Source organism: Arachis ipaensis, chromosome B9, assembly GCF_059453495.1.
Source record: "Arachis ipaensis isolate K30076 ecotype BB chromosome B9, ASM5945349v1, whole genome shotgun sequence".
In the NCBI taxonomy this organism is placed as follows: Eukaryota; Viridiplantae; Streptophyta; class Magnoliopsida; order Fabales; family Fabaceae; genus Arachis; species Arachis ipaensis.
Window position 1 is genome coordinate 114,699,361 of NC_142444.1, and position 114,311 is coordinate 114,813,671.

Here is a 114,311-nt window from a genome sequence, read left to right on the forward strand (position 1 = left end):
TCACAATGGTTCGGGGGAATTACTTGGATTTCAGTCTGGAAAATGTGAGGTTGGCATTTAACTTGCCAATGATGTAAGGAGATCCTCACCCTTTCACTAGAAGGGTCAACTTTGATCAAAGGTTGGACCAAGTCCTTATGGACATTTGTGTGGAAGGAGCTGAATAAAAGAGAGACTCTAAAGGCAAGCCGGTTAAACTAAGAAGGCTTGACCTTAAACCCGTGGCTAGGGGATGGTTGGAGTTCATCCAACGCTCTATCATTCCTACTAGCAACCGGTCTGAAGTTATAATAGACCGGGCTATCATCATCCATGGTATCATGAATGGAGAGGAAGTAGAAGTTCATGAGATCATACCTCTAGAACTCTACAAGGTGGCGGACAAGCCCTCTACTTTGGCAAGGTTAGCCTTCCCTCATCTCATCTGTAACCTATGTAATTCAACTGGAATTGTCATAGAGAAAGACATCCTCATTGAAGGAGACAAGCCCATCACTAAGAAGTGGATGGAGCAAACAAGAGAGCCTACTCATGGACTTCAACAAGAGCATGAGGAAATTCCTCATCAAGAAATCCCTGAGATGCCTCAAGGGATACACTTTCCTCCATACAACTATTGGGAGCAACTCAATACCTCTTTAGGAGAATTGATTTCTAACATGGGACAACTAAGGATGGAGCACCAAGAGCACTCCATTATCCTCAATGAAATCAGAGAGGACCAAAAGGCCATGAGGGAGGAGCAACAAAGGCAAGGAAGAGACATAGAGGAGCTCAAGAAGTCAATAAGATCTTCAAGAGGAAGAACTAGCCATCATCACTAAGGTGGACCCGTTCTTTAATTTCCTTGTTCTTATTTTCCTGTTTTTTCGGTTTTTATGCTTTATGTTTTGTCTATGTTTGTGTCTTTATTACATGATCATTAGTGTCTAGTGTCTATGTCTTAAAGCTATAAATGTGCTATGAATCCTTCACCTTTCTTAAATGAAAAATGTTTTTATTTGCAAAAGAACAAGAAGTACATGAATTTCAAATTCTATCTTGAAATTAGTTTAATTATTTTGATGTGGTGGCAATACTTTTTGTTTTCTGAATGAATGCTTGAACAGTGCATATTTTTGAATTTGTTGTTTATGAATGTTAAAATTGTTGGCTCTTGAAAAATAATGAAAAAGGAGAAATGTTATTGATAATCTAAAAAATCATAAAATTGGTTCTTGAAGCAAGAAAAAGCAGTGAAAAACACAAAGCTTGCGAAAAAAATTTGGAAAAAAAATAAAGAAAAAGCAAGCAGAAAAAGCCAGTAACCCTTTAAACCAAAAGGCAAGGGTAAAAAGGGTCCAAGGCTTTGAGCAACAGTAGATAAGAGGGCCCAAAGGAATAAAATCCTGTCCTAAGCGGCTAAATCAAGCTGTCCCTAACCATGTGCTTGTGGCATGAAGGTGTCAAGTGAAAAGCTTGAGAATAAGCGGCTAAAGTCATAGTCCAAAGCAAAAAGAGTGTGCTTAAGAGCTCTGGGCACCTCTAACTGGGGACTCTAGCAAAGCTGAGTCACAATCTGAAAAGGTTCACCCAATTATGTGTCTGTGGCATTTAGGTAGCGTTTGATGGAGAGACAGAGACGGAAAGACTGAGACTGAAAGACAGAGACTAAGAGACAGGGATTGAAATAAATCTCAGTATTCTGTTTAGTGCAAAATGGGAGACAGGAATTGAAACAAGAATGAAACTCTAATTTAATTTGCACAAAGGATAAAATTGGAATTAATTAATTGAAATGAAAGTATTTTAGGTATAAAATGTTATTAAAGTTTCAGTCTCCATCTCTAAAAATTTCAGTCCCCTGTGTCTCTACTTTTTGGAGGTACTGAAATACTAAAATTTTAGAGACAGAGACAGAAATTTTAGTACCAGTTTCTGAACTAACAAACACGATACTGAGTCTCAGTCTCTCAGTCTTTGTCTCAGTACCTCAAAACAAACGCTACCTTATGTATCCGGTGGTAATACAGGAAAACAAAATGCTTAGGGTCACGGCCAAGACTCATAAAGTAGCCGTGTTCAAGAATCAACATACTGAACTAAGAGAATCAATAACACAATCTGAATTCTGAGTTCTTCTGGATGCCAATCATTCTGAACTTCAAAGGATAAAATGAGATGCCAAAACTGTTCAGAAGCAAGAAGGCTACAGGTCCCGCTCATCTAATTGAAGCTAATCTTCATTCATATTTTGGAGATTTATTGTATTTTCTCTTCTTTTTATCCTATTTTGTTTTTAGTTGCTTGGGGACAAGCAACAATTTAAGTTTGGTGTTATGATGAGCGGATAAATTATACCCTTTTTGGCATTATTTTTACATAGTTTTTAGTATGTTTTAGTTACTTTCTATTATGTTTTTATTAGTTTTTATTCAAAAATCACATTTCTGAAATTTACTACGAGTTTGTGTGTTTTTCTGTGATTTAAGGTATTTTCTGGCTGAAATTGAGGGACCTGAACAAAAATCTGATTCAGAGGATGAAAAAGGACTGCAGATGTTGTTGGATTCTGACCCTAATACACTCGAAGTAGATTTTCTGGAGCCACAGAAACCCAATTGGCGCGCTCTCAATTGCGTTGGAAAGTAGAAATCTTGGACTCTCCATCAATATATAATAGTCGATACTTTGCTCAAGATTTGATGGCCCAAACTGGCGTCAAAACGCCCACCTCAGACCCTTTTCTGGAGTAAAACGCCAGAATTGGCACCAGAACTGGAGTTAAACGCCCAAACTGGCACCCAAGTTGGCGTTTAACTCCAAGAATGGCCTATGCATGTGAAAACTTCACTGCTCATCCCAAGCACACACCAAGTGGGCCCCGGAAGTAGATTTCTGCACTATCTGCACTTAGTTACTCATTTTCTGTAAACCTAAGTTACTAGTTTAGTATAAATAGCACTTTTTACTATTATATTGAGGGACTTTACCATCTTTTGATCACTTTTGGACGTTTATGTTAAATTTGGAAGGCTGGCTATTTGGCCATGCCTAGACCTTCTTTTCTTATGTATTTTCTATGGTGGAGTTTCTACACCCCATAGATTAAGGTATGGAGCTCTGCTGTTCTTCATGAACTAGTGCAAGTACCGTTGTTTTTCTTTCAATTTACGGCTACTTCTTCTCCAAGATATACTCTTGTACTTAATTCAGTTTAAGTCAGAATAAAGGGGTGACCCGTGACAATCACCCAATCTTCGTTACTCGCTTAGCCAAGATCCGCGTGCCTGACAATCACAAAGCGGTCTACATGATGTTCAACATAGTCATTGGACGATAGCCGGAGTATATTCTCTTGGGTCTCTAATACACGGACCGAGTCCGTGAGATTAGGATCTTCGTGGTATAAGCTAGAACCATTGGCAGCCATTCCTGAGATCCGAAAAGTCTAAACCTTGTCTGTGGTATTTCGAGTAGGATCTGGGAAGGGATGACTGTGACGAGCTTCAAACTTGCGAATGTTGGGCGCAGTGACAGTGTGCAAAAGGATAAGGATCCTATTCCGATGCTAGCGGGAACCGACAAATGATTAGCCGTGCGGTAGCTGTACCTGGTATTTTTCATCCGAGACGAGAAATCCGACAGTTGATTAGCCGTGTAGAGATCGTACCTGGTATTTTTCATCCAAGAGGATCATACAGCTTGCCATGGAAGGGAGGACGCATGATTGGAAGAAGACAATAGGAAAGCAGAGGTTCAGAAGCAACAAAGCATCTTCAAACGCTTATCTGAAATTCCCACCAATGAATTACATAAGTACCTTTATCTTATTTTATGTTTTATTTATCTTTTAATTCTCTAAACCTCATAACCAATTGAATCCGCCTGAATGAGATTTACAAGATGATCATAGCTTGCTTCAAGCCAACAATCTCCGTGGGATCAACCCTTACTCACATAAGGTATTACTTGGACGACCCAGTGCACTTGTTGGTTAGTTGTGCAGAGTTGTGAAAAGTGTGAATCATAATTTTGTGCACCAATAGCCGAATTGAAGTCTCAACTGGAGGATCTGTTGGGTAAGAACTTTATCCGACCAAGTGTATCTTCGTGGGGTGCGCCAGTATTACTGGTGAAGAAGAAAGACGGGAGTATGCGATTATGTGTGGATTACCGGTAGCTGAATAAGATTACTGTGAAGAATAAATACCCATTGCCAAGGAATGATGACCTGATGGACCAGTTACAGGGAGCCGGTGTGTTCTCTAAGATTGAACTACGATCCAAATACCACCAGATAAGGGTCAGAGATGAGGATATTCCTAAAACTGCCTTCAGAACGCGCTATGGCCTCTATGAATACACAGTGATGTCCTTCAGACTGACTAATGCTCCGGCAATATTCATGGATTACATGAATAGGATTTTCCATCCATATCTGGATAAGTTTGTTGTTGTATTTATCGACGACATTCTTATCTACTCTAAGACAGAGGATGAACATGCAGAACACTTACGAACAGTGCTACAAATTCTGAAAGATAGGAAGTTGTATGCCAAGCTATCCAACTGTGAGTTCTGGAAGTCTGAAGTGAAATTTCTTGGTCATGTGGTGAGTAAGCAAGGAATAGCAGTGGATTCTGCTAAGGTTGAGGCGGTGATGAATTGGGAGCGACCAATTTCAGGGACAGAGATCAAGAGTTTCTTAGGCTTGGTGGGTTACTATCGGAGGTTCATTAAAGGGTTTTCACAGCTCGCTTTGCCTTTAACCAAGCTGACTCGGAATGATGTTCCTTTTGTGTGGATCCCTGAGTGTGAGGAGAGTTTCCTTGCCTTAAAGTAGAGATTGACTACCGCACCCGTGTTAGTGTTGCCTGAGCTGAGAGAACCATTCGAGGTATACTGTGATGCATCCTTGAAGGGTTTAGGATGTGTGTTAATGCACTATCATAAAGTTGTAGCTTATGCCTCACGTCAGTTAAGGCCACATGAAAGAAACTATCCAACTCACGATTTAGAGCTTGCAGCCGTTGTCTTTACCTTGAAGATTTGGAGGCATTATCTCTATAGAGTGAAATTTCAAGTCTTCTCGGACCATAAGAGCTTGAAGTATTTATTTGAACAAAAAGAATTGAATATACGTAACAGGAGGTGGATGGAACTCCTAAAGGATTATGACTTCAAGCTGAACTACCATCCGGAAAAAGTGAATGTGGTGGTGGATGCCCTGAGTAGAAAATCCCGATGTGCTGCTTGGATGATGCTAAGAGAGGAATAATTGCTGAAAGCTTTCTAGGGATTGAAACTGGGAATCGGAGAAGAGTTTGGGACTTTATGCCTAAGCCAGTTACAGATTTCAAGCGACTTTAAGGCTGAATTACTAAAGGCTCATCAGAATGACCACGAATTGTATAAGATTTTGCCGGTGATTGAGAAAGGCAAGCAATGGAGAGTGTCAGAATATAAAGATGGGTTGTGGAGGTTCAAAGGTCGGATAATTGTCCATATGTCGGGGATTTGCGACAGAGCATATTGGAGGAAGCTCACAAGAGCGGGTCCTCCATTCATCCGGGAAGCACTAAGATGTACCAAGACCTAAAGACGATGTTCTGGTGGCCAGGAATAAAAAATGATATGGTGTTGCATATTTCCAAATGCCTAACTTGCCACAAAGTCAAAATTGAACACCAAAGACCAGCAGGAACCCTTCAACCTTTGGAGATTCCACAGTGGAAATGGGAGAGCATTGCTATGGATCTTGTGTTGGGTTTACCAAGGACTCAGACAGGTTGTGATGCTATCTGGGTGGTTGTAGATTGACTGACCAAGTCATCTCATTTTCTGCCTATTCGGATAAGTTGTACTATGGAGGAGTTGGTGCGATTATACATAAAGGAGATTGTGAGGTTACATGGCGTACATTCCACCGTTGTATCGGATAGAGATCCTCACTTTACATCACGGTTCTGGGGAGCTTTTCACCGAGCTTTTGGCACTCAATTAAGCCTAAGTACTGCATATCATCCTCAGACGGATGGCCAATCAGAAAGAACAATCCAAACCTTGGAAGACACGTTAAGAGCTTGTGTTTTGGACCAGCCGGCGAGCTGGGATCGATATATGCCTCTGGTGGAATTTGCTTATAACAACAGCTATCATGCGAGTATTGGAATAGCTTCATATGAGGCTTTGTATATGGAAGGAAATTCCAGTCTCTGTTATGTTGGTATGAAGCAGGAGAAAAGAACCTGATAGGACCTGAAATTATGAGTGAAACCACTGAGCAAATAAAGAAAATCCGTAGTCGAATGCTTGTGGCTCAAAGCCGCCAAAAAAACTATGCTGACCAAAGGCGGAAGCCTCTAGAGTTTGAGGAAGGAGAACACGTCTTCTTGAAGGTTACTCTAACTACTGGAATAGGAAGATCCATCAAAACTAAGAAGTTAAATCCCCGTTAGATTGGGCTGTTTGAAATCCTGAAGAAAATTGGACCAGTGGCGTATAGCATCGCTTTACAACCACATCTTTCGAACCTGCATGACGTGTGATGCGCATAAACTTGTTATGCTACGATTTAGGAAATTGCACGATCGGCAAAATTCCTTCCGGCAAGTGCACCGGTTATCGTCAAGTAAAAACTCACAATAGAGTGAGGTCGAATCCCACAAGGATTGGTTGAGTGAGCAATTCGGATTAGAAGTATGTTCTAGTTGAGCGGAATCAAAATTTAGATGAGAATTGCGGAATGTAAAATTGCATGAATTAAAGAGCGAGAAGCTAAATTGCTGAAATTAAAAGGGATGGGGTGATTGCATGAATTTAATTGCAGAATGTAAAGAGAAAGTGGTAGATCAGAAATGGGAAATTCATTGGGTGTTAGGAGATATTGAGATCTCCGAATCAAAACATTTTTATTCCTTCCTCAACCAATGCATTCATTGAATTTTGCTTGGCAATCTTATATGATTGGATCCCAATCCCTTGGCTCACCAATTCTCTCTAAAAACGAACAAATTCCCAATCCCTTGGTTTAAATGTTCATAAGAAGAGATGATGCTCGATCACTGATTATACCACACAGTTTCATGAACCACAATTTGGTAGGATTACATGTCACAATATCCATCCAAACCCCAATCCAATTCACTGTGAGAAAGCTTCTCTAGCATGAATCCTCCATTCCTTTCCCAAGGTTCCGAAGGATTCCAATTATGGGTAGTTTCTTTCCCAAGACAACTACCCAATGGAATTAGATCGAGAAGTTTTCTAACAAAATTCAAGAGAAAAGATTGAAGAAGAAGATAAAACTATTATTGATTCATTGAATTACAATAGAGCTCCCTAACCCAATGAAAGGGGTTTAGTGAGTCATAGCTCTGAATTCAATTACAAAACTAAAAGAAAATGATCCAAAGTTCTCTCTATGTCTAAACTTCCCCCTCAGGGGCTGGATTCCCCCCCCCCCCTCAATTGCAGAAACTAAGGCCTTTAAATAGGCTCCCTAAATTACAAAATGAAAACGAAATTCAAAGAAAATTACAATCAAATGAAAATAAGCTATTCTAGATGATTCTTGTGGCCTTGATTTGGTGTTGTTGATGGGCCTTGCTTGCTTGAAGGGCTGAGTGACATAATTGATCCAAAAAGGATAATGATCCATTAAACTACACTCAAATGTTGCACCCCCTTTCTTGAGTCGTCACTTTGTTCTCTTGTCAACCTTGCCAATTTGATGCCAAATATAGACTATTATACCTCGTTGGAAAGCTATGGATGTCAGCTTTCTAACGCAACTGGAAGCACCTCAATTGGATCTCTACAACTCGAGTTATACTCCATGGAAGGTGAAGAGGTCAGCTGGCCTGATTGCATGTTGGTACTATGCTCTTCTATGCACATTACGGGGCTATTTTCTCCCTCAATTTTTAGTATCCACCATGCATGCCATATATGCTTGGAAAGCTCTAGATGTCTTCTTTCCAATGCATTTTGAATCACCTCATTTGGAGTTTTGTAGCTCAAGTTATTTATGTTTGAAGAAGGCATGGTCAAGCTGTTCCATATAACACGTTTAAGCTTCAGTTTAAGGTTAAACTGAAGCTTAAACGTGGAAATGGAAAAGGTAGCCCTGGAGGTCGAACACGTTTAAGCTCCAGTTTAAGGTTAAACTGGAGCTTAAACGTGGAAATGGAGAAAGCAACCCTGGAGGAGAAAACTTGGTCGAACACGTTTAAGCTCCAGTTTAAGGTCAAACTGGAGCTTAAACGTGGAAATGGCTCCCTGGTGCACTTCCCATTTCTGGCGTTTAACCTCCAGTTTAAGGTTAAACTGGAGGTTAAACGTGGAATGCTTCTTTGGTGAGACTTTCATTCTGGCATTTAACCTCCAGTTTAAGGTTAAACTTCAATTCCAGCATTATATGGCTTGGTAGTTTAAGTTCCAGTTTAAGCTTAAACTGGAACTTAAACTCCACATGTGATATTCAAGCTTCCTTTATTGATTTTGTTGCTTCCTTGCCTAGCCTCTTCTTCCCTGAAATCATCCAAACAATTGCATCAAAGTCTTGCAAAATTTCATGAGATTTCTTCCATTCATAGCTTTCAAGGAATATAACTAAAAACTCATGGAATTTGCATCAAAATCTTCATGTTGAATGATTTAAGACAAGCATGACTATTTGGCCCAAAATGATTACTTAAGGCTCAAGAAAATGCATAAAACAACTAAAAATAAAAGAAAAAGGCTAGTGAAACTAGCCTAAGATGCCTTGGCATCACAACACCAAACTTAATCCTTGCTTGTCCCCAAGCAAGTTCTGAATTATTGAGAAGAAAGAATGAAACAGAAGGTAAATTCATTAGCCATATCAGTAAGTAATTGACATTGATTAATGGGGTGTTCATGCAGAAAGTTGTTGCAGCATCACTTTATTGTTTCTTAGGTAAGAATGTCACTTTTTATGTTTCCACTAAAACACTGCTTATGGCCTCTTGTTATTCACATATCCTTGGCAAGTTTCTTTTCTTTGTTTTTCTTTTTCTTTGAGCTTATTTGCTCCTTGTTGCTCAGTGTCATGTGTTGCTCAAGCCTTTGGCATTTTCTTTTTCTTATTAGTGCACTACACATATCCACTACAGGCATTTTAGTTCACATTTCTTCTTGAGACATTGGTGCCCAGCACCTCTTTGTGTGACTAAATGTTTTGTATTTAGGTTGCTCTTGATAATGGACTTTTGGTTGATAATCCCGGGTTAGTTAACCCAAGTTACCAAGTGTTGAAACACTCCTCAGAACCTATTCATCCAAGCATATCCTTAATACATAAACACCACAGGCATTTGTCTCAGAAGTTCAAACCATTGGTGCCTAGCTTATTTTCTCAAATTTTTTTTACTTTTTGGTTGCCCTTTTTCAGTGGCTTTTTCTTCTTCTTTTTCTTTCTTTTCCATGGCCAAAGACATTTATTCATCAAGATCCATAGACAGCATCCTAATTTCCACTAAAAGTGACAATTCTAACTTTATTTCTTAGTGAGCTGACTATTCAATCAAACATGCATACCACCACTTAATCTTATTTGATTTCTTACCAAATGGAATTGAGTTACTTTTGTTCAAACATTTCTTTTATTTTATGGAAACAGAACAAGCATGGCAAGCATTTGTTTAAGAAGATGAAGTTATCCAGACACTTAGACTATCACTTATTTGAAATTTAAACAAACAGACAAACAAAAACTGCAATGACTCAAACTTAAAGCAGGGGTGCATGCAAACTTCAAATATCAGCAATTCAAAGTACAAGTAATTAAGTGACAATACAACCTTTTAGCATCTTCTTTGTTGTTCATCATCCTTCCTAGCCTTGGTGTTCTCTTTGATGATGATGTATATTCCTTCCATGAGATTGATTGTCTTCCTGCAAAGCTATTAGAAGTTGCTTGTTCCCCAAGCACTTTGAGAATTGGTTAGCATGCATGTATGTTTGTAGGCCTCTGAACTTAGATTGGTGTGTGAACACCAAACTTAGTTCCTTGCCATATGCAGCAATTTGGATCATATGCAGAAAACCTCATGTGCTTTTATTAAGAAAATAACTATGAACTAGAAAAAGAAACTATGAACTAGAAATTAAACTATTGGTTAAGTAGTTTCCCTGATTGGTTGGAGCTAGTGACTAGTCATGCTGAGGTAGAAATGTGCTTTTAATGAAGTTTTTGGTGGAACACCAAACTTAGAATCTCACATTCACCCTTGAATTGTTTTGGTGAGCAACACCAAACTTAGCTCCTTGCAATACAGATAAATCTACTTAACTCTTTTATTGAAATAACTAGAAAAGAAAAACTACCTTTGGTTGGGTTGCCTCCCAACAAGCGCTCGTTTACTGTCATTAGCTTGACATGCTGTTCCTGACTTTCTTCCTCTTCCTCCAGTTTGTTAAGAGGAATGACTTCAAGTGGATAAAGGAGCTAGTTAGTGCCCCTTGTTGTGAATGCTTCTTTCCAGCAAGCTTTCCCTTGTGATTGGCTTGAGTGAACTTGCTTGTTGGCTCAGGAGTTGGATTGTTCTTCGACCTTCTCTTCTTCATGGATATGATCTTTTGTTTCTCGGTCACAATCCTCATTTTGGTGCTTGTTTCTACTGCCTTCACATCCTTGATCTCAGAACTTGGTTGTTGTTGGACAGTTGGAGTATCCTGTTCATCAAAAGCTTCCTGAATTTGTGGTTCAATGAACCCTTCCTCTTTGCAACTCTCTGTGTCATTGGAGTGTGATCTCCCTTGATTGACTTTCTCCCTTTCTTGTTCTTCTGATTCCTCCCTTGGGTTTGCCATGGTATCACTAGAAGAATTGTGGGTAGGGATTTGCTTTGATAGATATCCAATTTGTGCTTCTAGCTTTTGAATGGCAGCACCATGATTTTGTAAGTTGGATATCACTTCTTCCTTAAAGCTTTTCAAATCGGCCACATCTCTGCCCATAGTTGCAATCATTCCTTCTATCCTGTTTAATTGATCTTGAAATTGTTGGTTCGGATTGGGTTGATGAGGTTGATTATCTTGGCTGTGATATGGTGGCTGGGAGTATGTGTTTTGTGTGGGCTGATAGAGTCTTTGGTTGGAGTGTTGGTAGTGGTATGACTCTTGTGTGTAGTGGAATGATTCTTGTGGATAGTGAAATGAATTGTATGAATTTGAGAAGGAATTTTGTGCTGAAAAATGCTCAAGTGATGAAGAATTTGGATATGTAAAACTAGGAGGTGAGGTTGGATAATTCAGAGGTGATGGCTCTTGATGAATGGGGTGTGAATAAGTGAAATCTCTTTGGTTTTGATCTTCCCAGCCACAACTTGAGTAGTGATCAAATTCACCAAAACATGGACCATTTTGTGGCTCTGGGAAGTACCCCGTTTCCTGTTCCTGATACTCCCACCCACCATGAGCATAATAACATGAATCATTCTGTGGTGGTGGAGAGTTTCTCATGAATTTTGATTGACCAAAAGATGATGGATACTCCTTTCTTTTTTGCAATGTGCTCAGTCTCAAACAATACTCATCTAAAGATAGTGGAAATTCCATAGTGAGGCAATATCACAAACAGCTAGTGGTTAGTATGCTAACAAGTGAATAAGCAAAGAAAACAAATTAAAATTTGCAGAAATTAGCAGTAATAAACTGAAACAAAAACTATTAACAAAAGAAAAGAAAAATTGCTCAATCTAGTTAACTTCCAATTGGAGAATTGTCAATCGAAAACCAATCCCCGGCAACGGCGCCATAAACTTGATGCGCATAAACTTGTTATGCTACGATTTAGGAAATTACACGATCGGCAAAATTCCTTCCGGCAAGTGCACCGGTTATCGTCAAGTAAAAACTCACAATAGAGTGAGGTCGAATCCCACAAGGATTGGTTGAGTGAGCAATTCGGATTAGAAGTATGTTCTAGTTGAGCGGAATCAAAATTTAGATGAGAATTGCGGAATGTAAAATTGCATGAATTAAAGAGCGAGAAGCTAAATTGCTGAAATTAAAAGGGATGGGGTGATTGCATGAATTTAATTGCAGAATGTAAAGAGAAAGTGGTAGATCAGAAATGGGAAATTCATTGGGTGTTAGGAGATATTGAGATCTCCGAATCAAAACATTTTTATTCCTTCCTCAACCAATGCATTCATTGAATTTTGCTTGGCAATCTTATATGATTGGATCCCAATCCCTTGGCTCACCAATTCTCTCTAAAAACGAACAAATTCCCAATCCCTTGGTTTAAATGTTCATAAGAAGAGATGATGCTCGATCACTGATTATACCACACAGTTTCATGAACCACAATTTGGTAGGATTACATGTCACAATATCCATCCAAACCCCAATCCAATTCACTGTGAGAAAGCTTCTCTAGCATGAATCCTCCATTCCTTTCCCAAGGTTCCGAAGGATTCCAATTATGGGTAGTTTCTTTCCCAAGACAACTACCCAATGGAATTAGATCGAGAAGTTTTCTAACAAAATTCAAGAGAAAAGATTGAAGAAGAAGATAAAACTATTATTGATTCATTGAATTACAATAGAGCTCCCTAACCCAATGAAAGGGGTTTAGTGAGTCATAGCTCTGAATTCAATTACAAAACTAAAAGAAAATGATCCAAAGTTCTCTCTATGTCTAAACTTCCCCCTCAGGGGCTGGATTCCCCCCCCCCCTCAATTGCAGAAACTAAGGCCTTTAAATAGGCTCCCTAAATTACAAAATGAAAATGAAATTCAAAGAAAATTACAATCAAATGAAAATAAGCTATTCTAGATGATTCTTGTGGCCTTGATTTGGTGTTGTTGATGGGCCTTGCTTGCTTGAAGGGCTGAGTGACATAATTGATCCAAAAAGGATAATGATCCATTAAACTACACTCAAATGTTGCACCCCATTTCTTGAGTCGTCACTTTGTTCTCTTGTCAACCTTGCCAATTTGATGCCAAATATAGACTATTATACCTCGTTGGAAAGCTATAGATGTCAGCTTTCTAACGCAACTGGAAGCACCTCAATTGGATCTCTACAACTCGAGTTATACTCCATGGAAGGTGAAGAGGTCAGCTGGCCTGATTGCATGTTGGTACTATGCTCTTCTATGCACATTACCGGGCTGTTTTCTCCCTCAATTTTTAGTATCCACCATGCATGCCATATATGCTTGGAAAGCTCTAGATGTCTTCTTTCCAATGCATTTTGAATCACCTCATTTGGAGTTTTGTAGCTCAAGTTATTTATGTTTGAAGAAGGCATGGTCAAGCTGTTCCATATAACACGTTTAAGCTTCAGTTTAAGGTTAAACTGAAGCTTAAACGTGGAAATGGAAAAGGTAGCCCTGGAGGTCGAACACGTTTAAGCTCCAGTTTAAGGTTAAACTGGAGCTTAAACGTGGAAATGGAGAAAGCAACCCTGGAGGAGAAAACTTGGTCGAACACGTTTAAGCTCCAGTTTAAGGTCAAACTGGAGCTTAAACGTGGAAATGGCTCCCTGGTGCACTTCCCATTTCTGGCGTTTAACCTCCAGTTTAAGGTTAAACTGGAGGTTAAACGTGGAAATGCTTCCTGATTGGCATTCTCATTCTGGCGTTTAACCTCCAGTTTAAGGTTAAACTGGAGGTTAAACGTGGAATGCTTCTTTGGTGAGACTTTCATTCTGGCGTTTAACCTCCAGTTTAAGGTTAAACTGGAGGTTAAACTTCAATTCCAGCATTATATGGCTTGGTAGTTTAAGTTCCAGTTTAAGCTTAAACTGGAACTTAAACTCCACATGTGATATTCAAGCTTCCTTTATTGATTTTGTTGCTTCCTTGCCTAGCCTCTTCTTCCCTGAAATCATCCAAACAATTGCATCAAAGTCTTGCAAAAATTCATGAGAATTCTTCCATTCATAGCTTTCAAGGAATATAACTAAAAACTCATGGAATTTGCATCAAAATCTTTATGTTGAATGATTTAAGACAAGCATGACTATTTGGCCCAAAATGATTACTTAAGGCTCAAGAAAATGCATAAAACAACTAAAAATAAAAGAAAAAGGCTAGTGAAACTAGCCTAAGATGCCTTGGCATCAACGTGTTTCACGTATCACAGCTTCGTAAATACACTTTTGATCCTAGTCATGTCCTAGATCCGAAATCAGTTTAAGTGAGAGAAGATCTGACGCTTCCAGTAACTCCGGTTAGAATTGATGATACCAGCATCAAGAGTTTACGCAGGAAAGAGGTTTCTTTGGTGAAAGTAGCTTGGAGCCAGCCTGGAATTGAAGAACATACCTGGGAGCTTAAATCTGAGATGCAGAAGGATTACCCACACCTCTTTACAGGTAACTCACTCTGAATTTTGAGGACAAAATTCCTAATTAGGTGGGTAGGATGTAAACCCCGCTAAAATCGGTAAATAATTAGTCAATAAATTAAATTTTAAATAGGAAAATTAAAAGGGCAAAACTAATATCAAAATAGTATAGAGCTCTTCAAAATGAGAATTTGATACCAATTTCGATAAATTTGGCCTAAAGTTGGACCAGATGGGCCGAACCGGCTGAACCGGGGCCCAAACCGGGCCCGTGGGTCCAACCGGACCCATAACTTAAAAGAAGCAACAGCTTCTTCTTCCTCATTTAGCTTCAGCGATGCCAAAAAGAAGGGGAGAGGAAGAGAGTTCCCTAACCCTCATCAAACACTCCAACCACCACAACTTCCCCATTTGAGCTCCGATCACCGCACCGTTCGCGACCACACATGTAGCGCGTCGAGCTCTACATTTCTGTCGGATCAATTTCACTATAAGCTCCATATTCATTCCAGAATCTCTATCCCCTTTTTTATTCTAAAATTGAGCCCTTGTGATGAAATCTTGCCCAATTTGGTATTTTAGGTTCGATTTAGCTTGTGGAGCTTATTGGGTTTGAGTTACTACACATATGGGTGTAGTAAAGATCACCTAAACCCTAATCTAATTTTGATTCCATTAGGTAAAATCTAAATTTGGAATATATATATATATATGTGTGTGTGTGTGTGTGTGTGTGTGTGTGTGTGTGTGTGTATTAAGTGTGAATTAAGTTTATATACATGTGTTGGAATTGAAAAGTGAGCATTTGGAGACTTGGTGGTGATTAAAGCTAAGATTGTGGCTGGGTTCTTTGAGCTTGAGAGGCTGTTTTGTAGCTTGTGAGGCTTTCTTGGATTGAATAAAGTGATCGGCCAAGGTATGATTTAGGTTTCGCACGTTTAAAATTTAAGGTGTTGTGAAAACTTAGGCTAGAGAACCATAGGTTAAGTTGAAATGGTTAAATGCATTAAATGATTAGCTTTGTGAAGATGTTGGATAAATTTATGGTTGTACTTGTATTGGAATTTATGAGCATGAGTTATTGAAGTCATTGAATATATGTTCTTGAAATTGAGCTAGTGTTGGGATTTATGATCATGAGTTGTTGGTATTAAACATGTGTTCTTGGAATTATTAATGAAGGGTTGATAATGATGTGGATGTATGTTAATGGAATTTGGTTGATATATGTTAATAAAGGGGTTGATATATGTGTTGAAGGGTTAATATATGTGAAGGATTGATATATGAATGAAGGGTTGCTCATATATGGGATACATGTTGATATATATTGGTGGTTATGGCTTGTTGAATTAGTAAAAAGTAATTTAAGAATGGTTGTTAATGAAATGGAACTTGATATTTGATGAAGATATAGGTTTTGTTGGTAAGGAATATGAATGTGGTGAAAATGAGGTTTGGGTGTAAATTGGTAAAAGTGGTTTTTGATGAACTTTTGAGGTCCATAATTTGCTCCTCAAATGCTGGGTGGAAATGTGGTTTGTTTCAACTAAAAGATGGTTTTTCAAGGTTTTAAACGATATCAATTTTGTGAAAAATGGAAATTTGTAGAGAAAGTTATGGACGACAGAAAATTGGTGTATAAAACTGTGCTATGCAAGTGTTAAAAACTGGTTTGTAGCAGCTTTTTGGGCATTCTGCCAATTTTTGGAAAACGTACATCCACGCGTATGCGTGGCGTGGCATTTCAATGACGCATGCACGAGTAGCCATGCGTGCACGTGAGAAGCCAATGCGCATGATCACGCGTACACATGACTTACGCGTACGCGTGACGTGCTATTCTCACCATGCGTGCGCGTGGCCCACGCTTACCGGTGGCCCCTGTTTGCTGCAAAACTGGATTTTAACTTTTTAAATCAGATTTTCACTTCTAAACCTCCATTTTCTCCCTTTTAGACTTAAGGTATAGTACTAAGTCCAGTAGCTAGTTGAAGCTAGGAAAATAAGCTAACTTGGGGGTGAAGTAAGAGGTAAAATGATGAGTTATATGAAGGAGATGAGGATGTTAAATGAAGTTTAATGCCATGGCTTGATAAATGATTTTATATTGATTATGAAAGTGAAATGGCTTATGAATAATGATATCTGAGACACGAGTTTTCCTAGGTAAAAATCGTGGCTTACCACCACGTGTTCCAGGTCAAAACTCGATACTCTGTTGACCCTATGTCCTAAGGGTGACCGGGCACGTATAAATTCCCAATATGGATAGCCCCCGTTGAGTGATTTGAATGATAATTAAATGTGAAATCTATGCATAGACTCATGGGGATGCGCAACGGGGGGCAGTCTAAGGTTTTCGGACTTGTCGGGTTGGCTGAATAACCGACAGATGAGCCTCATCAGCCATAGGACAGGCATGCATCATGTGCATTTTTTTGTTTTGATTGCTATGCATTTCCTGGGTTTGCCTAATTGAATATATACCTCTTGCTATCTGTTATACTTGCTATTTGCACTATCTGCTTATTACTTGTGAGTGAACTTGTTTTGGTTGCTTGTCTCTGCTGAACTATGGATGACAGAGGGACGGAGGAAAGAGTGCAGTGGTTTGGTGTTATATTAGGTTTAAAATTGAGCAAGTCTAGGAAAGTCTAGATTACTTACCCCTATTTATGGCTTCTATTTAGTAATTAAGTTTTACAATTGTACGACGAAGTTCTTGGATTGCCTCTGGCATTCCCAGGACCTTATTTATTATACGCGTGGCACCTTTACCATACTGAGAACCTCCGGTTCTCATCCCATACTGTGTTGTTATTTTCAGATGCAAGTCGAAAGGGCTCCTCGCTAGGCGTCTGGATCTTGAAGCGGAGTAGTCTCTGGGTTATTTTGGGCTTTATGATTGTATATATATATGTACCTATGTACTTAGCTTGCTCTCCAAGAATGTTTATTTTGTTCCTCATAGAGGTTAAGGGAGAGCTAGGACCATATTTTGAGTTTTGAGTATTTTGGGATATCAGTATATGTATGTATATATATTCTCCGGCCAGCCTTGGCTTCGCAGGCTGAGTCAGGAGCTAGTTATGCTGTTTCCTTGGCTTTCCTTTACTCTCTTGATTATCTTTATCATTTCCTATTAGGTTTATTAGCACGCAAGTAATCCTATTCCTCGAGCATTGCGCTTTTCATTTTGCGAATTTGTTTTACCCGTTTTTCAAGGCTCCTAGTATATTATCTTTTCCACCATTATATGTATATATTTTACTTTGTAGTGGTCTGTAACACCACACTACCTGTGTTCTACGACTTAAGCATAAAACTCTGTGTAGTAGGGTGTTACATTATGGTATCAGAGCAGTTCATTCCTATAGAGCCTGAAGACAGACTGATTGTGCTTCTGTGCATTCTCTGTGTATGTGTTTATGTGCTAGTAGGATATCTAACTAATATATGTGGCATAAACGTTCATGAGCATGCATTTGGGACTTAAAGCACTAAACTTGCGATATTAAGACTGATCAACTTGATATCACTTGTTTGGTGTGTATAGGGACCAGATGTCGACTCGCAGGCGCAGACGCGGGCGAGGTAGAGGCAGAATAGGCAATGATATGCCTGAAGCGTCAGGGAATACTCCTAACCCTGTAGACTTCATGGCTGCTTTGGGCAAGATGGCAGCAGCAATGCAAGCGACAGCTGAAGTCCTGGGAAATCAATTTAATAATGGAAATAATGGCAATAATGGTGATAATGGTCCAATGTCACTTTCTTCCTTCTTGAAGGTTCACCCTCCGACTTTCAGAGGGACCTCGAACCCTACTATAAATAAAAGACCAGCGTTCAATGCCTAGAATCAAAGTTGAATACCAGGCATCAGCCCAAGCATTCACCAAGTGGGCCCCAAAGTGGATTTTAGCACTCCTTAGCTTATTTTATCTTAATTAGCCTTGTAACTTTTAAATTTAAATTAACATCTTTTAGGTTTAGTCTTAGAGGTTTTTACTATATATAAAGGCTTCCCTCTTCCTGAGGACCACGCCTCCCGGGAGGGGAGGATCATTCACATTACTTCAGATCTTCTTTTAGTTTTCTCTGTAAAGTATGAGTAACTAAACCTCTTGGTTAAGGTTAAGAGCTCTACTTATTCCTATGGATTAATATGATTACTCTTCTCTTTTAATTAATGTTTGATTCAATTCTAAGGTGTTGTTTTCGTTCTTAATCCTATGAGTCTAGGGTGGAACGGAAGTATGACCCCTGATTCTACATGAGCTCTTTGTGATACTCTAACCAAGGTCGCTTGAGCTACAGCTTGAAAACACACCTCCTAAGCTGAGGGTTACCCGCGGATGATTGGGATATGTGAAATGAAATCCTGTCAGTTTTGGGTAATTAAGGTTTTTGTGGCGCTAAACTAGAATTCTGATCTTCACCCTCGTTCGAATTGAATGACCACTAACCTTGGCTTTTGATGAGAACCAGAGGAGATTAAATTTTCAAGGAATTGGGTTTTATTACTTACAGTTTGCCATAGAATAAATCATTTATTGTTAAAATAGTCAGTAAGAAGTGTTAATCCGGATAGATAAGCGTCTCTGAACCCTAACTACTTCCATATATTATCTCTTTAACAATCTTTAATTGCTTTTTTTTTTATTTTCTTGTTTTATGTGCCTACAACAACAACAATTCTCTTTACTTTTTGCCTGACTAAGTCCAGCAAGATAACTATTGCTTTTTCAATCCAACAATCCTTGTGGGATCGACCCTCACTCACCTGAGGTATTACTTGGATGACTCGGTGCACTTGCCGGTGAAGTTGTGCGAGTTCTAATTTTACGCACCATGTTTTTGGTGTCGTTGCCGGGGATTGTTCGTGATTGACAACTACCGGTTGTCTTGTTGCTTAGATTAGGTATTTTTATTAGTTTTTGTTTAATTATTGTTCTTCCTGATTTTCGAAAATTGATCTTGTTTGCTTTCTTTTTGTTCGATTTTTTTAGTTATTATCTCTTATTTGATTTCAAAATTTTTATGTTTGGTGTTCTTTTAATGTTTTCTCTTTAAATTTTTAAAATTAATATTGTTTATCTTTCCCTTTTTAATATTTGAATTTTTCTTGTTATCTTATTTTGATTTAATTTTAAATTTTAAGTTTGGTGTCTTTTAATGTTTCCTTTTTCTTTTTAAATTTTGAAATTTTCAAATCTTTTCTTTTTCTTTTTAATCAATTTTCTTTTTAAATTTTCTTTAATCATATCTTGTTTATCTTTCTTAACCTTTGATCTTTATCTTATCTTTACTCCTTGATTTTCAAATCTTGTTATCTTGTCTTATCTTTATATTAAATTTAAATTTTAAAGTTTGGTGTTTTCTTTAGTTCTTCTTTCTTTCAAAATCAAATTTCAAAATCTTTATTTGACTTTTTCTTTCTAATTTTTGAAAATTTTCAAAATAAGCCTGATAAACCACTATTTCATGGTTTATCTTGTGCTTAATTGAGTGGATTTTATCAACTCTTTACCCACTTATTCATACTATTTGCATGGTTTTACATTTGCCTTCCTAATTATGTGCTTTGATTGAAAACATGTTTTCTATGGTTTTAAATTACTTATTATTAATCCTCTTTTATCACCATTAGATGCCTTGATATGTGTGTTAAGTGATTTCAGAGATTACAGGACAGGAATGGCTCAGAGGATGGAAAGGAAGCATGCAAAAGTGGAAGGAATACAAGAAGTTGAAGAAATTGTTAAGCTGTCCAGCCTGACCTCTTCGCACTCAAACGGCTATAACTTTAGCTATAGAGGTCCAAACGACGCGGTTTTAGTTGTGTTGGAAAGCTAACGTTCGGGGCTTCAATTTGATATATAATATGCCATAGTTTCCCTGACGCTAGATGATGCGAACGCGTGCTCCATGCGGACGCGTCGCAGTGACAAAAAACCAGCGTGGCAGATTTCTCAACCAGCAATTTCTGGGCTGTTTCTGACCCAGTTTTCGGCCCAGAAAGCACAAATTGGAGGCTATAAAGTGGGGGAATGCATCTAATCATGAACAAGCTTTCATATTCATAATTATTAGGATTTAGATATAGTTTTTAGAGAGAGAGGTTTGACGTTAGGATTTTTGCCAGTAAAGAATGTCATAGAAATAGTCGCGTTGTAGATATAGTCTCTAAACCAAGAAAAATCCCTTCGTACAAACGTTTTTGGTTGTCACAAGTAACAAACCCCTTTTAAAATTGATAACCGAGTATTTAACATCGGGTTGTCTTCTCAAAGAATTGCAGGGAAGTATGTTCTTATTATTGGTTATGAGTTTGTAAATTGGGGTTTATTAGGAAGTAAGGTGGGAATATGTTATATGACAAGTAAAATAAAATAATAATAATAAAAATAAACTCTTGGCAAGGTATTAGAACTGGAGGTCCTATCCTTATCAATTGTGATGAAATTTGGATTTTAATCTCACTTTGTTAACCTCTAACTATGAAGGTAGATCAAGTAGATTAAATAGCTTAATCCTCAAGTCCTAGTCAATTCCGATGGAAAGACTAGAGTTATTGGAGCAACTCCTAATTTCAATCATTGCTTTATTGACAGCTCAAGCGTTACCAATTACTTAACCAAAGCCAAAAGGAAGAAAATATCTAAATTAAATAGCATCAATATAAATAAAGCAAAGCAAAATTAAATCTGAAAATTCTTCGAATAAAATACATTCAAAGTAGTAAAATCTAACATGGAAAAGTTTATAAGCCAATTGGACAACATAAATCAAATACAAATAAAAGCATGAGAGTATCTTAAAGTAAAAGAGAAATAAAAAGTAAAAGGAATATTAAACCTGGATCGAGAGTTACTCCTAAAACTAAGAGAAATCCTAAATCCTAATCCTAAGAGAGAGGAGAGAACCTCTCTCTCTAAAAACTACATCTACTCCTAAAATTATAAATTATCAGAGCCTCCTATGAATGGATGTATTCTCCCACTTTATAGCCTCTAATCTGTGTTTTCTGAGCCACAAACTGGGTCAAAAACAGTTCAGAATTTGCTGGTTTCGGATTTTGCCACGCTGGTTTTTTCGTCACTGCGATGCGGCCGCATGGATCACGCAGTCGCGTTGCCTAGCGTTAGGGAAACTATATTATATTATATATCAAATCGAAGTCCCGGACGTTAGCTTTCCAACGCAACTGGAACGGCATCATTTGGACCTCTGTAGCTAAAGTTATAGCCGTTTGAGTGCGAAGAGGTCAGGCTGGACAACTTAGCAATTTCTCCAACTTCTTGTATTCCTTCCACTTTTGCATGCTTCCTTTTCATCCTCTGAGCCATTCCAGCCCTGTAATCTCTGAAATCACTTAACACACATATCAAGGCATCTAATGGTAATAAGAGAGGATTAATAATAAGCAAATATAAGATCAAAGAAGCATGTTTTCAATCATAGCACATAATTAGGAAGGCAAATGTAAAACCATGCAAATAGTATGAATAAGTGGGTAAAGTGTTGATAAAAACCACTCAATTGAGCACAAGATAAACCATGAAATAGTGGTTTATCAAGGTTCTCTCCTCTCTCTTAGGATTAGGATTTAGGATTTCTCTTAGTTTTAGGAGTGACTCTCAATCCCAGGTTCAATGTTCTTTTGCTTTATATTTATCTCTTACTTTCAGATACTTTAATGCTTATATTAGTTATGTTGCCTATTTGGCTTATGCTACATTCATGTTATAATTTTCTTAATTAATATTATTTGAGGTATTTCAGATTTAAGATTGCTTTGCTTTAGTTATATTGATGCTTTTAATTTAATTTAGAATTTTTTCTCTTGGCTTTGGTTGAGTCATTGGAGACACTTGAGTTATCAAACTCATTGTTGATTGAAAATTGAAATTCTTCAAGAATTAATTCGAGTTCCAATAACTCTAACTTTTCTCAAGGAAAGACTAGGATCTGAGGAATAAAAATTAATTCATCCACTTAACTTACCTTCATAGTTAGAGGTTAACAAAGTGGGAGAAAAATCCAATTCTCATCACAATTGATAAGGATAACCAGGATAGGACTTCCAGTTCTTATACCTTGCCAAGAGCTTTGTTATTTATTATTTTAACGACTTGTTATCTTACATTACTTGCTCCTTCTTTCCAAAACCCCCAATTTACAAGACTCATAATTAATAATAAGAACACTTCCTTGCAATTCCTTGAGAAGAAGACCCGAGGTTTGAATACTTCGGTTATCAATTTATTTAAGGGTTTGTTACTTGTGACAACCAAAACGTTTGTATGAAAGGACTTTTGAAGGTTTAGAAACTATACTTGCAACAAGGATTTATCCGCAAATTTCTAGACCACGCAAAAGTTCTCTCATCAAATTGGCGCCGTGGACGGGGAATTGCAAACTTGTGCCTTATTATTGGTTATTGTAAATATTTGCTTTTTGCTTGTTTATTTGTTTTTATTTTTGTTTTTATTTTTGTTTTTTTCATAAATTAAGAGGTTATTGGTTTTTATTTAATTATTAAAAATTTTTCAAAAATTTGTTCTTCGTGTTCATCTTGACCTTCAAGTTGTTCTTAGTTGTTTTCTTCGTTTTGATCTAAAAATTTTAAGTTTGGTGTCATTTTATTATTTTTCTCTTTCCTCATTTAATTCAAAAATATCTTTTCTCTTTATTTTTATTGAATTTTCGAATTTTCCATAAAAAAATTTCAGATTTTGATTTTAAAATTTTTATCTTATCTTATCTTATTTCAAAAATCAAATTTCCAAATTCAAATTTAAAAATTTTCAAAATTCAAATTTAAAAATTTTCAAATCTTAAATTTCAAGTTTCAAAATTCAAATTTCAAAAATTTAAAATTCAAATTTCAAAATTCAAATTTCAAAATTTCAAATTTTAAATTTCAAAATTTAATTTTCAAATTCAAAATTTAAATAACCTTTTAATTTAAATTTATTTTTATTTTCGTTTTTAATTTTTATTTGCTACTATGAACTCTCACCCCTTTGGCCATGAGTCTGGTTACAATTATGTTGCAAGAAGAGGAAATTACAAGGAGAACAGACATCAAGGTTGGAACAATCAAAGATGGGAGGAGCCACAAGGATTTGATCAACCCTCATGGCAACAACAACCTCCAATGGACTATCAACAACCACCACCATATGCCTATAAACCATCTCCTCAAAATAACTCTGGACCACCATACTCACAAGCCCATTTCCACCAGTCACCTTCATATGACCCTTACCATCATCCACCATACCAACCACCTTATGAGCCATATGAACCATATCTAGAACCACCCCAACCTCAACCCAATTACTCCCAAGAACCACCACCTCCATATATACCATGTCCATATCCATCACCTCAAGACTCAACAGAGCGTCTCCAGGAAACAGTGAATAAATTTAATGCCACACTTCATCAATTGAATCAAGCAATAAATCAATTAGCTTCCCGACGTTCGGACACTCAAGGAACCCCCATGGCTTCATATGGACAATCTAATGAAGAACGTAGCATGAAAGAGATACTAGAAACTCCAGTGGACAGTACGGAGCATGACTTTGTACTGAAACAAGTGGAGGAAGCTGTAATTATTAAAAAGGAAGAAGTGGTTGCAGACTTAGGAGATGCTGAACCTCCATGGGAAAGTCAAGACATAGAACCTCCTTCCAAGACGGTTGCATTTGATGTTGAGGAGGGTGTACAACCTCCAAGGCATATCATGGTTAAGGACTTGGAAGAGGTTGATCAAGAGATGGAGATTCAAGAAGAAGAAGCACAACCTCTCATACCCTTGGTAAGTAATGAAGAAGAGATTGAATTAGAAGAAAGCTACCAAGAGAAAGAGGTTGAAATTAAAGAAGTTTGCAAAGAGGTGGAAGTTGTCAATGAGCACAAGGGAGTTGAGCTTGAAATCACCTTGCCGAAGTTATTGGAGACCCCTCCCCCTAAGTTGCCATCATCCTTCACAACATTCAAGTGGGTAAAATTCATATCCCTTAGCTTTCTAATTCCACTTGAATATGGGCTACTGGAGACGGATGGTCAACTTAGAGCTCTTTGTGGCATTAAGAGTAAGAGGAAGATGGTTAGTGGTAAGAATTGTCCTGCAAGGTTCATTATGGTTGGAAGCTTTAAGTTTAAACGCAAAGGTTGGGGTAGAACTCAATCGAATGGGTCTGGGAAGTTATTTGGACGCTTCAGTGAGAATTCTAAGACTGAACCACCCGGATGGAATCATGATAATCAACTAGAAGACGGGTGCAAAAGCAAGATTTGGGACCCCGGAATTCATTCTGGCAATCAACACTCTTGGGGCCTTGTCACATGCTTTAACCTGCTTGAAGGCTTTCTGCGCCTAGTTTGGGATCCCAGAGGCTACTGGAATTACAAACATTGGTGGAGATTCCTGGATGAGTTCAAGCACAAGCCACCATAACAAAGGACTCCCCAAATGTCCAACTTAAGGACTTTAACTAAAAGTGCTAGGTGGGAGACAACCCACCATGGTATGATCGTTCCTTTTTCAGTTTTAATTCTAGTCTGTTTTGTTTGTTTTTGAGTTTTATTATTTTATTTCGTTGAACCTGGAATTACTCATAACATTCATATCATTTTTCACTTTACATATTGCATAAAAAAAAAGCACGCACGCGACGCGGCAGCATCGCTGACGCGTCCGCGTCAGGTGGGAACATTGGCCTTCCACGCGATCGCGTCACCCACGCGGCCGCGTGACCTGAACATCGACGTGACAAGGGTGCTTGACCGAAAGTTGTGCTGGAATGGTGACGGACTGGGGCTAAACGCACAAGCCCTACGACACGACCGCGTGACCGACGCGACCGCGTCATATCCTAATATTGGCCACTCACGCGATCGCATGACCCACGCGACCGCGTCACCCTGGATTTTGGCAATACTAAGTTTTGAACAGAGAGTTGTGGGACCGCGAGGCTGTACTCGCGCCACTAGCACAAATCGAGTCACGCGATCGCATGCCCCACGCGTCCGCATCACCCAACCTTATCGCGCACAACGCGACCGCGTCACCCACGCGTCCGCGTCGCCTGCGCTGCACAACTTATCCAAATTAGCACCAATTATCTTATATTTTCTTCTCTAATCCTAATTTCTTCTATCTTTTCTTCTTTCTTTCTCACTTTATTTCTTTCACTTCTCATTCCTTTTCACGTTCATTCCATTTTACTTAATTTATTTGCATACTTCATTCATTGCATTTTAATTTTGTGCATATTTTTATTTTTTAAATTTATTATTTACCATTGGTGTTAAATGTTCTTAGTCAACTGTTGCATCTTTTCTGGAATTATTTTTAGTGACTTGTTTTACACTGTGGGGTGATATTAATTATCTGCCAATGCCAATCTTTTATGATATTTGCACTTCATTTGCATTGACATGAACTTATATTGATATTTTCATTACCCACACTCTTCCCCATTGTTAAAAATTTTGTACCACTGGTATGCCATGGCTTCTATTGTTTTCTCACGTACATGTTGAAGCTTCCATGTAAATGAGACCCTTATCATTTGGCATTAACCCAACCATACTTCATTTATTTTCTTATCTTTATTATTGGGTTACCTTTCTTCCCTTTTTCTTTCAGGATGGCCACCAGGAAGAGAACCGGAAGACGTTTACATGGGGAGACAGACAAGTCCATCTGCAAAATCTTCGGAGAAAAGCGCCAGTTGGAATAGCCCGTCCACCTGCACATCTTAGCATGCACCGAGGACGGTGCAATCTTTAAGTGTGGGGAGGTCGATATCGACTTCCATGGGTTAGTCACTTCATATTTTAGCACCAATGTTTAATTTTCTTTGTTAAATTAGTTGTTGCATTTGCATATTTGTTTGATTTTATGCATCTAGTTACTACTTGGTTAAAGTAATAAAATTCTTTTAAGACCCTATCTTTGAAAAATTTCACTATTTTAAATTGAAAAAAAATTTATGTTAAAACTTGTTTGAAGTTGTATTTGGAACATGGTTTTTTGAGCCAAAGAACACACAACCTGTGAAATTTTGAGCTTATTTACATGGTTACATTATTTAACCATAAATTTTTATTCTTGTATGTTTTCTTCACTATGATTGTAATCTTTGCTTTGTTCCATTCTATATGTCCAATATTTAGTGTATTTACATGTTTGCATATGATTGAGGCCATTGTTTGATTCTAGCTCACTTATCCCAAATTAGCCTACCTTTTACATCACCCTTGTTAGCCCCCTTGAGCCTTTAAAACCCCTCCTGTTCTATAAACCACATTACTAGCCTTAAGCAAAAAAATAAAATAAAAATTCTAAGTTGAATCCTTGGTTAGCTTAAGATAGAAATTGAGTAATTGTTTAAGTGTGGAGAAGTTTATGGGAACATGGATGATAGAAACGAAGGTAGAAAGTTAAAAAAAAAAGAATAAAAATGTTTCAAAATAAAATTTTGGGAAGCATGCTCACGTGAAATCAAAGCAATTAAATTACCATGTGCAATAAAAAAAATTATATTTTATTTCAATACCCAAATAAGGGGATACAAAAGAATTCCCCAAATATAAAAAAAAAAAAAAAAACAATGCACATGGGATAAAAATTAAAATTAAGGCATGAGCATGTAACATAAAAAGTGGGAAAATTGGGTAAATAGGTAAAGAAACCTTTGAATCATAAAGTATATATATATTAGGTGAGATCTTAGACAAATCAAGGATTCACTTTATAAAGCTCACTTGGCCATACATATATCCTTACCTTTACCTCAGCCCCATTACAACCTTAAAAAGACCTCATGATGTTTGTATTGGTACATTAAATATTTGTTGATTGGTTAGATGAAGAACAAAGTTTAGAAAGCATGATTAGAGAAGAGTAGAGTGAATTACCCTATACACTTGAGAGACTAGAGTGATATACACTAACAGTGAGGGTTCAAGGCTTGATTCTATGTTCCCTGCTTTCATGAGCTATCTTCTTACAAGTTTACTTGTACCTTATTTTGTGTGATTTGAATTAGTGGAATCTGATTTATATTTGTCTTGGAGAATTTATTTATGTTTAACCAATTAGGTAGAAACATTTTGCATGTAGTTGCATTCATACAGATAGGTTGTATTTCATACATTCTACCATTCCTCTTCATCTTTATAGCTTCTCTTGAGCTTAGCATGAGGACATGCTAATGTTTAAGTGTGTGGAGGTTGATAAACCACTATTTCATGGTTTATCTCCTGCTTAATTGAGTGGATTTTATCAACTCTTTACCCACTTATTCATACTATTTGCATGGTTTTACATTTGCCTTCCTAATTATGTGCTTTGATTAAAAACATGTTTTCTATGGTTTTAAATTACTTATTATTAATCCTCTCTTATCACCATTAGATGCCTTGATATGTGTGTTAAGTGATTTCATAGATTACAGGACAGGAATGACTCATAGGATGGAAAGGAAGCATGCAAAAGTAGAAGGAATACAAGGAGTTGGAGAAATTGCTAAGCTGTCCAGCCTGACCTCTTTGCACTCAAACGGCTATAACTCTAGCTATAGAAGTCCAAACGACGTGGGTTCAGTTGCGTTGAAAAGCTAACGTCCGGGGTTTCGATTTGATATATAATATGCCATAGTTTCCCTGACTCTAGGTGACGCGAACGCGTGCTCCATGCGGACGCGTCGCAGTGACGAAAAACCAGCGTGGCAGATTTCGCAACCAGCGATTTCTAGGCTGTTTCTGACCCAGTTTTCGGCCCAGAAAGCACAGATTGGAGGCTATAAAGTGGGGGAATGCATTCAATCATGAACAAGCTTTCATATTCACAATTATTAGGATTTAGATGTAATTTTTAGAGAGAGAGGTTCTCTCCTCTCTCTTAGGATTAGGATTTAGGATTTCTCTTAGTTTTAGGAGTGACTCTCAATCCCATATTCAATGTTCTTTTACTTTATATTTATCTCTTACTTTCAGATATTTTAATGCTTATATTAGTTATGTTGCCTATTTGGCTTATGCTACATTCATGTTATGATTTTCTTAATTAATATTATTTGAGGTATTTCAGATTTAAAATTGCTTTGCTTTATTTATTTTGATGCTTTTAATTTAATTTAGAATTTTCCCTCTTGGCTTTGGTTGAGTCATTGGAGACACTTGAGTTATCAAACTCATTGTTGATTGAAAATTGGAATTCTTCAAGAATTAATTCGAGTTCCAATAACTCTAACTTTTCCCAAGGAAAGACTAGGATCTGAGGAATAAAAATTAATTCATCCACTTAACTTACCTTCATAGTTAGAGGTTAACAAAGTGGGAGAAAAATCCAATTCTCATCACAATTGATAAGGATAACCAGGATAGGACTTCCAGTTCTTATACCTTGCCAAGAGCTTTGTTATTTATTATTTTAACGACTTGTTATCTTACATTACTTGCTCCTTCTTTCCAAAACCCCCAATTTACAAGACTCATAACCAATAATAAGAACACCTCCCTGCAATTCCCTGAGAAGACGACCCGAGGTTTGAATACTTCGGTTTTCAATTTATTTAGGGGTTTGTTACTTGTGACAACCAAAACGTTTGTATGAAAGGACTTTTGAAGGTTTAGAAACTATACTTGCAACGAGGATTTATCCGCAAATTTCTAGACCACGCAAAAGTTCTCTCATCAAAATGGCGCCGTTGCCGGGGAATTGCAAACGTGTGCCTTATTATTGGTTATTGTAAATATTTGCTTTTTGCTTGTTTATTTGTTTTTATTTTTGTTTTTATTTTTGCTTTTTCATAAATTAAGAGGTTATTGGTTTTCATTTAGTTATTAAAAATTTTTCAAAAATTTGTTCTTCTTGTTCATCTTGACCTTCAAGTTGTTCTTAGTTGTTTTCTTCGTTTTGATCTAAAAATTTTAAGTTTGGTGTCATTTTATTGTTTTTCTCTTTCCTCATTTAATTCAAAAATATCTTTTCTCTTTATTTTTATTGAATTTTCGAATTTTCCATAAAAAAAATTCAGATTTTGATTTTAAAATTTTTATCTTATCTTATCTTATTTCAAAAATCAAATTTCAAATTTCAAATTTCAAAATTTCAAATTTCAAATTTCAAAATTTAATTTTCAAATTCAAAATTTAAATAACCTTTTAATTTAAATTTGTTTTTATTTTCATTTTTAATTTTTATTTGCTACTATGAACTTTCACCCCTTTGGCCATGAGTCTGGTTACAATTATGTTGCAGGAAGAGGAAATTACAAGGAGAACAGACATCAAGGTTGGAACAATCAAAGATGGGAGGAGCCACAAGGATTTGATCAACCCTCATGGCAACAACCACCTCCAATGGACTATCAACAACCACCACCATATGCCTATAAACCCTCTCCTCAAAATAACTCTGGACCACCATACTCACAAGCCCCTTTCCACCATTCACCTTCATATGACCCTTACCATCATCCACCATACCAACCACCTTATGAGCCATATGAACCATATCTAGAACCACCCCAACCTCAACCCAATTACTCCCAAGAACCACCACCTCCATATATACCATGTCCATATCCATCACCTCAAGACTCAACAGAGCGTCTCCAGGAAACAGTGAATAAATTTAATGCCACACTTCATCAATTGAATCAAGCAATAAATCAATTAGCTTTCCGACGTTCAGACACTCAAGGAACCCCCATGGCTTCATGTGGACAATCTAATGAAGAACGTAGCATGAAGGAGATATTAGAAACTCCAGTGGAAAGTACGGAGCATGACTTTGTACTGAAACAAGTGGAGGAAGCTGTAATTATTGAAAAGGAAGAAGTGGTTGCAGACTTAGGAGATGCTGAACCTCCATGGGAAAGTCAAGACATAGAACATCCTTCCAAGACGGTTGCATTTGATGTTGAGGAGGGTGTACAACCTCCAAGGCATACCATGGTTAAGGACTTGGAAGAGGTTGATCAAGAGATGGAGATTCAAGAAGAAGAAGCACAACCTTCCATACCCTTGGTAAGTAATGAAGAAGAGATCGAATTAGAAGAAAGCTACCAAGAGAAAGAGGTTGAAATTAAAGAAGTTTGCAAAGAGGTGGAAGTTGTCAAAGAGCACAAGGGAGTGGAGCTTGAAATCACCTTGCCGAAGTTATTGGAGACCCCTCCCCCTAAGTTGCCATCATCCTTCACAACATTCAAGTGGGTAAAATTCATATCCCTTAGCTTTCTAATTCCACTTGAATATGGGCTACTGGAGACGGATGGTCAACTTAGAGCTCTTTGTGGCATTAAGAGTAAGAGGAAGATGGTCAGTGGTAAGAATTGTCCTGCAAGGTTCATTATGGTTGGAAGCTTTAATTTAAATGCAAAGGTTGGTGTAGAACTCAATCGAATGGGTCTGGGAAGTTGTTTGGACGCTTCAGTGAGAATTCTAAGACTGAACCACCCGGATGGAATCATGATAATCAACTAGAAGACGGGTGCAAAAGCAAGATTTGGGACCCCGGAATTCATTCTGGCAATCAACACTCTTGGGGCCTTGTCACTTGCTTTAACCTGCTGGAAGGCTTTCTGCGCCTAGTTTGGGATCCTGGAGGCTACTGGAATTACAAACATTGTTGGAGATTCCTGGATGAGTTCAAGCACAAGCCACCATAACAAAGGACTCCCCAAATGTCCAACTTAAGGACTTTAACTAAAAGTGCTAGGTGGGAGACAACCCACCATGGTATGATCGTTCCTTTTTCAGTTTTAATTCTAGTCTGTTTTGTTTGTTTTTGAGTTTTATTATTTTATTTCGTTGAACCTGGAATTACTCATAACATTCATATCATTTTGCAATTTACATACTTCATCAAAAAAAAAACACGCACGCGACGCGGCAGCGTCGATGACGCGTCCGCGTCAGGTGGGAACATTGGCCTCCCACGCGACCGCGTCACCCACGCAGCCGCGTGACCTGAATATCGACGTGACAAGGGTGCTTGACCGAAAGTTATGCTGGAATGGTGACGGACTGGTGCTAAACGCACAAGCCCTACGACGCGACCGCGTGACCGACGCGACCGCGTCATATCCTAATATTGGCCACTCACGCGATCGCATGACCCACGCGACCGCGTCACCCTGGATTTTGGAAATACTAAGGTTTGGACAGAGAGTTGTGCGACCGCGAGGCTGTACTCGCGCCACTAGCACAAATCGAGTCACGCGATCGCGTGCCCCACGCGTCCGCGTCACCCACGCGTCCGCGTCGCCTACGCCGCACAACTTATCCAGATTAGTGCCAATTATCTTACCTTTTCTTCTCTAATACTAATTTCTTGTATCTTTTCTTCTTCCTTTCTCACTTTATTTCTTTCACTTCTCATTCCTTTTCACGTTCGTTCTATTTTACTTAATTTATTTTCATACTTCATTCATTGCATTTTAATTTTGTGCATATTTTTATTTTTTAAATTTATTATTTTACCATTGGTGTTAAATGTTCTTAGTTAACTGTTGCATCTTTTCTTGAATTATTTTTAGTGACTTGTTTTACACTGTGGGATGATATTAATTATCTGCCAATGCCAATCTTTTATGATATTTGCACTTCATTTGCATTGACATGAACTTATATTGATATTTTCATTACCCACACTCTTCCCCATTGTTAAAAATTTTGTACCACTGGTATGCCATGACTTCTATTATTTTCTCACGTACATGTTGAAGCTTCCATGTAAATGAGACCCTTATCATTTGGCATTAACCCAACCATACTTCATTTATTTTTTTTATCTTTATTATTGGGTTACCTTTCTTCCCTTTTTCTTTCAGGATGGCCACCAGGAAGAGAACCGGAAGACGTTTACATGGGGAGACAGACAAGTCCATCTGCAAAATCTTCGGAGAAAAGCGCCAGTTGGAATAGCCCGTCCACCTGCACATCTTAGCATGCACCGAGGACGGTGTAATTTTTAAGTGTGGGGAGGTAGATACCGACTTCCATGGGTTAGTCACTTCATATTTTAGCACCAATGTTTAATTTTCTTTGTTAAATTAGTTGTTGCATTTGCATATTTGTTTGATTTTATGCATCTAGTTACTACTTGGTTAAAGTAATAAAATTCTTTTAAGACCCTATCTTTGAAAAATTTCACTAATTTAAATTGAAAAAAAAAATTTATGTTAAAACTTGTTTGAAGTTGTATTTGGAACATGGTTTTTTGAGCCAAAAAACACACAACCTGTGAGATTTTGAGCTTATTTACATGGTTACATTATTTAACCATAAATTTTTATTCTTGTGTGTTTTCTTCACTATGATTGCAATCTTTGCTTTGTTCCATTCTATATGTCCAATATTTAGTGTATTTACATGTTTGCATATGATTGAGGCCATTGTTTGATTCTAGCTCACTTATCCCAAATTAGCCTACCTTTTACATCACCCTTTTTAGCCCCCTTGAGCCTTTAAAACCCCTCCTGTTCGATAAACCACATTACTAGCCTTAAGCAAAAAAACAAAATAAAAATCCCAAGTTGAATCCTTGGTTAGCTTAAGATAGAAATTGTGTAATTGTTTAAGTGTGGAGAAGTTTATGGGAACATGGATGATAGAAACGAAGGTAGAAAGTTAAAAAAAAAAGAATAAAAATGTTTCAAAATAAAATTTTGGGAAGCATGCTCATGTGAAATCAAAGCAATTAAATTACCATGTGCAATAAAAAAATTATGTTTTATTTCAATACCCAAATAAGGGGATACAAAAGAATTCCCCAAATACAAAAAAAAAAAAAACAATGCACATGGGATAAAAATTAAAATTAAGGCATGAGCATGTAACATAAAAAGTGGGAAAATTTGGGTAAATAGGTAAAGAAACCTTTGAATCATAAAGTATGTATATGTTAGGTGAGATCTTAGACTAATCAAGGATTCACTTTATAAAGCTCACTTGGCCATACATATATCCTTACCTTTACCTCAGCCCCATTACAACCTTAAAAAGACCTCATGATGTTTGTATTGGTACATTAAATATTTGTTGATTGGTTAGATGAAGAACAAAGTTTAGAAAGCATGATTAGAGAAGAGTAGAGTGAATTACCCTATACACTTGAGAGACTAGAGTGATATACACTACCAGCGAGGGTTCAAGGCTTGATTCTATGTTCCCTGCTTTCATGAGCTATCTTCTTACAAGTTTACTTGTACCTTGTTTTGTATGATTTGAATTACTGGAATCTGATTTATATTTGTCTTGGAGGATTTATTTATTTTTAACCAAGTAGGTAGAAATATTTTGCATGTAGTTGCATTCATACAGATAGGTTGCATTTCATACATTCTACCATTCCTCTTCATCTTTATAGCTTCTCTTGAGCTTAGCATGAGGACATGCTAATTTTTAAGTGTGGGAGGTTGATAAATCACTATTTCATGGTTTATCTTGTGCTTAATTGAGTGGATTTTATCAACTCTTTACCCACTTATTCATACTATTTGCCTGGTTTTACATTTGCCTTCCTAATTATGTGCTTTGATTGAAAACATGTTTTCTATGGTTTTAAATTACTTATTATTAATCCTTTCTTATCAGCATTAGATGCCTTGATATGTGTGTGATGAGCGGATAATTTATACGCTTTTTGGCATTATTTTTAGTATGTTTTTAGTAGAATCTAGTTACTTTTAGGGATATTTTCATTAGTTTTTATGTTAAATTTACATTTCTGGACTTTACTATGAGTTTATGTGTTTTTCTGTGATTTCAGGTATTTTCTGGCTGAAATTGAGGGACTTGAGCAAAAATCAGATTCAGAGGTTGAAGAAGGACTGCTGATGCTGTTGGATTCTGACATCCCTGTATTCAAAATGGATTTTCTGGAGTTACAGAACTCGAAATGGCGCGCTTCTAATTGCCTTGAAAAGTAGACATCCAGGGCTTTCCTGCAATATATAATAGTCCATACTTTGGCCGAGTTTAGACGATGCAAAAGGGCGTTGAACGCCAGTTCTATGCTGCAGTCTGGAGTTAAACGCCAGAAACACGTCACGAACCAGAGTTGAACGCCAAGAACACGTTACAACTTGGCGTTCAACTCCAGAAGAAGTCTCTACACGTGCAACATTAAAGCTCAGCCCAAGCACACACCAAGTGGGCTCCGGAAGTGGATTTATGCATCAATTACTTACTTCTGTAAACCCTAGTAGCTAGTTTAGTATAAATAGGACTTTTTACTATTGTATTAGACATCCTGGATTGTATTTTTGATCCTGTGATCACGTTTTGGGGGCTGGCCTCTCGGCCATGCCTGAACCTTTCACTTATATATTTTCAACGGTAGAGTTTCTACACTCCATAGATTAAGGTGTGGAGCTCTGCTGTTCCTCATGAATTAATGCAAAGTACTACTGTTTTCTATTCAACTCAACTTATTCCACTTCTAAGATATCCATTCGCACCCAAGAACATGATGAATGTGATGATTATGTGACGCTCATCATCATTCTCACTTATGAATGCGTGCCTGACAAACACTTTCGTTCTACATGCAACCAAGCTAGAATGAGTATCTCTTAGATATCTAATACAGGGGACCGAGTCCGAGTTATTAGTATCTTCGTGGTATAAGTTAGAACCCATAGATGGCCATTCCTAAGATCCGGAAAGTCTAAACCTTGTCTATGGTATTCCGAGTAGGATCTGGGAAGGGATGGCTGTGACGAACTTCAAACTCGCGAGTGCTGGGCGTAGTGACAGACGCAAAAGGATAGTAAATCCTATTCCAGTATGATCGAGAACCTCCAGATGATTAGCCGTGCCGTGACAGAGCATTTGGACCTTTTTCACAGAGAGGATGGGATGTAGCCATTGACAACGGTGATGCTCTACATAAAGCTTGCCATGGAAAGGAGTAGGACTGATTGGATGAAGACAGCAAGAAAGCAGAAGTTCAGAAGAACGAAAGCATCTCTATACGCTTATCTGAAATTCTCACCAATGAATTACATAAGTGTTTCTATCTTTATTTTCTGTTTATTTATTATTATTATTCGAAAACTCCATAACCATTTGATATCCGCCTGAGTGAGATTTACAAGATGACCATAGCTTGCTTCATACCGACAATCTCTGTGGGATCGACCCTTACTCATGTAAGGTTTTATTACTTGGACGACCCAGTGCACTTGCTGGTTAGTTGTGCGAAGTTGTGAAGTTATGTTTGGACCATGGTATTGTGCACCAGTTTGTTGGAGCCATTGCCAGGGAGAGAACGAACAACAAATTTTACAACCTCAGAGTAACAATTTTGCATGTATCATGTTTTTGGCGCCGTTACCGGGGATAAATTAGCATCTTCTTTGTTTTTGGCAACAACAGTGCCATGTTTTGGTCCGGCAACAACACCAAGTTTTTGGCGCCGTTGCCGGGGATTGTTTCAAGTTTGGACAACTGACGGTTCATCTTGTTGCTCAGATTGGGTAACTTTCTTTTCGTTTTCTTTTCAAAAAAAAAATTTAAAAATATTTTCAAAATTTATATTTTTCTTCAGAATTTTTAAGAATGAATTCTAGTGTTTCATGAAGCATGTTGAAGCCTAGCTGGCTATAAAGCCATGTCTAAATTCTTTTGGACTGGGGCTTCCAACCCAACATTATCAAGAGCAAGCTAGTTGTTGCTAATCCACCTGCTGCTGTTCCTGATCCACCTGATTTACATGCTAAAGCTTGGCTGGCCATTGGCCATGTCTAGTGTTTTGGACCGGAGCTTTCATTGAAAGCTTGGCTGGCTAGTGAGCCATGTCTAATTCCTGGACTGGAGCTTTAGACTAAGAGTGCAAGATTCCTGGAATTCATATTAAAAATTTTGGAATCCTTATTTTTCTTTTTTTTTTCAAATAATTTTTGAAAAATACAAAAAAAATTAGAAAATAATAAAAATCAAAAATATTTTTCATGTTTCTTGTTTGAGTCTTGAGTCAGATTTTAAGTTTGGTGTCAATTGCATGTTCATCTTGCATTTTTTCGAAAAAAAATCATGCATTCATAGTGTTCTTCATGATCTTCAAGTTGTTCTTGGTAAATCTTCTTGTTTGATCTTGATGTTTTCTTGTTTTGTGCCTCTTCTTGTTTTTCATGTGCATTTTTGCATTCATAGTGTCTGAACATGAAAGATTTCTAAGTTTGGTGTCTTGCATGTTTTCTTTGCATATAAAAATTTTCAAAAATATGTTCTTGATGTTCATCTTGACATTCATAGTGTTCTTGCATGCATTCATTGTTTTGATCTAAAAATTCTCATGCTTTGAGTCTTTTTCATGTTTTTCTCTTTCATCATTAAAAATTCAAAAAATCAAAAAAAAAATATCTTTCCCTTTTTCACTCATAAATTTCGAAAATTTGGATTGACTTTTTCAAAAATTTTTAAAATTAAATTGTTTCTTATGAGTCAAATCAAATTTTCAATTTAAAAATCTTATCTTTTTCAAAATCTTCTTCAAAAATCATATCTTTTTCATTTTTCTTAATTATTTTCGAAAATTTTAAAAATATTTTTCAAAAAAATCTTTTTCCTAATTTATATCATATTTTCCAAAATATCATCTACAATTAATGTTTTGATTCAAAAATTTCAAGTTTGTTACTTACTTGTTAAGAAAGATTCAAACTTTAAGTTCTAGAATCATATCTTGTGATTTCTTGTGAATCAAGTCATTAATTGTGATTTTAAAAAAATCTTTTTCAAAACTAATTTCAATCATATCTTTTCAAAATATCCTTTTATCTTATTTTTTTCAAAATCATATCTTTTCACATCATATCTTTTTCAAAAATTTGATTTCAAATATCTTTTCTAACTTCTTAACTTCTTATCTTTTCAAAATTGATTTTCAAATCTTTTTTCAACTAACTAATTGACTTTTTGTTTGTTTCTTATCTTTTTCAAAACTACCAAACTAACTCTCTCTCTCTAATTTTCGAAAATCTCTTCCCTCTTTTTCAAAAATTCTTTTTAATTAACTAATTATTTCAATTTTTAATTTTAAATTTGATTTCATTCCTAATTTTCGAAAATCACTAACCCCTTTTCAAAATTTTATTTTCGAAAATCCTCCTTCTCTCTCATCTCCTTCTATTTATTTATTCATCTACTAACACTTCATCTCACCCAAATTTGAACCCCCTCTTCCATCTGTGTTCAAATTTTCTCTTCTTCCCTTCTTTACATTACATTCTTTTCTTCTTCTACTCACACAGGGGAACCTCTATACTTGGGCAAAAAGGATCCCTATTATTATTATTTTTCTGTTCCCTCTATTTCATATGAGCAGGAGCAAGGACAAGAACATTCTTGTTGAAGCAGACCCTGAACCTGAAAGGACTCTGAAGAGAAAACTAAGAGAAGCTAAAATACAACAATCCAGAGATAACCTTACAGAAATTTTTGAACAGGAAGAGGAGATGGTAGCCGAAAATAATAATAATGCAAGGAGGATGCTTGGTGACTGATGGGAAGCAGAAGCTGGTGAATTAAAAATTTATTAAAATGGTTATGTTGCAGGTATAGTTCTTAACTCACCGAGAATCTGCTTATCAATTTAGAAATATGTCACAGAGAGTTTAAATTAAAATTACTGGGAGTTTTAAGTCCCAGGTCGTCTCCCAACGACTTACAGAAAAGTGTGCTATTTTATTAATCAGATGTTCCAAGAAGTTGAGCTAAGTAAATTGGAATTTAAATTGAGGATTTTTAAATAATATAAATAAAAGCCTTGACTAGAAATTGATTGGTTAGAATCTATATCATTGATGGTGTGATTGTAAGATTAATTTATAATTAATGGTTGTTCTGTTTGGTTATCCTTTACTAGGTAAGGAAAAGTCAAACAAGTGGGAATGCCAGATCTGTTCACAAGTTGCAACCCACTTAGTTCAAAGGGATTGGCGTCGGTGACAGGATAGCAATCCAACATTTAACCCATACAAATTTTCTTTCAATCCTTCCAACTCAAGAGTTCCTTTTAATCAACTCCCCATCAAGTAAGGAAACTACTCACGCATTGTAAATAAAGAATCCATAGCGCATGAAAGGGAATTAAAAAAAGACATGATTATTGGAATTGAAATTGAATTAAAAAGAAATAATCCTTGCATTAAATAATCATAAAAGTATCTGAACGACAAAATTGAACATAACAAAGAACATGGAAGAATAGAACCAAGTTAAGAGAACAAACTAGAATGATGAAGTCTTGATGAGGAAATAACTCTTCTCACTGTTCCAATGCTAAGACCAATTGAAAATTAAAATTCTAAAAACTAGAGAGAAAAACCTAAGAGAGTGAAAAACTATATCTAAAACTGCTGAATGAATGTGTCCCTTGTTTCTGCATATTCTCTGACTCTAGTCTGCTGTTCCGGGCCGAAAACTAGGCCGAAATAAGGTCCAAAATCGCCCCCATCGAATTCTGCAGATTATGCAGATCGCGCATGTCACGCGATCGCGTCGTCCACGCTACCGCGTCACTGCGAATTGCGCTCCTTCGCGCGGTCGCGTGAGCCATGTGACCGCGTCACTTCTCGCTGGTTATCTTCTCAAATTCTTGTGTTCCTTCCATTTTTTGCTAGCTTCCTTTCCAATCTCCAACTCATTCATGCCCTATAAAGTCTGAAACACTTAACACACAGATCACAGCGTCGAATGGAATAAAGGAGAATTAAAAATAAATAATTAAAGTCTCTAGGAAGCAATTTTCAAACATGTACTGAATTTAGGAAGGAAATCTAAATGCATGCTAAATTGATGAATAAGTGGGTAAGGATCATGACAAAACCACACAATTAAACACAATATAAACTAAATAGTGGTTTATCAACCTCCCCACACTTAAACATTAGCATGTCCTCATGCTAAATTGAAGGAGACAAGGAAATAAGTATGAACATGCAGAAACTCATGAAACCGATAAAAGTGCAAGAAGATAGCTTATGAAAGCAGGAAACATGAGAATTCAAGCATTGAACCCTCACTGATAATGTATGCTCTAATCTCTAGTCATGTTTTCCAGCTTTTGTTTTTCTCTTAACCAATCAACAACAGTTAATATACCAATGCAAACATCATGAGGTCTTTTCAGGGTTGTAATGGGGCCAACGTGCAGGTAAGGATATACATATGGCTAAGTGAGCTTTATAAATTGAATCTTTAATTAACCTAAGCTCTCACCTAATATACATATATTCTATATACTTTTAAATTCATGCTTAGCTACCCATAATTCCCTTTTTCAACCCATACTCATGTTTCAACTTTGTGTTTTAATTCTATCATATGTGCATTGATCTTTGAATTCTGAATTTAACATTGGGGTAATTTTGTCCCCTTATTTCTTGATTTTTTTTATGGAATACATAAAGCTTATCAATGCACATAGATTTTTCATTCTTATATTTTCACATGAGTAGGTATCCAAATTCCCTTTAAATTTTCATGACATATTCCTTCAACAACTTTTGTTCCCATAATTTCCCATACTTAACTAACACACACAATTCTATCTTAAGCTAACCAAAGATTCAATTTGGGATATATAATTGTTTTTTTCGGCTTAAGGTTAGTAATGTGGTAAAATATCGAACAAATGGGAATTAAAGGCTCAAAGTGGTTAACAAAGGTAATTGAGAATGGTAGGCTTGATTTGGATAAGTGAGTTTAAACAAATAATGGCCTCAATCATGTGCAAGTATGTAAATATAATAAATATTGGACATATAAGATAAAACAAAATATAGATTACAATCATAGAGAAGTAAACACACAAGAATAAAATGATTATGGTTAAATAATGTAACCATACATAAAGGCTCAAATCTTTCATAGGTTGTGTGTTCTTTAGCTCAAACATCATGTTCCAAATACAACTCAAGCAGATTTATCATAACAATTTTGAAAAATTAGTGAAATTTTGTTCCAAAGATAGATTTTTAAAAGAAACTTATTGTCTTTTCAATCAAGTAGAACATGCATGCAACTATTCTAACCTATGCAATTTATTCTATTCTATAAAAGAAAGAAAATCTAACTAAAATATCCTAATTATTGGTGCCAGAGAAGAGAATTTACCTCCGGAAGTTAGGTACTGACCGACCTCCCCACACTTAAGGCTTTGCACCGTCCTCGGTGCCATCTGTCAGGAATAGGGGTGGGCTGGTAGCAGTATCTCCACAGTCGGGACCATCATGGCTCCTGGTGCTGGTAAAAGAAGTGGAGTCCGGAGTGTCTGAATCCTTGAATTTGCCCATGATCAGCTCCTTGAGGTATGTGAATCGGCGCTTGTTACGGCGCTCTCTCATCTTAGCTTTCTGTTCATGCCAATCCAACTTTTCAAGTAACTGTTGGAGCAATTTCTCAGTGGTAGATGCTTGTGGTGTTGAAGAAGGAATATCTTCAACTGGCTCAGTAGGCTGGCTTGTAGTGGCTGCTGAAAGTCTGAGGTATTTCCCGTTAGGGACATATTGATCATCCCGTGGAAGCATGGCTGTGGTGTCCCCAGCTCTGTAGGAGACTCCGGCTACTGAGACAAGATCTGAGACCAGGGCGGGAAAAGGTAGGTTGCCTGCGATTTGTACGTGTTCCATAGCATTCCGGATATGTCTTGAGAGATTCAGAGGTTGGTCTGTAAGGATGCACCATAGTAGAACAGCCATGTCTGCAGTGAAGGAGGACTCATGAGTTCTTGGAAAGACGTAATGGGACATGATCTGTTCCCATAGGCGGGCCTCCAAGGTAAGTGCGGAAGCCAAGATTCCCTTAGGGCGGGTACGGTGGTATCCGTAGATCCAACGGCTGCCAGGTAAAGCGATGACTCCGAAAACGGAGTCCCAATCAAATTGGTATCTCTGGCGCTGAAGGGTGGCTTCTTGAGAAGCGTCCATTCCTGCTGGAATAGGGGGAAGACTCAGAGCTTGCTGAATGGCCTCCTCTGTGATGGGGACTTGCTTATGCCGGACATAAACAGACTGCAGGGTCGGTATGTAGAAGTTGGAGTAGAACTCAACTACCCAAGAGAGATTGACCTGCCTCGGCTGTCTCTGTAAGAAACCCCATTGTCTTCGCTCAATTTGCGGCTCAACAAAGGCGGCAATATTGGACGGGAGGATAAGAAGGTATTCATTGTTATAGTTCCTTTCTGCTAGGATAGGGAACATCTGCTCACAGTAGCGATTGGGAAATCGTGCAGTGTCCTTTGCTGGAAAGGCTTTCTCCTTGTCGTCCACCTTTATTATCCTCTTAACTCTTTTTGTTGAGGGCTTGACTGCGGTTGAAGAAGGCTCTGCCACTAATGCTCTTTTAGTTCCTCTTCTTGCTGGTGGTTTGGAAGTAGCTTTCTCTTTTCCTTTCTTGGTGGCCATCCTGAAAGAAGGAAAGAGAAAGGAAATTAAATTCAAAGAGATAAAGCAAGGAAGAGGGTATTGTAAGTGATAGTCAATGCACAATAAAGATAAATGGCATTAACACATGGTCCGGATTACATTTGAAAAGCTCATCAATGGAAATATAGCAAGTGCATGTAGGACAATGGAATGCAAGAGGTTTATTGGCATGCAGGCAAAGGCATGAGTAGCATATATCAAACATTCAATGAACAGTTTAGATTATCATTTGTAACAAACTATCACGTTTGTATTGACAATTAAATCTAATTAATAAAATAATAATGGAAAGTTGTGAAAAGCAAGCATTGAATAGTATAGCAACATAGAGAAGTGCATAATGCCACATGAGCTTTTTCACAAACATATAGCATGCATGGTGAATAGGGTATAGAAAATATGAAGATAAACATGCAAGCAATCCCTTAAATAATTGTCAAACAATTTGCAATCATCCACATGCATATAATGGGGGATGATGACTCAAAAGGTTTCTAACACCATGTAAAAGGAAAAGAAGAAGAAGAAAAATAAAAGTTTGAAAAGAAAAAAGAAAAGAAAAAGAAAATAATAATATATATACATAATAGAATAAGAATGATAGAAAAGAGAAGAAGGAAGAAGAAGGTAAAACCTTGTTAATAGAGGAGAGAGAGAGAGAGTGAGAGGTGAGATAGAAAGGGGAAGGGGGAAAAGAAGAAAGAAGGAGGGAAAAGAAAAATTAGGATTTGGAGGAAATAAAGATAAGATAATTTGGCAATTGGGGTTTAGCTGTGCGGCGCATGCGACGCGGCCGCCTGGGGCACGCGTTCGCGTGGGGATGCGTCAGGGAAGGGGACGCAATCGCGTCGGTCACGCGGTCGCGTGACCTGTGTTGCGCCGCTGGCGCGAGTGCAGCCTCGCTCCAGCACAACTCTCTGTTCGATTCATTTTAATTGCCAAAATTGGGTGACGCGATCGCGTGGGTCACGCGATCGCATGAGTGTGCGTTATAAAATAGGGGACGCGGCCGCGTCAGCGATGCGGTCGCATGACAGGGATTGTGCTTTCAACACCAATTCAGCACCACTCTCGCGCAATATAGCGTTGTGCACCCTTTTACGTCGAAAATGCAGGGCACGCGGCCACGTGGGACACGCGGTCGCGTGGGAGGCCATGATTCCTATTCGACGCGGACGCGTCAGCGATGCGGTCGCATGGGGTAACTTGTGCCATTGGCACTACTCCAGCGCTCCTCCTGCGTAACTTTCTGTTCATTTTTGTTTTTCTGTACTCCCCATGCCACGCGGGCGCGTCGCTGATGCGATCGCGTCGCGCGGCGAAATTTTTTTTTTTTTAGGGAAATATATGTAATTGAAAGAGTACGAAAGCACTAATAAAGAGAAGAGTTATTAAAGAAGAAAAACTAAGAGTGAAGAAAAGAACGATCATACCGCGGTGGCTTGTCTCCCACCAAGCACTTTGCTTTTACGTCCGTAAGTTGGATGCTCCAATAGCTCAATCTGCTGCGATGTTGGGATCTTCCAGGCGGAAGATCTCAAGCTCCTTATTTTTCTGCACTTTCTCACCACGGTATAGCTTCAGGCGCTGTCCATTAACCTTAATAAGTTCAGAGCTTGAAGGATGGCTTAGGTGATGGACTCTGTACGGTTCAGCCTTCTCTACTCTGTATGGACCTTCCCAGTTTGATCTCAACTTACCGGGCATGAGCCTCAGTCGAGATTTGTAAAGGAGAACAAAATCTCCAGGTTGGAACTCTCTCTTCTTGATGTTTTGATCATGCACAGCTTTCATCTTTTCCTTGTATATTTTGGAGTTCTCATAAGCTTCCAGGCGAAGGTTCTCCAGTTCCTGCAGTTGCAACTTTCTTTCAGCTCCAGCATTCTCAATTCCCATGTTGCACTCCTTAACTGCCCAGAAGGCTCTGTGTTCTATTTCAACTGGGAGATGGCAAGCTTTTCCATAAACCAAGTGGAAGGGACTCATCCCAATGGGTGTCTTGTATGCTGTTCTGCATGCCCACAGTGCATCTTGTAGTCTGGTGCTCCAGTCTTTTCTATGAGGCTTTACTATCTTTTGCAAGATACGCTTAATTTCTCTGTTTGACACCTCGGCTTGCCCATTAGTTTGGGGATGGTAAGCTGTTGCAACTTTATGGATTATCCCATGCTTCTTCATCAAGCCTGTTAGTCTCCTGTTACAAAAATGGGTGCCTTGATCGCTCACGATCGCTCGTGGTGATCCAAAGCGGCATATAATATGGTTTCTCACAAAGGAAACAACAGTGTTAGCATCATTAGTGCGGGTAGGAATTGCTTCCACCCATTTGGAAACATAATCCACAGCTAAAAATATATAAAAATATCCACTAGAATTTGGAAATGGACCCATGAAGTCAATGCCCATACATCAAAAATTTCACAGAAAAGCATATATTGTTGAGGCATCTCATCCCTCCTGGATATGTTACCAAATTTCTGGCATGGGTGACAAGATTTACAAAACTCAGCGGCATCTCTAAAAAGAGTAGGCCACCAGAATCTGCAGTCTAAGATCTTTCTAGCTGTTCTTTGAGGGCCAAAGTGTCCTCCACTCTCAGATGAGTGACAGGCCTCTAAAATGGACTGGAATTCTGATTGAGGTACACAACGTCTAATTATCTGGTCAGCGCCACATCTCCATAAATATGGGTCATCCCATATATAATATTTAGACTCGCTTTTCAGCTTGTCTCTTTGATGTTTAGAAAAATGTGGAGGAAATGTGCGGCTAACTAAATAATTAGCAATAGGTGCATACTAAGGGACTACCTCAGATACTGCTTGCAGGTTGTCAAAAGGAAAATTATCATCTATAGGAGTAGAATCATCCTTAATATGTTCAAGGCGACTCAAGTGGTCTACTACTAAATTTTGATTACCACTCCTATCCTTTATTTCTAAATCAAATTCTTGTAACAGCAGTATCCAACGTATAAGTCTTGGTTTGGATTCCTTTTTAGCTAATAAATACTTTAGAGCTGCATGGTTCGAATACACTACTACTCTAGTACCAAGTAAATAAGCTCGGAATTTATCCAGAGCGAAAACAATAGCAAGTAGCTCTTTCTCAGTAGTAGTATAATTGGACTGGGCAGTGTCTAAAGTCTTAGACGCATAAGCAATAACAAAAGGGTCCTTACCTTCACGCTGAGCCAGCGCTGCTCCTACTGCATGGTTGGAAGCATCGCACATGATTTCAAATGGCTGGCTCCAGTCGGGTCCTCTCACAATTGGGGCTTGAGTTAGAGCAGTCTTCAGCCTATCAAATGCTTGTTTGCAATCTTCACTGAACTCGAACTCAATGTCCTTCTGCAGTAATCTGGATAAGGGAAGCGCCACCTTACTAAAGTCTTTAATAAATCTCCTGTAGAAACCTGCATGGCCAAGGAACGAACGGACTTTCCTCACAGAAGAGGGGTAAGGTAAACTAGAAATAACATTCACCTTTGCTGGCTCTACAGAAATGCCATTATTAGATACCACATGTCCTAATACAATTCCTTGCTTTACCATAAAGTGGCATTTTTCGAAATTCAGTACAAGGTTTGTATTAACACATCTATATAATACTCTAGATAATCCATCTAAGCAAAGGTTAAAAGAATCACCATAAACACTAAAATCGTCCATAAAAACTTCCATACAGTCCTCAATAAGATCAGAGAAAAGACTCATCATGCACCTTTGGAAGGTGGCTGGTGCATTGCACAAGCCAAAGGGCATTCTCTTATAAGCATAAGTCCCAAAAGGACATGTAAAAGTAGTCTTTTCCTGATCCTCAGGAGCTATATGAATCTAGAAATAACCTGTGTAACCATCTAGAAAGCAATAATGTGATTTATCTGACAGGCGATCCAGCATTTGATCAATGAATGGGAGTGGGTAGTGATCCTTACGGGTAGCTTGGTTGAGACGCCTGTAATCAATGCAGACTCTCCAAGCATTCTGAACTCTAGTTGCTATGAGCTCTCCATGCTCATTCTTCACTGTAGTGACTCCAGATTTCTTGGGCACCACTTGTACTGGACTTACCCATTCACTGTCTGAAATGGGATATATGATACCTGCTTCCAATAGTCTGGTCACTTCCTTTTTGACAACTTCCAAGATGGTGGGATTCAATCTTCTTTGTGGTTGACGGACCGGTCTTTCTCCTTCTTCTAAAAATATTCTGTGCTCGCATACTTGAGGGTTAATTCCCACTATGTCTGCCAAACTCCACCCAATTGCCTTCTTATGCTTTCTCGGTACATCAAGTAACTGCTCTTCTTGTTGAGAAGTCAGTTCGCTTGCAATAATAACCGGAAGCTTCTGCTCATCCTCAAGATAAGCATATTTGAGATGTGGAGGGAGAGGTTTCAATTCTAACTTTTGATCATGGGCAGGCTCTGGATTATCTGGGGCTTGCGAAAATGGTGAAGTGTCCTCATTGTCAGTTAAGAGGGTCCCCACACTCGGACCTTATCCAGTGTGCCTCTCTTCAAACTCTTCTTTTTGGACTTTAGCCACACTTTCATCTATGACATCACACTGGAAGATAGAACGATCTTCTGGGGGGTTGTTAATGACTCCATTCAGATTGAAGATCACTATGCGGCCATCTATTTCAAAGGAGTATGTTCCTGAAAAAGCATCCAATTTGAATTTTGATGTCTTCAGGAATGGTCTTCCAAGTAAGATTGATGATGGCTTATCTGAATCATTATGGGGCATCTCCAAGATATAAAAATCAGTGGGAAATGTGAGCCCTTTAATGTTCACCAAAACATCTTCAGTAACTCCAGCCACTGTAATAATGCTTTTATCTGCTAACACAAAACGAGCTGCCGACCTTTTTAAGGGAGGGAGCCTTAAAACATCATATATAGACAAAGGCATTATACTGACACATGCTCCTAAATCACACATGTAATCATAAATTACTACACCACCAATAGTACAACTAACTATGCAAGGACCTGGATCACTACATTTTTCAGGTAATCCTCCCATTAAAGCAGATATAGAACTACCTAAAGGAATAGTTTCTAATTCATTAAATTTAACAGTGCGGTCTTTATTTCAAAATCCATAGCTACCGTTGGATGATGCGCTTGAAACGGTTGCATTGTAAAATCAGGAGCTCCTTCCTCCTGAATGGTAACTCTTCTAGCTGCCATGTTTTCTGCACGTAAAACAACCGAATCAGTAGAACGGGGGCTGGTTTCTTCCTCATATTCACTTTCAGATCCGCCCTCAGAGCGGACTAACCTACGCTATTCTCGCCTTATTCGTGAAATAGTCCTTTCAATTTCAAGATCGAATATTAGCAAGCGCGGATTAGGAAGTGAACGCGTCATTTGACAGAAGAAACATGCAGCTCATAGTAGCAAAATTAAATAAAATGCAAATAAATAAATTCTAATTAATAAAATTAGCACTCTATTGCAAATCCCCGGCAACGGCACCAAAAATTGATGGGAAGCAGAAGCTGGTGAATTAAAAATTTATTAAAATGGTTACATTGCATGTATAGTTCTTAACTCACTGAGAATCTGCTTATCAATTTAGAAATATGTCACAGAGAGTTTAAATTAAAATTACTGGGAGTTTTAAGTCCTAGGTCGTCTCCCAACGAGTTGCAGAAAAGTGTGCTGTTTTATTAATCAGATGTTCCAAGAAGTTGAGCTAAGTAAATTGGAATTTAAATTGAGGATTTTTAAATAATATAAATAAAAGCCTTGACTGGGAATTGATTGGTTAGAATCTCTATCATTGATGGTGTGATTGTAAGATTAATTTATAATTAATGGTTGTTCTGTTTGGTTATCCTTTACTAGGTAAGGGAAAGTCAAACAAGTGGGAATGCCAGATCTGTTCACAAGTTGCAACCCACTTAGTTCAAAGGGATTGGCGTCGGTGACAGGATAGCAATCCAACATTTAACCCAATTACAAATTTTCTTTCATTCCTTCCAACTCAAGAGTTCCTTTTAATCAACTCCACATCAAGTAAGGAAACTACTCACGCATTGTAAATAAAGAATCCATAGCGCATGAAAGGGAATTAAAAGAAGACATGATTATTGGAATTGAAATTGAATTAAAAAGAAATAATCCTTGCATTAAATAATCATAAAAGTATCTGAATGACAAAATTGAACATAACAAAGAACATGAAAGAATAGAACCAAGTTAAGAGAACAAACTAGAATGATGATGTCTTGATGAGGAAATAACTCTTCTCACTGTTCCAATGCTAAGACCAATTGAAAATTAAAATTCTAAAAACTAGAGAGAAAAACCTAAGAGAGTGAAAAACTATATCTAAAACTGCTGAATGAATGTGTCCCTTGTTTTTGCATATTCTCTGACTCTAGTCTGCTATTCTGGGCCGAAAACTGGGCCGAAATAAGGTCCAAAATCGCCCCCATCGAATTCTGCAGATTATGCAGATCGCGCATGTCACGCGATCGCGTCGTCCATGCGGACGCGTCGCTTGTGCTTTTTCCTCTCCACGCGTTCGTGTCGTCCACGCTACCGCGTCGCTTGTGCTTTCCAATCCGCGCGGTCGCGCAAGCCATATGGCCGCGTCACTGCGAATTGCGCTCCTTCGCGCGGTCGCGTGAGCCATGCGACCGCGTCACTTCTCGCTGGTTATCTCCTCAAATTCTTGTGTTCCTTCCATTTTTTGCTAGCTTCCTTTCCAATCTCCAACTCATTCATGCCCTATAAAGTCTGAAACACTTAACACACAGATCACGGCGTCGAATGGAATAAAGGAGAATTAAAAATAAATAATTAAAGTCTCTAGGAAGCAATTTTCAAACATGTACTGAATTTAGGAAGGAAATCTAAATGCATGCTAAATTGATGAATAATTGGGTAAGGATCATGACAAAACCACACAATATAAACTATAAAATAGTGGTTTATCAGTGACTTTACTGCACCTAATTCCAATTTACATGGAAGAAGCATCTCCATCCCTACCATTGGAGCAAACAATTTTGAGCTTAAACCTCAACTAGTTTCTCTGATGCAACAAAACTGCAAGTTTCATGGACTTCCATCTGAAGATCCCTTTCAGTTCTTAACTGAATTCTTGCAGATTTGTGATACTGTTAAGACTAATGGAGTAGATCCTGAAGTCTACAGGCTCATGCTTTTCCCTTTTGCTGTAAGAGACAGAGCTAGAATTTGGTTGGACTCTCAACCTAAGGATAGCCTGAACTCTTGGGATAAGCTGGTCAAGGCTTTCTTAGCCAAGTTCTTCCCTCCTCAAAAGCTGAGTAAGCTTAGAGTGGATGTTCAAACCTTCAGACAGAAAGAAGGTGAATCCATCTATGAAGCGTGGGAGAGATACAAGGAACTGACCAAAAAGTGTCCTTCTGACATGCTTTCAGAATGGACCATCCTGGATATATTCTATGATACTCTGTCTGAATTAGCTAAGATATCATTGGATACTTCTGCAGGTGGATCCATTCACCTAAAGAAAACGTCTACAGAAGCTCAAGAACTCATTGACATGGTTGCTAACAACCAGTTCATGTATACTTCTGAGAGGAATCTTGTGAGTAATGGGACACCTCAGAAGAAGGGAGTTCTTGAAATTGATATTCTGAATGCTATATTGGCTCAGAATAAAATATTGACTCAGCAAGTCAATATGATTTCTCAGAGTCTGAATGGAATGCAAGCTGCATCCAACAGTACTCAAGAGGCATCTTCTGAAGAAGAAGCTTATGATCCTGAGAACCCTGCAATAGCAGAGGTAAATTACATGGGTGAACCATATGGAAACACCTATAATCCCTCATGGAGAAATCACCCAAATCTCTCATGGAAGGATCAACAAAAGCCTCAACAAGGCTTTAATAATGGTGGAAGAAACAGGTTTAGCAATAGCAAGCCTTTTCCATCATCCACTCAGCAACAGACAGAGAATTCTGAGCAGAATCTATCTAGCTTAGCAAATTTAGTCTCTGATCTATCTAAGGCCACTGTGAGTTTCATGAATGAAACAAGGTCTTCCATTAGAAATTTGGAGGCACAAGTGGGCCAGCTGAGTAAGAAGATCACTGAAACCCCTCCTAGTACTCTCCCAAGCAATACAGAAGAAAATCCAAAAGGAGAGTGCAAGGCCATTGAATTGACCATCATGGCCGAACCCACAAGAGAGGAGGAGGACGTGAATCCCAGTGAGGAGGACCTCCTGGGACGTCCAGTGATCAATAAGGAGTTTCCCTCTGAGGAACCAAAGGAATCTGAGACTCATCTAGAGACTATAGAGATTCCATTAAACCTCCTTATGCCCTTCATGAGCTCTGATGAGTATTCTTCTTCTAAAGAGAATGAGGATGTTACTGAAGAGCAAGTTGCCAAGTTCCTTGGTGCAATCATGAAGCTGAATGCCAATTTATTTGGTAATGAGACTTGGAGAGATGAACCTCTCCTATTCACCAATGAACTAAATGCATTGGATCAACTGAGATTGCCTCAGAAGAAACAGGATCTTGGAAAGTTCCTGATACCTTGTACCATAGGCACCATGACCTTTGAGAAGGCTCTATGTGACCTGGAGTCAGGAATAAACCTTATGCCACTCTCTGTAATGGAGAAACTAGGAATCTTTGAGGTACAAGCTGCTAAAATCTCATTAGAGATGGCAGACAATTCCAGAAAATAGGCTTATGGATAAGTAGAGGACATATTAGTAAAGGTTGAAGGCCTTTACATCCCTGCTGATTTCATAATCCTAGATACTGGGAAGGATGAGAATGAATCCATCATCCTTGGAAGACCCTTCCTAGCCACAGCAAGAGCTGTGATTGATGTTGACAGAGGTGAACTAGTCCTTCAAGTGAATGAGGACTCCCTTGTGTTTCAAACTCAAGATTATCCTTCTGTAAACATGGAAAAGAGGCACAGTAAGCTTCTCTCAAAACAGAGTCAACCAGAGCCCCCATAGTCAAACTCTAAGTTTGGTGTTGGGAGGCCACAACCAAACTCTAAGTTTGGTGTTGAACTCCCATATCCAAACTCTAAGTTTGGTGTTGGGCAGTCTCAACAATGCTCTGAACATCTGTGAGGCTCCATGAGAGCCCACTGTCAAGCTATTGACATTAAAGAAGTGCTTGTTGGGAGGCAACCCAATCTTTATTTATCTAATTTATTTTCATTCTTGTTGTTCTTTCATGTTTTATTAGGTTCATGATCATGTGGAGTCAAAAATAAATAGAAAAATTGAAAACAGAATCAAAAACAGCAGAAGAAAAATCACACCCTGGAGGAGGATCTTACTGGCATTTAAACGTCAGTAAGGAGCATCTGGCTGGCGTTCAACGCCAGAACAGAGCATGTTTCTGGCGTTGAACGCCAGAAACAAGCAGCATCCTGGCGTTCAGACGCCAGAAATGCACAGTGAGGAAAGCTGGCGCTGAACGCCAGAAACAAGCATCTGGCTGGCGTTCAACGCCAGAAATATGCTGCATCTGGGCGCTGAACGCCCAGAACAAGCATCAATTCGGCGTTTAAACGCCAGAATTGTATGCAAAGGCGTTTTACATGCCTAATGGGTGCAGGGATGTAAATCCTTGACACCTCAGGATATGTGAATCTCACAGGATCCCCACCCACCTCACCCTCTCTCTCTCTCCATTCATGGTCATCCCTTCTGTTTTCCATTCACCACTCACATCCATACACACATCCATCCATCTCCTCCATATCTTCTTCTTCTTCTTCTTCTATTCTTTCTTCTTTTGCTCGAGGGCGAGTAACATTCTAAGTTTGGTGTGGTAAAAGCATAAGCTTTTTGTTTTTCCATTACCATTGATGGCACCTAAGACCGGAGAAACCTCTAGAAAAGGGGAAGGGAAGAAAAAGGCTTCCACCTCCGAGTCATTGGAGATGGAAAGATTCATCTCGAGGGTATATAGCTCAGTGGTAGAACATGTGGCTACAAATCAAGAGATCCCTGAGATACCTCAGGGGATGCACTTCCCTCCACATAATTATTGGAAGAAACTGAGGATAGGAATACCAAAAATCACTAGGGATCAAGCCACAAAGGCAAGGAAGAGACATAGAAGAGCTCAAGGACATCATTGGTTCCTCAAGAAGGAAACACCACCATCACTAAGGTGGACTCATTCCTTGTTCTTACTTTCTCTGTTTTTCGTTTTCTTTATGTTAAATGCTTATCTATGTTTATATCTTATTACATGATCATTAGTATTTAGTAACTATGTCTTAAAGTTATGAATGTCCTATGAATCCATCACCTCTCTTAAATGAAAAATGTTTTAATTCAAAAGAACAAAAAGTACATGAGTTTCGAATTTATCTTTGAACTTAGTTTAATTATATTGATGTGGAGACAATACTTTTTGTTTTCAGAATGAATGCTTGAACAGTGCATATATCTTTTGAAGTTGTTGTTTAAGAATGTTAAATATGTTGACTCTTGAAAGAATGATGACAAGGAGACATGTTATTTGATAATCTAAAAAATCATAAAAATGATTCTTGAAGCAAGAAAAAGCAGTGAATACAAAAGCTTGCAAAAAAAAAAATAGCGAAAAAAAAGAGAGAAAAAGCAAGCAGAAAAAGCCAAAAGCTCTTAAAACCAAAAGGCAAGAGCAAAAAGCCAATAACCCTTAAAACCAAAAGGCAAGGGTAATAAAAAGGATCCCAAGGCTTTGAGCATCAGTGGATAGGAGGGCCTAAAGGAATAAAATCCTAGCCTAAGCGGCTAAACCAAGCTGTCCCTAACCATGTGCTTGTGGCGTGAAGGTGTCAAGTGAAAACTTGAGACTGAGCGGTTAAAGTCAAGGTCCAAAGCAAAAATAGAGTGTGCTTAAGAACCCTGGACACCTCTAATTGGGGACTTTAGCAAAGCTGAGTCACAATCTGAAAAGGTTCACCCAGTTATATGTCTGTGGAATTTATGTATCCGGTGGTAATACTGGAAAACAAAGTGCTTAGGGCCACGGCCAAGACTCATAAAGTAGCTGTGTTCAAGAATCAACATACTGAACTAGGAGAATCAATAACACTATCTGAACTCTGAGTTCCTATAGATGCCAATCATTCTGAACCTCAATGGATAAAGTGAGATGCCAAAACTATTCAAGAGGCAAAAAGCTACAAGTCCCGCTCATCTGATTGGAGCTATGTTTCATTGATAGTTTGGAATTTATAGTATATTCTCTTCTTTTTATCCTATTTGATTTTCAGTTGCTTGGGGACAAGCAACAATTTAAGTTTGGTGTTGTGATGAGTGGATAATTTATACGCTTTTTGGCATGGTTTTTAGTATGTTTTTAGTAGAATCTAGTTACTTTTATGGATATTTTTATTATTTTTTATGTTAAATTCACATTTCTGGACTTTACTATGAGTTTGTGTGTTTTTCTTTGATTTCAGGTATTTTCTGGCTGAAATTGAGGGACTTGAGCAAAAATCAGATTCAGAGGTTGAAGAAGGACTGCTGATGCTGTTGGATTCTGACCTCCCTGCACTCAAAGTGGATTTTCTGGAGCTACAAAACTCAAAATGGCGTGCTTTCAATTGCGTTGGAAAGTAGACATCCAGGGCTTTCCAGCAATATATAATAGTCTATACTTTGGTCGAGTTTAGACGACACAAAAGGGCGTTGAACGCCAGTTCTACGCTGTAGTCTGGAGTTAAACGCCAGAAACACGTCACGAACCAGAGTTGAACGCCAAAAACACGTTACAACTTGGCGTTCAACTCCAGAAGAAGCCTTTACACGTGCAACATTAAAGCTCAGCCCAAGCACACACCAAGTGGGCCCCAGAAGTGGATTTATGCATCAATTACTTACTTCTGTAAACCCTAGTAGCTAGTTTAGTATAAATAGGACTTTTTACAATTGTATTAGACATCCTGGATTGTATTTTTGATCCTGTGATCACGTTTTGGGGGCTGGCCTCTCGGCCATGCCTGAACCTTTCACTTATGTATTTTCAACGGTAGAGTTTCTACACTCCATAGATTAAGGTGTGGAGCTCTACTGTTCCTCATGAATTAATGCAAAGTACTACTGTTTTCTATTCAATTCAACTTATTCCGCTTCTAAGATATCCATTCGCACCCAAGAACATGATGAATGTGATGATTATGTGACGTTCATCATCATTCTCACTTATGAACGCGTGCCTGACAAACACTTCCGTTCTACATGCAACCAAGCTAGAATGAGTATCTCTTAGATATCTAATACAGGGGACCGAGTCCGAGTTATTAGTATCTTCGTGGTATAAGTTAGAACCCATGGATGGCCATTCCTGAGATCCAGAAAGTCTAAACCTTGTCTGTGGTATTCCGAGTAGGATTTGGGAAGGGATGGCTGTGACGAACTTCAAACTCGCGAGTGCTGGGCGTAGTGACAGATGCAAAAGGATAGTAAATCCTATTCCAGTATGATCGAGAACCTCCAGATGATTAGCCGTGCCGTGACAGAGCATTTGGACCTTTTTCACAGAGAGGATGGGATGTAGCCATTGACAACGGTGATGCCCTACATAAAGCTTGCCATGGAAAGAAGTAGGACTGATTGGATGAAGACAGCAGGAAAGCAGAAGTTCAGAAGAACGAAAGCATCTCTATACGCTTATCTGAAATTCTCACCAATGAATTACATAAGTGTTTCTATCTTTATTTTCTGTTTATTTATTATTATTATTCGAAAACTCCATAACCATTTGATATCCGCCTGACTGAGATTTACAAGATGACCATAGCTTGCTTCATGCCGACAATCTCCGTGGGATAGACCCTTACTCAAGTAAGGTTTTATTACTTGGACGACCTAGTGCACTTGCTGGTTAGTTGTGCGAAGTTGTGAAGTTATGTTTGGACCATGGTATTGTGCACCAGTTTGTTGGAGCCATTGCCAGGGAGAGAACGAACAACAAATTTTACAACCTCAGAGTAACAATTTCGCATACCAGTGTGTTAAGTGATTTCAGAGGTTACAGGGTAGGAATGGCTCAGAGGATGGAAAGGAAGCATGCAAAAGTGGAAGGAATACAAGAAGTTGGAGAAATTGCTAAGTTGTCCAGCCTGACCTCTTCGCACTCAAACGGCTATAATATGCCATAGTTGCCCTGACGCTAGGTGACGCGAACGCGTGCTCCATGCGGACGCGTCGCAATGACGAAAAACCAGCGTGGCAGATTTCGCAACCAGCGATTTCTGGGCTCTTTCTGGCCCAGTTTTCGGCCCAGAAAGCACAGATTGGAGGTTATAAAGTGGGGGAATGCATCCATTCATGAACAAGCTTTCATATTCACAATTATTAGGATTTAGATGTAGTTTTTAGAGAGAGAGGTTCTCTCCTCTCTCTTTGGATTAGGATTTAGGATTTCTCTTAGTTTTAGGAGTGACTCTCAATCCCAGGTTCAATGTTCTTTTACTTTATATTTATCTCTTACTTTCAGATACTTTAATGCTTATATTAGTTATGTTGCCTATTTGGCTTATGCTACATTCATGTTATGATTTTCTTAATTAATATTATTTGAGGTATTTCAGATTTAAGATTGCTTTGCTTTATTTATATTGATGCTTTTAATTTAATTTAGAATTTTCCCTCTTGACTTTGGTTGAGTCATTGGAGACACTTGAGTTATCAAACTCATTGTTGATTGAAAATTGGAATTCTTCAAGAATTAATTCGAGTTCTAATAACTCTAACTTTTCTCAAGGAAAGACTAGGATCTGAGGAATAAAAATTAATTCATCCACTTAACTTACCTTCATAGTTAGAGGTTAACAAAGTGGGAGAAAAATCCAATTCTCATCACAATTGATAAGGATAACCAGGATAGGACTTCCAGTTCTTATACCTTGCCAAGAGCTTTGTTATTTATTATTTTAACGACTTGTTATCTTACATTACTTGCTCCTTCTTTCCAAAATCCCCAATTTACAATACTCATAACCAATAATAAGAACACCTCCCTGCAATTCCTTGAGAAGACGACTCATGGTTTGAATACTTCGGTTATCAATTTATTTAGGGTTTGTTACTTGTGACAACCAAAACGTTTGTATGAAAGGACTTTTGAAGGTTTAGAAACTATACTTACAACGAGGATTTATCCGCAAATTTCTAGACCACGCAAAAGTTCTCTCATCAAAGCCTTCCATCTTTAATTTCAAATCTTGTTAGTTAATTGTTTGCCTTATCTTATCTTAATTTTAAGTTTGGTGTTCTCTTTTCTTTCCTTTTGAATTTCAAAATATTTTGTTTTCTTTTAAAAACCCTTTCTTTTGAACTTTCAAAAATTAAATTCTTGCATCTTTATCTTATCTGGATTTAATTTCAAATTTAAGTTTGGTGTCCCGTTTGTGAACTTTTTGTTTAATTTAATTTTCTTTTTTTTTATTTTCAAATCTTATCTTGTTATCTTTCTTGATCTTTGATCTTTATCTTATTTATCTTTTCCTTGATTTTCAAATTTTGTTATCTTTTCTTATCTTATCTTTATTTTAATTTCAAATTTTAAGTTAGGTGTTTCTTTAGTTTTTCTTTCCTTCATTTATTTGAAAATTTTTCAAAACCCTTTTCTTTTTTATTTTCAAAAATTTTTAAATCAAATCTTCCATCCTTATTTTCAAATCTTAGTTAATTGTTTACTTTATCTTGTTTTATTTTTAAGTTTGGTGTCTCTTTAATTTTTCTTTTTTCTTTCTTTTTGAAATTCGAAAATTTTTAAACTCCTTTCTTTCTAAATTTTTTAAATTTTTTTGAAATTTTTAGTTATTATTTTTTTAATTTTCAAATTAGTATTCTATTTTTTTATTTATTTTCGAATTAAAAAAAAGTCTATTGTTGTTCCTTCTTCCTTACTTTTCTGTTTACCACAAGGTGCATTTAATTTTGTTTGGTGTTTTGTGATGAGGAACAATAATGGAGAGGAATCACATGGGCTACTACTCACACCCAATGAGTGATTCAAATTACTATGAATGGAGGAATTATCCAGACTTTGATTGGGAAAGCCAAGACCAACGAAACTTCAGTGCTCCATATTTCACATATCAAGAACCATCATCTTTTGATCTTGCCTGCCAAGAACTGGAGCAAATAACAGAGGAAATTTTGCAAAAATTTTCATCCTCATCCCCTGCTTACTCGTACCAAGAACCACTACCTCTCTATCCATACCAAGAACCATGCTCCTTTTACTCATATCAAGAGCCATCATCTTATTATTCATATCAAGAATCATCATCTCCTTATCAAGAACTATCAGCTTTAGAGCTTACCATAAAAGAATTAGGAGAGGCCGCTCAAAGTTGCATACATGATATGAGAATGAGTGTCAAGAATGTAGAGGGGCATATAGAGGTGATTACCAAGCGTTGGGTAGAGGAACAAGCAAACTCCCTCACAAGAGAAGCAATGCAAATTCCTACAAAAGAATGTGAGGGAATCATTCAAAGGAGTCCATACCCCAGTGAATTAGAGAATTCTCCACCTTCACACATCAAAAAAGCAGAAAATGCATGAACAAAGGAGGTTGTCGGGGAGAAAAAAATTATGGGAATTTACACTCCAATGAAGCAGAAAGCTACATAGAGATTGAGTTCATTGAACCACCAATTCAAGAGGTTCTTGATGAAGGGTACACTCCACCCATCACACAACACCCAAATCCTGAATCCAAAGTGGTAGAGGTAATCGAGGAATGTACTAAAAAGGGGATTGTGACCAAGGAACAAAAGATGATATACATAAAAAAGAGAATGTCAACAAGAAACAATACAACTCCAACCCTAACAAGCAAGAAGAATCAAGCTGATAATAATAAAAGAAAACTTGTTAGGAGGAATTCAAATCTTAGGGCACTAATCTTCTCATCTTTTCCCTTGGAGTCATTTCTTTTAACCAACTGGAAGAAGAGGAAGAAAATTCAACAATCAAGTGTCAAGCTAATGACATTAAAGACGCGCTTGTTGGGAGGCAATCCAACCATAAGTATCTTTTAGTTTATTTTAGTTTTATTTTTTATTCTATTCTTTTTTCTTAATTTTCAAAATTTTCCTAGGTTTTCTAATGTTTGTGATCATGTACAGCACTTAGAACAGGGACAGAAGAACTCAGAATGGAAGAATAGAGCGCCCTGGAGCAAGAAGGCTCTGGTGCTAAACGCCAGGTTGGGCGTTTAGCGCCTGCAAGGAGGCAAGCAGTCCTGGCGTTTAACGCCAACAAGGGACCAAGTTTTCGTTGCTTGGGGACAAGCAAACTTTTTAAGTTTGGTGTTGCAGAGCGAGCTCTAGGTTTATATTAGCATCAATGGCACCAAAGGAAGGTGAATCATCTTCATGGAAGATCAGCAGCCACCATAACTGAGGTGGTTAAGTTTCATTATCCCTTTCTTTATCTTATCTCCTATTTTTTATTCTAGCTTTTACATGATCACTCATAGAATTTTCCTGCTTTAGCAGTTTATTTTTGAAATCTCTATGGTTAGAAGATGTCTTATGTATTGCCCACTAAGCTTAAAAAGAAAATTTTAACAAAAAGAAGTAGAAAGACATATAAGGTTTTGAGTATATCATAAGTTGTTCTATTTACCTCAAAATGGTGGCCTTATCTCTATTTTCTGAACGTATGAATTAACTGTGTATATTTGATATTGAAGTTAAGTATATTGGTTCTTGAGGAACATGAATTTAGAAAAGTATTACTAATTCTCTGAAATATCAAAAAGATTAATTCTTGAAGCAAAAGAAATAGCAAAAAAAAAGAAATGAAAAATAAATTAAAAAGAAAAATCAAAAGAAAATGGTCCAAGGCTTTGAGCATCAATGGTTAGGAGGGTCAAAATTGGCCTAAAAAGCTCAAAAGAGTTGTTATCCCTAACTATATGCTTGTGGTATGAAAGTGTCAAGTTAACCTTGAGACTGAGCATTTAAAGTCGTGACTCAATATTATAAAGAGTACGCTTAAGGCTCTGAGTACCACTGTCTAGGAATTTAAGCAAAGCTAAATTCGAATCCAAAGGGTTCCCCCAGTTAAGTGCTTGTGGTGTTTATGTATCAAATGGTAATACTTGAAAACAAAACACTTAGAGTCACGGCTAGACTCAAAGGTGCAAGCACCAGAAGAAAAGAAAAGTTGTGTTCAAGAATCAAGAAAAACTTAAAGAAGGGAATCAATAATGTCATCCGAATTCTAGTTCTAAAGGATGCCAATATTTCTGAGCCTCAAAGGAAAGTGAGATGCCAAAGCTATTCAGAAATAGAGTGTTAATGGCTCTATTTAGTAATTAGAACTAAGCTTGAATTATAACTCTAAAACGTGATGATTATTCTCATCCATTTGGTCCTATCTTGTTTTTGGTTGCTTGAGGACAAGCAACAGTTTAAGTTTGGTGTTGTGATGCGTGAGCATCTTATACCCCTTTTTAAGTTATTTTTATAGTGTTTTTAGTTAGATTTTATTAAGTTTTATTATATTTTAGTGCAAAATTCATCTTTGGATGCTACTTTGAGGTTTTGTGTTATTTTTATGATTTTAGGTGAATTTTGGGCAAATTTGGCATAGTCTTGCTCAGAGACGAAGAAAGGATAGCAGATGCTATCAATCCTAACCTCCTTGCATTCCAACAAGCATATCTTAAGCTATAGGGTTCAATTGACACAGTCTTAATGGTGTTAAAAAGCTAACGTCCAGAGCTTTCCAGAAATATATAATAGTATATAATTTTCTTTTAGAATGACTGCCAAAATAGGCGTTAAACGTCAAGCTTAGGCATTTAACGCCTAAGAAGGATCTGCCCCCTAAGTTGAATACCCAAAACTGGTGTTCAATGCTAGCCAGTGCTCAATGCCTAGAATCCAAGTTGAACGCCAGTCATCAGCCTAAACATTTACCAAGTGGGCTCCAAAGTAGATTTTAGCACTCCTTAGCTTATGTTATCTTATGCTTGTAACTTTTAAATTTAAATTAACATCTTTTAGGTTTAGTCTTAGACGTTTTTACTATAAATAAGAGACTTTCTTCTTCCTGAGGATCATACCTCCCGAGAGGGGAGGATCATTCACATTACTTCAGATCTTCTTTTAATTTTCTCTGTAAAGTATGAGTAACTAAACCTCCTGGTTAAGGTTAGGAGCTCTGCCTATTCCTATGGATTAATATTATTACTCTTCTCTTTTAATTAATGTTTGATTCAATTCTAAGGTATTGTTTTCGTTCTTAATCCTATGAGTCTGGGGTGGAATGGAAGTATGATTCCTGATTCTACATGAGTTCTTTGTGATACTCTGACCAAGGTCGCTTGAGCTATAGCTTGAAAATACTCCTCCTAAACTGAGGTTTACCTGCGGCTAATTGGGATATGTGACATGAAATCCTATCAGTTTTGGGTAATTAAGGTTTTTGTGGCACTAAACTAGAATTCTGATCTTCACCCTCGTTCGAATTGAATGACCACTGACCCTGCCTTTTGATGAGAATCAAAGGAGATTAAATTGCCAAGGAATTGGGGTTTTATTACTTACAGTTTGCCATAGAATGAATCATTCATTGTTAAAATAGTCAGTAAGAAGTGTTAATCCAGAAAGTTAAGCATCTCCGAACCCTTAACTACTTCTATATATTATCTCTTTAACAGTCTTTAATTGCTTTCCTTTATTTTCTTGTTTTATGCGCCTACAACAACAACAATTCTCTTTACTTTTTGCCTGACTAAGTCCAGCAAGATAACTATTGCTTGCTCAATCCAACAATTCTTGTGGGATCGACCCTCATTCACCTAAAGTATTACTTGGACGACCTGGTGCACTTGCCGGTGAAGTTGTGCGAGTTCAAATTTTGCGTACCAGAATAATAATTCTTCTTTTGATGCTGATCATGGTCGACCTTTGCCTTTGAAAATTTATTCTCTAGCATTTTTTGGCAATAAATCGTTTGGAGTCCTTTCATATATTCAATTGTTAACATGCATCATTACCTGTTGCTTTTTTGAAATTTCAATACTTACCCAATATCCTTTTCTATGGACACATCAAAATCACTTTGTCAAATCTGCTACTTCATCTTTTTTGCATATGAATACTGCTGATAGATATGTTGCCTATTTTTATGAGAAGCTCATTCCATTAAAGTTGAGGAGATCCTCTTCAAGAATCAATCAGAGCACCAAGAAGTCTTGGGTTTTGAAGTTCAGGATCTTTCTATCACATTATTTTCTAAGTTTTTTATCATAAGCAATTACGTAATCTTTATTTGTTTGCAGTCAACGGCATATGTAAAAGTGTTGGTACTTGATTGGATTGTTCAGTTCAATGAGAAGGATGAACGTGTTTATCAGGAAATAATTGCTCATCTTCCCCTTTGTTCAATTGAGTCCCCCAAAATTGTGAGTCGGTTTGATGTAATGAATTTTGTGGTTAATTCTATCTTTGGTTGTTGTTTTCAATCATTGTGGGTTTTTCATTTTTTTTATGATTATGTTCTGTTAATCAGACTATTTATTTATTAGAAAGTGTTGAAAATTTTGTACTAACAACTAAGCAATTGAGACTTAAGTTTTATATCCTTTTCTTGGAGTATTGTTTTTGCTCGCTGAAAATATAGCTCATGTACAATGATTTCTTCGAAGTCTCCGAGTTTAAGAATAAAAGAGTGATCATTTCGTTAGGTGGTTCTTACCACTCTCCAAGAAGGTTTATGCTTATGAATAGACAGAGCTGATGATATTCATAATTTTGGAGCTGCAAATAGAGTGGCTTGAGCATTTGTCCTATGAAGTGATTAAGCTTATGTTGCATCTCGAACTGAGAGACTTTGAAGACATCATCCTGCTTGTTTGAGAAGTTGGCGTATTTGATTCTGAGTTGGAATTTTTTATTTCAAACCTTTTCTTTTTTCGTATCGATTTTTTGTTGGACATCTCTTATTTCTTCATAGGTGTTAATTTCAAGCACCTGTAATATGTGTTCTTATAGTATTTTTTTTAATAAATTATGTTTAATTGTTCTCTTTTGTGTGATGTTTTAGTATTTATTTGTTGCATTATATAATTGCGTATTTGTGCAATTTTTCTATTAGTATTTGTGAAATTTGCATAAATTTTAAAGGTAATAATTTAGGAAGTGATTAAATTTACTATTTTTTCAATTGTAATCTGTTAAAAATATTTTTTTGTTCATGTCATTGTTATTTTTCATTTGTTTTCTAGGTGTCTTTTTATTTTCTTTCAAATCTATATGAATTTTACTGTTATTTTAATTGCAATGTGTTAGAATATGGTGAAGATGTATGATTAACCGTCAAAATTTACATTTAATTATTAAAGAGGAAAAAATAAGGTGATTTGAAATTAAAGATTCAGAAGAGTATTTTCATTATAAGTTAAGAAACAATTAGCTTGGATATTTTTATTAATAATTGGATTTATTTCCTTTATGAAATTTGTTTTCCTTTATAGGATTTTGTTGGATGTGTTTCAAGTAAATATAAACAAAATGTTTTTTATTTTTTATTTTGTATATTGGGTTTGATTATACTAATCCCAAAGTGTCGTACTTGGCGGAGTTGACGGTTTTGGTGCAATTGATTGACTTGGAAGAAGAACCTCCACCAGAAATTTAAGGTGAATAATTTCAACTCTAAATTTATAGGATGCAATTTCAACTACTGATTTTTTTAATTGTATTTTAAAAAGTTGTCATGTGTTTTGTTATTATTTTTTATTTTGTTTTTTTATGATTTTTTTTTATCTTCTTGAGGATTTATTTTATGAATACATATATACTTGAAGATTAATTTTATGAATACATATTTTGTTTTCCTATTTTCTGAAACAAGATTTAAATGGCTTATCCTTTTTTGTATTATTCTACCGTTTTTGAATTAATTGTACTTGAGTTATCCACATTTTTTTTCTAAATTTTTGTACAGAAAACAATTGAGAGTCAAATTTAGCTTCGTATTTTTTTTCCTTCTGGTTGAATTTATAGGTTGTTAGTAACTAAATTTCAATTGTATAATAAATACTGCTATTGTAGATATGGGTCGTCAGACAATGTTAACCTAAGTTAAAAACAATTAGTAAGACATCCATTTTTTAAAAATAAACTAATCAATATATGCTCAAACAATGTATATTTATAATTTAACCAAAATTATTATTGTTACCATCGTTGTACATATTCAAAAATGTCATCACTAAAGTACACACCATCTAAATATATCTATCAATAAACACATAAAAATAAAAGATCCAAAGACTTTACATCATAAGCACCGATACCCAAAAATCACCATTGGTAATTACAAGCCATAACATCTAGCGAAATCCATCGTTATCATCGGTATCCTAAATTCCATTAGCCAATGTTATCGTGTATAATTGTGTAAAACATTACTAGATTTACATAAATCATTAATGACACAAAATGTGTATTCAGATTCATTTTGATATATCATAATCATCTCAAATTTTATACCGTTAAACTAGACATAACCAGCTTTAAAACAAAATTAGTCCCATTCAAAAACAAGAAAAAGGTCTGTGCATTGAGAATGAAGCTTAACAATTCACTTCATATTTTTACAAATATGCAGAAATCACATTTTTTCATGACCTTATTCTCAATCACATACCTCATATTAATGCTCAAAGTTTGGGGGACACAAGTCTTGAATTTGAAATCTCACTCTGGCAGTCCCTCTTACAAGATTCATATTGTAAGAATCACGAATCGTTTAATTAAATAATTAAATTGCTTAAAATAGATTCCAAAAATTTAGAATATTAATTAGAAAATTTAAATACGATTTTTGACTCAGTAGATTTTTTTGAGTTGAAAAATGTAATTTTCTATGAAAAATCGCATAAAAACGTGAACCGGTAGTAACGGTTTAAGTCTGTCCGATATTGTGCGAGAATAATAAAAACAATGAAAAAACTTAGAAAATAAATTAAAGTTAAAAACTGGGCACTAATTTCAAAGATTTGGACCAAACGGACCAAAAATGCTAACGGGTTGGACCGGGCCCAAGTTGGACCCAAGCCCAACATAAAAAAAAGTCACTTAAGTGACAAATTCACTCAGTTTCAGTACTAGAAGGCTGAAGCAACATGAAATGAGAGAGAAGTGAGCAAGGGTCCACAAATACTATTCACTTCCTCACTCTTTCACTTATAACTCGAATTACGGTGCTTTGATTCGCGTGCCGTTAGTGGCTATGCGAAGCTCTTGTCGAGCCCGTCACTTCAAGCTAGGTATTATAGTAACCTTCTCAAAAATCCCTGCCCAGTTCTTCCTTCTATAACAGATTTGAGTTTTGGCTATGGTGAATGAATGGTTCTTGTGATTTTGATTATTTAGGTACAACCTAGCACTGGGTAATTAGTGGATTTTGTCCTAATCCACATTAGGCAAGGTAAGAAATCCCAAATCACTTGTGGTTTTATGTATATATAGAACCCTAAATATTGATTTTATGAATGAATTATGTATAGCTTGATTATCGTGCTATTGGGAGCATTTGGATTTGAGTTGGTGATTTGTTGGTGGTTGGAAGCTTGTCTGGGCTCAAATTTGGTGTTTTGCACATATTGGAAATCGGCCAAGGTATAGTTTCGGTTTTTTCTATGTAATATGTAATATTTCTGGACACTTAGACTAGTGAACCATAGGATACGTTTAGATTGAATTGGTTGTTGAACTTGTTCAATGATAATGTATGATGATTTGATGATTTTGATGAATTATGTTGTTGATGTTGATAAATGGTGTTGAAGATTGAGATTAAGGTTGAATGAGGTTAATTATGATATTGGTAGTGATAGAATGATGGTTGATGAGTATGTTGGTTGCGAAATGGTTTAGTATGATAAATTTGTTCATTGGGGTTGATGATTATGTGATGTGAGTGGAAATTGGTAAGAGTGGTGAATTGAGACATAAAAAGGGTAAGTTCTGATGTGAATTGAAGTCTGAGGTGGTTTAGATTTGCTTTGATTGTGAATTTTGGAAATTTAAGAACCTTGTTAACTTTTGGTAAAAATCAGTTTTTGGTGAATTTTGACGGATCATAATTTGAGCCTCAATTTTTTAAATTTGTTGAAATATGTCTTAAATAAAAGTTCATTTAAGGATCTTTACATTGGTATAAAGTTTGACCAAAATGGATTTTTGTAGAGGAAGTTATGACTATTTAAAGTTTGGTGCCAAAAACTGAATTATGCAACTTTGAAATTTTCTGAGTTTGATGAGGGTTGCGTACGCGGCATGGTGTAGGCGACGCGACCAACCCATTCGGGTTGGACATATCGCGTATGCGAGGCACTATATGTGTACGCAAGCCAGCAGATTTTTTATCCTTGCGTACGCGACACAGTGCACGCGACGCGACCAAACCATTCGGGTTAGGTATCTCGCGTACGCAAGGCACTGCATGCATACGTGAGCTATTCAAAAATAAACCCTTGCATACGCGAACATTAATACGCAACACGAGCAACCCATTCGGGTTGGGCATCTCGCGTACGCGAGTAGGGGGTTGCGCACGCGACCACCCTTTTTCAACAGCATGCGTACGCGAGGTAGGGGCTTGCGTACGCGAGACCCCTGTTTTTCTGAAACATGATCTTTCTCTATTTTCAAAGGTTCTCATACTTTCTAAAATCCATTCAAAGGCTACTTAAGAGTATTGTCTAATATTAGGCTCTAATATTGCTAAAGATAAGTTAGTAAATTATTTTAGTGAATTTCTATGTGAATTTAGAAAATGGAAACTTAGGATTTTGGAATACAGAGGGTGGATTAGTGGAGTGAAGTGATAGAGTATTGTAAAGACGACTGGCATGATGAAATTGTGGAATTGTGGATTTGATGTTGCTTTGAGACGAGTCTAGGACTCGGAATGGACTGAGTACTGAAAATGATTTCTAAAAATCACTGTAATACTATTTGATATTGAGATTGTTGAGACGTTATGCGCCTGGCAAGGACGGTTGGATAATCCCGCTTGTCGAGGTCGCGGCGGTGGCATAAGCACAGTTGGTTTATCCCGCTTATGTTGAGATGTGAGGTCCTTGACAAGAGTATCCTGCTCGCATCCTTTCGAAATCACTAGAGTGTACAGGCACTATATCCTGGACTGTATTCTGGGCACGATATCTCAGGGGTTCCCATTCTGAGATCGAAAGGCGACATCTCCATGGAGATGTGTTGGGTTGGCAGTTGAACCAACAATGTGATATCACAGCTAAATAGGACAGGAATTCATCATGTACATTTTCTATCTTTGCTTGCTTTGCCGACTTGAATTGCTTGCCTAATTGTATAACATGATTATTTGCTTCTTGAAATTTTTTATATACATGCTATACTTATGTTTTACCTGCATTGTTATTGCTTGTGTTTTCTACTGGGATTAAGGAGGTTTGGAAGGCGGTGGTGATGGGATCGCATGGCGGTTAGGCTGGTGAAAGCTGTGGGACAGCGGTGAACTGATAGTTAGAAATCCTTTAAGTTAGTTTACCCCCATTTCATAAAGGTTTTAAAGTTATGGTTTTAATTTTAGTTATGCTTTAAGTTGAATCTTGTGTTGATATGAAGTTTTAGGATTGCCTTTGGCATCCCGAAATCTTATATCTTACATTACTGGATACTGTTACCATACTAAGAACCTCTGGTTCTCATTCCATACTTTGTTGTTATTTTTAGAAGCAAGTCGCAACCCACCTCGGTGAGTTGCTTGATGGTGACAGAGCGGAGGGCCTTTATCACGTTTTGGAGTCTTTTGGTTATTTTGATTTTTTCTCTCACTTTTGTATTTATTTTGCCTTAGAGGCTTACTTGAGAGAGATATTGTATAAGCTGTTTTACTTCAAAACTCTGTATGTCTGTATATACTAGTCGGCTTAAACTCCACAGGTTGCGGCTAGTTCCTTATGACTATTATACTCTTATATCTATATATGTTCTATTCTCTTGTATCTATATCTTGTGCCTTAAATTTGTGTAGCTTCGTGTGAACGTTTTGCGCTTTTATAACTCTGTTTTTGAGCTTATTTCTTCATCGGGCTTCTAGAATTATTATTTCCTTCTATATGTATTAATGTATAAGCCTTAGAATTGTCGTGACCTCTGATTAACCTTTGCTTTACGGCATGAGGTTAGGCTTAGGGTAATTAGGGTGTTACACATATTTCAGTCCACAATAACTGAAATCCCATCAAATTTTGTCTCACAATATTAGACACATACACCTTATATCAGAATTCAATTCGATTAAAAATTGTGACCTACAGGTTGAGAAATTTTCTTCCAAAGTTGCTAGTTAGGAAATTAGATTCTGCAAAAATCCATACTCTTTAGGAATTCAACTAAACAAGCTATGATCTCAGTTAATTCAAAACGTTTTTGCGTACCAAATTGAGTTATCAAGGATCCAACTCAGAGACTAATCTATCCCTATATGATGTACTAGAACTCAGTTCACTAACAATTCTAAAAATTCAATCCTAAGCTTGAGCTACTTCATCAAACACTACAACTTTCAATCCAAATTAGCAACTACTATCATCATCAACATAAACCAGATAATCCAACAAAAGTGAATCAATAATCAAGCTGTAAAACATCACATGCAAAGACATATAATCACAAATAATTATCCTAGACCAATATGCATTCAACTAAAACAAGAATCAATGATCTTGCTACCCAGCTAAAACCAAGCCTACTTGCTAATTAGCCTACAGTCACATGCATTCAACTAAATCAATTAAACAAGAATATCCTACTTTTTTGAAGCTGAAAAATGAAGCTTTAAGAGAGAATGTGGCTTAGTTTGCAGCAAAACTTGGAGAACCTTAGATCCTCCTTCCTTAGCTCCTTTCTCAGCTTGTCTTTCTTCCCCCATATTTGGGATGTTACAATACACAGCTTAAACACCCAAACTGAAATAACAGAGTTGAGTCATTCCAGCAAAAATAAAAATAAAAACCACCACCACCACTAAAAATCTGACAAGCGTCTTCTATTCTATGAAAGGAATATAAATATAATACACATTTAGATATAGCGATAAAGCTTTTATACCTTAGTATCACAAATTTAGAATTACAGTGTAAAATAAATTCTCCTTATTTATTTTTCATTTATGGTTATTCTTTTCCATACACAAAAGCTAGCAAAGAATCATAGTAAAGTGAACTATAGCTACATGGTGACAGAACAGACTTTTAAGCTCTATAGTGGAGACCAAATCTCCATTTTCTCACAGAGCTTAATTTGGAAACTTGAAAAAATAAAACTTGCAAGTCCTTAACTTAGTTATAACCAATCGTTTGAAAAGAAAATTGTTAAAGACTATACTCACTTACGTTTGCATTTCATTCAGTACTAGGGAAAGGAAACTAACCTTGAGTTTATATATATATGTCTCAGCCTCTTTCACTTTAATAGCCTCATTCAACTACAAAATATCTCTGAATCAGATATATTAAACATGAAGAAAGCAAGTATCAGCAAATTAATAAACACTGTCAGTTTGTAAGCATATTGAATATCAAAATCATTTTACATTAAAAAATAAAATAGTAAAATGGGATTTACAAGTTTAACCACTCAGGTAAGGGTGGAAAATGGGCCGAAATTTGTCAGGCCGGCCTGCGTAACTCGCTAAAAAAGGCAGGTTGGGCTGAAAATTTGAGACCGTCAATCCTAAAAAGCCCACCTAACCCGCATCACCTAATCCGTGGGCTTTGGCAGGCTTCCGCGGAACGGGGCAGGCTTTCCAACCGGGCCAGGAATTTTTTTGTCAAGGTCTTTTTTACAAATTTCTATGATGTTATTGATCTACAAGAGGATGAAGAAGATAATTGAAGATGTTCTAAGTTATATTTTGCATTATGTTTTATGTTTGATTGGTTATAAACTTGAAGATGTCTAATTCTATGTTTTGGATAATGTTTATTTTGCTTTGCACAATATTGGTTTTATTATTTTGTTTCAAAAAACTTAGTTTATAACAGTGTTTTCAAATTGTGGTTATGGCGGCGCCATAACGGTATGGGTGGTGGGTTTTGACCCTGCAGCCATATAGTGGGCGCCGAATTAGGGTATTCATAGGGGGCGCCATGGCGGCCGCAATTGCGGTGGCTCCATGGCGGAACGCAATTCAAATTGCAAAAACTGTAGGGGTTTTTCGGATTTTCCATAAAAATTTGAGGGTGTTTCGAGTATTTTAGCAAACCTAAGTGATCCCACTAACCACTAACCCTAATAATCCACCTCTCATTCAAAATCCCCTCCTCTACCTCATCTTCAAAAAAAAAAACTTATCTTCGTCTCTGTTCCTACTCTCTGCGATGCTGTTCTCTACGCCACGCCGCCACCCATCACCGCCGATCGTCGTGCCGCTCGTTGCCGCCACTAGTGGCACCGAACATCACTGCTGCTCATCACCACAGCCACTCCTTGCTGCCACTGCTAACCATGGTTCTTTCTCTGGTTCGTACATCTTGTTTCAACTTCTCTGGTCCTATTTTTTTTTCTTTTCTTTCTTCCCTACTGTCCCTTCTTTATCAATAATCAGTGTTATACCTCTCTTCTTCCGATTTTTTTCTATTTAGTTCAGTATGTTCACTTCTAGACAAGCCCTTGATTCTAATGCTCCTACCTGTGCCTCTACTGGTCCTGCTACTGGTACTGCCCCTGTTGGTCTCACAACTCCTGTCCGTTCTAACAGAATTGACCTAGGCTAGAAATATATTAGTACAGTAGAAGAAAGAAATACCAATGACACTGTATCTTATTTGTGAAAAAATTATAAAAGGAGGCATTACACGGGAAAAAGAGCATTTAATGATCAAGCCTGGAAACGTTGCTGGATGTAAAATGGTCCTAAAGGATGTTATTGCTGAATTATGGGAGTATTACAATCAGAAAAGAATCGAGGAAGATAAAATGTCACACCAGGAAGCACCGAAGAATAGAGTGTCAATGCTAGGAAACTTGACTTAGAGAGTTTAGGGTTTGAATTGTCAGAGGAAGATGCTCAAGGGATTGATGAACCTCATAATCCAGCTCCAATGGTAGCAGCTAGAGGGGATGCAAGTAGTGCTAGAGGGGGTGCAACTAGTATGAGAGGTCCAATAAACTTGTTTGTTAGAAGACCTGAAACTACCACTGCAAGAAACAAAAGAGAGAATTAAGGCAGCAGAACAACAAGGGAGCATGTAATAAGGAAGCAATTCATAGAGTTCATCGATACATAGCACGGTGGTTCTACCAAGCTGGGATTCCATTGAACCCAGTAAAGTTGAAGAATTTTCAAGATATGTTGTGGGCTGTTGGAAGCTTTGGTCCTAATTTACCTGCTCCCAGTTATTATGCTCTAAGGGTTCCGCTGCTTAATAAGGAGTTGGAATACATCAAAGGATTGTTGAAGAGTCAAAAAGAACAATGAAAAAAGTATTACTGCTCTATTATGTCAGATGCTTGGACGGATAAGAGGCAAAGGAGCATTATTAATTTTCTTATAAACTCTCCAGCTGGGATAATGTTTTTGAAGTCTATTGATGCTTCTGATTATGTGAAGACTGGTGAGAAATTATTTGAGCTTCTTGATGATGTTGTGGAGGAAATTTGTGAGCAAAACATTGTTCAAGTTGTAACTGATAATGGGAGCAATTATGTTCTTGCCGGTAAGTTGCTGATGGAGAAAAGACCAAATTTATTTTGGACCCCTTATGCTGCCCACTGTTTGGATTTGATGCTTGAGGACACTGGAAAGTTACCATTAATTCAAAAAACCATAAAAAAAAGAGCCATTTCTTTGGTTAGCTTCACTTATAGTCACTCTAGCACGTTAGCTATGTTGAGACACTTCACAAATGGCAAGGAGTTGGTAAGGCATGCAGTCACCCGATTTGCCACTTCATTTCTCTCTTTGAAACGGCATTATGAGGAGAAAAAAATACGAGAAGAATGTTCACCTCGAATGAATGGGCAAAGAACAAGTTGTCAAAGGAGGCAAAGGGGAGGGAGGCAACAAAGATTGTGATCATGCCCTCCTTTTGGAATCATGTCAAGTACACCCTTAAGATCATGGGCCCTCTTGTTCGGGTGCTTAGACTTGTTGATGAGGAGAAGAAGCCACCAATGGGATATATTTATGAAGCAATGGAGAAGACAAAGGAATGCATCATGAAAATATTTTTTAATGATAAGAGCAAGTACAATGATGTTTTTAAAATCATTGACAATAGATGAAATTACCAATTTCATCGTCCATTGAATGCAGCTGGTCATTTTCTAAATCCCGAGTTGTTTTATGACAACCATCGCATTGAGCTAGATTTAGAAGTTACAAAGGGGTGGTTTGAGTGCATCACTAGATTGGTGCCAAGTCAAGTTGTGCAATAGAAGATATTGGAGGATCAAGCACTATACAAGGCCGGCTATGGACTTTTTGGAACAAATTTTGCAGAATTGATGACAAGTCATTTTATGCTTGTTTTACAAGCATTTTTCACTTGTTTCATTAAGTTTTATGCACTTTCTTGCACAATAAGTAAGTGATTGGAGTGGAATTTCATGATTATTGTAATTCAATCAAACATCATTTATTTTATACAAAAGCATGAGATTTATGCAAGAATTGAGGGATTATTATGAATGGTACAAATTCTTGTAATTTTGGTAGGACTTTGATTGCTTGTTGGGTTGATTTTAGGTGATAAAATGAAGAGAAAAAGGTTCAGCACAGGGCAGCGTTGCGTTCAAATAGAGAGCGCCACGCTCACTTACGACGCGCACGCGTACGGGATGCGCACGCGTCAGTCAACAAAATTTGAAGATCCACACGTACGCATGCAGGACGCGTACACGTGGGTGTGTTTGGCGCTCGTTTCAAAAGAGAGCGCTACGTTCACTTACTCAGCGTTTTTGTGCACGATTCAAAGTTGGAGGCAAAGTTTTTGAATCGACGCGCACGCGCGCATGACGCGCACGCGTCAATAGGTCACTGAGACAGAGCACGCGAACGCGAGGCTAGCGCTGGAACTTGTATTGGAGATTTTGCTACCCACGCGTACGCGTAAAGGATGCGCACGCGTGGGCAGCACTCACTAACCCAACATAGCGCTCACTAAGTTAACGCTACTGAGTACGCATCCGCGTGATCATGGCACGTGAACATGTTTGGGCTAAAGACAGATGGTGACGCGTGCGCGTCGATGGACAAAAAGCAAAAAAGGACACACACGCGTCGAGGATGCGTACCCGTGGAAAGTGAACGCTGCACTCACTTAGAGAATGCAATGTTCCACTGGGAGCTGTAATAAATGGATATTTTGATCCACTTCTTCGAAGGCCACAAAGCCCACTCCAAGTACCTGAAGCTATAATTGGAAAGTGTATAAATAGCTAGGAATTTGATTTCATGAGGACCTTTTGTCATTTTTCAATTTTTACTTTTCCTTTAGCTCTTTCTTTTAGTTTTCATTATAGAGTTGAGAGTGGAGATCAGATCTGAAATTTTCCTTTCTATTTTTTTGCTCTCTCTTTTCTGCAATTGTTACTTTCTGTTTTGAGTTTTCATCCAGAGATTGGAGAATTCTCTTGAATTCCTTCATCTTGTAGTTCCTTTTCATCTTTTTCCTTTGACAGCTTTATGAATTGAAGATCTGATCTTAGCTTTCTATTTGTTTTTCTTTCTTCTGCAATTTACACTTTTATATTTTGTTAAGAGAGCAATTGAGATTTATTTTCCTTTCTGTTTCATTAGTTTCCTGCAATTTTTCATTTTCGAATCCTGATTGGTCTATTTTCTAAGATTTGTCATCTGAGAGTTCTTTAGTTTACCGCAATTTACATTTTCCATTTCTACTTTGAATCCCAGCACCCAAATCCCTTTACTCTTCATGCAATTAAATTTCTTGGCAATTTAGATTCAGCAATTTACATTACTTGAACTTTAGGTTTCAGTCATTTACTTTTCTTGCGATTTAAGTTTTAGCTCTTTTACTTTCCTGCACTTTAAGTTTATGCACTCTACCTCTTCTGCACTTTAAGATTTGGCCAATTTCAATTCTGCACATTATTTTCTTGTAATTTTACTTCTGTTAATCAAGTTTCACTCAAATCATGAAATATTCGCTTAACTAAGTTCATCACCATATTAAAGTTGCTCAATCCATCACTCCCTGTGAGATCGACCTCACTCTTGTGAGTTATTACTACTTGATGCAACCCGGTACACTTGCCGGTGAGTTTGTGTGGAATCGTTTTTCCCTCATCAAGTTTTTCGTGCTGTTGCCGGGGAGTGATATAGATTGACAATGATTAAGTAGGGTGATAATCTAGATTAAGAATTTTTCTTTATTTTTGTCAAGCACACTAACTGTTTGAGTTTTTGTTTAAGCTAACACTAACCTCACTCTAGCAGTAGAGTGAATTGCTTTTGGTTTCTGGTTTTGTGTGTGTTTTATGCCAGGAGGAAGGAGAGGTGAATCCAATTCTTTTGATTCTGAGCCAGAGAGAACATTACTGAGAAGAAGAATAGAAGCAAGAGGAAAGGGAATTGTTGGAGAAGAAGCATCAGAAGAAGAGGATCAAGAGATGGAGGACAATATCCAAAACCCACATGAGGAAGTGGCTAACAACAATGGCCCACCTCAAAGGAGAGTTCTAGCCTCCTACACCTTCCCTAATCCAAAGCACTGTGGGAGTAGCATACTTACTCCAAATGTCAATGCAAACAACTTTGAATTGAAGCCTCAACTCATCACTTTGGTGCAGAACAACTGTTCTTATGGAGGAGGTCCCTTGGAATATCCAAACCAGCACCTATCCACCTTTCTGAGGATATGTGACACAGTGAAAACAAATGGCGTGCATCCAGACATTTATAAATTGCTGCTATTCTCATTCTCATTAAGGGACAAAGCTGCTCAATGGTTGGAGGCATTTCCAAGAGAAAGCATCAACAGTTGGGAGGATCTAGTGAACAAGTTCTTAGCCAAGTTCTATCCTTCCCAAAGGATCATCAGACTGAAGACAGAGGTACAAATATTCACTCAGATAGATGGAGAGTCATTGTATGATGCCTGGGAGAGATACAAAACTTTAATTAGGAAGTGTCCACCAGAGATGTTCAATGAATTGGATAAACTCCAAAATTTCTATGAAGGATTGACACTGAGAGCTCAAGAAGCCCTTGATTATTCAGCAGGAGGTTCATTACAACTCATAAAGACAGTTGAGGAAGCTCAAAATTTGATATACACTATGACAAACAACCAATACTTCTATGGTCATCAAAGGCAATGCCAACCAGCTCAAAGGAAGGGTGTATTGGAGCTGGAAGGTACGGACACCATTTTAGCTCAAAACAAGGTAATGCATCAACAGATCCAACAGCAGATGGAGCTAATGGCCAAGAGGATTGATGGTCTTCAAGTTGCAGCAGTGAACATTCCAAATCAACCACCAGCTGGGTGGGGGCAGAATGAAGAACTCTATGAAGAGCAACAACCTAAGCAAGTCCAATACATGCACAATCAAGGAGTTGGACAAAATGAGTTCCATGGAGATACAACTCTTCTTGGAGGAACCACCCCAATTTGAAGTGGGGAGACAATCAAAACCAGCAGTCTTAGCAGAAAAACTCAAACCAGAACAATTCCAGAAACACAAACCATCAAAACCATCAAAACACTAACCAAAACCAATATAGAAAACCACAAAACAATCAACCCCAACCCAACTACTATCCACCCAACAACCCATCCACTAACCAAAATAGCTATCATCCACCCTCAATATCCCATAATCAACCACAACCACCCCAAGAGTCTCAAAGGATCTCCAACTTGGAGATAATGATGGAAAAGATGATCAAGCATCAAGAATTGGCCAACAAGAACCATGAAGCTTCACTAAGGAACTTGGAAAGGCAAATTGGACAATTGTCCAAGCAAACAGCAGCTGAAAGAGAACCCAATACACTGCCAAGTGATACCATTCCCAACCCCAAGGAAGAATGTAAATCAATTCAACTGAGTGGAAGGACATTGGAGAGTAATAAAGAAGCCACCAAGAAGCCAACTGAGGGTGATCAGGCCAACAGCAAGGAAAAAGTGACAATTAAGGAGAAAGACCAAGAAAAGCTCAAAGAAAAAGAGGAACATCCACAAGCTTCAAAGAAGGGAAAGGAAGTCATGGAGGAGCAATCACAAGAACAGAGGAAAATGGTGAAGACTCACACTCCTCCTCTGCCATATCCTCAAAGATTTCAAAAGGAGATCAAGGATCAACAGTTCCCAAAGTTTTTAGAAGTCTTTAAGAAACTGGAGATCAACATTCCACTTGCTAAAGCTTTAGAGCAGATACCTCTATATGCTAAGTTTCTCAAAGAGCTCATCAACAAGAAGAGGAGCTCGAATGAAAAAGAGACGGTGATCTTGACACAAGAATGTAGTGCAGTGATCCAAGAAGGCATCCCACCAAAACTCAAAGACCCTGGGAGCTTCTTCTTGCCTTGTACCATTGGTAACATAATCATTGACAAGGCACTGTGTGATTTAGGATCCAGTATCAACCTGATGCCTTTGTCTATGATGAGAAGGCTATCTATAGAAGAAGTGAAGCCTACACAGATGTCATTGGAGCTAGTGGATAGATCTCTGGTAATTCCCAATGGGGTGATTGAAAATCTCTTGGTCAGAGTGGGAAAATTCATATTTCCAGCCAGGGACGGATCTAGAAATGTTGTTATGGGGAGGCCAATAATATATATAATATAAAAAAATATATGCAAATAAATTATAGTGTAAGATGTATTAAAAAAATATACAGATAGAGAATATATATTTAAAGTATAAAAAAATGTGTACTTTTTACTAACGAAGTGGTACACGTCGATTTTTCATATCATAAAATTCATCGATAATAGAATCTGTGTCAAATTTTTCAGCAATCTTCTTCTTAATGTAAATCAAAAGACAATTAGCAAGCAATTCATCTTCCATTTTGTTTCTGAGTCTATTCTTCATAATATTCATAGCTGAAAAAGATCTCTCAGTTGTAGCAGTTGAAACAGGGAGAGTTAATACTAAGCGAATCAAACGATCAATCAAAGGATATGTTAAAGACTTTCCTGTCTTCGTTAATCCTTGACATAACTCCGAAATTGTGCACAAGTTAGTTAATTCAGCATGATTAGGAACATCAAGTTTATAATGTTGAGCTTGCATTCTAATGTGAAATTTCTCTTGGTCACTGAAGTCACCTGGATAAAACCGTTCTACTAATTCACATACTTTGTTGACACTGAAGAACTTATAATTATCTCTGGGATCTAAAGTTGAACTTAAAGTACGCAATTCCACCATATTATCGTTGAATCTTCCATTAAGCTCTTGCAATTATGTATCAATTACAGCCAGAAATAAATTAACACAGTAATGATGCTCCACTAAAATTTGATCAACAATTTTGCGAGTTCGGCCTCTTCTAGGAATATGCAATGCATTCATATCAGGAATTTCAACTTCATGTTTCTCACAAAATAGTATAACTTCTTTTATGAAAGCCTCCCAACTTGATTCTCTCATTCTTTGGATTAAAGTCTTGGTAGTAGAAACCAGAGTTAAAGCATTCAATATGTCTTGATTTTTTCGTTGCAAAGCTTGACAAAGATCATGACTAACTTCCAAAATATTTCTCATCAAATGCAAAACAAAGACAAATTCAAAGGATGTGATAGCATCATAAGCAGCACTAGCATCACCACGAGTGGAGAAATTACCTTCTTCGGTGGTTTTTTCAAGAACTTCACAAGTAGCATCAAACATGCATAACAAGCTACGTACAGAATTCAAATGAGACCTCCATCTAGTATCTCCAGCTCTTTGCAAAGTACCAATTTGATTAAGTCCACTACTGGTGCACGAAATTGTGATCTCTGGTAATGGCTTCTTAGGCCAGATACTCTGATCTAGTTTTACAGTCTATCACAACTTCGATACAACTAACCAGCAAGTGCACTGGGTCGTCCAAGTAATACCTTACGTGAGTAAGGGTCGAATCCCACGGAGATTGTTGGTATGAAGCAAGCTATGGTCACCTTGTAAATCTCAGTCAGGCGGATATAAAGTGATAATGGTGTTTTCGAATATTATATAATAAGATAGGGATAGAGGTACTTATGTAAATCATTGGTAGGAATTTCAGATAAGCGAATGGAGATGCTTTTTCGTTCCTGTGAACCTCTGCTTTCCTGCTATCCTCATCCAATCAGTCTTAATCCTTTCCATGGCTGGCTTTATGCAAGGGCATCACCGTTGTCAGTGGCTACATCCCCTCCTCTCAGTGAATAATATGCTCACGCACCCTGTCACGGCACGGCTATTCATCTGTCGGTTCTCGATCATGCTGGAATAGGATTCACCCTACTTTTGCGTCTGTCACTAACGCCCAGCACTCGCGAGTTTGAAGCTCGTCACAGTCATTCAATCATTGAATCCTACTCGGAATACCACAGACAAGGTTTAGACTTTCTGGATTCTCTTGAATGCTGCCATCATTCTAGCTTACGCCACGAAGATTCTGGTTAGGAGATCTAAGAGATACTCATTCTAGCTTATTTCATGTAGAACAGAAGTGTTTGTCAGGCACGCGTTCATAAGGGAGAAGGATGATGAGCGTCACACATAATCATCACCTTCATCACGTTCTTGGGTGCGAATGGATATCTTTGAGTGCAGGGAGGTCAGAATCCAACAGCATCAGCAGTCCTTCTTCAACCTCTGAATCTGATTTCTGCTCAGGTCCCTCAATTTCAGCCAGAAAATACCTGAAATCACAGAAAAACACACAAACTCATAGTAAAGTCCAGAAATGTGAATTTAACACAAAAACTAATGAAAACATCCCTAAAAGTAACTAGATCCTACTAAAAACATACTAAAAACAGTGTCAAAAAGCGTATAAATTATCCGCTCATCACAACACCAAACTTAAATTGTTGCTTGTCCCCAAGCAACTGAAAATCAAATAGGATAAAAAGAAGAGAATATACTATAAATTCCAAACTATCAATGAAACATAGCTTCAATCAAATGAGCGGGACTTATAGCTTTTTGCCTCTTGAATAGTTTTGGCATCTCACTTTATCCATTGAGGTTTAGAATGATTGGCATCTATGGGAACTTCAGATTTCGAATAGTGTTATTGACTCTCCTAGTTCAGTATGATGATTCTTGAATACAGCTTCTTTATGAGTCTTGGCCGTGGCCCTAAGCACTTTGTTTTCCAGTATTACCACCGGATACATAAATGTCACAGACACATAATTGGGTGAACCTTTTCAGATTGTGACTCAGCTTTGCTAAAGTCCCCAATTAGAGGTGTCCAGGGTTCTTAAGCACACTCTTTGTTTGCTTTGGACCTTGACTTTAACCGCTCAGTCTCAAGTTTTCACTTGACACCTACACGCCACAAGCACATGGTTAGGGACAGCTTGGTTTAGCCGCTTAGACCAGGATTTTATTCCTTTAGGCCCTCCTATCCACTGATGCTCAAAGCCTTGGGATCCTTTTTATTTGCCCTTGACTTTTGGTTTTAAGGGTTATTGGCTTTTTCTGCTTGCTTTTTCTTTTTCTATTTTTTTTTTCTATATATATATATTTTTTTTCGCCTTTTTTTTTTCTGCAAGCTTTGTTCTTTGCTGCTTTTTCTTGCTTCAAGAATCATTTTTATGATTTTTCAGATTATCAAATAACATGTCTCCTAGTCATCATTCTTTCAAGAGCCAACATATTTAACATTCTTAAACAACAACTTCAAAAGACATATGCACTGTTCAAGCATACATTTAGAAAACAAGAAGCATTGTCACCACATCAATATAATTAAGCTAAGTTCAAGGATAAATTCAAAACTCATGTACTTTTTGTTCTTTTGAATTAAAACATTTTTCATTTAAGAGAGGTGATGGATTCATAGGACATTTATAACTTTAAGACAAAGTTACTAACTACTAATGATCATGTAATGAAGACACAAACATAGATAAGCATATAACATAGAAAACGAAAAAACAGAGAAAGTAAGAACAAGGAATGAGTCCACCTTAGTGATGTCCTTGAGCTCTTCTATGTCTCTTCCTTGTCTTTGCTGTTCCTCCTTCATTGCTTTTAGATCTTTTCTGATTTCATGAAGGATGATGGAGTGCTCTTGATGTTCCACCCTTAGTTGCTTCCAATAATTGTGTGGAAGAAAATGTATCCCCTGAGGTGTCTCAGGGATCTCTTGATTTGCAGTCAAATGTTCTACCACTGAGCTATAGACCCTTGATGGAAGCTTTTGTCTTCCCTTTCCTCTTTCTAGAGGTTTTTCTGGCCTTAGGTGCCATCAATGGTTATGGAAAAAACAAAAAAGCTATGCTTTTACTACACCAAACTTAGAATGTTGCTCGCCCTCGAGCAAAAGAAGAAAGAATAGAAGAATAAGAAGAAGATATGGAGGAGATGGATGGGAGTGTGTATTCGGCCATATGGGTGGGATTGGGTGGGAGAGAGATGTTGAATTTTGAAGGTAGTGGGTGTATGGATGTGAGTGGTAAATGGAAAGTAGAAGGGATGATCATGAATGGGAAGAGAGATGATGAGGTGGGTGGGGATCCTGTGGGGTCCACAGATCCTGAGGTGTCAAGGCATTTACATCCCTGCACCAATTTAGGCATGTAAAATGCCCTTGCATACAACTCTGGGCGTTCAGCGCCAGGTTGGTGCCCATTTTGGGCGTTCAACGCCCCTTTGCTGCCATTTCTGGCATTGAACGCCAGAACCATGCTTGTTCTGGGCGTTCAGCGCCAGGATGCTCCCATTCTGGGCGTTCAGCGCCAGAACTATGCTCTGTTCTGGCGTTTGAACGCCAGACAGATGCTCCTCCAGGGTGTGATTTTTCTTCTGCTGTGTTTGATTCCATTTTCAATTTTTATATTTATTTTGTGACTTCACATGATCATGAACCTAAAAAAACATGAAAAACAATAAAAATAAGAATTAGATAAACATTGGGTTACCTCCCAACAAGCGCTTCTTTAATGTCAATAGCTTGACAGTGGGCTCTCATGGAGCCTCACAGATGTGCAGAGCTTTGTTGAGACTTTCCAACACCAAACTTAGAGTTTGACTGTGGGGGCTCTGGTTGACTCTGCTTGGAGAGAAGCTTTTTCTGCTTCCTCTCCATGGTTGCAGAGGGAGATCCTTGAGTTTTGAATACAAGGGAGTTCTCATTCCATTGAAGGACTATTTCACCTCTGTCAACATCAATCACAGCTCTTGCTGTGGCCAGGAAAGGTCTTCCTAGGATGATGGATTCATCCTCTTCCTTTCCAGTGTCCAGGACTATGAAATCAGTAGGTATGTAAAGGCCCTCAACCTTTACTAATACATCTTCTACTTGTCCATAAGCCTGTCTTCTTGAGCTGTCTGCCATCTCTAATGAGATTTTAGCAGCTTGCACCCCATAGATTCCCAGTTTCTCTATTACAGAGAGGGGCATGAGGTTTATTCCTGAACCAAGGTCACACAGAGCCTTAAAGATCATGGTGCCTATGGTACAGGGTATTATGAACTTTCCAGGATCCTGTCTCTTCTGAGGCAATGTCAGTTTATCCAGATCACTTAGTTCATTGATGAACAAGGGAGGTTCAACTTCCCAAGCATCAATGCCAAACAATTTGGCATTCAGCTTCATGATTGCACCAAGAAACTTGGCAGTTTGCTCTTTAGTGACATCCTCATTCTCTTCAGAAGAGGAATACTCATCAGAGCTCATGAAGGGCATAAGGAGGTTCAATGGAATCTCTATGGTCTCTAGATGAGCCTCAGAGTCCTTTGGTTCCTCAGAGGGAAGCTCCTTATTGATCACTGGACGTCCCAGGAGGTCCTCCTCCTTGGGATTTACGTCATCTCCTCTCCTCAGAGGTTCGGCCATGGCGCTTATGTCAATGGCCTTGCACTCTTCTTTTGGGTTCTCTTCTGTATTGCTTGGGAGAGTACTAGGAGGGATTTCAGTGATCCTTTTACTCAGCTGGCCCACTTGTGCTTCCAGATTTCTAATGGAAGACCTTGTTTCATTCATGAAACTTACAGTGGCCTTAGATAGATCAGAGACTAGATTTGCTAAATTAGAAGCATTTTGTTCAGCTCTGTCTGTTGCTGAGTTGATGATGGAAAAGGCTTGCTATTGCTAAACCTGTTTCTTCCACCATTATTAAAGCCTTGTTGGGGCTTTGGATCCTTCCATGAGAAATTTGGATGATTTCTCCATGTTGAGTTATAGGTGTTTCCATAAGGTTCACCTAAGTAATTTACCTCTGCTATTGCAGGGTGCTCAGGATCATAAGCTTCTTCTTCAGGAGAAGCCTCTTGAGTACTGTTGGATGCAGCTTGCATTCCATGCAGACTCTGAGAGATCATATTGACTTGCTGAGTCAATATTTTGTTCTGAGCCAATATGGCATTCAGAGTATCAACTTCAAGAACTCCCTTCTTCATAGGCGTCCCATTGCTCACAGGATTCCTTTCAGAAGTGTACATGAACTGGTTATTAGCAACCATGTCAATGAGTTCTTGAGCTTCTGCAGGCGTTTTCTTTAGGTGAATGGATCCACCTGCAGAAGTGTCCCGTGACATCTTTGATAGCTCAGATAAACCATCATAGAATATATCCAGGATGGTCCATTCTGAAAGCATGTCAGAAGGACACTTTTTGGTCAACTGTTTGTATCTTTCCCAAGCTTCATAGAGGGATTCACCTTCTTTCTGTCTGAAGGTTTGAACATCAGCTCTAAGCTTGCTCAGCTTTTGAGGAGGAAAGTACTTGGCTAAGAAAGCCGTGACCAGCTTATCCCAAGAGTTCAGGCTGTCTTTGGGTTGAGAATCCAACCATAATCTAGCTCTGTCTCTTACAGCAAAAGGGAAAAGCATGAGCCTGTAGACTTCAGGATCTACTCCATTAGTCTTAACAGTATCACATATCTGCAAGAATTCAGTTAAGAACTAAAAAGGATCTTCAGATGGAAGTCCATGAAACTTGCAGTTCTACTACATCAGAGAAACTAATTGAGGTTTCAGCTCAAAGTTGTTTGCTCCAATGGCAGGAATGGAGATGCTTCTTCCATGTAACTTGGAATTAGGTGCAGTAAAGTCACCAAGCATCTTCCTTATATTATTATTATTTTCGGCTGCCATCTCCTCTTCCTGTTCGAAAATTTCTGAAAGGTTATCTCTGGATTGTTGTAATTTAGCTTCTCTTAATTTTCTCTTCAGAGTCCTTTCAGGTTCTGGATCTGCTTCCACAAGAATGTTCTTATCCTTGCTCCTGCTCATATGACAAAGAAGAAGGCACAGAAAAATAATAATAATAATAGAGATCCTTTATACCACAGTATAGGGATCCCTTTGTGAGTGGAAGAAAAGAGGGGGAGACAAAGAATGTGATGTAAAGGAAGAAACACAACTGTACCGATGGAAGAGATGTGAGATGAGATGTTAGGATATGAATGAATAAATAGAATAGGATGAGAGAGAAGGAGGGAATTTTCGAAAATTATTTTTTGAAAAGGAGTTAGTGATTTTTGAAAATTAGTTTTTGAAAATTGTTAGTATTTTTCGAAAATTAAGATTTAAAATTTAAATTAATTAATAAATTAAAAAGAAATTTTGAAAAAGAGGGAAGATATTTTCGAAAAATGAGAGAGAGGGAGTTAGTTAGGTGGTTTTAAAAAAGTTAAGAAACAAACAAAAAGTTAGTTAGTTAGTTGAAACAACTTTTTGAAAGGATAGGAAGTTAGGAAGTTAGAGAAGATATTTTGAAATCATATTTTTGAAAAAGATAAGATAAGAAGATATTTTTGAAAAGATATGATAAAAATTAGTTTTGGAAAAGATTTTATTTTTAAAATCACAATTAATGACTTGATTCACAAGAAATCATAAGATATGATTCTAGAACTTAAAGTTTGAATCTTTCTTAACAAGCAAGTAACAAACTTGAAATTTTTGAATCAAAACATTAATTGATTATATTGTTTTCGAAAATTTGGTATAAAAATAAGAAAAAGATTTTTGAAAAATATTTTTGGAATTTTCGAAAATAACTAAGAATTTTGAAAAAGATATGATTTTTGAAAAAGATTTTGAAAAAGATAAGATTTTCAAATTGAAAATTTGATTTGACTTATAAGAAACAATTTGATTTTAAAAATTTTTGAAAAAGTCAATCCAAATTTTCGAATTTGATGAGAGAAAAAGGGAAAGATATTTTTTTGATTTTTGAATTTTTATGATGCAAGAGAAAAACACTAAAAGGATGCAATGCATGAAATTTTTTAGATCAAAACATGTGATGCATGCAAGAATGCTATGAATGTCAAGATGAACACCAAGAACACTATGAAGATCATGATGAACATCAAGAACACATTTTTGAAAAATTTTTAATGCAAAGAAAACATGCAAGACACCAAACTTAGAATTCTTTAATGCTTAGACACTAAGAATTCAAGAATGCATATGAAAAACATGATAAGACACAAAATAAAAAATCATCAAGATCAAACAAGAAGACTTACCAAGAACAACTTGAAGATCATGAAGAACACTATGAATGCATGATATTTTCGAAAAAATGCAAGATGCATATGCAAGTGACACCAAACTTATAATGTGACTCAAGACTCAAACAAGAAACAGAAAAATATTTTTGATTTTTATGATTTTCTAATTTTTTTGGATTTTTTTTTCGAAAATTATATGAAAAAGAAAAATAAGGATTCCAAAATTTTTAATATGAATTCCAGGAATCTTGCCATGTTAGTCTAAAGCTTCAGTCCAGGAATTAGACATGGCTCACTAGCCAGCCAAGCTTTTAATGAAAGCTCCAGTCCAAAACACTAGACATGGCCAATGGCCAGCCAAGCTTCAGCAGATATGGATACTTTTCATGTATAGAACAACTAAGTGTGTGAGAATCTCTTCATTTGTGATGGTAAGTTGAAACCCCAGTCCAAAAATTAGACATGGCTTACAGCCAGCCAGGATTCAACAAATCATCATGAAACACTAGAATTCATACTTAAAAATTTTGAATAAAATTTTTTTTTTTTTGAAAGCAATTTTAAATTTTTTTTTTTTCGAAAACAGATGAGGAAATTTTAGAAATATTTTTGAAAATAAAACAAAAAGAAAATTACCTAATCTGAGCAACAAGATGAACCATCAGTTGTCCAAACTCAAACAACCCCCGGCAACGGCGCCAAAAACTTGGTGCACGAAATTGTGATCACTGGTAATGGCTTCTTAGGCCAGATACTCTGATCTAGTTTTACAGTCTGTCACAACTTCGATACAACTAACCAACAAGTGCACTGGGTCGTCCAAGTAATACCTTACGTGAGTAAGGGTCGAATCCCACGGAGATTGTTGGTATGAAGCAAGCTATGGTCACCTTGTAAATCTCAGTCAGGCGGATATAAAGTGATAATGGTGTTTTCGAATATTATATAATAAGATAGGGATAGAGGTACTTATGTAAATCATTGGTAGGAATTTCAGATAAGCGAATGGAGATGCTTTTTCGTTCCTCTGAACCTCTGCTTTCCTGCTATCCTCATCCAATCAGTCTTACTCCTTTCCATGGCTGGCTTTATGCAAGGGCATCACCGTTGTCAGTGGCTACATCCCCTCCTCTCAGTGAATAATATGCTCACGCACCCTGTCACGGAACGGCTATTCATCTGTCGGTTCTCGATCATGCTGGAATAGGATTCACCCTCCTTTTACGTCTGTCACTAACGCCCAGCACTCGCTCGTCATTCAATCATTGAATCCTACTCGGAATACCAAAGACAAGGTTTAGACTTTCCGGATTCTCTTGAATGCCGCCATCATTCTAGCTTACGCCACGAAGATTCTGGTTAGGAGATCTAAGAGATACTCATTCTAGCTTATTTCATGTAGAACAGAAGTGTTTGTCAGGCACGCGTTCATAAGGGAGAAGGATGATGAGCGTCACACATAATCATCACCTTCATCACGTTCTTGGGTGCGAATGGATATCTTAGAAGAGAAATAAGAAGAATTGAATAGAAAACAGTAGTACTTTGCATTAATCTTTGAGAAACAGCAGAGCTCCACACCTTAATCTATGGAGTGTAGAAACTCTACCAATAAAAATACATATGTGAAAGGTCCAGGCATGGCCGAGAGGCCAGCCCCTCTGATCTAAGAACCAGGCATCCAAAGATGATCCTAAGATCCTAAGATGATCAAAAGATGCCTAATACAATAGTAAGAGGTCCTATTTATAATAAACTAGTCACTAGGGTTTACATGAGTGAGTAATTGATGCATAAATCCACTTCCTGGGCCCACTTGGTGTGTGTTTGGGCTGAGCTTAAGTGTTCCACGTGCAGAGGCTATTTGTGGAGTTGAACGCCAGTTTCTGTGCCAGTTTGGGCGTTTAACTCTGGTTTTGGATCCTTTTCTGGCGCTGGACGCCAGATTTGGGCAGAAGGCTGGCGTTGAACGCCAGTTTATGTCGTCAATTCTTGGCCAAAATATGGACTATTATATATTTCTGGAAAGCCCTGGATGTCTACTTTCCAACGCAATTGGAAGCACGCCATTTCGAGTTCTGTAGCTCCAGAAAATCTACTTTGAGTGCAGGGAGGTCAGAATCCAACAGCATCAGCAGTCCTTCTTCAACCTCTGAATCTGATTTCTGCTCAAGTCCCTCAATTTCAGCCAGAAAATACCTGAAATCACAGAAAAGCACACAAACTCATAGTAAAGTCCAGAAATGTGAATTTAACACAAAAACTAATGAAAACATCCCTAAAAGTAACTAGATCCTACTAAAAACATACTAAAAACAGTGTCAAAAAGCGTATAAATTATCCGCTCATCAACTACCTGTCACAATTTGATCATTGGCAATTAAGTTTGCAATATTATTTGCTTGAGCAACCCTTAACTGATCATGACGTTTAGGAGAAATAGTCACAATATTCACAATTAGTGTAAGTTTTGAAAAGAATTGATGAACATAACAAACTTCTTTGGCTGCAAAAACAAGTGCTAATTGTAATCGATGAGCAAGACAATGAATGTAATAAGCAAAAGGACAATCTTTCATAAATAGAGCTTGCAATCCATTCCATTCACCACGCATATTACTAGCTCCATCGTACCCTTGTCCCCTAAGATTTTGGACATCAAGATTATGACGAGAAAGAACTGATGAAATTTCTGTTTTCAATGTCAAAGAACATGTATCAGAAATATGTATAGGATCAAAAAATCTTTCTTGAACACAACCGTGCTTGTCTACAAATCTCAAAACCACAGACATTTGTTCTCGCTTTGACTCATCTCTTGCTTCATCAATAATTATACAAAATTTAGAATCACCAATTTCTTCTCGAATTGTTGCACGCACTTTTCTAGCAAAGATATGCAATATAACTTTCTGAACACCGGGAGATATATATTGAGCATTTCCAGGAGCATTTTCAAGGACAACATTATTAACATTCTGATTACAGGAAGCTAAAAGCTTAATTAACTCAATAAAATTTCCCCTATTCAAAGATCCAGGACTTTCATCATCGCCTCTAAATGCACATGCTTGAAATGCAAGCCATCGAATAGCATTAATAGATGTCTTCAACCTTAAACGGTTATTTGCAATAGTTTCATCACTATGCCTATCAAGAACTTTGTCTATATGCTTAGATTAAGTCATTAAATCATCACAAGATTTCACACATAAATTATGGGGAGAATTAGGAATAGAACCCTCGTGACATACAAATGCACAATTTACCCCATTGTTTACTTTCTTCCAATTACTAAATCCTAACTCTGAAAATGCATTTTTTCCATCATTGCGAGCACCATAATGTTTACCAAACAAGTAGCAAGGCAAATAATAAGCAGCATCTTTTTCTGGTGAATATTCTAACCAACTTGGAAATTTCTTAAACCAAGAAGATTGAAAATATCGACGGTGATTGTTATTACCAGAAGCTGGATAGCTAATATTAGTTGGTTGGTATGGCCCAGCTATTATGTATGCTCTACGAATCTTATCACGTTCATTGATATTATACTACCAAATTGGACGTTGCTTTCCTGGATCCCTTTCTAGTAAAGAGATATCAACATATCTTTCTAATATTGGTACTTTGGTTTCATGTTGATGTGTATTTTGAGTAAGATTAGAGAGCTCACTTACTTGAACTTCTTATGAAATAAGATTAGAGGGTTGACTTGTTTGAACTCTAACATTATCAGTAGCTTTTCTCTTAAAAATTGCATCAACTTTACTTTGCTTTTTCATCATAAAATGTTCTAATTTCTTTTTACCTGAAAAAAAACTCAAAAAATTATATACTTACATAAATAAACAAAATCTAAATATTTTTTATTAATTAAATATCAATAATGATAATTTTTTTTCTAAATTACTATCAATTTCATTAAAAAATAAAATAAAAAAATAAGAGAAAATAAATCTCAAAAATAAAATGAATACCTTGTGTTTGATATGAATATATTATATATGATTGAAATATAAAAATAACACTAGATACTTACCTTAGTTTGGGAATGGCAGTGACGCTGTAACAGTGACTTGGTGAGAGCCGCGTGACTTGTGAGGAAACAACACAAGAATAGGAAACATGAAGAAACAAAATTAGTTTTAGGGATTTGAAAAATTTTAAAAGCATTTATGTTTTATTTGGGTTGGGTTAAGCTTTCTACTATTTTTTTTTAAAGCTGGGGGGGCCCAGGCCTCCACTTACCCCCCATACATCCGTCCCTGTTTCCAGCAGATTTTGTAATCCTGAACTTAGGTGAAGAGGGGAATGACTCTATTATATTGGGAAGACCTTTCTTGGCCACAGCAAGGGCTATCATTGATGTGGAACAAGGAGAGATGACTTTGAGGGTAAATGATGAGAAGATCACTCTAAATGTCTTCCAAGAAATACAGCATACTGATGAAGAGAAAAGCTATATGAAGGTTGAAGAAGAAGAGTTACATTGGAAAGACAAACCCAATGAAGCACTTATCAGCTCACCTCCGAAGCAAAGAACAAACATTGGAGAAGAAAAAGAGGATAAGGAACATGTGAAGGCTAAGAAGAGAAAGCAAGAAGAGATTGAAGATTCGATCATTGGGAAGGAAGTCCCTGACATAAAACCTGATGCCAAGAAAGAAGGGCCATCAAAGAAAGAAAAAAGAGCAAGAAAAAGGTTCCAAAAGGGTGGAAGAACAAAAGGATACCAACTGAAGGATTCTCTAAAGGAGACAAAGTACAACTGATATACCAACAGTTGGAGACAGGCCCACAAACTGATGATTATTACACTGTCAACAAGATACTCTCACTAGAGCATGTGGAGATTGATCATCAACACACAGGAAGAAGGCTCACAGTGAGGGGGGACAAGCTGAGGTACCACAATCATCAGCCACCCTAACAAGGGACCAGTGTCAAGCTAGTGACAATAAAAGAGCGCTCCATGGGAGGCAGCCCATGATTTAATATTCTTGCTTTTGTTTTAATTTCAATAATTAATGGTTCTTCCAGCATAAATTTGAGCTCTCATGAGCAGATTTGATAATTGCACACATCATTTTGAAGCATATGTTTTGATTCCTAAGTTTGGTGTGCCTAAAGGCACTTTAAAATAGCTTTTCAAGCATGCTGATCATATAACCATTCTAGGATATATACTCATTCATTCCAATGAATTATATAGCCAAACATTAAGTTTGGTGTCTATATATGCTATGAATTTCAAGAAAATCATTTCTACTCAAAGGCTCAAATTCATGAATAGATAAACTATACATTGCATCATTTTATGAGTTTATGGTAGCATGGTAGCAAATAAAATGTTCCTTATATGAATATACCAATTATGACAGATATTTGATGAGCGGATAATTTATACCCTTTTTGGCATTATTTTTACATAGTTTTTAGTATGTTTTTATTAATTTTTATTATGTTTTTATTAGTTTTTATTCAAAAATCACATTTCTGGACTTTACTATGAGTTTGTGTGTTTTTTTGTGATTTCAAGAATTTTCTGGCTGAAATTGAGGGACCTGAGCAAAAATCTTATTCAAAGGCTGAAAAAGGACTGCAGATGCTGTTGGATTCTGACCCTCCTGCACTCGAAATGGATTTTATGGAGCTACAGAAGCCCAATTGGCACGATCTTAATTGCATTGTAAAGTAGACATCTTAGGCTTTCCAGAAATATATAATAGTTTACACTTTGCGCAAGATTTGATGGCCCAAACTGGCGTCTAAATGCCTACCTTAGACCCCTTTTTTTGGAGTAAAACGCCGGAACTGGCACCAAAACTTGAGTTAAACGCCTAAATTGGCACCCAAGCTGGCGTTTAACTCCAAGAATGGCCTATGCACGTGAAAGCTTCAATGCTCAGCCCAAGCACACACCAAGTGGGCCCCGAAAGTGGATTTATGCACTATCTGCACTTAGTTACTCATTTTCTGTAAACCTAAGTTACTAGTTTAGCATAAATAGCACTTTTTACTATTATATTGAGAGACTTTACCATCTTTTGATCACTTTTGGACGTTTATGTTACATTTGGAAGGCTGGCCATTCGGCCATGCCTAGACCTTCTTTTCTTATGTATTTTCTACGGTGGAGTTTCTACACCCCAAATATTAAGGTGTGGAGCTCTGCTGTTCTTCATGAATTAATGCAAGTACCATTGTTTTTCTTTCAATTCACAACTACTTCTTCTCCAAGATATACTCTTGTACTTAATTCAGTTAAGTCAGAATGAAGGGGTGACCCGTGACAATTACCCAATCTTCGTTACTCGCTTAGCCAAGATCCGCATGCCTGACAACCACAAAGCGGTCTACATGATGTTCAACGTAGTCATTGGACGACAGCCGGAGTATATTCTCTTGGGTCTCTAATACACGGACCGAGTCCGTGAGATTAGGATCTTCGTGGTATAGGCTAGAACCATTGGCAGCCATTCTTGAGATCCGGAAAGTCTAAACCTTGTCTATGGTATTCCAAGTAGGATCTGGGAAAGGATGACTGTGACGAGCTTCAAACTTGCGAATGTTGGGCGCAGTGATAGTGTGCAAAAGGATAAGGATCCTATTTCGACACTAGTGGGAACCGACAAATGATTAGCTATGCAGTAGCTGTACCTGGTATTTTTCATCTGAGACGAGAAATCGACAGTTGATTAGCCGTGCAGAGATCGTACCTGATATTTTTCATCCGAGAGGATCATACAGCTTGCCATGGAAGGGAGCACGCATGGTTGGAAGAAGACAATAGGAAAGCAGAGGTTCAGAAGCAACAAAGAATCTCCAAACCCTTATCTAAAATTTTCACCAATGAATTACATAAATATCTCTATTTTATTTTCTGTTTTATTTATCTTTTAATTATCAAAACCTCATAACCATTTGAATCCGCCTGACTGAGATTTACAAGATGACCATAGCTTGCTTCAAGCCGACAATCTCTGTGGGATCGACCCTTACTCACGTAAGGTATTACTTGGACGACCCAGTGCACTTGCTGGTTAGTTGTGCAGAGTTGTGAGAAGTGTGAATCACAATTTCGTGCACCAAGTTTTTGGCGCCGTTGCCGGGAATTGTTCGAGTTTGGACAACTGACGGTTCATCTTGTTGCTTACATTAGGTAATTCTATTTTATGTTTAAACTTTTTATTTTTTTTATTTTCGAAAAAAAATTATATGTTCTTCAGAGTTTTTAAGAACGAATTCTAGAGTTTCATGAGATATGTTGAAACCTGGCCGGCTGTTAAGCCATGTCTAATCTTTTGGACTGAGGTTTCCACTTATCTTTGCAAGAGCCTTTTGGTTCCCATCAATTTGGCTGTTATATGTAATGCTCTGCTAAAGCTTGGCTGGCCATTTGGCCATGTCTAATTCTATTGGACCGAAGCTTTAGACTAACATTACACGAATCCTGGAATTCTTATTAAAAATTTTGAATCTCTTTATTTTCTTTTTCCAAAATAATTTCGAAAAATACAAAAAAAAATTAATAAAACCATAAAAACCAAAAAAAATTTATGTTTCTTGTTTGAGTGTTATGTCAAATTTTAAGTTTGGTGTCAATTGCATGTTTTTAATATTTCTTGAATTTTTGAAATACATGCATTGTGTTATTGTTCTTGATGATTCTCTTTGTTTAATCATGTGATTTTCTTATTTTGTGTCTTTTCTTGTTTTTCATATGCATTTTCGAATTATTAGTGTCTCAACTTTGAAAATTTTTAAGTTTGGTGTCTTGCATGTCTTTCTTTTCTTAAAAATTTTCAAAAATATGTTCTTGATGTTCATCATGATCTTCAAAGTGTTCTTGGTGTTCATCTTGACATTCAAAGTGTTCTTGCATGCATTATTTGTTTTAATCTTAAATTCTTATGTCTTGTGTCATTTTGTTGTTTTTCTCTCTCCTCATTAAAAATTCAAAAATAAAAAATAATATATTTTCCATATTTTACTCATAAATTTTGAAATTTTGAGTTGACAGTCAAAAATTTTTAAAATTTAGTTGTTTCTTTTTAGTCAAGTTAAAATTTCAATTTAAAAATCTTTTTCAAAATCAAATCTTTTTCATTTTTCTTTCATAATTTTCGAAAACCTTACTAACAATTAATGCTTTAATTCAAAAATTTCAAGTTTGTTACTTTCTTGTTAAGAAAGGTTCAATCTTTAAATTCTAGAATCATATCTTTTAGTTTCTTGTTAGTCAAGTCATCAACTTTAATTTTTAAAATCAAATCTTTTTAAATTTCTTTTTCAAATCTTTTTCAAAACAATTTTTCAATCATATCTTTTTTTTAACTTATTTTCAAAATCTTTTTCTAACTTCTTATCTTTTCAAAATTTATTTTCAAATCTTTTTCAATTAACTACTTGACTTTTTGTTTGATTTTAAAAGTTTACTATTTCTTATCTTTTTCAAAACCACCTAACTACTTTTCCACTTCTAATTTTCAAAAATCACTAACCAAAATTCTTTTTAATTAACTAATTGCTTTAAATTCTAATTTTATTTTATTTCTTTTCTTAAATTTCGAATTCTAACTAATAATTAAAATGAAAACAAAAATATTTTTATTTTATTTTAATTAATATTCGAATACTCTCTCTCTCTCTTTCTCATCTCTTTCTATTTATTTAATTATTTACTAACACTTTTCTTTTACTCATAATTTGAACCCTCTCCCTCTCTCTGTGTTCGAATTCTTCTTATTCTCTCTCTATCTCATTCTTCTATTCTTCTATTCTTCTACTCACATAAACGAATCTCTATACTGTGACATAGAGGATTCCTCTTCTTTTCTGTTCTCTTCTTTTTCATATGAGCAGGAACAAGGATAAGAACATTCTTGTTGAAGCTGATCCAGAACCTAAAAGGACTCTGAAGAGGAAGCTAAGAGAAGCTAAAGCACAACACTCTGGAGAGGACCTTACAGAAATTTTCGAAAAAGAAGAAGACATGGCAGCCGAAAATAACAACAATAGTGGAGATGCAAGAAAGATGCTTGGTGACTTTACTGCACCAACTTATGACTTCTATGGAAGAAGCATCTCAATTCCTGCAATTGGAGCAATCAACTTTGAGCTTAAACCTCAATTAGTTTCTCTAATGCAGCAGAATTGCAAGTTTCATGGACTTCCATTGGAAGATTCTCATCAGTTCTTAGCTGAATTCTTGTAAATCTGTGACACTGTTAAGACCAATGGGGTTAATCTCGAGGTCTACAGACTTATGCTTTTCCCCTTTGTTGTAAGAGACAGAGCTAGGATATGGTTGGACTCACAACCTAAAAAAAGCATGAACTCTTGGAAAAAGTTGGTCACTGCCTTCTTGGCCCAATTCTTTCCACCTCAAAAGTTGAGCAAGCTTAGAGTGGAAGTCCAAACCTTCAGACAGAAGGAAGGTGAATCCCTCTATGATGCTTGGGAAAGATACAAGCAATTGATCAGAAGATGTCCTTCTGACATGCTTTCAGAATGGAGCATCCTATGTATATTCTATGATGGTCTGTCTGAATTGTCCAAGATGTCATTGGACCACTCTGCTGGTGTATCTCTTCATCTGAAGAAAATGCCTACAGAAGCCCCGGAACTCATTAAAATGGTTGCAAATAACCAGTTCATGTATACTTCTGAAAGAAACCCTGTGAATAATGGGATGACTCAGAAGAAAGGAGTTCTTGAGATTGATACTCTAAATTCCATATTAGCTCAGAATAAAATATTGACTCAGCAAGTCAATATGATTTCTCAGAATCTGACTGGAATGCAAGCTGCATCCGACAGTACTAAAGAAGCTTCCTCTGAAGAAGAAGCTTATAACCCTGAGAATCCTACAATGGAAGAAGTGAATTACATGGGAGAATCCTATGGAAACACTTATAATCCTTCATGGAGGAATCATCCTAATTTCTCATGGAAGGATCAGCAGAAGCCTAATCATGGCTTCAGTAATAATAATGGTGGGAGAAATAGATTTGGCAATAGCAAGCCTTTTCCATCATCTTCTGAGCAACAGACAGAGAATTCTAAGCAGAGCCTCTTTGACTTAGCAACCATAGTCTTTGATCTATCTAAGACCACTCTCAGTTTCATGACTGAAACAAGGGCCTCCATCAAAAATTTGGAGGCACAAGTGGGTCAGCTGAGAAAAAAAGTTACTGAAACTCCTCATAGTACTCTCCCAAGCAATACAGAAGAGAATCCAAAGAGAGAGTGCAAGGCCATCAATATACCCAAAGTGGCCGAACCTATAGAGGAGGAAGAGGCAGTGATTTTTAGTGAGAAAGACCTCAATGGACGTCCATTGGCCACTAAGGAGTTCCCTATGAGGAACCAAAAGAATTTGAGGCTTATACAGAGACCATAGAGATTCCACTGAACTTACTGTTGCCATTCATGAGCTCTGATGAGAATTCTTCCTCTGAAGAAGATGAAGATGTTGTTGAAGAGCAAGTTGCTCAGTATCTAGGAGCAATCATGAAGCTAAATGCCAAGTTATTTGGTAATGAGACTTGGGAGGATGAACCTCCACTGCTCATCAATGAAGTGAATGCCTTGGTTCAACAGAAATTACCTTAGAAGAAACCGGATCCCAGGAAGTTCTTAAAACCTTGTACCATAGGTACCATGACCTATAAGAAGGCTCTGTGTGACCTGGGGTTAGGAATAAACCTCATGCCACTCTCTGTAATGGAGAAACTAGGGATCTTTGAGGTACAAGCTGCAAGAATCTCATTAGAGATGGCAGACAAATCAATGAAACAAGCTTATGGACTTGTAGAGGATGTCTTAGTGAAGGTTTAAGGCCTGTACATCCCTGCTGACTTCATAATCCTAGACACTGGGAAGGATGAGGATGAATTTATCATCCTTGGAAGACCCTTCCTAGCCACAGCAAGAGCTGTGATTGATGTGGACAGAGGAGAGTTAGTCCTTCAATTGAATGTGGACTACCTTGTGTTTAAGTCTCAAGGATCTTCTTCTGTAACCATGGAGAAGAAGCATGAAAAGCTTCTCTCAATACAGAGTAAAACAGAGCCCCCACACTCAACTTCTAAGTTTGGTGTTGGGAGGCTACCATCAAGCTCTGAGTCTCTGTGAAGCTCTCTAAGAGCCCACTGTCAAGCTATTGACATTAAAGAAGCGCTTATTAGGAGGCAACCCAATGTTATTTAATTATATATATATATTTATATTCCATTGTCATTTTATGTTTTCTTTAGGTTGATGATCATGTGGAGTCATAAAAACAACTGCAGAATTAAAGCAAAATTGAAAACAGCATAAAAAAAATTGCACACCCTGGAGGACAGGCTTACTAGCGTTTAAACGCCAGTAAGGATAGCAGAATGGGCATTTAACGCCCAGTCTGGCAGCATTCTGGGCGTTAAATGCCAGAATGGGCAGCACTCTGGGTGTTCAACGCCAGAAAAGGCCAGCAGACTGGCGTTTAACACCAGGAAAGGTAGCAGAGCTGGCGTTTAACGCCAGAATTGGCACATAGAGGGCGTTTGAATGCCAGAATGGTGCAGGGGGTAGAATTCCTTGATACCTCAGGATCTGTGGACTCCACAGGATCTCCACCTACCCCAACTCACTCTCTCTCCTCTTCACACCTCTCCTTAACACTCTTCCTCAAATACCCTTGACCAATCCCATCAATACCTCTTCCCCAAATACCATTCACCTATCAAATCCTACACTCTTCCCCATAATCTCTTCACCAATCCCCACCTACCTCACCATTCAAATTCAAACTATTTCCCTCCCAAACCCACCCATTCTCACATGGATCCCCTCTCTCATCTACCCTATAAATACCCCTTCCTTACTCCTCCACTTTCACACATCACAAACACTTCTTTCCCCGTTGGCCGAACCACTCACCCCACCTCTATCTCCTCCATTTCTTCTTCTTCTACTCCTTTCTTTCTTTTTTTGCTCGAGGACGAGCAAACCTTTTAAGTTTGGTGTGGGAAAAAGCTCTGCTTTTTGTTTTTCCATAACCATTAATGGCACCTAAGACCGGAGAAACCTCTAGAAAGAGGAAAGGAAAGGCAATTGCTTCCACCTTCGAGTCATGAGAGATGGAGAGATTCATCTCAAAGGTCCATCAAGAACACTTCTATGAAGTTGTGGCCAAGAAAAAAGTGATCCCCCGAGGTCCCCTTCATGCTCAAAAAGAGTGAATATCCGGAGATCCGACGTGAGATTCAAAGAAGAGGTTGGAAAGCTCTCACCAACCCCATCCAACAAGTTAGAATCTTAATGGTTCAAGAGATCTATGCTAATGCATGGATCACTAAGAACCATGATCAAAGTATGAACCCAAACCCAAAGAATTGGCTCACAATGGTTCGGGGGAATTACTTGGATTTCAGTCCAAAAAATGTGAGGTTGGCATTTAACTTGCCAATGATGCAAGGAGATCCTCACCCTTTCACTAGAAGGGTCAACTTTGATCAAAGGTTGGACCAAGTCCTTAGGGACATTTGTGTGGAAGGAGCTCAATGGAAAAGAGACTCCAAAGACAAGCCGGTTCAACTAAGAAGGCTTGACCTCAAACCCGTGGCTAGGGGATGGTTGGAGTTCATCCAACGCTCTATCATTCCTACTAGCAACCGGTCTGAAGTTACAATAGACCGGGCTATCATGATCCATAGTATCATGAATGGAGAGAAAGTAGAAGTTCATGAGATCATACCTCTAGAACTATACAAGGTGGCAGACAAGCCCTCCACTTTGGCAAGGTTAGCCTTCCCTCATCTCATCTGTAACCTATGCAATTCAGCTGGAATTGTCATAAAGGAAGACATCCTCATTGAAGAGGACAAGCCCATCACTAAGAAGAGGATGGAGCAAATAAGAGAGCCTACTCATGGACCTCATCAAGAGCATGAGGAAATTCCTCATCAAGAAATCCCTGAGATGCCTCAAGGGATCTACTTTCCTCCACACAACTATTGGGAGCAACTCAACACCTCTTTAGGAGAATTGAGTTCTAACATGGGGTAACTAAGGATGGAGCACCAAGAGCACTCCATTATCCTCAATGAAATCAGAGAGGACCAAAAGACCATGAGGGAGGAGCAACAAAGGCAAGGAAGAGACATAGAGGAGCTCAAGCACTCAATAAGATCTTCAAGAGGAAGAACTAGCCGTCATCACTAAGGTGGACCCGTTCTTTAATTTCCTTGTTCTTATTTTCCTATTTTTTCGGTTTTTATGCTTTATGTTTTGTCTATGTTTGTGTCTTTATTACATTATCATTAGTGTCTAGTGTCTATGTCTTAAAGCTATGAATGTCCTATGAATCCTTCACCTTTCTTAAATGTACATGAATTTCGAATTCTATCTTGAAATTAGTTTAATTATTTTGATGTGGTGGCAATACTTTTTGTTTTCTGAATGAATGCTTGAACAGTGCATATTTTTGAATTTGTTGTTTATGAATGTTAAAATTGTTGGCTCTTGAAAGAATAATGAAAAAGGATAAATGTTGTTGATAATCTGAAAAATCATAAAATTGGTTCTTGAAGCAAGAAAAAGCAGTGAAAAACACAAAGCTTGCGAAAAAAATTTGGCAAAAAAATAAAGAAAAAAAAAGAAAGAAAAAGAAAAAGCAAGCAGAAAAAGCCAGTAACCCTTTAAACCAAAAGGCAAGGGTAAAAAGGATCCAAGACTTTGAGCATCAGTGGATAGGAGGGTCCAAAGGAATAAAATCCTGGCCTAAGCAGCTAAATCAAGACGTCCCTAACCATGTGCTTGTGGCGTGAAGTGTCAAGTGAAAAGCTTGAGACTGAGCAGTTAAAGTCGTGGTCCAAAGCAAAAAGAGTGTGCTTAAGAGCTCTGGGCACCTCTAACTGGGGACTCTAGCAAAGCTGAGTCACAATCTAAAAAGGTTCACCCAATTATGTGTTTGTGGCATTTATGTATCCGGTGGTAATACTGGAAAACAAAATGCTTAGGGTCATGGCCAAGACTCATAAAGTAGCTGTGTTCAAGAATCAACATACTGAACTAAGAGAATCAATAACACTATCTGAATTCTGAGTTCCTATGGATGCCAATCATTCTGAACTTCAAAGGATAAAATGAGATGCCAAAACTGTTCAGAAGCAAGAAGGCTACAAGTCCCGCTCATCTAATTGAAGCTAATCTTCATTGATATTTTTTAGATTTATTGTATTTTCTCTTCTTTTTATCCTATTTCTTTTTTAGTTGCTTGGGGACAAACAACACTTTAAGTTTGGCGTTGTGATGAGCGGATAATTTATACCCTTTTTGGCATTGTTTTTACATAGTTTTTAGTATGTTTTAGTTACTTTTTATTATGTTTTTATTAGTTTTTTTTCAAAAATCACATTTTTGGACTTTACTATGATTTTGTGTATTTTTCTGTGATTTCAGGTATTTTCTGGCTGAAATTGAGGGACCTGAGTAAAAATCTTATTCAAAGGCTGAAAAAGGACTGTAGATGCTGTTAGATTCTGACCCTCCTGCACTCGAAGTGGATTTTTTGGAGCTATAGAAGCCCAATTGGCGCACTCTTAATTGAGTTGGAAAGTAGACATCTTGGACTTTCCAGCAATATATAATAGTCCATACTTTTCCCGAGATTTGATGGCCCAAACTGGCATCCAAACGCCCACCTGAGACCCTTTTCTGGAGTAAAACGCCGGAACTGGCACCAGAACTGGAGTTAAACACCCAAACTGGCACCCAAGCTGGCGTTTAACTCCAAGAATGGCCTATGCACGTGAAAGCTTCAATGCTCAGCCCAAGCACACACCAAGTGGGCCCCGGAAGTGGATTTCTGCACTATCTGCACTTAGTTACTCATTTTCTGTAAACCTAAGTTACTAGTTTAGTATAAATAGCACTTTTTACTATTATATTGAGAGACTTTACCATCTTTTGATCACTTTTGGATTTTTATGTTACATTTGGAAGGCTGGCCATTCGGCCATGCCTGGACCTTCTTTTCTTTCAATACTTCATACCTTCTATAAATTGGCAGTAACACTTCTTAAGCCCACATACCATTACCTGCTTCATACATTCCTCCCAAACACGTTACATCATCCTTCTCTCACCCAAAGACATCACACAACACCTTACCTCCCATTCCTTCCATCATAACCGTTCTTTAACCAAGGCCTATCTTCTCTTCTTCCTTCTTTCCTAATTCATGGCGTCATCAAGTTCCAAAAGAAGGAAAGGAAAGGAACCAGCTGTAGCCGAACCATCAACCTATGATACCAAGAGATTTAAGTCTCAATTTCATGAATCAATATATCATAGGCTAATGGAATTAAAAGAGGTCATTCCAGATATGGGTTTCAGATTGAAAGATGGAGAGTACCCCATCATGAGAAGAATAACCGTGGAGAGAAGATGGGAGCTTCTATGTGAACCTCTCACAGACATAAGTGCAACCATGATAAGGGAGTTCTATGGAAATGCTGTGAGATTAAGCAAGACTAGCCCTCCCTACAAGAGCTATGTTAGGAGGGTTGAGGTAGATTTCAGCCCACCATCCATCATGAGAGTCTTACAGATAAGAGTGATACCCTATGGAGAATCCAGCTTTAATGAAAGAATGGCAGGTGAAAGTGATCCTAATAAGATATTACATGGTTTATGCTTTGAAGGCAAAGACTGGAAAAGGGACTCAGAGGGGGCCCCAAGCCGCTTGAAGAGAATGGATCTCATACCTGAGGCCAAAGGGTGGTATGAGATAGTGAGAAGATCCATACTCCCCACTGCAAACACATCTAACGTCACAATAAAGAGAGCAATTCTGACATATTGCATACTTAGGGGAGGAGAAATTAATATACCACAACTCATAGCAGATAGCATTCAAGAGATGACTAAGGATACTAGCAAATCAAGCAGACTTGGTCACCCAAGCACCATTCTAAGGTTGTGCAATAGAGTAGGAGTACTCTTTGAGAATGCAGATACAGATCGAGTAAAGGGAGGTAGAGGAATCACCAAGCAAAAAATGGATGGTATTCCCTGAAACCCAGGAGGAGAGAAGAGCTCAAGGAAGAAGGAGGGGGCCACAAATAAAGGGAAAACAAGCTTCTGGTGCAATGGACTTAAGCCAAATGCAAAGAGCCATTGAAGAAATATCTCAACAATATATGAGAGCACAAGAGCAACAACAGGAATAATACTTGAAGCAACAAGAGAAGTACTTGAAAGCCCAAGAGCAACAAGAGCGTTGGCAGTAGCAAATGATAGAACAACAAGAAAACTTCCAGCTCAAGATGTTGGATCAACAGAGGGAGTTTCAAGTAAGAACTTTTGATTAGAAAAGGGAACAATCGGCACACTCTCAAGAATCATTTAACAGATTGTCCCTACAACAAGCCAATCAAGGAGAGTACATCCAAAATTTGTACCAATGGAAGAATATATATCATACAATTAGAGAGCGTAGGAACTTGGACAGAATGGAGTATGATATAGAAACTCAAGAAAAGTTAGGCTATGTAGTCTATATCATGCCAACATTGAACCGAGAGATCAAGCCATATGTTCAATGCCAAGAATTGGTAGACCATCAAAGAGCAAAAGCCAAGAAAAATGCAGCACACATGCAACAAGGACTGAAGGATGCTGGGCTCTGGGATCAGGTAGACCACATTTGGGATCGTAGATGCCCTGTTGAGGAACCCCAAGAAACAAGCAAGAAGCGGAAGAAGAAAGTAAAATCTAGCAGAGGAAAAGAGCACAACAAATAGAGGTGGTGGAGTCCCTTTTATAGTTTTAATTAAATAAAGATGATGCATACCTGAAACATGATATGCCTCCAAATATTTTATTTTCTGCACTTTCATATCTTGAGTAGATTTCTTAAGATCTGCATAATGCTTGTTATCACTCATCTGCATTAAATTCATGTCTTGTTTCTAAGCAAAAGAAAGAAGGAAAAAGCTAACAGGGATCAATAGAAGAATAAGGCATTATAGCAGAAACCCTAGTGAATCCTCAAAGAGACATTTCATATCTATCAGCAAAGAATAATTGAGCTTTATTTTTGTCTACATAAAACCCCATGGTTCAAACTCAATTATCTACTAAATAAAGACATACATGCTTCTATGTTTCATTTCATTTCTTCTCATGTTTTAGTGCTTGCTTGGGGACAAACAAGATTTAAGTTTGGTGTTATGATAACAAGTCATCTTATGCTAGTTTTACAAGTAGTTTTCACTTGTTTCATTAGGTTTTATGCACTTTCTTGCACAATAAGTAAGTGATTGGAGTAGAATTTCATGATTATTGTAATTCAATCAAACATCATTTATTTTATACAAAAGTATGAAATTTATGCAAGAATTGAGTGATTATTACGAATGGTGCAAATTCTTGTGATTTTGGTAGGACTTTGATTGCTTGTTGGGTTGAATTTAGGTGATAAAATGAAGAGAAAAAGGTTCAGCACAGGGCAGCGTTACGTTCAAATAGAGAGCGCCACGCTCACTTACGACGTGCACGCGTACGAGACGCGCACGCGTCAGTCAACAAAATTTGAAGATCCATGCGTACGTGTGCAGGACGCGTACGCGTGGGTGTGTTTGGCGCTCGTTTCAAAAGAGAGCGCTACATTCACTTACTCAGCGTTTTCGTGCACGATTCAAAGTTGGAGGCAAAGTTTTTGAATCGACGCACACACGTGCATGACGCGCACGCGTCGATGGGTCACTGGAACGGAGCACGCGAACGCGAGGCTGGCGCTAGAACCTGTATTGGAGATTTCGCTACCCACGCATACGCGTAAAGGACGCGCACGCGTAGGCACCGCTCACTAACCCAACACAGCGCTCACTAAGTTATCGCTACTGAGTACGCGTCTGCGTGATCATGGCGCGCGAACATGTTTGGGCTGAAGACTGATGGTGACGCGTATGCGTACATGACGCGTGCGCATCGATGAACAAAAAGTGAAAAAGGACGTGCACGTGTCGGGGACGCGTACGCGTGGAAAGTGAACGCTGCACTCACTTAGAGAACGCAACGTTCCACTGGAGCTACAACAAGTGGATATTTTGATCCACTTCTTCGAAAGGCACAAAGCCCACTCCAAGGACCTGAAGCCATAATTGAAAAGTGTATAAATAGCTAGGAATTTGATTTCATGAGGACCTTTTGTCATTTTTCAATTTTTACTTTTCTTTTAGCTCTTTCTTTTAGTTTTCATTATAGAGTTGAGAGTGGAGATCAGATCTAAAATTTTCCTTTCTGTTTTTTTTGCTCTTTCTTTTCTGTAATTGTTACTTTCTGTTTTGAGTTTTCAACCAGAGATTGGAGAATTCTCTTGAATTCCTTCATCTTGTAGTTCTTTTTCATCTTTTTCCTTCGACAGCTTTATGAATTGAAGATTTGATCTTAGCTTTCTGTCTGTTTTTCTTTCTTCTGAAATTTACACTTTTATGTTTTGTTAAGAGAGCAATTGAGATTTATTTTTCTTTCTGTTTCGTTAGTTTCCTGCAATTTTTCATTTTCGAATCCTGATTGGTCTATTTTCTAAGATTTGTCATCTGAGAGTTCTTTAGTTTACTGCAATTTACATTTTCCATTTCTACTTTGAATCTCAGCACCCAAATTCCTTTACTCTTAATGCAATTTAAATTTCCTTGCAATTTAGATTCATCAATTTACATTACTTGCACTTTAGGTTTCAGTCATTTACTTTTCTTGCGATTTAAGTTTCATCTCTTTTACTTTCTTACACTTTAAGTTTCTGCACTTTAAGATTCGGCCAATTTTAATTCTACACGTTATTTTCTTGCAATTTTACTTCTGTTAATCAAGTTTCACTCAAATCATCAAATATTCGCTTAACTAAGTTCATCACCACACTAAAGTTGCTTAATCCATCACTCCCTGTGGGATCGACCTCACTCTTGTGAGTTATTACTACTTGATGCGACCCGGTATACTTGCCGGTGAGTTTGTGTGGAATCGTTTTTCCCTCATCAAGAATCTCAGAAGAAAAAGATTTCACCCGATAAGATTGTCAGAAATTTTATAAAGATTTATAAATTTAGTTCGATTAAAATCTTAGACAAATTTATTTTAATTTTATAGCATTTTGGTGGCGGACATATGGGCATGAAGCTCCGAACATGCGAGACCTTGCTATCAAGATCTTGAGCTTGACTTGTAGTGCTTCAGGATGTGAGCGCAATTAGAGTATATTTGAGCATATTCATAATAAAAAAAGAAATAGGCTTGATCATGAAAGGATGGAGAGTTTGGTCTTCATAAAGTATAACCAATAACTCATAGAGTGGTACAATCTTAAAGATAAAGTTGACCCTATTGCACTCAATGACATTGATGAGTGTAATGAGTGGTTAGTTGGAGAAATTGGGACTGCCACCTTTCGAGATGATGATAATGTGGATGATGATGCTGATTTAGTTCATCAAGATGACAATACTTTGAGTTGGAACCTTGTGTTTGAAGCAATGGGGGGACATATGCCTATGACAAATACTAGGAGAAGACAACAAAATAGAAAAAGAAAAGAACCTACAACTGCAAAGGGTAGTAAAAAGGGTAGACCAAGTGGGTCTAAGCTTTAAAAGAAGGAAAAGGAAAGGCAGTAATTGTGGAAGAGGAAGAAGAGCCAGAATTTGAAGATGAAGAGGATTCTGAAAATGAAGAAGAACAAAAAGAGGATATTCAATTTAATGATACTGAATCAGAGGATCATAAGGGGGCAAAGGGACATGATAATAATCGTGTTAATTTGGATGAATTTGATGAGAGCTAGAATGTAGATGGTTTATAGTTTTTATGTTTTGTCTTTTATTTTATGACTTTTGAGTTATGATTTGCACTTGATGTTATGTTTATTTGCTATATTTGCTACTATATTTGCTACATTAATTAGATGCTTTATGACTAAAAAGTTGCTTATATAGATAGATTTTATAGTTTATTATATTTGCAATTTTTCTGCATGTTTTTTTGTTTATATATGTGTATTTTTTAGGTAATCCGCTATTTCCGTCATTTTTTGCAACGCTATCCACTATAACTTTATGGCAGATTTTTAGCTCACCGCCATGAGCCGTCATCCGCAATAAAAAACTATGGTTTATAATTATGTTTAGTACATATTTATAATTATAAAGACTTTAATGTTTGAGTTTAGAAATTATAATTTTTTTACATCTTTAGAAATTATAAATTTGTTGAAATGATTGTGAAATTATATATATTATTTAATATTTAATGGTTTATAAAAAAAAGAGATTTGGCAGGCCAACCTACCAGCCTGTCGTTAGATAGGGCGGGAAAGAAGTTCAAGACCGCCTCATTAGGCAGGAGGGGGGAGGGGCAGGCTTCCCCGTTTGCCACCCCTACAGTTAGGGCATCAAACAAAATAAAAAAAATCAACAAATGACTACAAATGTAGTGTTTCTACCTATGTAATATTTACCTTTACTTATGGGTTAATAAGGAAGAACATCACAAAACAAACTCACACTTTCAGTTTTTGTAATATAACAAATCAAAATTACAATAGCACTATAGGAGTATACATAAACACAAACTTTTCAACTGCATCCAGCTTGGCCTGTAAGTCCTCTATTCCAGCAAACTCTTAAGTAAGTAGTATTTACTATTTACATAAAACCTGTCCAGAGAATGACATAATAAATTTAACTAAAAACTAGGATTTTTTTCTAATATAAAATAAAAAAATAAATAATTCCTAAAACAAGATTTTTGAACTTTATTTTCTCAAATGCGATTTTTTTGGTAATTAAGGTAAGTTCGCTGTACCCCCGGAGAACTCTATATAATTATGGAGTTTGCTGCACTCCTGGCAAACTCTAGGGTGAGTTTGGCGCACTATTTAAACCTAGTGGAGTCATTTTCATTTGTCCCTTTCTTTTCCAATCTCTCCTCCAAATTTACTATGTTCCTCCTTTCTTTCTTTTCGACGTCTGTGAAGTTCGTTATGGACGACATTCTCAGTTTCAGGTCAGTAAATAATATATTAGTTAGAGTTACTTTTTTTAGCTTAGTTAGAGTTATTGTTTACATATTAGATAAAGTTACTAGTTAGATGTTGCATGTTAGTTAGAGTTACAGATTTACTGTTTACATGTTAGTTAGACTTACTGTTAACTGTTTACATGTTAGTTAGATTTTTTATGTTATTGTTTTCAAGTACAGTTGCTGTTTATTGTTTATAACATGTTAATTAGTATAACAAAGTAAATTGTTAGTTAGTTTAGTCAGAATAATTAGTTTAAGTTGTGAAATTAGGAGGTAATTAGTGGAATAATTAATTAGGTTAAGTTAGATTAGAAATAAACATGATTAGTAAAATTTAGGATTCAGTTAGTTATTAATTAGGGTTGTTTATGGTGTTAGTTGACGGTGTCATGTAGTTGGATTAAATTTAAATTAGTAAGTTTATAAGCAATTATAGATTTAAATATATTTTTCAATAATTTAGTTAACGTAAAAAGAACTGAGTTCAGTGTATGTGATTTCATTTTACTAGAGTGTGTTTAGATGGAGCAGCAGTTATTGGGCTATAAGGATACAATGTACAGATTGGATGAGGCTGAGCACATTGTTGGCTGACTTGATCGAGTGGTATGATTTTTTCACTGTTGTTTATTTTATTGTAATTAATAAACAGTGAACTTGTTATTTTATGTGTTCATCGTCCCTGTTTTTCTAATTTTTTGTTTCCATTTGGTTGGTACCTCGGATCTTGCGCACTAGGCGGAATTTGATGACATGGCCGCCGGAGCAGATTAGGCCATATCTCAGACGAGGCGGATTTGAGTATGTGGCCTATATGGTTGAGTTTGAGCATGATTAACCATTTACCTCGGCATTGATAGAGAGGTGGAGGCCTGAGTCCCATACATTTCATCTACCATGCGGGGAGATGACTATCACCCTGCAGGACGTGGCCTATCAGCTAGGACTCAGGATTGACAGTGATCCTATGAATGGATGCATAGGTGGGTAGGAGCAACACCATCAGGGACGAACCATTGAGGAGTTATGTGAGAAGATTCTGGGTGTTGTTTTCGGCCCAGAGGACAAACAGTCACAAACCAAGTGGACTGTGAAGCTCACTTGGTTCCACAACACAGTTTGCAGTGAGCTAGAGCAGGACGCCACAAAGGAGTGCCTAATGAGGTACACGAGAGGGTACATCATGCAGCTGATAGGGGGTATTCTATTCCCAGATGCATTTGACTCTTGGCTGCACATCAGGTGGCTCCCCCTACTGGAAGACCTTAACATGTGTCGCTAGTTATCGTGGGACTCGGCTGTGTTGGCATGGCTGTACCGTTAGATGTGCTGTGCCACAGAGCATGGGCAACGCAATTTGTGAGTGCGTCAGTTTACTGCTGTCCTGGGCCTATCACCATATTCTGCTGCTACAGCCCGATGGCTTTGATACTTTCAGTTTCCGCTGGTCGAGAGGTATTATAAATACTTGTAAAAACCCTTAGTTAATTTATTAATTAGTTGATGAATTTGAGGATAATGTGGAATTGTGTTTGGCATTATAAGTGGGTTCAGTACCGGCCGGACAATGCCAGAGGCGAGAGCAGGCTTAAGCATTATAGGCGTACCCTAAACGGGATTGGGATGCTGAATGTAAGTGATAAATATTTAAGTATTACAAATTTATTTTAATTAAATACATATTGCATTTGAAATTTGAATGCCATCAATAATTTGCGTTTTGCGAACAGGTTGAGTGGACACCGTATGCTGACCCACAGCTGATTGGTTTAGTTCCACCGGTGATAGCTGAGGCGGAGGCTTTGGCGACAGTTGTCTGTCCGCTGCTTTGCTTCGCTATCATCGAGTGACATCAGGTGGACCAGGTGGTATTTCAGTTCGGTGGCCTGCAGCATATTCCAACCAGGCTACTGAACATTGACGAGATGCACAGGGTGGATGGTCGGTTCGGGCTAGGGGAGTGGTTCCCGTAGCTACTTAGTGGCTGGCATGAGTTGTGGAATGCTCGAGCCGACCATTATCTACATATACACCATTATATAGACCTGCATCCTTTCCTCCCATATATGACTTGGTACCTGTAGTGGGCACACACAGAGTTGTTCGGTCTGGGTGACCAGCACCTGGTGGCGGCTGGGGTTGTGCCAGAGGACCTGCCTATTCACCATATACTTGCTCCAGATCTACATCAACCGGATAATGGTCACCTTCTGAAGATAAGGCCAGTTGCCGGAGGAAGGAGAGGTAAGGGGCAAGGGAGAGCCAGAGGGAGAGGTAGACGCGGTGCAGGCCAAGGGAGGCAAGGTGGTGACGAGGTTCACCATGATAGAGACCCCGTTAGCCCGTCAGCTCACCGGGCCGAGGATGCTGGCCAGACGGTTGGATCTGTTTCAGGACCCGTACTCGGAGACTACTTGTCCCTTTCAGAGACCAGGACCAGTCATCAGGGGCAGAGATGTCTTCATTTTAATATCGAGACTCAGTTTCAGTTGCCATTCAGCCCATCGGAGCTCAGACCCCAACCCGACTACCAGCCCATATTGGATACCCAAGACATGATTGATGTGACGATGATGATGCCTGACTGGATGACGGGTCTGATGCAAGGCGGTGATGGCGGGTTGGTGGATGTGTCGACGATGCCACAGCAGACCCAGGCATTCTCGCAGATGCACACTACACCACCTCAGTCTGCATACTTGCCACGCCACTTGGATGATCAGTCTAGTGGGTCGTCATCCACTCAGATTATGCACGGTTGAGGGACCAGATGATCACTCCAGTGCCTAGTCTGGATCCTCTACTTGGTCAAGGTCAGCGCGATGTAAGACCACCTGGGTGTCTCGACCCGAGGCCTCATGGACGACATGCTGGCCCACGTGGTAGCAGGCGAGGTCGGTGCTAGTGGGTTCTATGTCTTTATGATTATTGTATGAATTCGTAATGTACAAAAAGTAAGTTTCTTGTAAAAAAATATATACAGCTAGTAAATGATAATAGCATTTGACTTTCATAATATTTAATATCATTGCGTTAAATTTCAAATTCAAATAAGTCTGTCGTAAATAACTTTTCTAACGAAATATAATACTATAGAGAAAGATTACAATCATATATTTAGACGAAAACAACACATATAAATAACGTCGACTTGACGATGCCCCTCCACCGTCAAGAGCAGTACAAGTCCTCCGCGTGTGACTGCTTTGGCGACACAATACACACCTCTTCTCCCCGTTATGCTCAACGTCATCCATGTTGTTACGAATCCTAGAACTGACAGGGCGACCTCTCTTCACTCTCATCATCCTAGGGTTGGGCCGAATACGGTGCCCGTCATATGATGGCCAATCATCCTCGTGCCCTATCGGTCGAAACTCTGATATATAAACATTGAAGACCGACTCCATGCGGTACACAAGATGGACAAAAAGATTCCAATCAAGTCTTGCATGAGTGCAAGCTGCAATGATGTGACGACAAGGAAGATGAAAAGCCTGAAAATACCCACAGTCACACTTACCCTCATCAAGTAGCACTTGGTAATTCTGTTGTCTGGACCCAAGAACTGCTGCTAACTCTTCAACCGTGAAGTTTGTCCTCGATCGATCAAACAGGTAAACATTTATATTGTCCACATGCTTCGAGTTGAATTCTATGGCCTTCATCAATGTTTGTGAGTATTCAACACCAACTTGAAGTTGGGCAAGGGCCTCAGAACCCTTCCTAGCAAAAAGTTCACCCAAACGGAAATAACTTGACTTAACAAGAGCCGTGATTGGAAAATTGCGAGAACCCTTCATAACAACGTTAATGCACTCGGAGATATTCATTATCATGTGACCAAATCGACGACCCTCATCAGCAGCATACTGTGCTCACTGTGACCGAGGCATTTATTCAAGTCAGTTTGTGATTGCTACATTTTCGCTCCCTCAACCGGCCAAAATAATGAGCAAACTCACGCTGCAACTTTGAATACGCTGCGTTAATCAGAACCTTCTTCAAGTCTTTGTTCTTAAAGTGAGTCATAAAGTTTGCTGCAGTATGTCTTGTACAAAACGCCTGGAAGACGTGAGGTGGTTTCCATAAGTTTCCATCGGCATTCAGTGCACCATCAATGAATTTGTGTCTGTTTGGAATCACTAAGACCCCAGGTTGTGGTGTCACATGCTGCTGCAAATACGAAAAAAAGAATGATCATGCCTCCTTTGTCTCATCCTCAACAACAGCAAATGCAATAGGCAAAATATTTACGTTGCCATCTTGAGCTATGGCCATTAGCAAGGTCCCACCGTATTTACTATATAAGTGGGTGCCATCAATGGAAATAAGTGGCTTGCAATGCTTGAAAGTCTTAACACACGGTGAAAACGTCCAAAAAACCCGATGAAACATGACACTGTCAGCGAAACCAGGCCAAGGCTATGTCACTAGTTTCACCCAAGTACCTAAAGACACATTTTCAGTTAGCTTATTGTACATGTCTGAATTGTTTAATAGTGAATAACCATAATGAAATAAATCTTACCAGGAAAGTACGTCTATATAGCGAATAATCAACGAGGAAGCTCGTTGTATGACTCCTCTCAATCGCCATATATTCTAGCAATGACTCTCTGTTTTGCAAGCCAAACCTTTCTGTAGGACGCCTTGTAACCAAAGTGATTCTCCACACCTCCTTGCAGAACCTTGATGTTGATTGTTGGATCGGCTTTGAACATCGTGAAAATATGTTGCGCAATCACCTTCGAATCTAACCTACGATGGTCTTGCCCCATCAATGCTTGCATGCAAGTATGAGGACAAGTATATCTCCTAACCTCCCATTTTTCTTGCTTTCGGCGACATGATATGAGTTTGCTTCAATTACAACTAGGCCCGAACTGGATACACTGTGCATTATACCTCAACAGGTCACTCTCTACTATTTTGTACTTCGCAGCTCTCCTGATACTGTACTGCTTAACTGCCAACATGACTTTTTTTCTTGTTCTTAAATTGTTTTCCAACCTCGAACTCGTTGCTTGGATCCTCTTCGGGGCCTCCCTGGGTAAACGACCAATCAAAATTCATTGCCTCGAGATTCAACCTCGTGAAATGATCCGGCCGGTCATATGGTCGAGAAAAGGCAAGCTGTGTCAGAGCGATTTGTGTGTCATCATAGTAGTTCATCTCTTCTTCCTCGTCACCATCGTCAGGAATTTTGGGTGGTTCTTCATCAGCATTGTCTCCGTCATCGGGGTTAACTTCATACTGATCCATCATCAGATCCCTAATAGCAAAACCCTTATGACTTTCAACACCGTCATTCATTAAGTCAACATTACGAACTTTAACATTAGACCTTTCTTGACTACCTTCAGGTGGCATATTTAGATCCACCATCGTCCTTCTGATAGTTCACCGAACAGCTCCACTCAACGGACTATCATCGACAATATCTGCAGACGATCTTCAGCCACCCAACTTAACGAGGAACATAAATCATTCCAACAGATGAACATTTGTCCATCGATTGTGCCACGACCTTATACGCCATATGTCTTCGTCGTCACGTAAACGATACCTAATTCAAAACAACAGAAATATTTCTCACCATGATCTAATACATTTACCTGCAACAGAGACAAGACAACTGTAATATACCTTTTATGAAATAAACTACCATCTACTTCTGTCGAATATCTGTAGTAAATTTTTTTTCATCCTTTTACCTCTTGCTGTCTGACAAAATGCAATATCAAATTCTTCAACGCTGTTAAACTGTTGACTTCCGGTGCCATATAGGTAATTATCGATTGTCCCGATCTAAAAACGATAAAACATTCTTCATTATATACTATTTCGCCATTGTAATGAATAGATAATAATTGATTCTTTGATATTGTAGAGAAAACATGTCAAAAATGATAATGAAATTGTGGTTCTCTACTCTGCTATATGCTTTTATTTTGGACATCTATCCTAGAGTTCACCGGGAGTGCGACGAACTCCCTAATTTATATAGAGTTCGCCGGGAGTACGACGAACTTGTCCTAATTAAAAAAAAAAAGAGCGTATTCTAAAATATAAAACTCAAAACTCTTGTTTGGAGAATTAAATAATTTTTTTATTTTATTCAAAAAAATTCCTAAAAACCAATATTAGTTCCAAGGGAAAAAAGTTTTGACCCTGAAACCAAGAACACATCACATCAAATTAAATTTTGAAAAAGAAGTAGTGCGAAAAAGGTAGGAAACTTCTATTAGAATTAGAATCACAGCAAATCCAAAAAAGAGATATCAAAGAGCAAACTAAAAGTTACACAAAAGGCGATTCTCTAAAATAGCTTATTTGACATCTCAGATAAATATTCCACTAACTGATATAGGCACATTATATTCACAAAAAAATGAACTGGAAGAAAAGATAATTTCAAAGAGTAGTGAAGCATCAACTCAAATCCAAAGCATTATTGATAACATTAGTATATAACACGAAGGGACAAAAAATATATTGCAATTGAGAGAAGCCATGAGAACTGGAAAGACTAAAAATGTGAAATAATTGAGTACAAGGCTTATATACTAGTATGACATTATGATTACTCATATAGCTAAGCAAAATGATAATGAAACAAAATCATAAGCAAATTGTAAAATCAAAAAGCATATTGAAGTAAGAAATAGAAACCCAAAAAAATTAGAAAACCTAAAAATAAAATCTCCAAACCCCCAAAAATTTACAAAACTAGTTGAAAATTCATATATACATGCATTCTGCTACTGTCTCACTTCACCATGGTAGTTCATCAACAAACGCTAACAAACCTCAAATGCAAAATCACATTAATATAGTTAAAAAACAAAGATTTTTCAGAATAAAAATCCCTATAAATTACAAAATTAGAAGCTACAGAACCTTAAAAATGATAAAATCAAAAGGACCAGAAACCTTACACATCAGAAAAACACAACTGTAGTTGTCTGTCATGTTCATCTATAGGCGTCATTCGTTGAATTAGACGAGTCACACAACTACACAAGCTCGTAGTCGTCGTTCTTATTCACTCAGAGCAAACCACGGAGAAAAAAGAAAACCGCTGAAGCTTTGGGAGATCATCGTTCATTTTGATGTAAAAGAACCATACGAAAAGAGGAGCCACACCAACAAGTGTCGCTGCCAGTGATGTTGCCACCGAAGAAAAATAGGGCTTAGTGCGCAGCCATTTTGGAGTAGAGAGTGACGATGAAAGAGACGCTGCGGTGTTCACGCGAGAAAAGAGTAGACACAAATATTGGTGAAAGATATTAAGCCCAACAAACCAAAACCAACAAAATTTAATGAAGCCCGAACTTGCGTCAGCTCGCCTTACCTGCGGCGCCAACCTTTACCACCAACACTAGTTTATGACTCCTGCCTGGGAAGACATAACATATTAATGTTTCCCATGAAGCAAATCTGATAGACCAGTTGGAAGACCAACTACAACCCTCCATAGTGATGTCTAACATAACAAATAGATGAATGCTATGGTACCTAAAATATGGTGCTTAATTTATTAAAAAATATAAAGAAATAATATTTAATAAATTTTAAATATTTTATTTTTACTTCATACATTTTATTTTTTACTTATAAAAGTAAGTTAGGTCATTTAAGCATCACAATAAAAAACACATAGAATCCACCTAACAAATATGATCTTAATCTAAGCCTTTGCATTAATTTATATTATGTCTCAACGAATAACATGTACAACATACCACACTACACTCAGCAGGCTATCATACTTGAACACTTTCTTAAAATTTAAGAACATTTTTTAAATTTTTAACAAATTTTAAAAATAAAAAATATACTTTATTCTTATATTTTTATCTAAAAACTTTTTTTTTAATTACACTTTTCCTTACTTTTTCTACTCATTTACACTAAGTTACTTATTTAGTCTCTACACTCCCCTCATTTTTACTTACTAGCTCTCTTGTTGGATGCATTCTCTTGTTTCCATAATTTTTAATTATATTTTTACCTCTAACTTATGTTACCTGCACTTTTAGGTTCTCGTTTTGGTATTTTTTTTTTTTAGCCTTTTCTTTAGTTTTCACTTCTTTAACATATTCTTAGACTTCTCTCCGTATTTAAATTTTACCATACTGGTTCAATTTTTATATAATTGTATATTTGCCCCAATTTTTACTATATCATTCTCAACGGTGTGGTTTTTTTTTTTTTTTTTTGGTCATGATCAACGGTGATTGGTATGTCCTCGATAATCTATTTATTGTAAAACCTTTATGTAAAGTTTAACTTGATTCAACTAAAAAACCAAGGGACCCTATAGACACAGCCCACTCTGTATTTTTCTTTTTCTGGTTGAAGCCCACTCTGTAGTTAAGCAAAATTAAATGACCATAATGAATATCGGTTATGACCCAAAACACCTAACTAAACTATTGGACTTTTCTGGGCCATATCTATTGGAGTTATTTACAGAGATTCTTTTAACCAAAAACATATAATATTCTGTCCAAAAAAAACATATAATATGCCCTGTTTCTTTAATTCCATTCTTTATTAATTCAACGCAAAAATAAGTTGCAAATATTCAGAGCTTGTTTAAAAATCAAAAGCAATTATTGACAAGACCAACCTCAAACAATAATGTTTATTTGTATTTCATTTCAACTTAAGAATCAACACCAAACCGACCCTAAATGAGAATAAATCGAAAGAAAAAAAATCTGTTCATACATTGATTCATTATGACAGTCAAACCTAAAATAATTAAAAATTCAATTAACAATCTACAAAGTTTAAGAAACTAAATTTATTTTGGCAGTTATGTCTAACTTGTTTTCAGAGTTTAAATTCATTCTACTTATGCATTCGATTTTATCTGTCCGACTTAATACGCCAAATTTAAATAGTGGTTATTGACTCTACATTTACACTTATAAATATTTTGACACTTTCGAATATTTTTCGAACTCAAACTACTAAAAAACCTGTTTAAATCTTTGCTAACTTAAATTTTGGAGTCCTTTGCAGATACCATTTCCAACTCATCACGAAATATTCAAACATTAATTTAAAAGAGTCTAACCCTCACATTCAATCCCAAACTTATTCGTTTTAAATAACCCTTGGAATAATATCTTCGATGGGGTCATACTAAAAAAGATAAGTGTGAGAACACTAATAACCATGAGAGACAAACTCTTAACATCAGTTATGACATTTTTCAACAGGAAATAAAATCGTTTGGTTACTTTGTTAGGTTCCTAGTCCTTTTCATTATTAGGTCAGAAAATACAAATTTCACAATATCCAACTAATATATATATAGATCGCAATTCATCCCTAGGTTATTCCTTTTACATTTCTTAGCCTCAATTCAAATAGGCCATGATTAAAGGAAAAATAAATTATTAATTAAATTAAGTAAACATAGGGGAAGATTAGAGCTCATATAAAATGAAAAATAAAATTATACACACATAGTTTTGATTGGTTGATGTAAAGTTGATGATTATACATAGATGGCTTGCCGTATGACCAATTAACAAAGTTGCATATGAGCTTCTTGCAATAAATATGGTACAATTGATTTTATGATTAATCTAATAAATTTAAAGGCCCCCAAAATACAGTTGGATCAAGCTTCACACACACATTAAGACATATCGAATCAAATATTTACACGAAGATATATCCTATTCTTCTGTTCATATAGCAGTCTCACTACACCTCTGAAATTCAAATATAATAAGATGACATTTATTTTATTATTAGTAAGTTT

General features: G+C 37.5%; 1 long non-coding RNA gene, 3 other non-coding genes and 1 pseudogene across 4 annotated transcripts; 3 read left to right on the forward strand and 2 right to left on the reverse strand.

Annotated features, from left to right (window-relative positions):
- Nucleotides 1-49,093: 49,093 nt before the first annotated feature.
- LOC148545987 (small nucleolar RNA R71) lies at nucleotides 49,094-49,201 on the reverse strand. The gene has a single exon (XR_015901105.1). It is a non-coding gene; the product is annotated as a small nucleolar RNA R71 (small nucleolar RNA).
- A 13,168-nt stretch (nucleotides 49,202-62,369) lies between these two features.
- On the forward strand, nucleotides 62,370-64,419 carry LOC148545988 (uncharacterized). Its single transcript, XR_015899398.1, has 3 exons — nucleotides 62,370-62,444; nucleotides 64,186-64,240; nucleotides 64,320-64,419. It is a non-coding gene; the product is annotated as an uncharacterized LOC148545988 (long non-coding RNA).
- Nucleotides 64,420-70,030: 5,611 nt separating this feature from the next.
- On the forward strand, nucleotides 70,031-103,286 carry LOC148545989 (uncharacterized; annotated as a pseudogene).
- Nucleotides 81,579-81,686, forward strand: LOC148545990 (small nucleolar RNA R71). The gene has a single exon (XR_015900743.1). It is a non-coding gene; the product is annotated as a small nucleolar RNA R71 (small nucleolar RNA).
- On the reverse strand, nucleotides 92,853-92,960 carry LOC148545991 (small nucleolar RNA R71). Its single transcript, XR_015901143.1, has one exon. It is a non-coding gene; the product is annotated as a small nucleolar RNA R71 (small nucleolar RNA).
- Nucleotides 103,287-114,311: the final 11,025 nt, after the last annotated feature.